Genomic DNA, 111843 nt, shown 5'->3' with positions numbered 1-111843 from the left:
AAGTCTTCTGACTGTCATTTAATTCGCCCTCATCTCCCCTTACAATGTTGTTAAACAGCGTTGGTGACTCCCAATGCCAACCATCCATCCCTGTCCTTAAGCCACCATGCTGCCTCTGGTTCCCACACCGGCTACCTGGCCAAGTTGCCATGTTACCTGGCCATGCTTTACTATCGGAGATGCTGGTGACCAGCCGAACCATTCACTTTCACTTGGGTTTTTTTTTGGATGTGTAATGACCTACTTTTCACTCTCACAGATGATAACACCGTTTCTGAATTAGCCGTGGAACTTCGGCATGTTTATTTCGCTCCATACATAACGTGCACATAATCCGACTGATTCTCGTCTACCTTCCCGCTCCCGTGGCTGCTCTGTTTACTATCCCATAACTCCCTGTGTCCTTAAAGGTGTATTCCCCTAATACTGAACATCACAGGATTTAAGGGGAAACTGTTTTTCTTTCTGTCTTTCTTTTTTGGATTCCCCCCCCCTTTTTCTCCTAATTATACTTGGCCAATTACCCCACTCTTTTGAGCTGTCCCGGTCTCTGCTTCACCCCCTCTGCAGACTACCACATGCCTCCTCCGATACACGTGGAGTCGCCAGCCGCTTCTTTTCACCTGACAGTGAGGAGTTTCACCAGGGGGAACGTAGCGCGTGGAAGGATCACGCTATTCCCCCCCAGTTCCTCCTCTCCTCCGAACAGGCGCCCTGGCCGACCAGAGGAGGTGCTAGTGCAGCGACCACGACACATACCCACATCCGGCTTCCCACCCGCAGACACGGCCAATCGGCTCTGTGCGTAACTTTATTCCACTGACTTCCGGTTTCTACTGCAGCGGTCATACCAGTTTCCTATTTGTTGGCGTGTGCTATTGACAATGGCATATTTTTCGCGATAAATGCCAACGACATGCCCAGAATTGTAAACTAGTAAAAAGACTCACTGACCGATCAGCCAGGGGGTCGGCCCCCGGCCCCGTTTAGTCGGGCGGTTAACGACGTCATCTCGCGGTGCAGTACAACCCTGGATCGAATCCCGCAGCGGGCGGAAATATGCTTGGTTACAGAGTTGTCAACAAACTTTCGCCTGCACCTACCAGCAAATGGGTGAAAAGTATGAAGTTATATATATCAAGTTACGTACACAATTATGAGGTTGAGTGGACGGACGGAATTGTGGACATAACTTGACATGTGCAACTTCAAACTTTTCACCTGTGTGCTGGTAGGTGCAGGTGAAAGTTTGTCAACAATTATGTGCATGTCGTTGACATTTATCCATGCTTAATCTCAAACAGGAAACTGGTATGACCGCTGCAGTAGAAACCGGAAGTCAGTGGACTACAGTTATGCACAGAGTCGATTGTCTGTAGGGACACCCGAGATTCCTGTTTTTGTAGGCAACGGAATAGACTGCCACGCCCCCCCCCGGACGCCCATAAGGTTTTTTTTTTAATCTTTTGTTTATCAACTGTGTTGATAAGCAGACTGTGCAGACTATCTACCATATGTTGGTGACACATAAACACTCATTACAGAGGTCACTGGTAGGGGATTAAGCAGCTGTCCTTTCCTTTGGCCTCTTCTGTAAGTCTGCTTCACGTTCAGGACAGAAGCATGCACAAAATGGGAAAAAAACCACCTTAAAGTCCTCCCAATAAATTGACAAATGGCGGGCCTGGCCCACCTGATCTTGTCGGGAAATTACCCGAAGACCAGACAGTGTACAAATGATAACGGTCACTGGTCAAAGTGAATCTGGATCCCTGGATGTGTATACAAAGTTATTGTCCTTGAATTTATGACTGTTAAATACACCATGTTTACTATTTGTATATGGCTTCACCTTGGTTGTGGCCTTTTCGCCGATGACCTACGAAATCAAAATCACAACTGCTGCAAATACAGATGCATTTATCACGGTGAAACTGACGTAGAAGCGTAACAACAACTAACATGTATGACACATGGACAGTATGACATCGTATTCAATGAAAGACGACAATGTAAGACATCTCATATGGTCTCGACATTACCTGCTCTGCACAGAAACAAGTCATAACTTTAAACTTTTTTTTTGCAATGTCCTGATTACCCTGAACATTTATTCAATCTACCTTTTGTCTACTTGCATACAAAGACTTCCGAAAACATTCATCATTGTTTTTGGGGTCAGCTGTGGTAGTAGGCCTATTGAGTGTTACATGCCACAGAATTCACAATAACACATGCAGATCTGATACCACCTGGTGGAAAATAGAGTTAACTGCACCCGTGCTGCCCCCCCCCCCCAAAAAAAACCCCAACATGTATAGTCTGCTAACCATTACATTTCTTTGAGGGCCCTTATTCTCTGTATCTGAAGTCCTGCAGTGCTCACATTATTTATGTCGGTATGAACGGTGTGACTAAATCGTAAATATGCCTCTTTGCCAAAACAGATCTAGCCAGTTAGCGAGGCTATGCATTGGATTTGTCAGATAAACTAAAATGAAGTGCAAGGCTTGGGATGACAACACTGGACCAAACAAAGTTAAGGCCTTGTCTCTACAGCTGTAGGGAGATTAGCATCATCATCAAGCTTTAGCAGAAGACAAGAAAGAGGTAGGGCAGCCCATCATGCAACTGCTGAGGAGTCCAGTGTGGTTTGAAGGGTTAAACCACATCTTCTTCTTTTATCAAACTGTTATCCTCTGTTAGCCATATCCTCCTTAACCGTTTCAGGGCTATTGTCTAGTAGCCCAGATGACAACCAGTAATGCAGACACAACTACTATGCCAATGTATATCATAAGAAGTTGCACAGCAATGACAATAATTCCTATTAACTGCACAGCAAAATACACTAAGCCGGTAACGAAACGTGCCAGAAGTCGTTGGGAGTGGCGATATCACCTGAGAAAATAAGTGTTGAGAAAAGGGGATCTCATTATGGACTCCAACTACTGACTGAAGTGTTTTTCATATACTTCTGCCAGAATAAAAGCTCATCCCATAGATGCAATGGAATTATTTCATTATCCAATGACAGTCAAAAGAAAAATGTGTTGCATGTTTAATACAGCTGCCCATTGCAGAAGCGGACCCTCAATACCATCTGCATTTGTACTCTCTTGAAATGCATTTGCAAACAGCACTCGACAGTTTTTATCTGGATACCGAAAACCATTGGTGTGAGCTGCTGCCTTGCTAAATGTTGTTTCCACAAGGGCACAGTTGCTCGTATAACATTTCAGGCATTTATGTGTTCAGCGTTTGTCAAAGATTTGTAACTAAATCTGCAGAGTTGCAATAAAAGAACGCATCAAACCAGCTTAATATCGTTTTCTAAGTCTTTATTGAAGATTGAATTGACATTGACATTTTTAGTTACTGATAACAAAAAATATTGCACAATTTTAAATAAAGTCAAAGAAAAGAAGAAAATGCAAACACACTGAGCACTGTTTAGAATAACGACTGACATCATCAGTTTTAAGATGAGATGTACTTTATTAATCCCCGAGGGGAAATTCATTTAACCCAGCCCAACACACACTGCAGCTAGGAGCAGTGGGCAGCTGCAGCGCCCGGGGACCAACTCCAGCTCTTCTTTCCATTGCCTTGCTCAGGGGCACAGGCAGTAGTATTAACCGTAGCATGCATGTCTTTTTGATGGTGGGAGGAAACCGGAGTGCCCAGAGGAAACCCACGCAGACATGGGGAGAACATGCAAACTCCACACAGAAAGGACCTGGGACAGCCTGAGGTTCAAATCCAGGACCTTCTTGCTGTGACGCAACCTTACTAACCACTGGGCCACCGTGCTGCCTACAATGACAGAAATATCCTCAAATATACTTCAGCCAGATCTACTGTAGAAGAGAACACAAAGAGCCTTTCATTGTCAACGTATAACTTATTTACACACATAGGTAAAAAAAAATAGATTGAGAAGAGGCAATAACATGAATATCAAGGCCTCGTGATGATGTTAGTCCAGAAACCCATTTTAAATGTTAAGGTCTACCCTGTTCACTTGCTCTCTGATTTCATCCATCACAGTGCTGTTGACAGCAGTCCCCTTTTCTCCGTCTTCTTTAGCTGCTGCCAGTGCTGACTCTGCCCAGCCTAACATCATAGGTGATCATGTGGAAATTGTCCCAGGCGTGCAGTTTCCTCTGGGCGGGGTTGTAATCCACCATGCTGTTGTAGCGGTACTTGTTCTTGAATGGGATGGCGATGGCCCGACTCGTGCCGGTGGCCGTATCGAAGACGTAGTTGATGGTGGTGTTGGGAGCCGTGTAGCTGGAGACCGTGTACAGATGGCCGCACACCATGAACGCATTCGCCACCGTGTTCTTGCGCATGTTAGTCTCCCAGGTCTTCATCACCCTCAGATTCTCCGGATCCAGCTTGGAGATCACGATGGCTCCTTTGGCCTTGCCTGTGCTGTAGATAGCCCACAGGCCCTGTTCGTCCCCCGCCAGGTCGATGTCAGTGTAGCCTCCCCAGGAGTAAGGGTGCTGGCCATGGAAACTGGCATGGGGCAGTTCCAGGCGGGCCACGGAACTCTCAGAGGCCAGGTCGTAACGGATCAGGGTGCGGCTGCGCTGGCGCTGGTAGTAGAGGGAGCCGCGGTATACTGTGGCCCCTGTGCTCTCCACTGGCTCGGGCAGGACCAGCACCTTCATCGGAAAGCCCCGTGAGAACTGCTCCATATCCTCGTAGGCAAAGAGCTGACGGACATCTTTTCCCACTGTGTCGATGCGCCACACCGTCTTTTTGGTGTACGGGGCAGCCTGAGGCTCCGGGTCCTGCATCCACACGCCATACTTCCCTGTGATACTGTCCGCCCTCCTGTGAAGGACTGGCTCGCCTACTGACACGACCTCTCCACAGCCTGGAAGCAGAGAGAGAGAGAGAGAGAGAGAGAGAGAGAGAGTGAGCAACATGGAGGGATGATGGCAAAAAAACAAAACAAACAAAGTACAGGGGTTTTATTGATATTATATTGTCAGTGATTCATTTAATATATTGTCGAACACGGGGAATAACTTTTACCAGTGAAATATCAAGAGGTTATTTCTGTTGAGGATACTTCCAGTTTGAAGTAGCTTTTTTTTCCCTCCCCAATTGTATCCGGTCAATTACCTCACTCTTCCAAGCTGTCCCGGTCGCTGCTCCATCCCCTCTGCCGATCTGGGGAGGGCTGCAGACTACCACATGCCTCCTCCGATACACGTGGAGTCGCCAGCCGCTTCTTTTCACCTGACAGTGAGGAGTTTCGCCAGGAGGATGTAGCATGTGGGAGGATCACGCTATTCCCCTCAGTTCCCCCTCCCCCCTGAACAGGCGTCCCGACTGGCCAGAGGAGGCGCTAGTGGAGCGACCAGGACACATACCCACATCTGGCTTCCCACCCGCAGACAGAGACAATTGTGTCTGTAGGGACGCCCAACCAAGGCGGAGGTAACACAGAGATTTGAACCGGCGATCCCCGTGTTGGTAGGCAACAGAATAGACCACCACGCCACCCGGACGCCCGTTTGAAGTAACTTCTAAACAGCAGTATTGGACACCGATAGAAGTCATAGTGTACCTGTGAAGTTTCGACCTCCTTCAGGAATGAGATAGGATGCTGGTACCTCTGTCACCTCAGCCTTCATCTCCTGATAGGAAGTGTTGCCAAGCTCATAGGCAGGGTCTAGACGAGAGGAAGAGAGGCAGATGTTTAAAAAGGGAGTAATTCCCTCCAAAGCATTAGACATTAGAACAACATCCAAAACATTAGATATTAGAAAAAACAGAACTCACTTGTGACACTATCTGAGATATGGAGGGAATTTTGCAAGCACAGGTAATACACACAAGAGGTCATGGGGAACACTGATGAATGGTACTTGTTAGTTGACAAGCTGCTTTACAAATACAGTCTTGGGCAGTGGTCATTTTAGAGGTCACTTGCACAGCCGGCAAACAGATAAACAGCTCAAATATCACCCGAGTCAGCAACAACATGCTGATGACCACACCGGGTTCGGGGTGCCTCGTTCAGGTTCCTCTATGGCCAAGTTATTGCCCTCCCCAAAATAATCGTACATGTTTAAGTGGCGCAAGCACAGGAAAAAAAAAGCTGTAAAAATGGAGAATCTGTGTTGTAAATTCCAAACCTGTTACTCAACCTGGGACAGCTAACTGTAAGCTGACCCGCTGTCTTTGGGGACTTAACATGGCAATACTATCGCTACCTAGTCCACCAACTCCCCTCGTATGATATAACCTCTGGTTAAGACGTAGACGAAGGCTGAAATGTCAGCAAGTATCTATGTAAACTAGACTATTACTGCAGTTAAGATATGTTTAATGCTCTTCCAATCAATTCCTCCAAGAAGCACAGGACATTTGCCGAATACCAAAAACCAAGATAAATGCATATTTTGCTTCGGACCTGTCTTCCGATGGAAGGGGTCGTTTTGTGTTTTGCTTTCCCTGTAAGTCATTGATGTATACATACCACTGGCAGGTCTCTGGCTGTTTTCATGCAGGGCCCCTGCAGAGGTATGGGTCTTGTAGCAGGGCGTCTGCCTGAGGGTCTCGGCTTCAAGGCTCAGCTTGTCCACCCTCCTCTGCAGCTCGCGGACCTGTTTGTTCAGACGCTCCTTGTCTTGTTGGAGTTGGTTTCTCTCCCTCATAACCCGGGAGTACGCCCCCTGGAGACCCTCTCCTCCTTTGGCCTCAGGCCCGGCAGCAGTGGCTCCCTCCTCTCCTCCTACCAGCCGGCTGACCAGAGCCTCCAGCAGGGTGAGACGGGACAGCACACCTTTCACCTCCAGTTCCCCGCTCCTGTCCTGGCAGCCGGATGCGTCTGGACTGGCCACGGTGAAGGTGTACTGGCAGCGTCCGTCGCGGTCTTTGGTGTGATGCAGGAGGGCTCGGTCCTGATCCTGACTCTCTCCGGTCAGCACCAGACAGGACAGACAAAGCATTGACACCCGGAGCCACATGATGGTGGTTTAAACGGTGCAAATAATCTTCTTCACCAAGGACTTTTGAGAGTGATGGAGCTCTTCCTCTTCCTCGTGCTCTTCCTCTGTCTGTTTAGAAAAAAGGTTTTCCTTTTTGTCCCTCTAGAGTTTTGAGAACGGTCAGGACAGTTTCAAAAACCATCCTTGGGGGGACTCTTCAGCCAGTCTCCACTCTTCTGAGTACCTTTGGTCAGTCAAGGCCAGTGTCTGAGTTACAGCACCACTAAGAGGGATATTTATACTGTTTGCTGCTGGGGTGGGAGGGGGTGAGGAGTGGGCAGCCTGTACTTGAGAAGGGGATCGCTGAGGGTGTGGAGTGTTTGTGAAATTCCACGTTTCTGTGAGTGCATGTGTGCATGCATGCATGCGTGTGTGTGTGTGTGTGTGTGTGTGTGTGCTATGAGACAGTATCAGTGGAAAAGTACTTAATGTTTGTTGTTTCCTGTATAGTATTTTTTAATGTGTCTCAGCAGTTCGCATGTCTGCAAGTTGTTTTGACTGTGCAGCAGCTCTTTATGTGTCTGCAGCCCATCGGTTGTTTACAAAGATTAGTCCCACTGTTCACTTTCAGAAGTAGTCCAATAATAGTTGGAATTAATGGCCTGGCTGAATTTGCAGGGTTTGGACCGTGATGAGAAGATCTGTTGATGTTTTTTTGTCTCGAGTCCCAGCAGGTTCAGCAACCACTAGCGGACCTTGCTGCCTTGCCCAACAGCAAGGCAACCTGTCTGATCATCGTGCTCTGCCCTCCCGCCAGGCCAGCTGGGCAGGATGTCTGGCGAGGAGGACAGGCTGGCTGGGAATGGGGATGTGGTGTTTTCTATCTTCCTTTCCCCACCAATCAAGCTCATACTTTCCATGATCCCCGCGTAAGCTGTGGACACGCTCCGGGCCAATAAATCAATAAATGGCCATTTTTATTGAGCTTAATTGGGAAACTAAGAGCTACAGTGTGATTAACAAGGGAAAGGTGGGTCTCATAAGGTATTACATAGCTTGTTTTAGCTTAGCGTTTAGATGTCACGTGTATTTCTCTCACTCTCTACATCTTTCTGCTCGTGTCTTGGGACTGTGGAAAGTAAAGTGTGTGTGTGTGTGTGGGGGGGGGGACTGTTAGAGGGGCTAAATAGGAGGAAAGAGAGGGACTTGCAAATATTCATCCCCAAAGTCAGATGCAGCAGTGCAGGTATATGTGGAAACCATTACTTTGGTTCCCAAGAGAGGAGCAGACGTTAGCATCTGCTATGAGCTGGCTACACATCTCTCCTGGTCACCTGCGGTCACCCCCGGTATCCCACTGCCTTTTTATTTAGCCTTTCCTTTAAGTCATACTTAGTTAACGATGCTCTCTACAAACGATGGGCTGTTTTAGCTCCCTGGGCAACTTGCTCGTGTTTGTGTTTGTGTCTGCATTTACATTTTCATTGCATTGGATTTGACCAGATCAAGTCACTGCCTCACTGGCACGTCCATCTCATATGTTATGGAGGGCCAAACCGTACCCCCGGTGCTCTCTCCTCCGATGTGGATTATTCTTCAAGCCAGTATGACTCTAGCATCCTGTTTTGCTTCACCCCAACTCCTCCTGCGGTGGCTCGTAACTCTGCAGGAGCACAGAGCACATCCATCAGTCAACTCTGAAGGAGGCACTGGGTGGAGGTTGGGGGTAGGGGGGGTGGGGGGTTAGGGGCCAGTGCTTGTCCACTGGGGCCAGAGAAATGCACTCTCAGCTAAGAATGGAATGCACTTCCTAATGATGATGCCTCTTCCAGTTTTTTTTGTTTCAATTTCTTTCTTCTTGTTCTCTTTCAGTCCGTCTCTATATACTTTGTGCCAACGGTCTTCCAAAATACAAGCCGTTACATAATGAAATGTTTCTCTGCGTGCATTCGTTAAACTTGGATTCATTTTCTTTCTTTTTTTTGGATCATGCTCGGCGCTTCACTTTATAGCAGTTTTGATGAGGGGTATCTTGGACGCATTCTTCATCTTATTGTTATTATTGCGACTCGCTACCAAAATAGCCCAAAACCATACTTCATTAAGCTACTAAATGTCTGAACTCTGATCTATTTCTGTTAAGCCACTACATGTTTCTGACTCACATAACAATGCACTGAGAACGAGACCTGTGACTGAACGTGAACCGACCATCTATTTTCAAATGTGTGACGTGTGTTATACGTGAAATGAAAGCCACTTTATTTTGTCATTGTACAGGTCACACTGACTTTATCTTCTGCATTTAACCCATCCTATTGTATAGCAGAAGTGGGCAGCTGCAGCGCCCGGGACCATCTCCAGTTCTTCTTCTTGCCTTGCTCAGGGGCACAGGCAGAAGTATTAACCCTAACATGCATGTCTTTTTGATGGTGAGAGGAAACTCACACAGACATGGGGAGAACATGCAGACTCCACACAGAAAGGGCCTGGGATGGCCTGGGGTTCGAACCCAGGACCTTCTTGCTGTGAGGCAACAGTGCTAACCACTGGGCCACTGTGCTGCTTTTTTTGTTTTTTGGTAACTTTCTGTATCAATATATTTGTTTATCAACCAATCAATGTCAAATTCCCTGTACACGTCCACAGGCCTACACATACTTGGCCAAATAAAATGGATTCTGATCCTAATTCTGATGATTTATCACTCGTTTGTTTGATTTCCATGTTGTTGTTGGGTTTTTCTCTTAAGTCAAAGTCAAGTCAAGTCAATTTTATTTGTATAACCCAATATCACAAATTACAAATTTGCCTCAAGGGGCTTTATAGCAACACAACATTTAACCCATCCTATTGTATAGGAGCCGTGGGCAGCTGCAGCACCCGGGGACCAACTCCAGTTCCTCTTTCCATTGCCTTGCTCAGGGGCACAGACAGGAGTATTAGCCCTAACATGCATGTGTTTTTGATGGTGGGAGGAAACCAGAGCACCCGGAGAAAACCCACTGCAGACACAGGGGAGAACATGCACACTCCACACAGAAAGGACCTGAGATGACCCCCAAGGTTGGACAACCCCGGGGTTCGAACCCAGGACCTTGTTGCTGCGAGGTGACAGTGACATGCATTTTGTATGCATGCAGAATTCAGCAACTGCTGCCATGGCGTGGTAACATTCGATAAACCTAAAGCCAAACCTTATTGCTAAAGGTCGTCACAGGGTCACCAGACATGGACCGCACACGGACCAGATTCCTCCACGGCATGTAACAGCGTGAGGCATATCCTCTGCAGTTGGCAAAACACACTGTACTTTGGACTGTGAACAGATTCATGGTGAACTTCGAGACACAGCGAGTAAATAATGTCGCATCCCCAACTGGATCAGGACCAGGAAAATAGCAAGTTGATGAATTGTCTTGGTAACTTTTAAAAGAACCATTGAAAGTGCAATCCCAGAATTCCTGGCAATGTGGGATTTCCACTGTTAAACTCTGAAGGGACATTTTACTGCCACATTCGGTTGAATACAAACTTCATAACATTATGCAACGGAGGTAAAAAGAGGCGGGACTGTGTTAGACTTTGGCATCACGGGAGAAAAACGAGCTGATGAGAGAAACAGCCTAACTACTGAATCAGAACAAAGAAAAATATGGAAAATTCCAGAAATGGCTGCAAACCTTCCACCACATTTGAGCCTCATCAATTTCCGTGGATAATCGAAAATAAGTTTGTAGTTAAAATAAAATAAACTTGGCAAACTAGAATAAATGACTGATCTCTGTAACTTAGTCGTGGCATTAGCTATCGAGATAATGCTGACGTCATCTATTTGTAGCACAACACATTCACACTGCACATTTTATTTTATCCCCCCCCCCCTTTTCTCCCCACTTGTACTTGGCCAATTGCCCCACTCTTCTGAGCCATCCCGGTCACTGCTCCACCCCCTCTGCAGACCCGGGGGGGCTGCACACTACCATATGCCTCCTTCGATACATGTGGAGTCGCCAGCCGCTTCTTTTCACCTGACAGTGAGGAGTTTCACCAGGGGGACGTAGCATGTGGGAGGATCACACTACTCCCCCCGAGCAGAGGAGGCGCTAGTGCAGTGACCAGGACACATACCCACATCCGGCTTCCCACCCGCAGACACGGCCAGTTGTGTCTGTAGGGACGCCCGACCAAACCGGAGGTAACACAGGGATTCAAAACAGCGATCCCCGTGTTGGTAGGCAACGGAATAGACCGCTACGCTAGCCGGACACCCCCAGCATAACACATTTATACTGAACATTGAGTAACACATTGGCAGGCATGCAACTGGGGGTGTGAAATGCTGCACAATGGCCAATTATATGTGAACCAATGACTTAACAGCCAGCACAACGTTTTACACATTTGGACACGTCCACTACCTGCTCACTCAAGGCATGCTCATACACCAGCATACGCCGGGGCCAGTACCCTTGGTGTAAATCTTGTGTCTGGACTTGTGTATATTTTGGCTGGGTGAGAGAGAACCAGAGAGGCCATGCACATTGCACGTGTTGAACATTAACTGAGTCGTTACTTTTGATTCACACTGCCCGGAATGGGTGTGAACAAGGGACCGAGAAAAGGGATAATGAGCTTTTAGCCCCGGTACGAGAGAGGGACTGGGTGCCGTTTGGCGCGCTTGCTAACTGGGCCCACGACAGGCGCCGACACGGGATGTTTTCTCTGAGAACATTAAAAGAAAGACCAGAAAAGACCTGCCGTCTGCTGGGCCTGCGAGGCTGTAATCACAGCAGATGACAGGCTCCACAAAACCCCTGCCCCGCAGCACAGCCGGCGCTGCCCGGGTCTATGAAAACCCACTGCAGGTGTTCAAACAAACACTCTTATTAGACATCCAGACGGGCTGGCATGGCAGCAGACTGCCCTCAGTTCACACACACACACACACACACACACACACACACACACACACACACACACACACACACACACACACACACACACACACACACACACACACTTTTATATACTATACTGGCTGCAAACTAATTACCCTGTAAGGGGCAATAAAGATGCGTTGACTTTGGCACATTCAACACTGCTCCGCTGGATTAATTCTCGTCGTCTCTTTCCGTTGTTTTGTCCCCTCATTGGAAGGTGCTGTGTGTAACGTGCCAGCTTTCTGGAAGCAGAATATGACTGAAAGATATCAGTTTGGGTTGCTGCATGGTACGGATCGAAATAAAGTAAATGACCTGCCCCCCCCCCCCCCACACACACACACTCCCAAGAACACTGCCTTCAAAATTACAGGAGCTGGGCAAGTTCCAGAATAAAAAAGATGCTGAAAATATAATTAGGTTCATGCCTTTCTGCACACATGCTCATAATTTCTTCCCCCTAAATTGTCTCGCGCCCTGTCCTTCACACGGTGTTTGTGTTTTACTGGCATTACATAATGTAAATACAGAGCGTAAGGATAATGGATTTCTTGCTCTTTGTAATTTTCGGCAATATCGCCTCACAAAGCACCACCCTTCAGGCATCGTCTTTCATAAGTACAGGTTGATGGAATTCCAGTGCATTTCACAGTTTCAATAAATTCCTCTTCTCCTGCTACTGTTTCTACTGCACACTTGCACGTCATTCCAGCAGCCCGTCAGCGAGTGTGTGTGTGTGTGTGTGTGTGTGTGTGTGTGTGTGTGTGTGTGTGTGTGTGTGTGTGTGTGTGTGTGTGTGTGTGTGAGAGAGAGAGAGAGAGAGAGGGGGGGGGAGCGAGAGAGAGAATCAGTCTGTGTTTACTGTCTTACAACATGTGTAGAAAATGTGCGCTACCTGAGCGGGCAGTCCTGAGGTGTGTGTTATGCAATGAGATAACTGTTTTTCCCATAGAAGACAGTTTAACAACAGGACACCCAGTCTCTTGTAAAGACCAGGCTAAGTACTGAGGACTTCGCCATCAAACTAGCAGAGAAAATGGAGAAAGACGTTTGACTTGAGGCCTTGAGGTTTGCCACAACAGGAAGCATTAGATTTAAAGATTGCAGTCCTTGACAGCATGAATATCTGTCACGGCAACAGGTGAAACAAAGGGTTTAATGGTAGGAGACGTGAGGGTATCAGGATTACACAAGGACACATGACGCCATGCTAAAGAGCTGATACGGAATACACAGCTGAGACACAGAAACGCAGTTTTACCTTGAGACGACAGGACTTCCTGTGTGTCTTCTCTTGCACACTTCAAATCTCATGAACGAGAAAAGAGGGGCAGGGGCAAGTGATTTCTCAATGTCAGTGGAATCAGGTTTAAATGTATGGCTAACGGGCGTCCGGGTGGCATAGCAGTCTATTCCATTGCCTACCAACACAGGGATCGCTGGTTCGAATCCCCATGTTACCTATGGCTTAGTCGGGCGTCCCCACAGACACAATTGGCCGTGTTTGCGGGTGGGGAGCCAGATGTGAGTATGTGTCCTGGTCGCTGCACTAGCGCCTCCTCTGGTCGGTCGGGGCGCCTGGTCGGGGGGGGAGAGGGAACTGTGGGGAATAGCGTGATCCTCCCACACGCTACGTCCCCCTGGAGAAACTCCTCACTGTCAGGTGAAAAGAAGCGGCTGGTGACTCCACGTGTATCAGAGGAGGCATGTGGTAGTCTGCAGCCCTCCCCGGATCGGCAGAGGGGGTAGAGCAGCAACCAGGATGGCTCAGAAGAGTGGGGTAATTGGCCGGATACAATTGGGAGAAAAAAGGGAAAAAATGTATGGCTAACATCTGCATTTACAGCAATGTCTGACTTTCGGGGCTTTGTAGAATCTGTAGAAAACAGTTGTTTTAGCAACAACGAGGGCTTTGGTCGTGATTTATTTTTAAAAAAATGCAGTAAAATCCTTTGTGGGGTCTGATGAGTTCAGCAGACATCCCTGTTCTCTGTTTGAACACAGCTTTGTAATGGAGCATGACTTAACCGATGATGTGGGGTGAGTACAGATTGGAGCATGGGGATGAATATGTTGCATACCATCCCTTCCCAGCATCCTTCAGGCCTGTAGTCCCCTGATATACAGCTCAACGAGTCATCTATCTTCCATCTGACATGCACAAACCTATACGCAGATGCACAAGTACACACACACACACACACACACACACACACACACACACACACACACACACACACACACACACACACACACACACACACACACACACACACACACACACACACACACACACACACACACACACACACACACATCGTTACATATTTCATTTGACCCAAAGGAACTATGGGTATCAGTGATTCTTTACCAAGAAGAGGGAGGAACACAGGGTGACATACAAGAGTGGAGGAAAGTGTACACAGGTGGACTATATCTTATGTAGAAGGTGCGATCTGAAAAGGAATGGAGACTGCAAGGTGGTGACAAGGAAGAATGTAGCTAGGCAGCATCGGCTGGTGGTCTGTAGGATGACTTTGGAGACCAAGAAGGGGAAGCGAGTGAAGGCAGAGCCAAGGAACAAAGGGTGGAAGTTGAAGAAGGAAGACTGTTGTGTGGAGTTCAGGGAGGAGTTAAGACAGGCACTGGGTGGTAGTGAAGAGTTACCAGATGGCTGGGCAACCACTGCAGAAATAGTGAGGGAGACAGCAAGGAAGGTACTTGGTGTGTCATCAGGACAGAGGAAGGAAGACAAGGAGACTTGGTGGTGGAATGAAGAAGTACAGCAAAGTATACAGAGGAAGAGGTTGGCAAAGAAGAAGTGGGATAGTCAGAGAGATGAAGAAAGTAGACAGGAGTACAAGGAGATGCAGCGTAAAGCGAAGAGAAAGGTGGCAAAGGCAAAGGAAAAGGTGTATGGTGAGTTGTGTGAGAGGTTAGACACTAAGGAAGGAGAAAAGGACTTGTACCGATTGGCTAAACAGAGGGACAGAGCTGGGAAGGATGTGCAGCAAGTTAAGGCGATCAAGGATAGAGATGGAAATGTGCTGACAAGCGAGGAGAGTGTGCTGAGAAGGTGGAAGGAATACTTTGAGGGGCTCATGAATGAAGAAAATGAGGGAGAGAGAAGGTTGGATGATGTAGGGATAGTGAATCAGGTAGTGCGGTGGATTAGCAAGCAGGACATGAGGGCAGCTATGAAGAGGATGAAGAGTGGAAAGGCAGTTGGTCCAGATGACATACCTGTGGAGGCATGGAGATGTTTAGGGGAGATGGCAATGGAGTTTTTAAACTAGATTGTTTAACACAATCCTGGAAAGTGAGAGGATGTTTGAGGAGTGGAGAAGAAGCATACTGGTGCAAATTTTCAAGAACAAGGGCGATGTGCAGAACTGTAGCAACTACAGAGGGACAAAGTTGATCAGCCACAGCATGAAGATATGGGAAAGAGTAGTAGAAGCTAGGTTAAGAGGAGAGGTGACGATTAGGGAGCAGCAGTACGGTTTCATGCCATGAAAGAGCACCACAGATGCGATGTTTGCTTTGAGAATGTTGATGGAGAAGTATAGAGAAGGTCAGAAGGAGTTACATTGTGTCTTTGTAGATTTAGAGAAAGCATACAATAGGGTGTCGAGAGAGGAGGTGTGGTATTGTATGAGGAAGTCGGGAGTTGCAGAGAAGTATGTAGGAGTGGTGCAGGATACGTATGAGGTCAGTGTGACAGTGGTGAGGTGTGCAGTTAGAATGACAGGATGGGTTGAAGGTGGAGGTGGGATTACATCAAGGATAGGCTCTGAGCCCTTTCTTGTTTGCAATGGTGGGTAGGTTGATGGACGAGATCAGGCAGGAGTCTCTGTGGACGATGATGTTTGTGGATGACATTGTGATCAGTAGCGAGAGTAGGGGCCAGGTGGAGGAGAGCCTGGAGAGGTGGAGGTATGCACTGGAGAGAAGAGGAATGAAAGTCAGTAGGAGCAAGACAGAATACCTATGCATGAACGAGAGGGAGGACAGTGGAATGGTCAGGATGCAAGGGGTAGAGGTGACGAAGGCGTATTAGTTTTAATACTTGGGGTCAACTGTCCAAAGTAACGGGGCGTGCAGGAGAGAGGTGAAGAAGAGAGTGCAGGCAGGGTGGAGTGGGTGGAGAAGACAGTCAGGAGTGATTTTTGACAGAAGGGTACCAGCAAGAGTTAAAGAGGTTTACAAGATGGTTGTGAGACCAGCTATGTTATATGGTTTGGAGACAGTGGCACTGATGAAAAGACAGGAGGGGGAGCTGGAGGGGGCAGAGTTGAAGATGCTAAGATTTTCAATGGGAGTGACGAAGAAGGACAGGATTAGGAACGATTATATTAGAGGGACTGCTCAAGTTGGACGTTTGGAGACAAAGGAAAACAGGCAAGATTGAGATGGTTTGAACATGAGTGGAGGAGAGATGCTGGGTATATTGGGGGGAGGATGCTGAATGTGGAGTTGCCAGGGAAAAGGAAAAGAGGAGGTTTATGGATGTGGTGAGAGAGGACATGCAGGTGGCTGGTGTGACAGAGGGAGATGCAGAGGACAGGAAGAGATGGAAACGGATGATCCGCTGTGGCGACCCGTAACAGAAGCAGCCGAAAGTAGTAGTAGTAGTAGTAGTAGTAGTGATTCTTTACTGACCCCTTAACAACAATATAAAAGTTCACCTCAGTGCTGATTCTGAAAGATACATTTCAACAAGTTCGCCCTTGCATACTGAATCAAAAATTAGCTAACTCCAAGGGACTCAATTTGCAAATGCAATATTGATGGTTGTCATTTTAAAGGATAGGTGGCTGATGGCAAGTGACTGCATCATTTGAGAAGGTCGTATGTTCAGTGAACTGAAATCTTTGCAGGAATTCGCTCAGTTCAGGTTCAGTGTAATCAGTTCACAGAGGTTTTATTAAAATATCTACTACTACTACTACTTTCGGCTGTCCCCGTTAGGGTTCACCACAGCGGATCATCTGTTTCCCACTTCCTATCCTCTGCATCTTCCTCTGTCGCACCAGCGACATGCATGTCCTCCCTCACCACATCCATAAACCTCCTCGTTGACCTTCCTCTTTTCCTCTTCCCTGGCAGCTCCATATTCAGCATCCTTCTCCCAATATACCCAGCATTTCTCCTCCGCACATGTTCAAACCATCTCAATCAAACGATAAAAAGTGAAAATGTTCTGCCATAAAGAGTAAAATCCAATGGACTGAATCAATCCCAACCCTGCCAGACGAGCTAAATCATTTCTATTTCCGCTTCGACAAGGACAGTACTGACCCATTCACAAAAATCCCCAGCCACCCAGAAAACCAGGTTCTCACTCCATCGATCGCAAAGGTTAGAGAATCACTGTGCAGAGTGAACACACGGAAGTCCGCCGGACTGGACGGCATACCGGGTCAGGTCCTCCGGGAATGTGCCGACCATCTGGCTGAGGTCATCACAACTATATTTAACCTCTCACTGTCCCAATCCATAGTCCTGGCATGCTTTAAGACCACCTCTATCATTTCTGTCCCCAAGATATCAACATCCACATGTCTGAATGACTACTGACCCATAGCACTCACCCCCATTGCTGTGAAGTGCTTTGAGAGACTGGTTCTGGCTCACATCAAAAACATTATCCCCCCCAGATTTGAACCACAGTAGTTCGCCTACCATCCCAAAAGGTCTACTGAGGATGCCATTGCTATTGCCCTGCAATTTGCTCTGACCCACCTTGAACTTAACAACACATACATCCGGATGCTGTTTATAGATTATAGCTCTGCCTTCAACACTATCATCCCTGCCAAACTAACCACAAAACTCCTCTCCCTTGGCCTCAACCCCTCCCCTCTGTAACTGGACCCTGGACTTCCTGACGAACAGACCTCAGTCTGTTAGGTTAGGTGACCACACCTCCTCCACCCTGACCCTCAGCACAGGTGCCCCTCAAGGCTGTGTTCTGAGCCCCTTCCTTTTCTCCCTCTTTACTCACAACTGCCTGCCAACTCACCCTTCAAATGTTATAGTTAAGTTTGCGGATGACACCACAGTTATTGGCTGTATCACCAATAATAATGAGACGGCCTACAAGGATGAGATTCAGCACTTCACATCATGGTACACTACCAACAATCTTGTTCTCAGTGTGCAGACGATGAAGGAGCTGATCGGGGACTTCAGGAGGTCTAGAAGCTGCAGCCACTCCCCCATACACATCAATGGGGTGGAAGTGGAGCGTGTGGAAGTGGAGCGTGTGGAAGTGGAGCGTGTTTCCAGCTTTAAATTCCTTGGAGTCCACATCAGCGAGGAACTTTCCTGGACATCAAACACACAGGCCCTTGTGAAAAAGGCCCAACAACCTGCATTTCCTGAGGAGGAGTGCCCGTCTATCCCCCAAAATTCTTAAAAACTTCTACCACTGCACCATAGAGAGCATCCTGATCAGCTGCATCTCGGTGTGGTACGGCAACTGCACCTCAGTAGACCAGAAAGCTCTGCAGTGGGTCGTCAAGGCGGTCCAACATATCACCGGTACTCAGCTTCCAGCCATAAAAGACATTTATCACAAATGCTGCCTTCGAAGGGGTCTCAGCATCAGCAGAGATCCCACCCACCCCAACCATGGACTGTTCTCCCCCCTGCACTCTGGGAGGCGCTACAGGAGCCTCAGAGCCCACACCACCAGGCTCAAAAACCGCTTCTTTCCACAAGCTGTTACCCACCTGAAGCTGGCCACCCACTGAATGTCTGTGGATATTTTTAAATATTTTGTACTCATGCTCTTTTTCAACTTATTTTTAGCTTTTGGTCTTCATCTGTGTATATCTTATACTGTGTTTGCTGTGTTTGTCTATGCCTGTCTTGCTCTGTTTGGCAAAGCCGCAGCCTTTATTTTATTTTTAACATGTGCCTGCACATTGTTTTCAATGACAATAAATTGAATTGAATTGAATTGAAGAGGCTGTACATCTCATTTCACCTATTTAGAACTGCAGTTGTAGATACATCTTCTGTGTCTCCATTTAGAGCACATGATGTTATAACATATATTTGACAGTATTGCTAAAAAAAACTAAAAAAACCGACACTACAATTTCCCGTTGGTTGTAATTTTAATTTATGCATGGATGTGTTTATGGTAGTCTATTTTTTATCAAGTACTGTATTTTTATTCCAAAAAGAAGTAAGGTTGGGTGAGATCAAAACAGAGAAAATGTGTACTAGAAGTTTCTGGCAGGATATGAACTAGACCACTGAGGGCACATGAGAATTCAGGAGGCTCTTTGCCCTGTCACCATCTCTAGGCACCAGGAAGTTTCAAGTGAAGTTGAAAGTTTCAAACAAAGGCCATTTGTGTTACCATTGTAGGGGGTGAGTATTGAGGTTGAGCGGCATTTTAGGTTGAAAGGCTGAGGTGGTAGCAGTCACATACCCCCGCACTCCTGCACAGTCAACACACAAAGACACACACGCATGCATGCTCACATGCAGGGCATGGCCTTGTGCATAAATGCTCCTTATATCAGGAATCAGGAACAATTTATTGTCCTTTCTTTCTTATACTTGCGTATACAAAAGAAATGAAACTCTGTCTCCCCCAGCCCACAGCAGTGCGACACAAAAACGACACCACCAAAAACATACAAAAACAAAGCAAACACACCCACCCACACACACACACACAAACAGTTAACAACACAGTCCACTCAGTTCAACACAGTCCAAAAATTTCCACTGTCCAGACTCCAGAGAGCGAACGCCAGCCAGGATGACTGTTGGAACTGCAGGTCTGCATGGGCTAGCTGTTAGCTTAGCCTGCCCCGCCTGCGCGTCCTGTCAGACCGCCTCGGTGTTTCCTCCTCGGGCACAGGAAACCCATATGGGTTTCCACTGACCGTGTTCGTTCCTGGCATCAGTGCAAAGAGGTGACAGAGTGTGGTTTTAATATTCTAATATTGTCTTACTTTACTAAGTCCACTGAATACTACAATTTACAGAACAACTTATAGAGTACTACATTGATCATACATAATACTATATACTAAAAGACATGCTAATTACTCACAAACCAGCAAGAACTCTCAGGTCCAATGGCAGTGGTCTTTTAACCAGCCCTCGTGCTAGGTTTAGAGCAGGGGAATCTGCTTTTTGTATTTACGCCCAAGAAGACGGAATGCCCTGCCTGAGGACCTGAGAGAGGCTCCCACTCTGGACACATTTAAAAGCAGTTTAAAAACCGTACTTTTCAAAACAGCCTACGGCTAAGTTCTTGGTGTGTGTGTGTGTGTGTGTGTGTGTGTGTGTGTGTGTGTGTGTGTGTGTGTGTGTGTGTGTGTGTGTGTGTTTTGTTTATTTTGCTATTTTTATATATTCTGCAAAAAGTTGTTACTATTCATTAATCCGTTTTTATGGCACTCAATTTATTTTACTAACTCAGTTTTAAATTTGTCTGTACTTTTATAAAATTTTCTTCACTTTTATTTATCTTATTTTATGCTTTTATTTTGCCTGTAAAGCACTTTGAATGACCTCAACGATGATGGGCTGCTATACAAATAAACTTGCCTTGTCTATACTATACAACACTATACTATACTATACTATACTATACTATACTGTACTGTACTGTACTGTACTATGCTATGCTATGCTATACTATACTATACTGTACTGTACCATACTGTACTGTACTGTGCTATACTGTACTGTACTGTACTATACTATACTATACTATACTGTGCCTGTACTGTACTGTACTATACTATACTATACCATCCATACCTTACACAAATTCTGTCACTGGTCCAGATATAGTACCTCAGGGAATATGATCTTTGGAGTAAGATGCAGGCTCAGAGAGAGAGAGAGATAGATAGAGATGATTGATTGATTGATTGATTGATTGATTGATTGATTGATGATTGATGATTGAGAGTATCGGGAATGCTGAAATTGCGCCGGTCTTCTTTTGTGGACATCGCATTAGTAGTTATCCGTAAGTCGAACACGCTGCTTTAAGAGGGTTTGAATGGATCATTTGGAGAGCTACTATCATCTAGTGGTGCGTTTATGTACTACTACAGCCTAGATTGACGGTAAAAACCCACATCATCTTCGTTGGCCTCGGCATTTTGGGAAAGGTAGTCACAGAATAACCAAACAAACATGGTGTGAAGGACAAACCATCGTCTGGAGCGGCGACAGCGCACATGTGTCTGCTGTGATGGTATTCTACAAGCAGCTAAGCTGTCAAGTCAATCTGTGACCGCTGCCTTCTGTAAAGCACATTGGACCTCACACTCTTGAAGATAACATGTAGAACTGATGAGATCATTGTTCTCAACCAGCAGAGGAGACATAATGGTCTTTATCAGACACGCGTTGGGAAGGCTGAATTTAACACAGAATGGCATGACTATTTCCCCCCCATATCATTTTCCAGCAGGCTTGGCCTCTACTAAACATCACACCTCCGATCTAAGTGAAGCAAGGCTGATCCGTATCGCCGAAGCAACGAGGGATGACTGTGTATCTCAATTTGGTGTCGTTTTAATGTGTCGGATGCAGGGGAGACGGGCGACTGCCCCTGCACAATCTTTTATAGCCTACATGGCCGGTAATGTCGGAAATTTACGACGGCCGGTTTCCGGTCTTACTGCAGGGATTCCGCCAGGGCACATCCACCGTTAGTGTTGCAGCGATGCGCAGCCGTGTCGCATGACTCACGGTGGCACAAATGGCAACGGATGTAAACAGGGGGCGGGCTTTGTCACGCCTAACCTGTGCACCATCTGGCCAATGTGCCACCGCGTTTGTGTGCCTCGACAACAAGTCCTCGGCTCTCATTGGTCGACCGACGTGCCAATTGGACGCAGAGACTCGGCTCGGCTTCGCAATAACCGCGGAAAAGAAAAAAAACGCGATTAATCTGTCAAAGGCGAATTTGTGTTGGAGATGAGTGTTCTCTGACGTCTGTCCGACCGGATCGGCGCTAAGGCCGGCACAGTTAACCCACGGGGGACGTTCAATTCAAGCCGATGCTCGGTTATACGTGCAGGTGGTGTTTGGATAATCGCACAGGCTCTCGTCGCTTGTCTTTGCTGCCTGATCCGTGCGTCGATTCAGCACTGGACAGCGACCGGGACGACTGGACACTGAAAAGACCGGAGGGATCTTGAGGGCGAGGTAGCGTGTAAATGACATCGTATCGTCATATTGACTCTTTTATATGCTTATTATGTATGCATGCATACATATTTTATTTTTTTTAACAAGAGTACTAACGTTCTCGGGTTGCAAGGACATTCACGTTCGCTCGTAAATGTGATTATGGAGCCTATGGAGCTGCACCACTCTCCAAATGCCCTTGAAACTCGTGTGTGTGTGTGTGTGTGTGTGTGTGTGTGTGTGTGTGTGTGTGTGTGTGTGTGTGTGTGTGTGTGTGTGTGGTGGTAAGCAACTGCGCAATTGTCTGCCCCTGTCTCCTCATCTCTCTCTCTCTCTCTCTCTCTCTCTCTCTCTCTCTCTCTCTCTCTCTCTCTCTCTCTCTCTCTCTCTCTCTCTCTCTCTCTCTCTCTCCCTCTCTCCTCAGTCAGTTCGACCCTTGCTTGGCTCGGGGCAATGTGCGGCTAGATGACTTCACCACATCAACAAGCACCGCGGTACCCTGGACTAATAAACTAATATAGCACTGCCACATCCCCCCTTTCTGTCCACTCTCTGATCTAAAGTCCCCGGTCCATATAGTCATCATGGGGAACCGAGGTATGGAGGATCTGATCCCGTTGGTCAACAAGCTGCAGGATGCCTTCAGCTCCATTGGCCAGGCCTGCAATCTGGACCTGCCGCAGATCGCAGTGGTCGGCGGACAGAGTGCTGGCAAGAGCTCCGTGTTGGAGAACTTTGTTGGCAGGTAGGAAAGCAAGCATGTAAAATTGACCACCAGAAATAGGATAATCCCTTCTCTCGTTAACCTTGAGAATGACATAACAGGCCTATGGGGCCAATCTCTCAGTAGTGTTCAGACCATTCTTCTCGGCCATATAAGTCACTGCTGCTTCCCAGCACCTTCTGCTGTTGGCGTTCCTATTATTTTCTGTACGCATGCTCAGAGTCCCGGTTGTCATCAGTTTATTTTTAACACTCACAATCCTATCTCATGGTAGAGGAAGAAAACAGTATTTGGGTTATAGCAACTCCTTTGAGATTTCAGTCCAATCTGCTCAACTGCACACATGACCTCTCGCAGTCCGAGATGTATCAATTCGCTCTGAGCAACCAGACATCCTCTCAGATGACATTGATATGTGACATTGCCACTGAATGAGATGGTGTTATGTGCGCTGTGGTGCATATTGCTCAAAATCACATTGCTGCATGTAACTTTAAGCATTCATTGTGCAGTGCTGACTACCACAGCCAAAAAAACGGAAAGAAGATGAATATTCATTATTGTGCCCAGGCTTTTGGTCAATTTAATGGACAGTTGCAATATAAACTGAGCGTCAAGATCAGAGCTATGTCAAAACCATTGCAAATAATGGATTTCATACAGATAGTAGGATTTGTAGCAGACTTGGGTCCCACAACCGACACTGTCACTGCTGCACAACCCCCCCCCCCAAAAAAACAAAAAACAAAATAACAAAAAAAAAAATCTCAGAGCAAACACTACGTGCAGGAACAACCAGAGACATATTAATGCATATATTTATTGGTAAATCTGTTACTAGATTGTCTTACTCTGCCCATTTCACACCTACTGCATGTCTATCCTTTCCAAAGGTGGAATCCCTCCCCTGGTGCTCTTTCTAAGTTTCTCCCTTTTTTCTTTTTTCTTTGGCACCGAAAAGTTTATTTTTCCTCATCCAAATCAATAAGGGTCTAAAGACAGGGTGCACCGTAAATTGCTTATTATTGCATAGACTTACTTTTTTCTTTTGCTGCTGAGTGTGTACCCCTGTTTGTTTTTGACGAATAAAGCACACTCTGATTGTATTTAATGTGAGTGGCCAGCCCATAGGTGGATTTGACATCCATCTATAGCTCCAGATGGATGCACAGATTCTGTCCGATACCGGCCACCCTTGAGAGTTGTATACTGCTGAATAATGGCCCATCCGTCTATAGCTAGTGCCCACGGTGCAGAATGGACAAGATGTTGACACACCCTTATCTGTCTAATTGTCCATTTACTTATTCATCTATTTATCTGTGTGCTTATTTCGTCACCAATGTATTTATTCTTTGCAACTAAACCCACATTATACATTGACTGATGCATATTAATAGGGTTCCTTGCAACACGTTCTTAAGAGCTGGAGTTGATTGCTATGGCCGGCATAGCTCTGGCCTGGCCTCTGTGGTTGCTTGGTTTCCACATGTACATACACACACACACACACACACACACACACACACACACTTCAGTGAAGTCATGGTTTTTAAACGAGAGAAGCTCTTCTACCTGCACAGCATGCATGTTGACTCTGAACGATTATTTCACCAGGTCAGACTGTGGTGCTAATTTTGTAGCACCAGCTTAAAACCAAAGGGGTTGTTCTGTAGTTTGACTATTCTGTAGTTTGAAGCTGAAATGCATGATTTTGTTGCCTGATTGTTGCAGTGAGGACTACCGACAAGGTGTCGCAGCCATAGCCGCTTGCGTGCCACCAGCTCAGCAGTAGATAGTTCCCTATCTTGCACAAATGGCATCTTCAAAACAAAACTAACACAGGCAATCGGATACAGTTTCCGGTGTGGGAAGATGGCGGCGCAAATTCACGCCTGCGGCAGCCTCACCCAATGCCGTCCATGCAGTGTCTTTGTCCACGTCTGCGTCTAAGTTTGTCTTCGTTTGATGGCAGGGAGAGCTTGGTCTGCTACGTCCTGTGGGCCCAGGGACCACGGCCCTGTCTGGAGCTGTTGCCCGAAGAGGTAACACCGAGGGCGGTCTGACAGGACGCGGAAGCAGGGCAGGCTAAGCTAACTGCTAGCCCATGCAGACCGGTAGTTCCGGTAGCACCGAGGGCGGTCTGGCGGCAGCCTCGCCTATCCTTAGCTGTATTTTTAGTGTCGTCATGTGGAGTGCAGGGAGGTGCGTCGAAGGTGTCTGGCTGGGAGAGCTAGTGTTGGATCGGCTGAGGGAGCATGGTCTGCTACATCCTGTGGGCCCAAGGACCACGGCCCTGACCGGCGCTGTGCCCGAAGAGGTAACACCGAGGGCGGTCTGACAGGACGCGAAAGCAAGGCAGGCTAAGCTAACTGCTAGCCAATGCAGATTGGCAGTTCCGACAGTCATCCTGGCTGGCGTTCATTTTCCTGGACAGTGATTTTTAATTTTTTTTTTTAATTTAGTGTAGATATATGTGTTAGTTTGGATATATGTGTTCTTGTAGTTTTTGGATATGTGTTTTTTTCTTTGTGTTGCACTGTTGTGGGCTGGGGGGAAACGATGTTTGTTTCATTTCATGTGTGCAAGTGCATGAAATGAAATGACCAAGTGTTTCTGATTTGTGATTACAAACTACAAACAGACTATACGGGAGTGCTGTTATATTGCAATATTGATTGGAGATTGGTGGATTACCTGTCCAACAGTAGTATCCTTCAGCATCATGTTTCAACCCCTTTTTTCTGCTTGCGTAGTGACATGTTTGCCGCTGCACCAGTGTTCGTCCTACCCAGTAACACATTTCAACAGCAGTATATGGAGAGTGTCTCCACCTATGGTTAAGATGTCACTTAGTGTTACGTAACCTGTTTTCATGATCCAGACGAATAAATTAGCTATAAACTAATGAGGAAAAATCCAACGTGGAGTTCAGCTTTAGCTGATCTTGAACAAGACATTAAATTCTACTATAGATTATATCTTAGACTGGATCTGTAAGCTCTTACAACCACTGACATTGTGTGGCCTTCAATATGAAGTACATAAAGTGCACTTGTCAGAATATGTACTGTGATTAGTAGCTGCAAATGGCTTCTCTTAACAGGGTTAAGAAAAAAAAAATTTCTGAAAAATGTCATCCCAGTGACAACAACCCCCCCGTTTCATAAGTCTTTAGATTTCTACTGACATTTCTTTTCTTTGGGTTTTGATCGGCTTGTCTTCTCTCAGGGACTTCCTGCCCCGCGGATCTGGTATCGTCACCCGCAGGCCCCTGGTTCTGCAGCTTATCAGTGCCAATGCAGGTGGGCTCACACTCCGAGACACACACACACACACACACACACACACACACACACACACACACACACACACACACACACACACACACACACACACACACACACACACACGCTGAGCTTCCCACGCTCTGCTTTTCAGATGACAGTTTTCTCACCGCCTTTGTTTTCCTTTCTCACAAATCTTCCTCATACAGACACACACAGCCCCCACACCCTGTCTCCGGTACACCAGTAATCATACTTACATATATTCTTATTGTGCTTCCTCTCAGAATGGGCTGAGTTTCTACACTGCAAAGGGAAGAAGTTCACAGAGTTTGACGAGGTCCGCCAGGAGATCGAGGCGGAGACCGACCGCATCACAGGGGCCAACAAAGGCATATCCCCCATCCCCATCAACCTGCGCGTCTACTCCCCTCACGGTACGAAGCTCTCGCTCAACTTCTTTCCTTTGGCTCTCAAGTATACATGCTAAAAATGCACTTGACTCAAAGTAGGCCATGGCAACCTGTGAATCATTGTACTCTCTAAATGAATGGAGTGTACATTTAGAGAACTGGGTCATTATTAGAAAAAAAAGAAAAGAATATGTTCTTGGAATGAATTTGCAGACAAAATAATGATAGATGGAGACATCATGGCCCTGTCTAAGAATGAAGAGGACTGAATAGATGTACGTAAAGGTTAATACAGAATATGACCAAGTTTTTGCATTCAGATACACTTTTTCCTTTTGGCTTTGGTGAGTTCACCGTCTGTCATAACCAGACACTTGAAATGAAAACATTTGCTGTCATCTGTTCCATGTTGGGGACAACTCCATTGATAATGAGAAAGAAGCAAGAGGGCTAAATGCTACCACACGCATTTTGCAATCACATAAGCAGTTTCTAATTCTAGATTTTTGAGAACATAAACTCCAATGGTAATACTATTGGTAATTTAATATAGAAAGTAAGTGGTTGGGCATAGGTTCGAATCCCCCATGATACCTCCTGCTTGGTTGGGCATCCCTACAGACACAATTGGCTGTGTCTGTGGGTGGGAAGTCAGATGTGAGTTTGTGTCCTGGTCGCTGCACTAGCGCCTCCTCTGGTTGGTCGGGGCACCTCTTTGGGGGAGGAGGGGGAACTGGGGGGAATAGCGTGATCCTCCCGCGTGCTATGTCCCCTTGGTGAAACTCCTCACTGTCAGGTGAAAAGAAGCGGCTGGTGACTCCACATTTATCGGAGCAGGCATGTGGTAGTCTGCAGCCCTCCCCGGATCAGCAGAGGGGGTGGAGCAGCGACCGGGACGACTCAGGGAGTGGGATGATTGGCCAAGTATTGGCGAGAAAAAAAAAGGGGGGGGTTAAAAAAAAAGTGAAAGTGAGTGGTAGTGTGTTTCCTGTCAAATATTTCTCAAGATGGGGTCCGGTGTAATTTGGGCTAAACTGCGGCCATGAGCAGTACTTATTTAGATATTGGGCACAATAATATACTAACTAACACACATGTTGTAATTGACATTTTAACCTTAGTTTCATTTTGGGTTTGATATAAGGGCAAAAAGGCCAGAATGTTTTACGTCACTTACATCTTTCCACCTGTGCGGGTCTATTTTCTGTCTATGGGGAGAGCAGATAAATGTGTGCAAAAGAAGCTTTAGGTTTTTCCTGTTCACTGACTATAGGTTACAGAAATGACATACAGGTACATGGGAACTCTTGGGTTGATTTGCTTTCCTCTCCCTGCAGTGTTGAACCTGACACTTATCGATCTGCCGGGGATCACCAAGGTGCCGGTTGGGGACCAGCCTGTGGACATCGAGCAGCAAATCAGGGACATGATTATGCAGTTCATCACCAGAGAGAGCTGCCTGATTTTGGCTGTCACACCAGCCAACACTGATCTGGCCAACTCCGATGCCCTTAAATTAGCGAAGGACGTCGACCCCCAGGGTAAGGCAGAGGAAGGAGGCCGGGGACAGGGTTTGTGCTGGGTAGAAGGGAAGAGGAAAGAGGAAAAGATGGTAAGGAAGCAAGGAGAAGTGGAAAGCACTGGTGTAGCCAGGAATGCATTTGGGGGTGGGGGTTGAAAACTATATTCAGCATGCAAGAGATTATAGCCCTTGTAAGCTACAGTGATGTAAGTGTGTTTGGGTTATGTGAATGAGCTGCAGTCAGACTAAATGTGACACGCGGCAGCAGAGATAGAGCTAGTAATGTGGTTGGTCAGACAGCCAAAAACTCTTTGACAGCTCCTTTGAAAGTGACTAACATGTTTGCACGGTGGTGGATGGCTCAGAGCTTTAGCACTGCTATCATGTGCTGGCTCACCTTGATGTCCATGTGCTCCCAGAGCAAGACACGTGCTGTGCCTGCCCGTTAGATCAAGTATCAAATATCAAAAAGACATATATGTTAGGATTAATACTCCTGTCTTTGCCCTTGACCAAGGCATGGCCCGGGTGCTGCATGGCGGCTGCCCACTGCTCCTAGCTACACAGCTAGGATAGGTTAAATGTAGAGCGTAATTTCCCCACGGGGATCAATAAATTATCTCAAAATCAAAAATAAATAAATAAATAAATAAATAAATCTCTTCCAAGTCAAACATGTAGTCAGTGTTAATTCCTCAGTCATTCTTTTATGGATTCCTAATTGTGTATGTTACCTTTATAGCACCCCAAAACACTCAAACATTGAACATTTAATCGACCGTTTAAATGACTGTGTATTTGGCAGTTTTTTACCATAGTTGATGTGACGCTGCCTGTACATGCTATTTTTTCCCAGTAGTTATTACACTTGGCGTGTTCAGGGTCCTCGCTCTGCTGCACACTTCTGAACACACACACACACACACACACACACACACACACACACACACACACACACACACACACACACACACACACACACACACACACACACACACACACACACACACACACACACACACACACACACACTTGCCTATGTGGCGTCACCTGTTGGTCACTTGCACATCGAAGATAAGAGCGAAGGAAGAATACAAATCAATAGTAAATTATTTGTGTAGTATCTGTTCTTTAAATCTGGGAAAACAATAAGGGGAATCGTTAAGGCAAGTGTTTAACATTTTGAGTTGGGGGGGGCAGAGTCATCATTGGCAGACAATTTTGACAACATATACATAGTGAATACTTTTTATAGGTACTGTGTAAAGTATTCACACCCTTGCAAGTTTTTGTTTTAATAGTGTACAACATGGAATCACAGTGGATTTAATTTGGCTTTTTTTTTGTGACACTGATCAACAGAAAAATACTCTTTCATGTCAAAGTGAAAACAGATATCTACAAACTAGTCTACATTTATTACAATTATTAAACACAAAATAATTGATTTGCATAACTATTCACCCCTTTTAAGTCAATATTTAGTTTGATGCAATTTGGCAGCAATGGCTGCCTTGAGCCTGTGTGGATAGGTTTCCATCAGCTTTGCACATCTGGACAAGTGCCCACGCTCTGTCAGGTCGCATGGTGGTTTTGAGTGAACAGTCTTTTTTTTCCCCCCCGAGTTCAGCCACAAATTCTCAACTGGATTGAGGTCTGGATCCACTTCAGCACATTAACATTGTTGTTTTTAAACCATTCATATGCAGCTTTGGTTGTGTGCTTGGGGGTCATTGTCTTGCTGGAAAAGAAATCTCTTAAGTTGCAGTTCTCTTGCAGACTGCATCAGGTTTTCCTTCAGGATTTTGTTGTATTTTGCTGCATTCATTTTACCCTCTACCTTCACAAGCCTTCCCGGGTCTGCTGCAGATAAGCATCCCCACAGCATGATGCTTCCACCACCATGCTTCATGATGGGGATGCTGTGTTTGTGATGATGTGTGGTGTTGGATTTATGTCAAACATAGCACCTAATCTGGTGGCCAAAAAGCTAAATTTTGGTCTCATCAGACCATTGCAACATCTTCCAGCTGACACCAGACTCTCCCACATGCCTTCGGGCAAACTGTAGCTGAGATTTCATGTGTTTTTTTTGTTTTGTCCCCCCCCCCCCCCAACAGTCACTTTCTCTTTGCCACTCTCCCATAAAGCTGCAACTCATGACGATCCCAGGCAACAGTTGTTGTATGCACAGTCTCTCCCATCAGAGGAGTTGTAGGTCTGCTGGCCTCCCTTGTTAGTCCCCTTCCTGCACGGTCACTCTGGTTTTGAGGACATCCTGCTCTAGACAGATTTTTGGCAGCACGGTGCTCCAGGGGTTAGCGCTGTCGCCTCGCAGCAAGAAGGTCCTGGGTTTGAACCTTGGGGTTGTCCAAGCTTGGGGGTCATCCCAGGTCGTCCTCTGTGTGGAGTTTGCATGTTCTCCCCGTGTGTGCGTTGGGTTTTCTCTGGGTGCTTCAATTTCCCCCACCATCAAAAAGACATGCATGTTAAGGTTAATAATCCTGTCTGTGCCCCTGACCGAGGCAATGGAAGGAAGAACTGGAGTTGGTCCCCGGGTGCTGCATGGCAGCTGCCCACTGCTCCTAGCTACACAGCTAGGATGGGTTAACTAGAGACAGGAATTTCCCCACAGGGATTCATATCCATCCATCCATCCATTATCCAAACTGCTTATTCTGCTCTCAGGGTCACGGGGATGCTGGAGCCTATCCCAGCAGTCATTGGGCGGCAGGCGGGGAGACACCCTGGACAGGCCGCCAGGCCATCATGGGGCAGGGATTAATATAGTATAGTATATCAAAATAAAATTTAAAAAAAACTGCGCCATGTTCTTTGCATTTCTTAATAACTGGGATACTCAGTAACTTAGACATTTTCTTGTACCCATCCCCTGACTTATGCTTTCCAACAACACTTTCACAGATTTGCTTGGTGTGTTTGTTGGTCTTCATGGTGTAGATACTGACGCACCAGTAACTGGGCCTTCCAGAAAGACCACCGGAACACTTCCGGATACCTTGAAAACAGGACGCCAGGAGAGAGGGATAGAAAACCCTAGCTGCCAAGCCGCACTGTATTAGATACGCAGCCTAGCCGTAGCTACGATGCCCAAAAGTTGCTGTGTGGTGGACTATACTGTTAACAAGGAAAACAACCCAAATATTCGTTTTTTGTATTGCCTAAAAGGCAGAAGGAGGGAGTAAAACGATTGAAATGGCTCCAGGCGATCAGAAGGAAAGACAACTTTGGGATCCTGACAGCAAACATGTTTACGTCTGCGGTCTGCACTTCATCACTGGTAATGTTAGCTAGTTTAACTAGCTAATAATGGGTTACGTCTATTCTACATTTTGAGCCGGTGGCTATATGGAATTCCACAGTTAGCTAAACCTGTCTGAATGGGATCACATTCTTCAAACCCATATGTATTTTTATCTTTTAAAAATCATAAAATGGTCCCTCCCCCCTGAATATTTGGTCACATGCTCAATTTTGTTTATCTTTCCTAGAAACAAGGGGTAACTACCCCGGTCTCCCTTACCCAGCTAAAATGCAAACATTGTTATCACATTATTATTGTCATCCTTATTGAGTAGTATATCATGCATCATTGTATGCAGTCATGTGTAATCCAGTAAAAAGTAATAATTGAATAAAATGCAAACATTTGTTGAAAATGTAGCCTAGTTCCTATGTCTTTTCCCCATGGCTGCTCTAGGTCATGATGTGTGATTTAATTTTTGCCTTTTATCATTTCAGGGTGTAATGCAAAGGACCCCATGCACCCGGACTACTGTCCCTTGAAAGGACACTGGCCACCGATACTGCGAATTTTTCGCAAATATCGGTTCTTGTCCGCAGCAGCCAACGTAGCGACATAGTTAGCCATTTAAACCGTGTTCAAATTTGCCGGCTTCTATCCCCCTCTAGCTCCCCCCGCTCTAACGTTCGAACGCGGAAGTGCAGTGGTCTATAAAGGTGTATTTATATTACAATCACCTGAAACACCTCGAGTGCACAGGTGATCTCCATTAACTAACTTTGTGGCACCAGTCATGATTTAGATGAGTCCCATTAAAGGGGGGGGGATACTTATGCAGTCAATTATTTTGTTTTTTATATTTGTAATTAATTGAGATCATTTTATAGTGATCTGTTTTCACTTTGACATGAAAGAGTCTTTTTCTGTTGCTGTGTCAAAAAAAAAAGCCAAATTACATCCACTGTGATGCAATGTTGTAAAACAATAAAACAAAAACTTCCAAGGGCTATAGGAATTTTTTTTCTAAGTGAAAGGTGATGTAGACATTTAAAATGCAATCCTTTATCTTAATATGTAATGACTGCAACCTGCTGACCTTTGAGTACCAACTCATGCCCTCTGGCAGGTGCTATAGGCTACACAAATGCAGACTGAATAGGTTCAGAGAGTAATTTGTCCTCCTGTCAATCAAGCAGATTAATGAGTAATAGTTCCCATGGTGACGTGGAGTGCCCCCCATGAGACTGTGAAACCTTGTCATGGAGGGACTGACGGGAGTTAAATTTTAGTATACAGTCTTTTTTGCTCATTTTTAACAATACTAACTTGTGTTTTTTTGCAGCATTTTTTTCTCCTCTTTTTGTTTGTTTGTCTATATCTTAAATGTTAAATGTTGGATAAGCAGCAAGTGATGTCCCAGACAATTTCCGCTTTGGGGACAATCAGGTCGATCTTATCTTGTTTTTGAACCTCTGCCAGGTCTGAGAACTATTGGGGTCATCACCAAGCTGGATTTGATGGACGAGGGCACAGATGCCCGAGATGTCCTGGAGAACAAGTTGCTACCACTGCGAAGAGGTATGTGTGTGAGTGTGTGTGTCAGAGAGAGAGAGTTAGAGCGAGAGAGAGAGAGAGAGAGAGAGAGAGAGAGAGAGAGAGAGAGAGAGAGAGAGAGAGAGAGAGAGAGAGAGAGAGAGAGAGAGAGAGAGAGAGAGAGAGAGAGATGTACCTGAATCAGCCAGATTCACTATTTCTATAGTCCTTCCTCATTCTCAATCTCTGGCCTGCTCTCTCTGTCTATCTAGATTGCAGTATTCAACAGACAACAGACTCAGACCCTCTCTGATTCCTTTTTCACATGTCCTCATCACACCCATGCTACCCCTGCTGTTAAATTTTTGGTATCCTTTAACCGTAGTGCATATGATTTCTTTCAATTTGCATGCGTGTTCACTTATCCTCAGGTTATATCGGGGTGGTGAACCGCAGTCAAAAGGACATTGATGGGAAGAAGGACATCAGGGCAGCTCTGGATGCAGAGAGGAAGTTTTTCTTGTCTCATCCCTCCTACAGACATATGGCTGAAAAAATGGGCACCCCACGGCTACAGAAAATCCTCAATGAGGTGATTATAGACAGATTCTCACAGCTTCTCCCAAGTGCTCTTTCCATGCTTAAAAATGGTGGCCCATTTGCCTACCAACACAGGGCTCTGCGGTTTGAATCCCCGTGTTACCTCCGGCTTGGTCGGGCGCCCCTACAGACACAAATGGTCGTGTCTGCTGATGGGAAGCCGGATGTGGGTATATGTCCTGGTCGCCGCACTAGCGCCTCCTCTGGTCAGTTGGGGTGCCTGCTCGGGGGGGGATGGGGAACTGGGGGGAATAGCGTGATCCTCCCACGCGCTACGTCCCCCTGGCGAAACTCCTCACTGTCAGGTAAAAAGAAGCAGCTGGTGACTCTACATGTATCGGAGGAGGCATGTGATAGTCTGCAGCCCTCCCCGGATCAGCAGAGGGGGTGGAGCAGAGATCGGGATGGCTCAGAAGAGTGGGGTAATTGGCAAAGTACGATTGGGGAGAAAAAAAGGGGGGGAGCATTGCAGGACAATGCAATTCAAGGCGTGGATTGATCTTAAAAGTTTTCAGTCTGGTCCGCACTATGAACTGATAACAGCTTCATGTTAATTAAAATGAAATAGCATGACATGTTGTTTTGTTTAGATATGATTTGATTCTGGCCTTACTGAAGTTGGCTGCCTCATGTGTGAAACAATGATATCTTAATATTGTTTAACCGAAACGTTGGGACGTCAACACCCCCCCCCCTAATATTATTACTGGAGGGGTGTATCTGGCACTTTGCCCCCCCCCCCAACCCAGCGCTAGTGCATGCAAGATGAAGAACTCACCTTCTCTTCTCAGTTCAGCTCCTAACAATGCTTCGTGTCACTCAGTCATTTCCGGTTATTTATTGCATCAGTTCCCCCCCCCCTCGCTGACAGCTGATGTATGCGCTGTGCATTTCAGCCTCTCTATGCAACCAAACTCCCCATGACGTATTTGCCCCCAGAGGCATGAACACATGATCATAATTGATTTGGTTTCACACGCTGGCGTTGTGTTTCCATAGCAACTGACCAACCACATCCGGGACACGCTGCCGGCATTCCGCAGTAAGCTGCAGTCCCAGCTGTTGGCACTGGACAAGGAGGCAGAGGAATACCGGGGATACCGACCCGATGACCCGTCCCGGAAGACCAAACAGCTGCTGCAGTCAGTACAACTTTCTATTTGTCTTTTTTCCCCATACATGTTTATTAATTAAAAAGCCTAGTTAACTACAGGACTGGTGTGATGCTGACATATTGTAAAGCCAAAATAAAGGCTCTTTCCAAACACCCCTTTATTTGTCACGCATTATGACTGTCAAGTCTAAGCTGTTTTTTTTTTCCTTTATATTTTTGTATTCATGATTTTTTTTTCAGGATGGTGCAGCAGTTTTCCGTGGACTTCGAAAAGCGAATCGAGGGTTCGGGAGACCAGGTGGACACGGTAGAGCTGTCAGGTGGAGCTAAAATCAACCGCATCTTCCACGAGCGGTTCCCCTTTGAGCTGGTCAAGGTGATGTCCCTCAGAAAGGCAGACAGTGAGACTGCTCTCACTCCTTCATCTGGCTCTGTCTCCTTCCATGCTCCTCATCCTCTCTCTCACCTTCATCCTATTTTCACCTTTGTATGCTTGTGTTTTTTGCACTGATGGCTTATCCCTCTCCTGGCCGTGTCTCCTGGCCGTGTCCATTTTATCTCTAAAACCAAACTCTTTAAGTGGTTATCCATAGTTTTCTTCAGTTTTGGTGGATTTGGCAAAATCTCGTGGTCACAAGAGTATTGTGGTGAGCCAGTGTAGAAGAATGAGTCGAGAGGCAGAGATCTCTTTTTAATGGTACCTCCCATGTCCCATACACCGCACAACCCCGGGAGTGCTCTTTTATTTACACACCAAAACTAACATTACAACAATCTCCCCCAGAGATCACCACTGGAGTCGTCAGTCCAAGTCACGGTCCTGCAGTCAGTCAGTCAGCAAATGGTCGTCTAACCAGTCCGAGTCAAACCCCCAAACAATCAACACACCCCAACATGAAAAGAACATTTGAACATGTAAAAATACAACATAAATTGTAACAGTTTCACTCAACATTAACAGTCCCATGAGCCCTTGCGCTTTCCCAGCACAGAGCCGCCACAGTCAGAGCAACTGCTTCCTCCGGTCACTACATAACCCCCACTTGAGGGTCAGTCATCCTTGAATACCCCATCACCCAATACATAGTACCTCAAATGTCCAGGGTGTCATCGCTGGCGAACAGGCTGCCTGGGGCTCACAGTTAGCATAACTGGGGGAGAGGCACACTGATCGGCACATGGGGTGCTACTGTCACCCCCGGCCCCAACAACAGGCGGAGCAAGGGGGTGATATGGGGAGAGTCGGTCCTGGTGCAGCACCATCGTGTGCTCCTGGCCAGGCATGCGTACCCAGTACACCACCTCAGACAGCCAGCCCACAACCTCGCCAGGCCCCTGCCAGTGGCTGCACATCTTCGGGGAAATCCCCTTCTTGCAAACAGGACAATACACCCATACCTTGTCCCCTGGCAAGAAGGCCTCCCCAAGACACTGTGTCATAGGCCCTCTTCTGCCACACACTGGAGCCGGCCCGGGCCTGGCAGTTGCAGGAGTTGCAGCAGTGTGCGTGTAGCTCCACGTCTCGTCGACAGCTAGGCCAGTAGAACTGCCCCCTGAGGCAGTGGAGGGTCTTGGTGTTCCCATAGTGCCCTGCCCCCACTGAGCCATGGACCATCTGGAAAACCTGAGGACAGAGCACACGGTGCACAAATAGCTGCAGGAGGTTATTCCCTCATCTGGGAGCTTGCCTCTGGTACGTCAACCTGTTGTGGAGCTCAAAGTTGCCCTATTGAGAGTGGTAGGCCTTTACCTCGGGCCCCAGCGCAGATACCTGTGTCCACTCAGGCCGTCACCCTGTCTCCAGCCAGCCCCTCACCAGTGCCAGGGTCCCTTCTGCCTCCTACTGCTGCCTCAGTTGCTGTGTGGTCAATGGGAACCACCTCTCCTCATTGCTGGTGGTCTGGGCAGCCGCCACCATTGGGTGTCATCTGGCCCCATTTCTCTTGCCGCTGGCAGCAGTGACACTCCAGTGCCGCACCAGGGCTCTGTGCCTGCTGAGCAGAAGCTGCTCTGTGACTGGCTTGCTGGTCCCTGGCCCACTCAACTCCTGGCCAGTCCAAAGCACCATGGTCTTCGTGCCGAGGGTGATGGTTTTCTTCGACACGTTAACATAGGCTCCCCAGTGGGTCAGAAGGTCCAGGTCGATGATGCACAGGTCTTGGGGTGAGCCAGAACTCGTGTGCCAGCTCCTAGTCTACAGCCTGGACTCACAGTGACTTCTTCCCTCTCATGCCAGCTTTTTCTCTTGTCACTGTCATCAGCTGGGTGTTGGTTGGTGATCATGCCACCAAGAGTGGGCTGGTGGTACCCGGGAGGATGCCAGGTCACACCAAAGAAATGGTAGACCCCGTGCCTACCAGGGCCTGGCAGGATTGACCGTTGAGTTGTCAATTCAGATACAGTCCTTTGGCGTGACCTAGGCAGCCAACCAGCATGCATCGGCCTTGAGGGGGGCTGGAGACTGGAGTGGCAGTCTCCTCACTAGGCCACTCCATTGTCGTTTCCCTGCCAGCCGAGTGAGTCTGGCTTTCGGTGCTGGGCAGTTGCTGGCTGTGTGACCAGGCTCGTCACACTGGTAACAGCAGTCAGTTGGCCGGGGTGGAAGCCGCCTGGAGGTTGGAGGCCATTGCCAAGACTGCTGTGGCAGAAGCCAAACTTGGTAGTCCTCTTCTACCTCTTCCTCTTCATCGTCGTCGGCATACCAGACTTGCAGTTGGAGAGCGGGGGCCTTCTGCTGGGTAAGCCACGTGGAGAGTACCACCTCGGCCTGTTCAGCTTCACAGAGAGCCTCGCTGAGGGATTTGGGCATGGCGAGGCAGACATGCTGGCGCAACTGCTCTGGCATGAGCCCTTGCAGGAAAGTGTAGAGGGCCAGCTCATCTTGGGTGACTGCACTGAACTGCAGGTAACCATATCGGGCACATTTGCTGCAAAGGTGCCCAGGCTCTCTCCCTCTTGTCAGCAGTAGCTGGCTAGCTGCTCCCTGTTCTGGTCAGTGAAGGGTTGCTGCCCAAATTGCCTCTCCAGCACCATGGTCAGGGCCTGGAGGTCCCGCTGCGGCTAGGTCGAAGGGCACCTGCAATGCCTTTCCCTCCAATGCCAGAGCCAGGCAGCTTCTTCATTGCGTCATCCGTTGTGCCATGCCACTAGTTGGACTTGCGAGAGGTACATCGCTAGCTGTGTTATCCCGGTGTACTTGGGCAGCTTGGCTGGAGTTCTATGTGCAGCATCCCTCCCGGTCACTAGGGGATGGTCGGTGGCGGCATGCAGCAGGTGTTCCTCGGTATTGGCCCTCCTGACCTCTAGGGGGTGGTGGGGCCGCGGTGCACTGCAGCCATCAGGATTGGCTGGAAAACTTCCATCTCTGGCGGGTTCTGTCTTTTGTCTTTTCCAACCGCCAGCGGGTCTGCTCACTGTTCCGCTCCAGTCTCTGGATCTCCTTCTCCATTCTTCAGCGAAATCCAACTTCTGACACCAGTGTGGCGAGCCAGCGTGGAAGAATGAGTCGGCAGACATCATATTTTAATGGCACCGCCCATGTCTCATATACCGCATGACCCCAGGAGTTCTCTTTTATTTACACACCGAGCAGAACTAACATTACAATGACACCCCCCCCCTGGCAAACGGTCGTCTACCCAGTCTGAGTCGAACCCCCAAACAATCAACACGCCCCATCATGAAAAGAACATCTGAGGACATAAAAAATACAACATAAATCGTAACAAATTAACTCAACATCAACAGTCCCATGAGCCCTTGCGCTCCCCCTGTGCAGAACCGCCGACAGTCAGAACGACCACTTCATCCGGTCGCTATGTTTTCATACAGCAAATCAATTTCCGTTTGGAACCAACGTTTACTCCGGAACTGCTGTCTACCATAGTAGTAGGAGTGCACTGAGAAGATAATCCAGCGATAGCATGCATATTTTAGTGAAAGAAAACTGAATAACAATGTCACCCGACATAGTAATATTGAGCAACACATCAAGGCATGTCAAACATTTCATTAAACTGAGTTAATGAAGTTTTGGATATCGTTTAGCTTTGCATTTTAGCGCCCATCTCTTGCTCTTCAGCATTCAACATTGAAAATTCGTCTTCTTTTGTAGGACGCTCGCTGCATTTCAGGTACGCGCACCATTACATTTGAATACATGGCGGGAACGGCAACCCCGCTGGCAACAATGGCAAATAGCATGTAGAGGAGCAGTTGCAGAATGCTAATACACTGAATGGAAGTTAACAAATACGGCATTTTTAATACTGTAGCGAATTCGGGGGGTAGCCCGGGAACTGCCGCAAGCCAGGACGCGTACCTGGATCTCCCGCACCACAGGCGACAACGTTAACCAGTCGACTAAAGGATCCGACCCGTTAGCCAAGGGCTAGCGAGTGTATTTATCCGTGCACGGTACAATACCAAAAAAAAAAAAAGAAAAAAAAGACTGACTACATTAGTTCTAGTCCATTGTCCACACTACTTGTGTGTTATTTTCAGCTGTCTGCCATTTCTTTGGCTCTTGCTCGCTTTTTCCCCAGTCCTTTAATCTTGTTGTGATCGCGCTTCTTTTCCTCTATACCACCTCTAATTTTTTTCTTCCTCCTCCCTTTCCACACCTTCCTTTCTCAACCTTCTTCCAACTCCCCCTTCTATCTCTCCACATTCAGATGGAGTGTGATGACAAGGAGATGCGGCGAGAGATCAGCTATGCCATTAAAAACATCCATGGCATCAGGTGTGTTTGTTTACTTAGCTGTGTTTTAGCACTTACTTATCTTTAGTTTTCTGCACCCACACACGTACCCCTTCAGCCGTGTTAAAGTCACTCTCTACCATCTGTTTTGCTGCCATTTTATTTTTCTCACCAGCATTTCCCTTCAGAGACACATGCGCTATCCGTTGGCTCGAGGCACGCAGCCAACTCGCCAGTAATGCTATTCACTAGCCACTGAGCTCTAGAACTGGTGGCTACGCCTTAGCTCTCATTTAACTCAGACTATATCCGGCAAACTGTAGCCCCCTTTTACACCAAACTGTTTAATTAATCACTGCAGAATCACGCTGAAACGAATTAAGCTGTTCAAGCCTAGAGGGCACAACTAAGCTGAATTTTTTAGTCTAGATGACATATCTAGTCTAAAACTGGGCTAAATTTGGTCGAAAAAATCTAGTAGACATCTAAATCGCAGCCTAAATAGCCACTACTTAAACAAAAGCAATTAGATGTATTCTTGCACACCTAGTATATGGACTTGTGCTGTATCGTTTAAACAGTCATGTTTTGGTGACGTGGGCGTGGCGGTCTATTCCGCTGCCTACTGACATGGGGATCGCCGGTTCAAATCCCGCGTTACCTCCGGCTTGGTTGGGTGTCCCTACAGACACAATTGGCCGTGTCTGCAGGTGGGAAGCCGGTTGTGGGTATCAGAATCAGGATACTTTATTCATCCCTGAGGGGAAATTGAGAAATTTTGTGTCCTGGTTGCTGCACTAGTGCGTCCTCTGGTCGGTCGGGGTGCCTGTTCGGGGAGGGGGGGGGGACTGGGGGGAATAGTGTGATCCTCCCACGCGCTACATCCCCCTGGCGAAACTCCTTGCTGTCAGGTGAAAAGAAGCAGCTGGCAACTCCACGTGTATCAAAGGAGGCATGTGGTAGTCTGCAGCCCTCCTTGGATCGGCAGAGGGGGTGGAGCAGCGACCAGGACGGCTCACAAGAATGAGGTAATTGGCCAAGTACAATTGGGGAGGAAAAGGGGGGGGGGCAAAAAAAGCCTAAATAAATAACAGTCACAGTTGTTTAGGCGATACCTGTGATAATTAATGATAACCGTTTAGTCTAAAAGATAGCTTCATTTAACCATATCTACTTTGGGCTAGATGAGAGCTAATGTATAGCCACTACGATGAAATTGGGTCTTAGTGGGTGTTTACACCTCTGAGCATCATTGAGTCATTCAATATACTGGGTTGTAACTGTGTTTGTGCCTTGGGAATTCACAGCGCATGTCACTTCTGAGTGTACTAATACAGATGTGCATAGCTACCTCACTGGAAAGAATGCATTTCTGGGGGTGTTTTTTGTTTGTTCAAACTTTTATGTGCTATATGTGTTTTATATGTGTTCATTCAACAACAATGGGCCACCACACCAGGCAAAGTATTGTCCCTGCCAGAGAGAAAATGAGGCGTTAAAAAAAAAAAATCCAGCCCAGACCTGATTTCTAATAAAAACATTAAAAGTTGAAGGATTGTTATTTGAAGTTACGGCAGTGTTTTTTTTTTTACAGTAGATTATACACAACACAGTCAGGTACAACTTTGGTGTTGCATCTCACAATAGGGATCTAAACTAAGATATAAAGAATTAAAAGCAAAATTACCACCAGAACACTGCTGCTACAAGAAATTACATTGTATACCGACCGGCCAAAACATTAAAAACACATACCCAATATTGTGTAGGTCCCTCTCATCACACCAGAACAGCTCTGACCCATTGAGGCATGGACTCCACAAGACCTCTGAAGATGTCCTCTGCTATTTGGCACCAAGGCCTTAGCAGCAGATCCTCTAAGTCCTGTAAGTTGCGAGGTGGGGCCTCCATGGATCAGGCTCATTCTTCCAGCACATCCCACAGATTCTCGATCGGATTGAGATCTGGGGAATTTGGAGGTCCAGGCAATACCTTGAACTCTTTGTCATGTTCCTCAAACCACTCCTGAACAATCTGCAGTGAGGCAGGGTGCATTATCCTGCTGAAAGAGACCACTGCCATCAGGGAATACTGTTGCCATGAAGGGGTGTACTTGGTCTGCAGCAATGTTTAGGTAGGTGGTACATGTCAAATAGCATCCACATGAATGCCAGGACCTGAAGTTCCCCAGCAGAACATTGTCCAGAGCAGCACACTACCTCCACCAGCTTGCCTTCTTCCCGTAGTACATCCTGGTGCCATCTCTTCCCCAGGAAAATTATGCACACGCATCCAGCTGTCCACATGATGTAAAAGAAAACATGATTCATCAGACCAGGCCACCTTCTTCCATTGCTCCGTGGTCCAGTTCTGACTCTCATGTGATCATCGTAGGGGCTTTCGGTGGTGGACAGGGGTCATCGTAGGCACTCCGACTGGTCTGTGGCTACACAGCCCCATGTGCAGCAAGCTGCGATGCACTATATTCTGACACCTGTCTATCATAGCCAGCATTCACTTTTTCGGCAATTTAAGCTACAGTAACTCTTCTGTGGGATCGGACCAGATGGGCTAGCCTTCGCTCCCCATGCACATCAATGAGCCTTGGGTGCCCATGACCTTTTTGCTGGTTCACAGGTTGTCCTTCCTTGTACCACTTTTGGTAGGTACTGACCACTGCATAAGCGGGAACACCCCATAAGACCTGCTGTTTTGGAGATGCTTTGACCTAGTCGTCTAGCCATCACAATTTGGCCCTTGTCAAAGTTGCTCAGATCCTTATGCTTGCCCATTTTTCCTGGGTCCAACACATCAACTTAAAGAACTGACTGTTCACTTTCTGCCTAATATATATACCACCCCTTGACAGGTGCCATTATAATGGGATAACCAGTGTTATTCACTTACCTTGTCAGTGATTTTAATGTTTTGACTGATTGGTGTATATGTTATATAGGAAACATTTTATTCATCTCCACTGTGTCAGTCCTCATCTCTCTTTGTGGGCTACAGGACTGGACTTTTCACCCCAGACATGGCATTTGAGGCCATTGTAAAGAAACAGATTGTAAAGCTAAAGGAACCGTGTGTCAAGTGTGTGGACATGGTCATTCAGGAACTGATTAACACCGTGCGCCAGTGCTCCAACAAGGTAGGTAAACCTCCTAGTTTCTAATGATGTCAATTATGATGATGTGAGACGAATAAATGGATTGAGGGGAGGATGGAAAGTAGGACAAAAATGATACAGAAGGTTGGAAAGAAGGAAAAAGGGAAATAAGTGGCAGCCCTTGACAAAGTCCATGTTGCTGCCTTTAGTGTGGAGTGATAAATGCTGATAGGGTGTGTGATGTACTTTCAGCTGGATTGCTTTCCCAGGCTGCGCGAAGAGACAGAGAGAATTGTGACCTCTCACATCCGAGACAGGGAGAGTCGGGCCAAGGACCAGGTAACGCTTTGTCTCCTCTCTCATATGAAGCATCCATCTCATTCTAACTCAAACCTGTTGTTGACAAGCTGCAAAGTGACATAAACGTTATGAACTCTCTAGCTTATAAATTAGGCAGAGTAAGATTTTTGTATATAAAAAAGAGTGACTATATGTGCTTCATCACCGTGCTGTTACAGGTCCTGCTGCTGATTGATGTCCAGCTCTCTTACATCAACACTAACCACGAGGACTTCATCGGCTTTGCTAAGTAAATGTCTCCAGAGGCCATCCATTAGTCTTACTACATCGCCATGTTGTGTTTACAGTGGAGCAGTAGGTCGGGGTAGTGTAAAAGTGATTATAAATCACGTACCCATACAGACCAGTGACCCAAGTGCAAATTCCAACACTTTCTCCTTTTGTTCTACTATCCTTTTTTTCTCTCCTCCTTATGTCTTCTTTTATCAGCATCTTAATCTCTTTCTCCTTGCCATCTTTTTTATTCCTGCCACCTCTCCTTTGTTCCTCCGCCACAGTGCACAGCAGAGGAGCAGCCAGACTAACAAGAGCCAGAGTTCGGCAGGAAATCAGGTGACCATTTGTTATGTCTTGTGTGTCACAAGGAGTGCAAGGTCAGGGTCGCGTGCTGTTCAACCACATAGTGGGCTGATGCATATTGCAGAGAAAGAGAGAGAAAGCGAGAGAGATACGACGGTGAAGAGTTTGTGATTCAAGGGGTTGTTTGTGTGCTTTCACTCTAGTGAATGTGACATACTGCACAAACTGTCCTGTCTACCTTTTAGCCTGTTTGCTCTCTTTCCTTTATAGTCATCTTGCGATGCATGCTCTGTTGTATTATGTTAGATATGTGGCACCGTTTTTGGTCAGTTGTGGTGGTATGATTTGGTTCTTTAAAAAAAAAACACAAAACGAATCTGACGCTGTTAGTTTATATCGCCATCATCACTGGTGTTGTTGTTGAGATGTCTTCCTTTGTTTAATTCCCCCCCCTCCCCCCCATGTCATCAAGGTGCCACTTTCCATTTCATCCTCACCCCTTAGTGAGAATCTCAGCTGCCCTGTTATGGGCGTCTGCTGGTGAGTATCACAGACTGTGGGTCACGTTTTTCCAATGCATAAAATTCTGCCTGCAGTAACACTTGCGCCCGTTGTGTGGTGCTCTCCAGCATTGCTTTCTGATGACTGTCTTTTTTTCCATCACATCTCATACACTGGAGCAAGTACCCCCCCCCCCCACCAAGCTGCCAAGGAATGGCATTTAGGTGTATAGGCAGAGGAAACTCAGAGCCAGACGATGTCATATCAACGGAGCTACGTTGCGTTATCTAGTGCCACTAGATGACTTAATCTCCCACATTCCTTCCTGTTTCAGGCCTCCTCTCCTCCTGCCTCTGGCCTGATTGTAAGAGTTTGCCGTTTAATGTCTAACACCCACTGAAAGCCCACAGACTATAAGGGGTTGCCTCCTAGATTTTGAAATAAATTTATTTTGGAGAAAAAGAAAACGTGTTTTAACCCTATATGACCCAGATCTGATCTATTCGTAGGACATCCAGGTGGTATGGCGGTCTATTCCATTGCCTACCAGCATGGGGATTGCCGGTTTGAATCTCTGGCTTAGTCGGGCATCCCTACAGACACAATTGGCTGTGTCTACAGGTGGGAAGCCGAATGTGGGTATATGCCCTGGTCACTGCACTAGCACCTCCTCTGGTCAGTTGGAGTGCCTGTTCAGGGAGGGGGGGGGGGACTGGGGGGAATAGTGTGATCCTCCCACACACTACGTCCCTCTGGCAAAACTCCTCACTGTCAGGTGAAAAGAAGCGGCTGGTGACTCCACATGTATCGGAGGAGGCATGTGGTAGTCTGCAGCCCTCCCCGGATTGGCAGAGGGGTTGGAGCAGCGACCGGGACAGCTCGGAAGAGTGGGGTAATTGGCCGGGCACAACTGGGGAGAAAAAAGGTTGGGGGGAACCCCCCCCCCAAAAAAAATCTGATCTATTCATCTGTGTTGTTAGGCAGCAATGACATGATCACATGTCGGTCACATAGGGTTATAAATGTGATTTCTTTAAGTGTGCTGTCACAGATCAAGCCACGAAACAACTCTCTGATTTGTGCCGAGGGCTTTATAATCATTCTGTCTGGGTAACCTCCTTAGTGAGTCTTAGGCTGTCCAAGACTGACACCAAGCTAACTTTATAATCACTCAGCGCTATGCCCACTGGCTTGTTTATGTGGGCCTAACACAGTGGCTAATTAGTACACGTATGCTTATATTGTCTACCTAAAGCACGTAACACGATGTTCACTTAACAGGCTAACACGGGCCTTTGTTTGTGGCTTTGTGAACACAGTGCCTTGAAGGAGAATGCACTGAAACACAGTCACAAGTCAGGGACTGAACGACTCACATACGTAGACACACATGCATTTACACACCTAACCCAGCATCACACATCTCACACGTGCACACATTTCATTGCATTTTTATGCATCGATGTTTAGCATAGATTGGTTTCGGGGAAGATTTGCCTGGGTCTCGCTGTAAAGTCGTGTGAGAAATGGCAAGAAATGCAGAAATGGAAGTGGTTGAACGGTTGCTATAGGGTACTTTAATGGAATGGCATTTCTGTTTTTTACGCTCTTCCTCCCCCCCCCCCTCATTTGTTTTGACACTGCAACCATATGTGACCTCTGACCTTGCAGGTCATTCGCAAAGGCTGGCTGACCATTAACAACATCAGTATCATCAAAGGTGGGGCCAAGGAGTACTGGTTTGTGCTGACCGCCGAGAGCCTTTCTTGGTTCAAGGATGATGAGGTGAGTTTAGCCCCCTGCTACTGTAAGATTTGGCTTTACCCCAGATTACAACTAAGATTAGAGGTAGATTTTGATGTGTTAGATGTTTTTGATCTTTTGGCTGATGGAGTCTTTAAAAAAAAAGTGCATTTACTATGTCACTCTGGTCATTGAAAGCCTTATCCTGATCAGTCAGTGAGCAGTGATGCGCCTCACTCTTCCAAACCTGTGATCCTTATAAAGCGTTTGAGAAAACTCTCACTGTCAAATATTTTCTCCATTTTCCTAGCTATTATCGAAAAATAAACAAAAGCTGCATTCTCGTTTTAAATGTAACTTGACACAACTCCCGCAGTCATAGTCAGAAAATGCTATGCCAACATCGCCAGTTGAGGTGGCTGTTGGATCGTGCAGAGGCTCTCTGCAGGACTTGGTTTAAAGAGGAGAGAAAGCCAGTCAACCCTATACCACAATTTTATTTTCACCATTATTTCCATTCTTGATACCAATACAGTGAAAAACAGATTAGCAACAGAGAGTAATGTGTTTCAGCTGTGTCTTCAACAAGTGGTCCAATCCCCTCGCCCTCCTCTCAAGTATGGGTAGGATGATCCCATACTGGTGGGATGTAGTGTCTGGTCCATCCTGATGGTTCGGCAGGCTGATGTCTGTCTGCCTGTCTGTGCCTGCTGTACAGGTCTGGGGAAGTTCTGCACAGCAAGTGTAGACAGGCAGACAAACTGCAACTCCGTCAGCCAGTTCCTTCCATTTTGTTGCTCATCAGGCATTATTTACTCTCATTTAGGTACTGTTCCAAGATCCTGTAATAAATACAGTATATACAGTAGAGTAGAATATTCTAAAAAAGTTTAAAAAAAATACAGATGGATATAGACAATAGTGCACTAAAACTTATTTCAACATGTGGTAGTTGTAATAGACGAGTTCAAACTGACACGTTTGGCAGGTAGTCGCTCCTTAACATTACTCGGGCACATGTGACCAGAAAATTTAAAGTTTATATATATATTCTTTGTGTGAGTACAGATGAAGCAGTTCACCGGAGAGAACCTGGGTATTGTCCTGTTTTGTCTCATAGTTTCTCCTTTCTTCTGTCTTCTTTCTCCACCTCTTGGAGTTAAGGCGTTTGCTTCCTTCCTGCAAGTTCGGAACGAAACCATATCCAACCAAATGTTCACTCACAGACACAAAAATAAATGAAAGCATACTGGGCTCAGACAGCACAGAGACTGTAATGCACTGGGTTTAGAGATTGTCATTTGATACGTTAGTGCAGTGATGCTGGAAATTATAGAGTCTGTTGCCATTGCCTTGTATATTTCTGTTTTACACTCGTTGACTCAGTTGAACTTTCTATAATCACACACACACACACACACACACACACACACACACACACACACACACACACACACACACACACACACACACACACATATGCACAACCACACTCACCCACACATTTTCAAACACACATACATGTGCATGTATACACACACACACACACACGCACACGCACACACACACACACACACACACACACACACACACACACACACACACACACACACACACACACACACACACACATACACACAGAGAAAAAAAACCTCTCCCTCTCTCTTGGTGTGGTTGGCAGTTACTTTGGAACTGCACACATTCTTGGCAGGAAAATCCCAAGTTTTTAATCCAAACATGAGCCTCCAATGTTTTACTGGGGAGAAACCCCTCTATTAGATTGTCAGTTCCCCTTTTTCTGTTTCTGAACCCAGCACTGATATATATATATGTCTGGCTGATCATCACCAGCCCTATTCTCTCCGTTTAACTTGCCAAACCCCTGTAGTCTTTACTAATAATGAACGTCTAACAGCCAAAAGCCATTACTAAGTTTAAAAGACCAAGGGATCACGTCGTCTCTTTTTCATATTTTTATACTTTTGCTGAAGCCACAAACAACCATATATTCTTAACTTATTGCGTTTTTAACTTGGCTAACAAATTGACCTTGCAGACCAAACAAATCCAGCCTAAACCTCATTGTCCACTTGGTTCATTTTGCTTGCTTCTTGAATTATTTCTGTATCTTGAGTGTTTGCAAGCCTTTTTGCCGACATTTGACACTACAGCCAATGAGCATACGTCAGTCTCCTTTGTATTATATCTCCCAGGTCCACTTGGCCACCCAGCTAAATAACTTCTTGGGAGGTGTCTGACTGTATTTTCAAACTGCCCCTGATTGATTGGCTCTGGTTCCTTTGGCCTGTGTCTGATTCTTTGCAGCCACAGTGGCACCTCCCACTCTGATGGACCACATCTTCATTAGAGCATTAGGCCAGAACATTTACTCACTCAGCTCTTATACAATAAATTACATGAGCTTACTATTATGCGAGGCCGTTACATCGTTTTGGCTTTAGATTTAGAGCTGCTTCGCATTTGGGCTCAAGATCTTTACACGGCTTGCATTTTATCACAACGATTTGTCAAAATCTCCATTTAGTGTAGGAAAATCTGTGAGAAATGTTTATTCCACAAAAAGGTGAAGAGGATATGAGACGTCTTGAAATGCATTTAGTAGGACAACATACAAAGGAAGAGCATGGAGAGCTAACAGTACAACCAGAATTAGACAAAATTAGGTGACAAATTAAAAATGCAGAGGGTGAAGAGCGAGGGGCAGATAAAAACCACCTTTGAACCCTGGAATGCCCATATAGCTGGCCCCATGGCGAGAGAGAAAGAGACAGAGAGGAAGACAGATTGACAGAAGAAGATCCGGGCCCAGTCTAACCAATGTGCAGACTACTGTACACCAGTATGACAATGAACAGGTAGTCTGAACACTGGGTGGACGAAGCCGGAGTCAGAACCAGGCCTTGTGGTGTCTCTGCCATTCCAGATGCTGGCTCGCACCGCCGCTGTCTGCGCCCTCCCTTCGCCCCGCTCCATTTTGGCACCATGGACTTGGGATCCCATCTATTTAGGCCCCCCGAAGTTGCGACTTTGCCCCATCCGCGTCGTTGCTTTTCCACCCTCTTTGGTCGATGTTTGCCGGTCTGTTTATTTGCTTTGGTTGGTCTTTCGGGTCTCTGTCCCCTTGCGGTCCATTTTGGTTACGCCGGCCATGTAGAGTATCCAGCCTTGACGTGGCACATTCGCTCAGACGACCGAGACAGACTGACTGCACGTTCAGGGAGGGGATATTACAAAAAAGAGGGAAAGAGAGAGAGAGAGAGAGAGAGAGAGAGAGAGAGAGAGAGAGAGAGAGAGAGAGAGAGAGAGAGAGAGAGAGAGACGGAGGTGGGGGGGTTGAAGAGTGAGTGAGAGAGGGAAAGAAAGAGAGAGGAAGAGGGAGGGGCCCTTGTGACCATATATGGGCAGTAGTGACCCCTTGGGGAATACACCACAGAAAGGTCTCCGGCGTTATTCTTGCAACTTTCCTCATTTCTCCTCAACCCTTTACTCTTCATTTTGCCTCGCCACTGTCCACCATTACTCTCCAGGATGGCGGACAGACTAGATGTGGGCTTTCTTTTAGCGAAACTTCTTGAAAATTCACCTTTTCTTCCCCCTCTTCTTCTTCTCAGTCCTCTCCCTTTCTTCACCACCCATCTCAGCTGGCTTCTCCTCTCTCCCTCCTTCTCTGGTTTTCTGTGTGCTGCTAAGCACTACCAGATGTTGTGTCTTAACGCCAGGCTGTCATTTAATCTCTCTCTCTCTCTTTCTCTCTCTCCCTCTCTCTCTCTCTCTCCCTCTCCCCCCCCCCCCTCTCTCTCTCTCTCTCTCTCTCTCTCTCTCTCTCCCCCCCAAAAAACTAGGCAGGAAGTGGGCCCCTCTGGAATGGAAAGAAAAAATATTGGAGAAATAAAGAGGGGGAGGGATAAATGAAAGCGAGAGAGAGAGAGTGAGTGAAGAGGGATGGAAGTTAGGATGGAGTGTAAAACGAATCCTAGATTTTTCCTTTCTTCTCCTCAACTCCCTGAACTCCCTCACCCCTCAGTATGTGTCACGGACCCACTCCAGTCAGAGGATGATTGTTGTGTCTGAGTCCCGACGCTTTCTCTGCATCTCTGTTTACGCCTCTCTCTTTCACTGTGGCCAGAGCGATTCGCGAGCCCTCAGCTCCTATCGCGCCACTGCACCACCGTTGAACAACGACTGCGTCTTGACCCCCACTATAATGGCTTCCACATGTGGTCTCTCTCCCTTTTCCCTCTCTCTATTTCTTTCTTTCCTCTCCGCTTCCCCCCTACTCCACCCACTCCCCCCTCTACCTCCCACTCTCATTCCTCCCCGATTCCTCCTCCCTCTCCCCTGCCAGCGCCAACCTCCCTCCCCCCCTCGCTGTTCCCTCTTTCTCTCTCTCTTTCTTTCCCCTTTTGATCACTCTCTTATCTCTCCTTTTCTTAACACCCTCGACAACCAACGTCACATCCTCGATCCTTGTCAACACTGGTATCTCTGTAAAAAAAAACAACAACAACTGGGTAACACAGAAACCACATTACCTGTATAAGAGTAAGCAAAACGGCCATTGTCCATTCTCTCTCTCTCTCTCTCTCTCTCTCTCTCTCTCTCTCTCTCTCTCTCTCTCTCTCTCTCTCTCTCTCTCTCTCTCTCTCTCTCTCTGTCTCTCTCTCTCTCCTCTCTCTCTGTCTGTCTGTCTCGCTCATTCACAGGAGAAAGAGAAGAAATACATGCTCCCGCTGGACAACCTGAAAGTCCGCGATGTTGAGAAGAGTTTCATGTCCAGCAAGCACATATTCTCTATTTTCAACACTGAGTCGAGGTCAGTCAAGTGACTTAATTGGCACTATGGTAATTGTTTTAATTAACCTCCACACCAAAGGCCACTAAATGGATTTGCAACTCATGTGGCGGCAGAGCACAAGTCTCGATGACAGTCCTATACGGCAGAGGGCGTTAGAGTCGTGGGCATGCAGGCCCGTGTTGACGGGATGGTGGAAATGTGTTTTGGGTTATGTGTTGTGGATATATGTGCGCATTTGAACACAGGTTTTAATGCATGTCATCTTGCATATGTTGCGTCGGCTTTGGTGAATTTTTAAAGTCTTTTTGAAATTTTTATAAGAATCATGGTGTAATTTGCAGCAAGACATCTCTGAGGTAATGCCGTCGTACTTAGTACAGCATGTCTTTATGTATGCTCAATAATCCAGGTAAGAAAATCTGATTCACCTTTCTGTGATTAGTACAGCATGTATTAAATATATCACCTACTCTGCTCTACATCCAGTTCCTGAACCGACCATCATTTATGTCCCAGCAAAAAGGCCTGAAAAGAAAATCTAAAGAAAGAATTAAGGTTAACTCTCAGTGTGTTCCATATAAGAGGCGTATAACATAACTACACTTTGAATAAAATGCTTGTCAGTTTACATTACTACTACTACTTTTGGCTGCTCCCGTTAGGGGTCGCCACAGCGGATCGTCCGTTTCCATCTCTTGTCCTCTGCATCTTCCTCTGTTACACCAGACACCTGCATGTCCTCCCTCACCACATCCAGAAACCTCCTCTTTGGCCTTCCTTTTTTCCTCTTCCCTGGCATCTCCATCTTCACCATCCTTCTCTCAATATACCCAGCATCTCTCCTCTGCACATGTCCAAACTATCTCAATCTTGCCTCTCTTGCTTTGTCTCCAAACCATCCAACCTGAGCTGTCCCTCTAATATACTCATTCCTAATTCTGTCCTTCGCCACTCCCAATGAAAATCTTAGCATCATTAGCATTAGCTTAACAAGCAAGCATTAGCTTGACAATTTACACGTAAAAATCAAATCAGTGCTATCAACCATCCAGCCATCCATCCATCCATTATCTGAACCGCTTATTCTGCAGTCAGGGTCGTGGAGATGCTGGAGCCTATTCCAGCAGTCATTGGGCGGCAGGCAGGGAAACACCCTGGACAGGCCGCCAGGCCATCACAGGACTCGCTCGCACACACACACACACACACACACACACACACACACACACACACACACGGACAATTTTAATACGGCCAATTCACCTGGCCTACATACATGTCTTTGGATGGTGGGAGGAAACCAGAGCCCCCCGGAGGAAATCCACGCAGACACAGGGAGAACATGCAAACTCCACACAGAGGACAACCCGGGATGACCCACCAAGGTTGGACTACCCCGGGGCTCGAACCCAGGACCTTCTTGCTGTGAGGCGACCGCGCTAACCACTGCACCACCGTACCGCCTCTGCTATCAACCAGAGATCTTGAACACTAATCCATAGACACATTTTTTCATGCCTCGACTACTGCAATGCTCCTTTCTCCTATCTCAGCTAAGTAGCCCTGTCCCTCCTGCAACTCCTGCAAAACGCTGCAGCCAGGATGCTAACCAATACCAACTTAGATCCGACATCACACCAATCCTCACATCCCTTCATTGGCTCCCCGTAAAGTATAGAATAGACTTCAAGATACTGCTTATCACATATAAGGCCCTACGTGGTCTTGCCCCTTTATAGTACATTTCCAAACGTTTGCATCCTTACTCCACCTCTAGGCCACTCAGATCTTCCGACCAGGATCTCTTATCTATACCCCGCTCCCTCCTCAAATCAAGGGTGACTGTATTTTTGTCATAAGGGCTCCATCCCTTTGGAACAGCCCCCCCCCCCCCATTAGATCAGCTGAGTCTGTGAACAGCTTTAAAAGACTTTTCAAAATCCATCTCAACCAACTTGCCTTCCCTGTAATGGGGCTGTAATTTATATTGTTCTCTACATAACTGTATGTGTGTGTTATTTATTCTGTATCTGTATGTTGTTTGGCACGTTGTGACTTTTGTTTTAAAAAGATGCTATATCAGTAAACTCTTGCTTACATAGTTCTCAGGCCTGAGACATTTCTTATTTTATCAAACTCTTTTTAAGTTATAAATATAAATTGGATTTTGTTTATTCAAATTGCTGAGACATCCCTGTTTCATATATGTATATTTTTTATACTTGTTTAATTAAACACAGACTTTCATGCGGATATTTTGTGGATTTTCTTTTTTACCTGATGTATTTGTTTTCTTTTCAATTTGAAACTCCTTGGTAGGCTATATCCATCCTTTTCTTTAATGTCACCTGAAAGAAGTGTAATATTATCTCTCCTCCTATTGCGGTGGTCAGGAATGTGTACAAGGACAATCGCACCTTGGAGTTGGCCTGCGACTCTCAGGATGATGTGGACAGCTGGAAGTCCTCCCTCCTACGTGCCGGTGTCTACCCTGAGAAGACCATTACAGTAAGCACATTACTTCATTCAGAGCAAAGGTCCCTAGTTTCCTGGCCAGCTTGTAAAGCTACGTTTTATATTTTCTCATTTAGCAGGCACTTTTGTCCCAAGCAACGTGCAAATAAAGTCATGCTTTACCCTTTTCGGCTGCCCAAAATCCCTTGCAGAGCTGGAGGCAATGCCCGGGTTTGAACTGTGAACCTCAGTGCAAGGATGTAAACATATTAGTCTGCTGCACCACTTCTTCTTCAGACATGCTATCATAGGGCATCCAGGTAGTGTAGTGGTCTATTCCATTGCTTACCAACATGGGGATCGCCGGTTCGAATCCCCATGTAACCTCTGGCTTGGTCAGGCATCCCTACAGACAAAATTGGCCATGTTTGCGGGTGGGAAGCCGGATGTGGGTATGTGTCCTGGTCGCTGCACTAGCGCCTCCTCTGGTTGGTCAGGGTGCCTGTTTGGGGGGGGAGGTGGAACTGGGGGGGATAGCGTGATCCTCCCTCATGCTATGTCCCCCTGGTGAAACTCATCACTGTCAGGTGAAAAGAAGTGGTGGGTAACTCCATATGTATCGGAGGAGACATGTGGTAGTCTGCAGCCCTCCCCGGATTGGCAGAGCGGGTGGAGCAGCAACTGGGACAGTTTGGAAAATGGGGTAACTGGCCAAGTACAGCTGGGAAGAAAAAGGGGGAAAATGCTATCATATAACTATTATTCTTGTTTTTCACCTGCCTTACATAACATTTTATTTATAATCTCTTATAATAGTGTTTATGTCCCTTATAATCGAAGATCTTATTTTTCAGTGCATAACTCAGTTCAAACACCTTTGCATCTGTGGTAATGTGGTGATATTTTCCTGGGGAATGGTGGGAATATAGCACGGCTAGCCTAAATTTCCTCTAACAAAAATATAGCTTTGAAAGGGGATACAGTTCCATTCTGTCTCAGATTATGCCCCAGCCTTTAATAACATAATTCACCAACTCACATATTCCCACTGGCCACTGCAAATCCAGCTTTTATTTTTCATGTTTTTTTTTTTAAATATTTTTTTCCATCCTCCCTTCACAGTTTGAAAGTGAGAGCTCCACCACCTCAGAGAACTTCTCTATGGACCCACAATTGGAGCGGAAAGTGGAGACCATCCGTAACCTGGTGGATTCCTACATGGCCATTGTCAACAAGTGCATCCGAGACCTCATGCCCAAGACCATCATGCACCTTATGATCAACAATGTAAGCTTGGACTCCTCTTAGTGCGTTGAGATGGTTTTTCCAGTTAAGGCCCCCAGAAACTGTTGTATTGTGGCTATCTTGAATGTTAATTGTATGTCAAATTCTACAATGGGAAAAAGTTAAAACTTTGATACATTCCTATTGTCCAACTGTATGAGCTGAAGTGAGACAACTGCAACATTGTCCATTTAGTTGAACAATGAGGCTACCATTTACATCGGTCGATGGGAAGCTGACTGTGTCCTGTGATGTCGAAAAAAGACATTCAGAATGGTCTAATGGTAAAAACATACAGTGCCATGACGGTAAGTTTTTGCCCCAAGAAACCTAAAAAAAGAAGAAAAGGAGGAGGATTTGAACCTGTTTGAGATGTTTGTTATGTCCACAGCTGGCATGCTAAGGATGTCATAATTTTCTACCTTGTTCCTATTGGTCACTCATCAGGATGGTGTTGTAGCCATAGTTTTTATTGTATCTCCTGCCACACTGCATAATCATATCAGTGGTCTTAAACCCTGTCCCACTGAGCGACCCAAGATAGCTGACCATCGTTTTAAGATGGACGATTTTGTGATGACTTGAAAAAGTTTGTCAGGGATGGCCTTAAGAGGCCCTAAACCACACAGTATGTGAGGGCTCTTTAGTGACTGTAATAATGCTAAGTACACTTTCAAAAAAGACGTTTGTCGCCGAGATATGTTCTAATTAAAGTGTTTCTTGTATGAATTTTAAGCCAGGTGGCCATTGCCTTTTTGGCTCATTGCTTTGAATACAACCTCCAAATTTCTATTACGATGCTTTATTCCCTGCATTACTATTCCATACCACTAGGTGAAGGACTTTATCAATGCAGAACTGCTGGCCCAGCTGTACTCTGCGGGTGACCAAAGTGCTCTGATGGATGAGTCCCAGGAACAGGCCCAGAGGAGGGACGAGGTGCTGAGGACTCACCATGCCCTGAAGGAGGCCCTAGCCATCATAGGAGATATCTCTACCTCCACCATCTCTACCCCCTTGCCTCCGCCTGTTGACAACTCCTGGGTGGGCGGTTCAAGTGGTGGCCGCAGGTAACGTAGACGTTAAAACTATCACACACATTAACTTTCCCTTGTCTGAATGATGAAATGAGACCAGTTTTTGTGAGATTGGTCCATGTTAGTGCAGGAGGGAACATGAGTAGGCTTTTGGGAAAATATTTCGCTCTGTTCCAAACCAGGAGACTGCATTAGGCCGTAATTATTGGCATCAATAGAACAAAAATAATTACATCTTTAAGAGACTGTTTATCAATTTTGGCTGTTTTTTGCCTTGGGCCTGACTGCCAAATAGTAGAAGATAGAAGAAGGAGCATACTTATTAGCATACATTAGAGCAGAACATTTATCTCATTAGGTTATATATACACACGCTATTTCATCAAATTCAAAATGGGAGGAAATTATTATTAGTTATTTTCACTGGTGCTTTTTCAGGTCTCCCCCACCCAGTCCCACTGCTCCCAGGAGGATGTCTTCAGGTCAGCGCCCAGCTGCCCGAGGGGCCCCTCCACCCCCTAACCGTCCAGGACCCCTGGGGCCCTTCAATAATAGTGCTGACAGCCCCCAGGCTCCTAGCCGCCCCAACAGGGCTCCTCCTAGCATCCCAAGGTGAGCACATCCACCCCGCACTGAGCACTTCTGTTGAGAAGACATGTAACACGCTCTTCCTATCTGTGGTAACGGTAATGGGAATAGTTTTTTGGGTTTTTATGCATACTGTGACCAAAACAGGTCATCATCAGGGGAGTGATGGATATTGCCTGTGGCACATGTGGGCACGTAAGGGCACATTTATTGCTGATATTTTATATTTCTTGTCTCTTTTATGTATGCACCATTTTGATGTTTGACACAACTGCAATTTCATTGTGCTTGGCACAATGACAGTGAAGTTCTTGAATCTTGAATAAACAGAGCACTTGAACTAAAGGTTGTTGTCTATGAGGCAGGGCTTTGCTCAAATGGATAAGAAAGTCATCTTCTTTGTAACCATCTGCTACATGTAACAACTTTTGCTGTATGCTGTTGCTAATTTCCACTTAACCTGAGGACTAATTTGCTCTCTTCTCTCTGCTTCTCTTCTCTCCTTCTCACCTCCCTTCTCCATCTTCTTATCCACTATTCTCTCTTCCTTTACTTTTCACATGTCTTTTCCTCTCATCTCTTATCTCTTGTGCTGTCTGACCCCTCCCTTTATATTCACACAATACTCCCACAATGCTCCCCGCCAGTCGGCGGCCCCCGCCCTCCCCAACAAGACAAGCCCCGCCGTAATCATCTCAAGGGGCAATTCAGTTCTGGTTTACATAGGCCTCCATTATCCACTCTACATCCAGTCTATCCCTTCTTGTTTAGCCATGGCTCTGCTATCCTAGCTTCTCCCTAGTGCAGAGTGCAGACAATGAAGTCTTTGACCCATGACCCATGACTCTGCCAGGTGACGATGTCCATATATCTATGTACAGTATGGTACTTGTCTTGTGGTGTACGTGTTTGTGCGCTTGTCGCCTGCATGTGAACCAGGTTTGCTTAGCAGATCCGCTCTGCCCACTTCCAGTCCAAGAACCTTCTTTCCTACCCTCTGCCGTGTCAACCACCACTTACACTTGCTGCTTATACATTAAAAAAAAAAAAAAAAAAAAACAGCTCAGCAATGGCACAACCCTACTAATTCCAAATTGCAGCATGGTATCATAAGCTGCTTATATTGCATGTGAGTGGGTGTATGTAGTGTGTGGGTGTGTGCTTTTTTTTGGTGCGTGTGTGTGTGTGTGTGTGTGTGTTTTGTGTGGGTGTGTCTCTGTATGTGTGTGTGTGTGTGTTGGTATTTGTGATTGTGTGTATGGATGTGGGGGAAGGGAATTATTTGCCTATATGTAGGCTAAGTTTGTTTTAGTATTGTTATATTTATTGTACAATGCCCCCTAAATGTTAATTACTGGCTTGATGTTCTCTTAGGAACAGAAGTTATATCATAGTATGTGTGTGTTTGTGTGTGAGCGTGAAAGGACATGTGTGCATGTAGGTACTGTGTCTGCATGTTGGGTGGCGTTTCGGTTGTTTTCGTTTTCATGGTCAAAGCTGTTAATGAATCACAAACCCTCTGGGCAATTTAATGTTGGACTTCTGTGAGTTGTTCCTGTGTTGTAGTAGCAGCAGCCATGCACACATAGCAAGGCAAGGGAGCACCGTCAGTATTCTCTATGTTGAAACAGCCTCAATAATACGTTTAACCTTGTCATAGGTGTCCACTTGCGCTGTATCAATGGTCAAGATGCGACGCTTACAGCCTTAAGCTCTAATTCAGATGATGAATGGTAAAATATATAGGACTCTGCATTGCCACTCAAGAAAATATGTTGATTAATGCTAAATGATGTGGTAAAATGCGGGTCCCAGTGTGAATGAAAATGACTACTGCATGTGACATTTCCATTTAGCCTTTTCCTCAGGTTTGAATCATGAAATTTCATTCACATCACAAAACCAGCACCCTGTCCCAGCTCTTATTATGTTTTCTGTTCCCTGATCTCCTCTCACAGCCAATCAGTCACATCTGTTTCAAAGCTTAAGGTGGTATTGTCAATATTCAAGTGCTCTCTGTCAGTTTGTTATGGTGTATGTGGGCCTGTCTTCTATTGAAACTGTGTTCTGATGTATATAGCTAACGATAAGGAGGTACTGTACCTGTTGACTATAATGACCTCATTAAGGATCCTAGCGCTTTAATTGTTCTCTGTCTCTATTCACTAAATGCTCTCCTTTCTAATTTAGACTGCCTTACTGGCACAAATTACAAATCTGTATTGCCAAAGTTAATTATAGAAAGAGAATAATACAATTAAAAAATATCTAGCTGAACAACAAAGGGGGTTCCTGTAGTATTGAGATGGCATTGTCTAGCAGAGGGCATAATGTTTGTAACTGGGAAATTGCATCGGCTGTTGTTTTCCGTGTCTCTGTATCTCTCCTCAATAAACTTCTTCCTCATAACGTCTTTCTTTGTAACTGGTGTCTTTAATGTCTGGATTACATTATTTTTTTCTTCCGGTCCTGTAATTATAACTTGTATAACGACCACTTTTTGATATGCAGTAGCGTACGCGGTTTATGTGGACCATCAGATTGTGCAATACAGCGTTTCGGTCAGACGATGGCGCTAATCACAACTTTTCTGAACGTAGCTTGACTCCTGTAATAGCCTTAATGGTAATTGGCGGGGGGAAGAAAGGTAATGTTTGCTTTGTGGGAGGTCAAATTGTCGTTATTTGATATTGGAGTCTTCATTAGATAAACATCGCGTTTATGACGACACAGTTAAACAATTAGCAACGTGTTTGACACAAACCAACAGGACACTGCTGTTACAGCAAGTGAAGTTTCACTTTGAATGGAGTCACGAGATATAGTTTGGAAAATGTCTTTTTGGTTTATTATAAACTGGTTCCGTTCTGCTCATGTTTGTGACTACACTGGTTCCAAATGAGACGCACATTCAAAAGTTTAAAAAAATAATGACCAACTTTGCCTATCACGCACATTTTCTTACAAAATATTAATCTATGGCACCAACAATGTTGGATTTAGTCTGGAACCAGAGGGCGAGATAACCGCTCATCTAGACTGTGTTACCTGTTCCCCCCTCTTGATACCGTTACTTCCGTTAGGCTCATTCTAAAATTAATGTATTATACTGGGAATCCTACTTAACAGAATTTTTGCAAATTAGTGACAGGCACATAAAAATGGATGGTAACTTAAAAAAAATATATATATATATCAGCGGTAAAAAGGGCTACCTTGAGAGGACCAGCGATGCGTGTGCATACGTCTTTATGCACAACATGATTTGAACCGTTAAAAGACAGTCCAAGTGTATGCTTATGGGCTTGTCTACACAGGCCCGGCGTGGACGGGAGCGTTGATGAAGAAGACGATAACGTGAAGAGAGACCATAATCTCGCCTGCGGCCCAGACCAGGAACAACGAGACTCACTTGGATATGGGAAAACTCACAGAGCTCCACCCGCCCGCGCAAACAAAAGCAACGAAGCGCGCCCGTTTCCTTACCGCTCAGTTTTGAGCTGCGCAGTAACTCGCTGCCTTGTCATGGGGGGGGGCATGCGATGACGGTCGGTGTCAAGTTCTCCACCTGCCAGACAGGCGATCGGCAGCAGGCTGCTCGGGACACGGCGGGGCAGGTGAAAGTTGAGCAAAGCGACTCAGCGTTAAGTAGGTTAAGCTTGGACAGAGATCGCCAGAGAGGAGCAGCTAATATCTCACAGCAAAAATAACATTTTCTCCTACACACGACGGCGATGATGTCGGTTAGAACAGGAGGTGGATGATGATGACGACGCTGTCGTGGCGAGTTGTGTCAGTGTGGCTAATCGTGGCTTTAGCCTCTCGGTAAGTAAATAAACAACGTTTAACACGCTGAGTTTACCAGCGTCTTTAGTGGCCAGCTGACATCAAACCTTTCTCTGGCCTCAGCAAGCCGCCGAACACTCAAGCTAGTTAGCTAACGTTAACATGTTGTGATGTGGCACCTGGTTGACTTCTGCTCTTGTGTTGCTAACGTTGCAGAATTGTCAGCTGCTCTAGTTGTTGGCTGACCAACACAGCCGCCAAATTGCTGCCCAGCCACGAATCATTTAATAACCTCACGAAAAACGGACTTATTTACAATCGGTTCACTCAGCTGTCATAAGTTTGACTCTTTTGTATCTGAGGTGATATCTTTGTTACACAATAAATGGATGTCAACCAAGAAGTGTAACTGTGGTCAAGAACGCAAACACAGCATAACGGTAAAAGAATGGTTTACAGAACATGGACTGAGTCAGGCTTTCTGATTAAATTGAATTTAGATAGTAAACATAGTCACCCCCCCCCCCCCACACACACACACTCTGTTATACTGTCGTAGACCTGACGTGAGCTGACTTTAGACGGATTTGCTCAACTGCTCTTGGCAGGATTATAGATCTATCACGCCAGTCAGTTTGAAAGCTGCTGGTTGTAACGTCTCAGTAAATCTGATAATTCCACAGTAAAAGTCCAGTTAGAGAGCGGGATTATGAAGGATCATGATCTTCAGTTGTGATACTGAATTCTGACGAAATATAACTTGTACTCATGGAGATAAGAGAAAGAGGAGAAGACGTATTTTGATATTTCAAGTTCCTGCATTTGGCTTAGCCTAAATTCAGTATAACTGCTGTTGTTCTGAGAGCCGTGTTGAAATTATAGTAGGACTACACTCCCAGCTGAGCGCCAGTATGTCCCCCAAGCACCAGGAAAGCTTTAACCAAGATCGGCTCTAGCTTTAGCAAACCCACTTTCCAAGTTCTAAGAAAGCTCTGCTGTGGTCGACAGTAGCTCGGCCGGGGTGATGAAAGCTCATCCCACCTATGCCTATACCTCCTGTGCTTGCTCCTTGCAGCCACTGTTAGCTGGTCGTTTCACCATGTGTCTGACATGGTAGGGTGGGACACAATTGATTACTGCAGGAAGTTGTCAAAGCAAAATGACCACAAAGGCATGCAAAGCAGCACTCAGATTTGTACTAATTATGTTATCACCCCTCTGGCTTTCTTCCCCTCTTTCTATCCCGTCCATTACTTCTCTTTAAATGTCTCTCTTACACGCACACACATAGATAAAAGAACGATGCGTTCCGATAGATTTACAAATATGAATAGAACTACTCATTGTAATCCTTAAATGCACAGAAACATACTCTAATAAAGTTTAAGGGAGGAAACATGGATATCAACTATTGTCATCTTCTCTGCAAGAAATATATAAATGCCAAAAGTGATAATTTTCTTGACAGCTTTCCTCTTCTCTTTCTCACGCACACTCAAAATCCCTGCAGTTGGTTCAGAGAAACATATAAGTTGTAATGGTACCAGCTTTTTATTATGATTGTTTGTAAATATTCAGAAAAAAAGTCTGTAAAATGTGGCAAGTAAATAGAATTAATCCCAAGTGTGGAAGCGAATGGATAGCTGATACTGGCTGACCTGGTGGAGCCAGTGCTATGCTGGGCAAAGCTGTCTCGGAGCTCTGACAGCAAGTTTGGTCAAGTTAGAGCTGATATGGGTGGTGGTACCTCTGCAACCAGAAATGAACTCGTTCTCAGAAAATGTGACAATGGATTAGTTAATGACCTGTAAATATCTAAATGAAGAGCACATGTAAAAAAAGCCCCATTAAAATACAAATGATATGCATAACTTCAAACTATTGGCTTGGGGATATGTTATGTCATCTGACTTTCAAAATAATTGCACAAGTTCATTGAAATGCCCCGCCTGAATACAGACTGTGTGAGACATAACCCTCTTCCTATCACTCAGAAATCTGTTAGCCACTGCCATATCCCTCAAGGTGTATGGTACACTTGATCTCTGCATCGCTAGGTGTGATCCATGTTATCTCTTTTGTCTGAGTTTGCGGTTGGCAGTTTACTTATTTTTATCCAATTTGCTCAAGAAGAGGATCATTGGCATTAATGGCAACCCTCCCTCTCCTATGTTCCAGTGTGACTTCATTTGTTATGATGAAGGGAATTGTGTGTGGAATTGTTCATGGCAACGTCAAAGCTCTCTTGTTTCAGTTAATCCCATTATATCCATATTTCAAGGCCACATTTTTTTTCAGCCGGGACATTGGTCAGCCAAATCTTATCCTGAGCTTTGGACTGCTCCTGCCATCTCATACATGACGCTTTCTCATTCATGCTGTTCTTTGCCTTGGAACAACTTGTAATACCCAACAAGCCCATCTGGATGGATGGCTCCTAACCTGACGCCCAGGCCTTCCTCAGGGAGGGTCAGAGGTCACGGGGGGGACCTTGTCTGGTTTGAGGTTGACAAAAATAGATTGATAGTATAAACATGTTGCACAAACTCATAATAACTCACCACACCATTTAAAAACTATTTATTTAAATCTCTTTGTAAAAAGATGCCTTTATTGCTTTTTCCTCAACATTCTAGCTTCAGAGCTTGTCCTCACTCAAAAGTAGTACACCCTTTGACCTGCATTTTCAATGTGGTGGACAAGCCTGTCCCACACATCAGGAATGCATTTAATGATCATGTCACAACAGCTAACACCCTTCATACTTGTCTTTCACAGCGTCACAAATTTTATGAGGGAAATATGAAAGTCACCATGTCTGAGAAATGAAAAAGGGGTGATGTTTCATGACTGTTGGAATGTATCTGAAGAGCTTCTTTAACTTTTGATTTTATGGAAGGACAGGGCAGATCTCAACCAAACCATATCATGTGTGGTGAGAAACTAGCCAATGATAGTTTGATGCCAAGCAAAATAAAGATACAGCAGGAAACAAAGCATCCAGAGACGCTGAGATCATTGATAAAGACTGCTGGTTTGTGGGGGTGTAGCTTTTTTCAAATGTTTTAAGAAGGGGGCACCAAAGGAAAAAAGTTGGGAACTCCTGATCTAAATGTCCCATATCTGTATAAGAATCTCCTTATTTCTCACCAAATTTTATCAATCTCGTACCACTTGAACCCTTTGTTGATATCCATTTATTCAATTATTCTTGTAAGCCATGTCTTAGAAGCATTGTAGCTCCTTTGGGAGTTACATTAATGGCTGCTGGTTTTTAATTAGAAAACAAACTTCATGTTTTTTGTTGCAGTGTTTGAGTTGTCCAGCTTTGTGAGAAAAATCAACAAAGGAGTTGTGCCAGCAAGCTACCTAATCTGAAATCCTAAACAAAGTCTAGATAATGGCCTGGGTTGTTGACAAGATTCAGTTAGAGTTAGGCTGTGGCCTTGGAAACAGCAGCAGAAGGACTTTTTTTTCCCTGCTGGAACTTAGCATCATTGGGAATCATAGTAACTATTTAAAGACATGTCACTGATGAACATCGTGGCTATTCTCCCAGGTGTTAACACGGTCGCTGTACACCTGCCATTTTTCTTACATCCTCTCTCTAGATAACAGTTTTTTATTCATGATGTAGATTGGATAGAGAGGTTATGCACACTTTCATCGTAAATCATTTCTCAGAACCTAGACCAAAGGAAGAAAAGAAGTTCACACTATCCATCCCTAGTTGTTATTTACATCATATATTCTTTAAAGTGGCGACATTTATATTTCAGGCTTTACAAGAAAAGTTTGTTTGCTGAAGTAGTGCTTCAGATACCTATGAACATATATGAAATAAAACCTATATCTATATTATATAAAATAAAACTTCTCTATATTATATAAAATAAAACTATCTTTGTAAGGTAGGGCAACATTTAGGGTGTGTCTTTTGACTTTGGGTCCATTACCTGGCTGAACACAGATAAGATTAACATTCTATATCACTGTCCAGGCCAGCTGCTCTTTCTCATCACACTGTGACATTGCAAAGTAGGTTTCTCCATCTGACTTGCTACAGCCTACCTAGATGCTTAGCTTGCTTGTTTAAGATCATGTGAATGTCCTCATTCTTTAAATCTAAGCCTTAAATCCCAGCTCAAATGACTTATATCCAGAGAAATGGATCTGTTTGTAACTCCGATTGTGCTTCTCATCATCTCATAGTTATCATGTTAGATGCACAGAGCAACACCAAGAGACCCAGAGTTCCATGCCCAAAGAGGACATCAGTTTGGAAGAAGAGCCAGGGGAAACGACTTACCATCACAAGGTGACGCTAGGTGCACAGGCACACAGCCTAAGAATAGATCCAAGTTTCATAATTTAAAATTTAGGCATTTAGCCAGTGCTTTGGTTCAGGGCAACTGACCTGGGAGTGGCTGAGTGTCTTGCGTTGACAGGACACCTAAATTTATGGACACACACATTGGTTGTTTTTGCACGTCTGTCTCAGGCCTCTGTGTGTGCCCAGTCCTTTCATGTCATCATACATGTCATTAGTGTTTTATTTAACTCCAGATGAGCCTCTGTTGTTCTAAATGCACATAAGAAATCAACAGTAATCAAATTACAGCAATAATCCTAGAAGTAGAAACTCTTTAGTTTATATATCTGCTGGGATCAGCGTGTATGGAACGGCAGACATACTGTCATCTAAATTTGTGAGATGTTGCAAAGCCTACAATTAATCTGTCCTTTTTATTTTGCTGGTGATGTCTTTTCTAGATTGAGGAGAACAGGATGTCCCATATCCAGTCACTGTCTGAGGATGATCTGCTGACACTGGGAGTTGGGGAGGATCAGGCAGAGGAGGAGCCAGTGACACAAGAACTAGACAGAAAGGAAGAAGATGCAGAGGTATGGTGGTGGTTTATTTGCTACACATCATATATGTATTTGAGCTGGAAGAATATTGGAATTACACAATTAGATTTTTTTTCTTTAACGTCGCATTTGTAGTAGACATACTTTTCTGGGTTCAGCGGAAACACTTGTGAATGCACTTTCACCAAGATTATCACCAAAGATGAACAACATGCCACACAGGGAAACTGTTGTGACACAGTGTTATTTTTTGTAGAAGAACGTGGTTTATGATGTTACTCCATATATGACAAAGCCTTGCTTGGGAATTTCTAAAAGGTTTATGCTGTTGTACACCTCTCGAGTAATAAATGGATTCCAAGCCTTGCAACCCAAAAGTTGGTTCACTCCATTGATTGTTTATTAAACATGGCAAGCATTAATTAGGATTTATTTGGTCGCTATTGTTCTGGCTTTTGGGTCAATTATTTTAAGTAACAAATTCCAGTGATGGTAATACATTTCCCTGATCGTCCATCAGGTCTTTGAGGTGGAGGAGCCTGCTTCAGAAGTTGAGCTAGAGCCAGAGAAGGGTTTGGCAGAGCCAAAGGCAGAAGCTGTACAAGACCCAGAAAAGCAACATTTAGAAGCTTCCGTTATTCAAGACAAGGAGTCAGACTCCTCTGAGCTCTTGCCTCCATCCTCTGATCCCACTCATGCCCCTGCTGCTGAGCCTGAGGATCCACCCAGCATTCCTACCTCCCAGGACCTTACCCCGAATCAGTAAGCCATTCACAAAGCAACTTTTTTTTTTCCTCTGTTGGTGCTCAGGTGGCTCAAATTTCTTAAATTCATCTCAGCTTTTAAAATGACAACAAAAGAAATGTATTGTCAACTATCTCTCTTTGAGAATGAATGGGACCTTTTATAAACTTAAGAAATAAAACAATGATTTTTGTCTTTCACCAGTATGTCGGATGCCGTCGTACTTGATGTTGATGCACTTGAACTCAGTGACGATGACCCAGCCCCAGCTGATTGTGAGGCAGGGGAGGCAAACCCATATGACAAAGAAAGGTGGGTGCTGTTGAACCTCTACTCTGTAAAACTAGCTGAAGAGGACCTTACAGAACAAAGGTCTCTCTTACTTTGCTGTCAAGTTGACACACACATTGGCTGAAGTAGGTGATTAAGGGGTTTAAGAATAAAATGAAGTTACTGCGATCAAGTCCTTTTTCACTGTAGGCAGGGAGAAAGCAGTAATCACCTTTATGTGCTGATTTAAAAAACCTTTTTTTTTAATACTTCGATCCTACTATACCAACCGTATTTGGAATTATATAACCTAGCAATGATTCTCTTTTGTTTGCTTAGCAGTCCTCCAGTGGTCTTGGAGAACACTTCAAATGCTCACACAGCAGGAACCAAAACCCAACTTGACCCATCCCTGAGTCCTCAGACTGGTCACAGCACCCAGCCTCTGGGATCCAACACATCACACATGCTAATGGAACAGGTGTGGCTAGATGACTATCAACCTAATCAGCATATAAAACAATTATCTTTACTCTTTTCTCTCATTTCTGTGGAGGGGCTCTAACTCCTATTGTTTTTCGACAGGGGTTGAGCTCTCCCATCATCACAGACACAGATTCTAGCGTGGGCAACAAAGACCCAGAGGACATCCCCACCTTTGACGAGTGGAAGAGGAAGATGATGGAGGTGGAGAAAGAGAAGAGTAAGACTTGTAATTTATGAAGTTATGCAAACCACCACTGGTGCAAAAAGGATGTTATATGCACTTTTTATGTACTTATCTGATTGTTCTATAGGCTTAGGTAAAATCAGAATAGTTAAATTTGCAGAGTTCTCTGTTCTTAAAGCTGACCTCATAATTTTTCATGTCCTGTTTTTTTTTCTCCTTTTTTTTCTGTAGCTCAGGCTACTCATACCTCTACCAATGGAGGCACTGCTCCTGCTAAGAAGGTGCAGAAGAATTTTAATAACTATGCCTCAGTGGAGTGCGGAGCCAAGATTCTTGGTGCTAACCCAGAGGCCAAGGTATAAATAAATGGTGGTGCAATTTAGACAGGGCTGTCAGCAGTGGATCCTGTCTGATTTATTTTTGAAGTTGTGAGCATTTTCTGATTTGTTGATTTATTCCACACAGAGCACTGCAGCCATATTGAAGGAAAATGTGGACTTGTACATGCTTAACCCTTGCAGCAATAAGATCTGGTATGTGTGACGTGTTTATATCTGCAATGAAACACCAATATGTCCTGTTTGCTTTCAACAAATTCAGCAAGACCAAGTTATATCTCATTTCATTCCTTATCTCAGGTTCATCATTGAGCTCTGTGAGCCCATTCAGTTGAAGCAGTTGGACATTGCCAACTTTGAGCTCTTCTCCTCCACTCCCAAAGACTTTCTGGTCTCCATTAGTGATAGGTATGTACAGGAGTAGCTATATTTCATACTACTGAAAAAACAAACATAACAATACTTGAGTTGGGTTAAAAAAACAAAAAAAACCCCAATAACCATCGCTGCTGTAACATTTGGTACAGATTAGAGTCTGACTGATGCAGGATTTTTAAGACCGATTGCGATATTTGAGGATTTGAAAATATGATAATCATATGCTGGCTGATATTCTTTTTTTAATTTCAGAGACACATGACATTAAGATTTTCCTTAACATTTGTTATGTGTCGTTATTTAAGAGTCCTCACCAAGCTAATATGACATAATGCAGTTTAAAAATAAACTTGTTTTATTGTCATAAATAGTACTTTGAACAAAAGTACAGCAAAATATATTAAATTTTGATAAATAAGAGTCAAATGTATAAAAATAAGAAAGTAAAAAAAAATCAAATCCATTATAAATGATAGAGTACTAGTACTAATTAACATAAAAGGAAATGGTGTTTGTGTGTGTTGTGTGGGCCTGCCATATGAACATCAAAGAGAAACTATAAATAAAAAAACAAAGCGCAAATATTAAGAAAAATATGGGTGAAATGAATATAATATGCCGTCTATAAAATGTTTAACAAATAGTTGGCAAATAAACTACACCGATGAGCCTATTAAAACCGCTGACAGGTAAGTGAATAACATTGATTAGCTCAGTACAATGGCACCTGTCAAGGGGTGGGATATATTAGGCAGCAAGTGAACAGTCAGTTCTTGAAGTTGATGTGTCAAAAGTAGGAAAAATGGGCAAGCATAAGAATCTGAGCAACTTTGACAACGGCCAAATTGTGATGGCTAGACGACTAGGTCAGAGCATCTCCAAAACAGCAGGTCTTGTTGGGTGTTCCCGCTTATGCAGTGGTCAGTACCTATCAAAAGTGGTACAAGGAAGGACAACCAGTGAACCGACGAAAGGGTCATAGACCGCCCAAGGCTCAGTGATGCACATGGGGAGTGAATTCTAGCCTGTCTGGTCTGACCCTACAGAAGAGCTGCTGTAGCTCAAATTGCTGAAAAAGTTAATGCTGGATATGATAGACAGGTGTCAGAATACCCAGTGCATCATAGCTTGCTGCATATGGGGCTACATAGCCGCAGACCAGGCAGAGTGCCCATGATGACCTCTGTCTACTGCCGAAGGTGCCTACAATGGGCACATGAGCATCGGAACTGGACCATGGAGCAGTGGAAGAATGTGGCCTGGTCTGATGAATTGTGTTTTCTTTTACATCGTGTGGATGGCCGGGTGCGTGTGCGTCTTTACCTGGGGAAGAGATGGCACCAGAATGCACTATGGGAAGAAGGCAAGCCAGCGGAGGCAATGTTCTGTTGTAAAATCTTGGGTCCTGGCATTCATGTGGATATTACTTTGACACATACTACCTACCTAAACATTGTTGCAGTGTACACCCGTTCATGGCAACAGTATTCCCTGATGGCAGTGGCCTCTTTCAGCAGGATAATACACCCTGCCACACTGCAAAAGTTGTTCAGGAATGGTTTAGGAACACGAAAAAAGACTTCAAGGTGTTTCCTTGGCCTCCAAATTCCCCAGATCTCAATCCGATCCAGCATATGTGGGATGTGCTGGAAACAATCCAATCCATTGAAGGCCCCACCTCACAACCTATTGGACTTAAGGATCTGCTGCCAATGTTTTGGTGCCAGATACCAGAGGACACCTTCAGAGCTCTTGTGGAGTCCATAGTCCACAGTCCAAGCTGTTTTGGTGGCACGAAGGGGATCTACACAAAATTAGGCAGGCTGTTTTAATGTTTTGGCTGATTGTTGTATACAGTAAATCAGGTAGTGTGTTGTATGGCTCAGCAGGTAGTACAGAACATTAATTCCTCAGTCCTCGATACTTCCAATCCAACAGGGTCAGGTTGTAATAGATGAAGCGAAGCTTCTCTGCATCTCTCCTTTCAGAGCACTCCGCTTCTCGTCATAAATATTGCATATGGTGCTGGACATCCTATCACTCACCACAGGAGAGGTAAAGTTTGTTTGGGTAACAAGCCATGTTAGGCACATGTTCAGCTCACATTTATTTACGTGTCTCCTCTGGTTTAATAATGTCCAGTGCACTGACTGTAACTACAGACATGTGAGTTGCAGATATATTTACCATTGCTTCATTTTGGCAGAACAAGTTAAATGCTATAGTATAACCGCTCATTAATGTTAGCGGTCTTGCACTGATGAACATGGCATTAGCTAGCTTTGTGGGTAACCTAATTTAGCAATGGACAGCATTATAAGCTGCTGTAAGTGATGTTGCCAGTGAATTTTTAGAAGTGATGAGGGAGAAATGATAGCAACATTGTTTGTTTACTTGCTAAAACTGCCATACTGTTTCATATACAAACCTACAATCAAGTTTGTCACCAGCTTAGTGTACACCACTCAACTACAGTAACATAAACATAATTTTGATGTTTGACCGGGTACTGGCTTTCACATTACTGCAGTAAAACGAGGCATGGCTGACATGAATATTGTTAGGCTTATTTAGGCTAAGAGGAGAAGTGATAGGGGATATTTATTATTATTTAAGTAATATATTTCATGTGACAATCAGTTTACCATGAACACAAATAATCTCCGTTGTGGGCTACTCTATTCGGCTTTGCTTGGGTCAAATGATTTTTGTTATTTGGCATTCCAAACACATGTGTTGCCAACAGTGGAGTTGCAAAGGTTGGTGCTACATTGGATCAGCGGGTGGGACGCACTGCTCCAACCAAAAACCAACTTTAGAGCCAACTTCCGTGTGACAAAAGCATTTGCATGCCTGATTAGCTAACCGTAACCCTACCCTAACATTAACCAATCACAGGCAGAGTTCACAGCCGAGCATCCCTTCCATGGATCCAGTCTAGCACCAGTCAGTTGCAATCTACACAACAACAACCCTCATAACATGGTTGAAGGATCCATCTTCTGTCTCTCCATTTCTTTTCTAATTGCCATTTATTGGCCATTATAAATGCCTATACCAATTTATCTGCAATTAGCTTATATCACTGGCACAGTGGTTAGAGCAGTCGCCTCACAGTAAGAAGGTCTTGGGATTGAGCCCCGGGGTAGTCCAACCTTGGGGGTCGTCCTCTGTGTGGAGTTTGCGTGTTCTCCCCGTGTCTGCGTGGGGTTGTTCCGGTTTCCTCCCACAGTCCAAAGATATGCATGTCAGTTAATCGGCCATACTAAATTGCCCCTAGGTACGAGTGTTTGTGTGTGTGTGTGTGTGTGTGTGTGTGTCGGCCCTTTGTGATGGCCTGGTGGCCTGTCCAGGGTGTCTTGCCGCCTGCCACCCAATGACTGTTGGGATAGGCTCCGTCATCCCCACGACCCTGAGAGCAGGATAAGCGGTTCGGATAATGGATGGATGGATGGATAGCTCATATCAGCCAAAAATATCAGCACACCAATTTATTGGTCGGGCTCTAGTATAGATCAACAGAGGAATTGAAAGTTAGAGAGGTTTCATAATGATGGATGTTCAGGTTTTCTGCCAGTTTAAGAACATGTATCACAATGCTTTACAGCACTAGGAAAAATAATGTCTGTAACCAAAGCTATGGCCAAATTTGTTTGCATAACACCTGTGGTTATTTTCTCATCATCAGATGAGCTGTGTCGGGAACACATTAGTACTGAAAGTTTTTGCTTGGTATTGAGATGGTCTGAGCCTATTTTTTTTATATGTTTTTTTTTAAAAAAATATATAAATTTATTTCTGATTTTCCCTTTTTCTCCCAATTTAGTGGCCAATCGCTCCCTATTCCAGTTCAAACACCCACCCTCGTACTGTATGCGTTAGCCAACTGCATCTCTCCGGCCGGCAGTCTCAAAGGAGACGCCTCGCCATTTTCGTGACAAGGCGAATCCAGGCCGAACCACTGCTTTTTCTAACGCACACAGAGACGCATTCATGTGACGAACATAAGCTGACTTCGCCCCCCTCGTGAAGACAGCGTTGTCAATTATTGCTGCTTCATCGAATCTGGCCATAGTCAGATCTGACGAGACTGAGGCGCGAACCCCGGTCCCCAGTGGGCAACTGCATCGACACAAAGCCGATGCTTAGACCGCTACACCACCGCGGACGCTGGTCTGAGCCTATTTAACATAAAGTCACAAAACATGTCAAATAGGAAATAATTTGTTCCAGTTATAGAACACTTAGAATAATAAAAATGTAAAGTGCTTTCAACATATAAAGGTTTTAAAAAAATGAAAAAAAAAATCTTTATACAATTTGTATGAGTATGAAGATCTCCAGAGATATCAGGCCCTGATATTTTTGATTTATATTCTTATTTGATTGATTAGATAACTTAAGGTCCTGTGCTGAATAAATCTGCTTCCTCAGATACCCAACCAATAAGTGGCTTAAGCTGGGAACCTTTCATGCCAGAGATGAGCGCACAGTCCAGAGCTTCCCACTGGATGAGCACTTGTATGCTAAATATGTCAAGGTAAGCACAACCTCTTTTCTGGTCGCTCCATTGCTGCTACTGTCCCTTTATTCTATGCTCTTGTTGTGCAGACCATCCACTATGATGTGTTGGAGAAGATTTAGATTTAGCAAATAGAGTTGAGTTGGTTTCCAGTTTTGCCCATCCGGTGTATGAGCTTAAACTGGTTTGATTTTATGCAAAACGACTGAACTGGCATTTGTCATTATGAGATGTTCTGGCAAATTAAAAAGTAGCCTACATCGTCAGCTTTGACGCTAAATCCAACTGTATTTTATTAGTAATAAGTAATATGACAATGTGATTCGTCTGTTATTGTGGCGAGCTGACATGAAAAAGGAGGCAAGAGGCAAAGATCTTGTTTTAATGGCAGTGCCCGTGTCCCATACGCCGTATGACCCTGGGAGTGCTCTTTTATTTGCCCCCAAAATGGTTGCCGAACAATGGCTTGCCCCCCGAAGTCACTATTAAAAGGCGTTCCCCTGTACTGATCCTCCTGGCCTCTAGCGCGAGGTCGGTGGCGGCGGGCAGCAGGCGTTCATCTGTATTGTCCCTCCTGGTTTCTAGGGGGCGGTGGAGTTGCAGTGCACTGGAGCCATCAGGGTGGGCTGGAAAACTTGCATCTCTGGTGGGCTCCATCTTTTGCCACGCCAGGTTTTCCAAGCCCCAATGGGTCTGCTCGATGTCCTGCTCCAGTCTTTGGATCTACCTCCATTCTTCAGCGAGATCCCACTTTTGACACCAATATGGTGAGCTGGTGTGAAAAAAGGAGGCAAGAGGCAGAGATTTCATTTTAATGGCAGCTCCCGTGTCCCATACACCGCACGACCCCCGGAGTGCTCTTTTATTTGCCCCCAAATGGTTGCCGAACAATGGCTTCCCCCCTGAGGTCACTATTCAAAAAATCAGTCGCAGTCCTACAGTCAGTCAGTCAGTAAAATGGTCATCTAGGGGTCAGTCATCCTTGACAACCCCATCACCCAATACATAGTCCCTCAAATGTCCAGGGTGCCATCGCTGGCGAACAGGCCACTTGGGGCTCACAGGAAGTGCAATTGGGGGAGAGGCACACTGATCAGCACATGGGGTGCTACTGTTGCCTCCGGCCCCAACAACAGGCAGCGCAAGGGGGCAGTATGGGGAGAGTCTGTCCTGGTGTAATACCACCATGCGCCCCTGGCCGGGCAAGTGCGCCTGGTACACCACCTTAGACAGCCAGCTCACGACCTCACTGAGCCCCTTCCAGTGGCTGTGACGCTTGGGTGAAATCCCCAACTAGCAAATGGGACAATACACCTGTAACACAATACACAATACCTTGTCCCCTTGCATGAAGGCTGCCCAAGGCACCGTGTGTCATAGGCCCTCTTCTGCCACACTCCGGAGCCAGCCAAGGTCCAGTGGGTGCAGGAGTTGTATGAGTGCGCATGCAGCTCCAAGTCTCGTCAACAGCCTGGCCAATAGATCCACCCCCTGAGGCGGTGAAGGGTCTTGGCATTCCTGTAGTGCCCCACCCCCACCAAGCCATGGACCATCTGGAGAATCTCAGGGCAGAGCACACGGGGCACCAATAGTGGCAGGATGTCGTTTCCTTGTCCGGGAGCTTGCCACCTCTGGTACACCAACCCGTCTTGGAGCTCAAAGTTGCCCCATTGAGAGTGGTAGGCCTTTATCTCAGACCCCAGCGCTGACACCTCTGTCCACTTGGTGCGCCGGCCTGTCTCAGCCCCTCGCCAGCATCTGCCTCCTACTACTTCCTCAGTTGCTGCGTGGTCAACGGGAACTACCTCTCCTCGTTGCTGGTGGTCTGGACAGCTGCCACTGTCGGCGTCATCTGGCCCTGTTCCTCTTGCCGCTGGCAGTAGTGGCATTCCAATGCTTCATCAGGGCTCCGTACCTGCTGAGTGGCAGCTGCTTGGCGACTGGCTCACCGGTCCCTGAGCCCGCTCATCCCCTGACCGGAGCACCACGATCTTTATACCGAGGGTGATGGTTTCCTCCGACACGTTAACACGGGCTCCCCAGTGGGCCAGCAGGTCCAGGCCGATGATGCACGCATCTTGAATGTTGGTGAGCCAGAACTTGTGTGCCAGCTCCTGGTCTCCAGCCTGGACTTGCAGTGACTTCTTCCCTCTCATGCCAGCCTTCTCTCCCGTCACCATCACCAGCCGGGTGTTGGTTGTTGACCATGCCACCGAGATTGGGCTGGTGGTGCCTGGGAGGACGCCAGGTCGCACCAGGGAACTGGTCAACCCCGTGTCTACCAGGGCCTGGTAGGATCGACCATCAATTTGGCAGTCCAGATACAGTCTTTTGGTGTGACTTAGGTAGCCAACCAGCGTGCATCAGCCTTGAAGGGGGGCTGGAGACTAGAGTGGCGGTCCCCTCGCTAGGCCATTCCACCATCGTTTCCCTGCTGGCCGGGTGACTCTGGCTTTCATGCTGGGCAGTCGCAGGCTATGTGACCAGGCTCATCACACCGGTAACAGCGGTCAGTCAGCTGGGGTGGACATCGCCTGGATGTTGGAGGCCAACGCCAAGACTGCTGTGGTGGAAGCCAATCTTGGTAGACCTCTTCTACATGTTCCTCTTCATCGTCGGTGACATAGCTGATGTGCAGTTGGAGAGTGGTGGCCTTCTGCTGGGTGAACCACATGTAGAGTACCACCTTGGCCCATTCAGCTTCGCAGAGAGCCTCGCTGAGTGATAGGGGCATGGCAAGGTGGACATGCTGGCGCTACCACACCAGCATGAGCCCCTGCAGGAAAGCGTAGAGGGCCAGCTCCTCTTGGGTGCTGCATTGGACTGCAGGTAACCATATCTTGGCGGCGGTGGCTGGCTAGCTGCTCTCTGTTCTGGTCAGTGAAGGGTTGCTGTCCGAATCACCTCTCAAGTGCCATGGCCCACTGCTGTGCTGGAGCTAGGATGAGGAGAACCTGCAGAGCCTTTCCCTCCAGTGCCAGAGCCAGGTTTTCCAAGCACCAACGGGTCTGCTCGATGTCCCGCTCAAGTCTCTGGATCTCCCTCTCCATTCTTCAGCAAGATCCCACTTTTGACACCAATGTGGTGAGCTGGTGTGAAAGAAAGAGGCAAGAGGCAGAGGTCTCATTTTAATGGCAGTTCCCGTGTCCCATGCACTGCGCAACCCCGGGAGTGCTCTTTTATTTGCACCAAAAATGGTTGCCGAACAATGGCTTCCCCCCCCGAGGTCACTATTCAAACCATCAGTCTTAGTCACGGTCCTATAGTCAGTCAGTCAGTCAATAAAGTGGTCGTCTACCCAGTCTGAATCAAACCCCCAAACAACACACCCCAACATAATCCATACACCCGAACATATAAATTACAACAATTTCAACCTGAACATTAACAGTCCCATGGACCCCTGCGCTCCTCCAGCACAGAGCCGCCAACAGTCAGAGCGACCGCCTCCTCCAGTCGCTACATTATGTTTGCTTATAAACGGAATAACGGAGTCACTGGTGTCTGACAGGCTGTGCGCAAGGCCAGCAACAAGGGAGATCAAATTTCAGTTTTCTCAAGTTGCACTAGGCCTAAGTCTATTTATGCTGTTGTATGTTGTTATTTACTGAGACCTAATTGTTTATGGATAACATGTTGATATTTTCTCAAGTTGCAGAAGGCCGAAATCTTATTTTATTTATTATGTTGATGTTTAATAGAAGAAAAGTCAAGTTGAGTGGTTGTTGTGAGCAATAAAAACACGATGTGACACTCAGTTGTCCTCCGGTAGTGCTGCTGCTACACGCTCTTCTTCCTCTTATTTAGTGTTTATTGGCGGTTGGCAAACCAGTTTAGAGGTGTATTATCGCCACCAACTGGACTGGAGTCCCTACACTCATTCAGTCTCATTCGTAATTTAATTCGTGGCTATTAGAGTATTAGTTCTCCAGGTGTACTGTAATAAGCAAATGATACAACAGGATTTTGGCATTACCGATCATGGTGCAGAAGAACATGTGCTGCTGACATTTCACATCTGTCACCGGCAGCACATTAATACGTTTTAGGTTTAAATTGAAACCCATTTATAAGATAAGCCAGTTAAGCATAGAGTGTACCTAACTTTCTAGCATTAATATAACAGCTAAGACTGACAGATGATGGCAGTATTGCTGCTCTGTTGGTATCGTGTATTAAATCAAAACCAACATACACTTCTTGGTCCTGTTTGAATGCATGTTTACATCTTTTTAATGTTTCTCTCTTCTTTGTTTCTCCTGCTTCAGATGTTCACCAAGTACATAAAGGTTAGCCCACCTTTCTCGTAGAACGATGAATGAATTGAGGAAAGAGGGTGGAGGGGGATATGGGTTTGTTTGTTTGTTGTTTTTTTTTCTAAAAAGAATCAGGCAAAGCTGAAATTTGTGCTATAATATTCCTTCAAGACTCACTGAAAATAACCAAGACTATATAACTTAACTTTTTGACTAATCAGCTAGCTATATTACTGGGTGTCAGATTATTTAACATATATTGTGGCGTTCCATTTGCAGCTTCAAATTGCGCTCATTTATTTGGTCTTGTCACCACCAATCCTTCCTGTCACAGCTCACCACTAACTTTTTGAATTGAATTCATTGTGTTGATTTTACGCTCAAAACTAATCATACCTGTACCTTTTGCATTTTGCAACCTGATTTCTGCTGAGCACATGAATGGCCTGGAGCAGATGTCTTCTGTGCAAGTTCATAATTCATATTGACGCTTTTCAGGTGGAGCTGGTCTCTCACTTCGGCTCAGAACATTTCTGTCCCCTCAGTCTCATAAGGTGAGCCTAAATCAAATTCCTGAAGTAATAGCAATGCTAAGCTTATTTGATTTAACTCATTGCTAAGGTGACATAACATCTGACACATTTCCTTGTGGAATTTTCTACCATATTACATCTCTGTACTCAGTTTGTTTCCCCAAATGATAGCATGTTACATCCTGCATAAAATCAACTTGTGGAAGGCAAGGGTTCAAATGAGATTATGTACTGGGGGCGAAGCGCAAATGATGGCTAAATTCACCCATGTCTGTAACTGCTATACCACATTTGGTGAAATAAAGAGGACTAATGCACCTTGAGCAAGCTGTATTGTGAAAATTGGCAGCCATTTTTTTTTAAAACCTAAAAGTAAGACTGTTGTATGTAGTGAGTAGACGGGATCATAGTTTATTAAAAGCTGTCACACAATCTAATCTTACTCTCACACATTGCAATATTGTTAATCCCAAGGCTGATCGATGCCCACAGTGTAGTTATTCTTGTTGATAATAAAATCTACTATATACCTGATTTTTGTGTAATTTCATATGGTTTAGTAACTATGTAAAATGGTACCATAGACTAATCATAAATTGGCACAATTAAGTATGTGTTAAAATAATACTTGTTTGAGGAAGGGAGACTAGGCATTGGCTGCCCATTTTATACCGACTGTATTAAAGGACATCTATTTTAGCTCGGCATGACTCCTAGTGGCTATTAGTGTTCACTTAAATGTGAAACCTTTTTAGTTATAACTTGTAGTTTTAAGAGTATAGCATTCATTTTGAAAAGACATTCACTTCTTTCCACGGGATGTAGTTGATTTTCCCTGCTACCTTAGTTTGCTTAGACATGGATCTCCATGTGCTTTGTACTGCAGGGTGTTTGGGACCAGCATGGTGGAAGAATATGAGGAGATAGCGTACCCCCCCGAGAGACCAGATGATCCGGATGAGGACTTCGGTGAGTGTGTTATGTAATGGAAATGCCATGTTTAATGAGAAATTTCACCCTTCACACACAGGGTCAGACACAAAATGGTGCCCTTGGGGCTGTTAGGTGGTGGTTGCAGTTCCTCTGGGGGATTGCAAGATGATTTCAAGGATGTGAAAAACAATATTTCTAATATAGAAACATGGGGTATGTCTCTTTACTTTGTGTAATAAATACTTTTCTCTCCTGATATATTTTCATTCTCAAAGCTCTCAAATGGAGTGAAAATGGGAAATGATTATTATTTGGCGTCATAGTTCACAATTCTATGTTTGCATGCCTGTGTCAGTGGTCCCTAGTAGGAACCACTGTGTTTAAAGTAGCTGTCACTCCAAAGGTTGAGAAACACTGCTTTAACACTAGAACGACCGGGAATTTCACTCCTACCTAAAACGACCCTGGGCAGTGAAAATCATGGTCGGTTTTTAAACTTTATATTCTGTCAGGATAAATACCCAGTTGAGATATTAATGCATTACATATGTTAGTATGTCTGTTAGGAAACGACTGACACCAAAATTAAAATTTTAACAACTATAATACTATTTTTAAACAATTTAAACTTTAGAGAGACATGGTTGAAATTGAATAGCAAAATTGAAAAAGTGAAAATATTACCTGAAAAACAAAACAGAAAACACATATTGCTAATTTAACAAACGTAACAAGGCCTAATAAACTTGAAATGTAAATAACTGAAAATAACTATTGAAACAGTCCCAAGCAACGACCGGAACTTAAAAACTACTAGAACGACTGCCCACGGTTTTTAAACTTTATATTCTGCCAAGATAAATACCCAATTGAGATATTAATGCATTACATGTGTTAGTACGTCTGTTAAGAAACGACTGAAACTAAAATTAACATTTTAATAACGTTAATACTGTTTTTCAAACAATTTAAAATTGCAGCTATCCATCACCTGTAAATACTGCAACGCCTCGGTGGTAGTCATGGTGCGTCTGAAACAGCGTCTGTAACCAGACATGTTGGCAATAATCAGAAATCAAGTTTACAGTATTAGTCTGCACTGGAGAACGCTAGTGCCTTTCTAGGACAGAGCGATGAACTTCACGAAGGAAATGATGCGACCAACACACGTCATAAATAGTGACATGACGGCACGATCACACGCAAATTACAAGTGGACATTTTGACCGCTCGTGGTTGTTTTAGGTAGATCTTATAACTTTTTTGTGCAATTGATCTAAAACTAGTTTTAATGCAAATATATGCAATTTTAGGAACATTTAGAAAGCGGCAGGTCTGTATCTTTTTTTTCCCACAAAGTTATTAAACTTTGAAAATCCAAAACGGTCATTATGACTGGCTTGGTCATTCTGGTGTTAAGGGTTAAACTGCTTAAGGATCTTCCTGTTGAAAGACAAGTTCTCCGTCTGCTCTTGGCCACTCTGCTGGCCAGCTTGCACTCAGTGCATTATATAGTACAATGTCTGTGCTGTACCTCTGCATCAGTGAATGCATTCTTCCAGTGTAGAAAAAATATTTGTTACCATTTGTCTGGACTATTTATGCAGACAGAGTGCCATGCTACCTTTTTACTTTAAGGCCAAAAAAGGTGCTTTTACATTTAGATTTAGTAAAATTACTTCTAGATTGTATTGTTTGTGTAACAAATGTAAATGAATCAGATTTCAATTGGGCTAATGTGGAATACATTCAACAGATTCTCCCTCTGGATATGTGCCGGGTGAAGTAAAGTCTTCCAAAAATCTGATTGGATCAGCCAAGGGTAAGTCTAGAGAAACAGGGATACTCTGTTAATCTAAATCCCTACTAAATCCCTTTTTATCCCAAATATTTATTTCTGCTTGTGAAATCACACCCGTGTTCATGTTTTTCCCTCAGATGTCATTTTGAACATGGTAAATAACATTGCTGTCAATGTTCTTGGTGGGGGCTCAGAGACGCAAGGTAAGGCCAACAGATTACATTTGAGCCTCTTGTCCACACACTATAAAAATCAATCTGATTTCACGTCTCCTCTGTATTTGATGGTTATTTTTCCTGTCCCCCCCCCCCCCCATCAAATAAACAGTATGAAGTCTTCGTCTTCTGCTTAGGAGGCTAATACATTACTTTGACTTGGTGATGTTCGCTTCTGTAGTTTTCTTATGTCCATCACAGCAGACATCATGGTTACTGTTGTTTTCTACTCCTGTGTTTCCTGTTTAAACTTTAAAGGCAACTTTTCAACCTTGGAAACGAACTTGACAGAGCCATCGTCTCTTGTCGACACCACTACTCAGACTACTGCTACGAACCTTCACCCTCTGTTGTGAGTATCTGCCTCAAGAAGTCAACCAACTGCATAAAAAAAAAAATTTCCCCCTTGATCGTGGAGGGACAATGGAGTGGTCTCTCTGTCCGTTGGGTCGTTTTCTTGCCTGTTCATCAAACACAATTTCTTAGGCTGACTCGATTTGGACAAAATATGGGGAAATTGTGTATCTTCACACTGAAAGCTGGCATTTACAAAACCAAGCTGATTTGGAAATTACTATTTTTTTATAGAGTTGTTTGTATGAAAAAGTCCCATATGGCCTCATATATCCTGCAGGTGGCAGATCACAGTACTAAACGATCTTTGGTCACAGCTGACGATGAAACATTCAGTTGGGCATGCAGGAAAGCGATCGAGTTGGTGATATATTCATATATATCTATAACCTATTTCTACTATGATTTCAGAATTGTAAGACAAGATTCAGTAGGCTACACTAAAGCTGGTATTGAATCAGTTTGCTGTGATGTCACATCAAATGAATTCATGGTTGCTAAATCGCTTCTTTTCACAAACTGCGACATATTTCTCTTGCTAATGGGCAATTTTCTCATGTAAAGCCAACAGTCAGTAGTGGATATATATAAGCTGACAAATCATAATTTTTCACTAAATTAACACATAATAAAGCCTGAAGTATAACCACAGTAAGAAGATTTGTAAGAATACCACTGTCCTTTATCTTTAATTATTATTGAATAGCCCATACTGGACATAGAAATAAATACAACACTGGGGAATTGTACGTTTGCGTCGAAATTTGGGGGACTATATACAAAGTGTAATAAATATTAAACAGAAAATTTGATTTGGATAAAAGTGCCTTCAAATGAAAGCTGACAGTGTGTACTTATACCCCACATTGATAATTCCATTCCGAAGTAAAATGTTTAAAGTAAGGGCAGAGCTAAATTTGCCAATTTGTGATGTAAATTGCCAAGTGTTGTTTCTTTTTTTGTTCACTATAGTTGAGTGATGTATATGACTTACCACCATTACACTGCATTACATTATTATTACACGGAAGGACTCATGATTGTCGGCTTCACATAAAAGAAATGCCCGGTAGTGACAGAAATATGCTGTTGTTTGTGAGTGAAGCGATTTATAAAACATGAATCCATTTTGCATTTTGAAAGTAGTAGTCAAAATGGCAGATGGCTTATGATTGGTGCGTCTACATAACTGTAACTGATTACACAGAGCAGGACCTGTATCCATCGTAGCAGACAGCATGGTTACTGTTGTTTTTATGACGTAGCACAATCATAAAAACTGCAATCAACTGCAATCCACATACTAGGATCAGTAAGTGATTCATCACCCATGAGATACATGTAACATCTAATGAGAAATCAAGAGAATGTGGACATATTTGCTGCTGCAATATCAACAAACTTTCACCAAGTCAAATGCATTAACAAAGCTCAGGGAAAAATTAACTTTGTTCACTACTTTTGTGTTTTAAAACCATCATTGATCCCATTGAACATGGCAAGACACCATCATCTTCCCAATTGGGAATCATTCGAACAGAAAATAAGTAAAGCTTAACTAAGCTCAGTGAAAGAAGTGTATTTTTTACTTTATACCAAAGGTTTTAACTGTAACATGAACTTGAACAGATTACCACAAATGAAAACTGATAGATGACATATAGGACACAGAGTGAAAAAACAGAGGGAACTATGCTGATATGCTGTAATTTTTCTTTTTTACTTGACTAAATACAGTACAGTACCCTTAGTTTGTGCACCAAGGCAAAAAAAAAAAAAAGAAAAGAAAGAAGTAAAACTGAAAGTGACCTGAGAGACAATGACCTCAAAGTTCCATGTAATGATAAATATTTGGTCAGAGCAATAATCTTAATATTCATATTGTTTCTTTGTCATTTTAAGTTTGATTCATTTAATTTTTTTTTTTTTATTCCCCCAGAGCTACTGTTGGTTGCACATTAATTGCCATCCAATTAACTATTTTGCTGGGGGATTTTTTATATTTGTTTTTATTGTTTTTTTTTCTTTTTTTTTTCTGTATGACTTCTTAAATTCAGGGTCCTTCTGTCTCTTTAGGCCTGACATTGACAAGGTGGAGGCCTCCCTGCAGTCTCTTTACCCCACAGAAGACACGCCTTCATCAGAGCCCCCTGTTCCAGAGAAACCTACCCAGCCAGAGCTCCCCATATCTGAGGAAAGGATGGTCACTCCTCTCCAGGAAAAGGAGGAGGAACCAACAAATCCCACAGTCATCCTTCTGGAAATGGAAAAGGACTTAGAGGAAGTGAAGGATGAGCCGCTTTGGCGACAGCAAGAGAGCTTGGACTACTGTGCACCACTCCTTTTATTTTCATCTTCCTCATTTGTTCCATCCTGCTCCTGCTCAGCTTCCCTCCAGGAGTATCTCCACCAACAGTGTGATGCCCTGTTATTTAAACTGAGGATATGCCAAACTCTGAAGAGAGAGCCAACGATTCCTCCCCACATACAAACACCATCCTCGCAGCAGCTTCCCCTCTCCTCCTCTGCTTGCCCTGAACCCCAGGTGCCCCACACTGAAATGCTTCAGCTTCAGGAAAAAGAAACTGCCTATGGGCAGGGTGAGAGAGAGGCCAGCCACGTAGAGGCATCAGATTCTCTTGGGGACCTCATTGTGACTCAAAAAGATTTCAGGCCTGAGCCTCCACTGTTGGAGCCCAGTCAGACAACAAACCTCCCCAAACCCAGTAGCACCGAGTCTCCCACTGCCACACCCACCCTTTCCCTGCAACTTTCTAGTAAAGACCAGCTCATTGAGCTGACACCAGGGGGGAGCAAGGATGTGCAGATGGAGGAGAAGCATAAGGAGCCTCCACTAAATATTGCCACCTCCACCCCTGTCTCAGTAAAACCCACCAGTAGTGTTGTAGTGGATCAGATTGTACTGCCCCTAAAAGATGAGAAACCCACCACCGATTTTTACCCAGAAGGGTTAGATGCCCCAACCCAGATACCAGATATAGAAGATCAGCCCCAATTCCCCTACCCTACAATCCCTACCCCCTCAGAACAACAGCCTGCTCCTCCATCTATACCAGACAATGGCAGCAGCACCCCTGAGTCATCTCACCTTGCTCCAAACACCGTCACAGAACCTTTGTCTTCTAATGGCCTGTCCTCTAGCACTGACACCAAAGTGGAGGACCTTGTGGAGGATATAATCTTCACATCATCCAACGGCAATGGTCAAGTGCCCCGCCCCTCCTCTCCTGCCTCTACCCCTTCCTCCTCCTCCTCCTCCTCAGAGTTCTATGCAGAGCTGTCAAACGGCATGGAGCAGGGCAATGGGAACCAGGTTCATGGCTCTAGTCAGAAAGAATCTGTGTTCATGAGACTCAACAATCGAATCAAGGCCCTGGAGATGAACATGTCGCTCAGTGGGCGCTACCTGGAACAGCTTAGCCAGAGGTAAGAAACAGAGTCAGGCAGGAGATGCAGGCCAGCACATTAGAACAACAGGCAAATTGTAACCAGGCTGTGGTTGAATACAAGTCGTCTGATTCTAAAGGGAAAATTCACCTTATCACCTTATTTTAAACCTTGTCTCTGTGTAGTATTTGCGACAAGGCTGGTGGATAAAAAACACCTGCAGATGCTCTCAATCATTTCTGCATCTCTGGTGTCGCAGTGAAATAGTTTTTTTCCGGCCGCCAAGTGACATATCGCAACATCAGTTGGCGGCCCAAAAAACTACAGCCTAGCAGGGTTTCTAATACTCTAATCTGCTCTAAACACGCTGTTCAAAAACCACATCCTCATTCTCTCGGCTAAGCTATGTTTCTGACAGCAGAAATGACGTCCCACAACACTAGCGCAGAGGGTTTTATGGATGACGATATAGAGGCTTGCGCACAATGCATTCTAGTACAGTAGGCGCTGTGGCAAAGACTGAGCAGGACAACACTAATTTCGCCGTCAGTATATTACACAGTGAGGACCTTAATGATTCAACTGACCATATTGCTCATCAGTACTGATTGTTCATACAAAAAAAATGGGTGAAATTTCCCTTTAACTGAGCTCAGATCTTAATTATAGTCACACCCTGCTGATGTTTTGCCCTTTATTCTGTTTCCGTTTAAGGTATCGAAAACAAATGGAAGAGATGCAGCGTGCTTTCAACAAAACCATCATTAAACTCCAAAACACCTCCAGGATAGCTGAGGAGCAAGTGAGTGATGGGGGGGAAGCAAATGTGGGTCCACAGGAGTTTTTTCACACAGACTCCATGTTTTGTGTATGATATGCTCATCAAAATATTCTATTTCCATTTTGTGATCAATCAGGATACCTATAAGGATAGATCCAAAATGGCCACACAACTGAGTAATTGCTTCCTTTTCAAATCAAAAGACTCTTTCTTCAGACTTTTTGTTTCTTACACACTTTCTAAATGCCTGCCAGTTTATTTGTTGATAATATCTAACATTCCGGACTACTGCAGATGTAGTCAAGTCTTATGTTTTGTTTTTGTTTTGTCTTTGTTTTTTGTTTTTTTGGGGTTTTTTTTGTTTTTTTGCATGTGATTGTCTGCCTGATTTATTATCCTGTCTCCCTGCAGGACCAGCGGCAGACAGAATCCATTCAGTCCCTGCAGGGTCAGCTGGAGAATGTGACTCAGCTTGTTCTCAACCTGTCGATCAGGGTCAGCCAGCTGCAGAGTGAGGTACATGCAAATCTCCAGGCAGAAAATGTTTTTCTCAAAGGTGCTTGTCTCTAAATAGTAACCAAGGTATATTAAGACACCGACGCCATTACAAGATAATTACAGCAAACAGAACTACAGCCTGTTTTGAGTCCTGTCTCATGGTTTAAGAAATTATCTTACATTTACAGATTCTCATTTAGCAGATGCTTTTTTTCAAAGCAACCAACAAAGAGCATCAGCAATTGGAAGATCTAGTTATGTGTCACCTACAGACATTTTAGAGAAGTGAATGACAATATCATAGCCAAGAGTATATATCTGGTGCAATTGGTGTGCAAGGGAATATTGCCAATAGTGACACATGCAATTGGGGATTCAAAAGTAGCTGAACAGTGCCACAAATCTATATCGCAGTCATCACTTAAAAGCCATCAATGGGTTAAGATAGGACTGGGACGCTTTAGGCCTTTCTTGAATGAACTATGCAAGTCTGCCGCCCAGATTGAGGATTGGAATTCACTCTATTTTGGGGCCTGGTAAGAGAAAAGTCTTGATGATGAGCTTGACTCTTAAGATGTGGGCATATACAGTAGTCTTCCAGAGGTGGAAGAGGGTGAGCAAGAGAGTATAGAGTTATAATGCTATTAAATGCTTTTTAAATTTACTGATTAAGCTTCTGAAAGTTTTCAGATGCTCTTTTAATGTCTTCAGCAATAACTGGTGCATAGGGTAGGAGACCAAATCTCCTAATGAGAATTACCTCTCCCTGTTGTTTTACACTCACTCCTTTAGTAAGTTTTCATCTGTACAAATTGATATCATGCACTGCAGTGTCTTTGCCAACGATCCGTTGATAATTGATGGTGCTTCTCTTAGGTGTCAGACAGGCAGAGTTACCTACTGCTGTCTCTGGTGCTGTGTCTGTTGCTGGGCTTGCTGCTGTGTGCCAACCATTGCCGCATGTCCACTATGTCACCAGCTGGAGAACCAGAGCCGCCAACATCCAAGAGTTACAGCTACTGCTGTCCTGAAAGGTAGCCAGTCAACTGTATGCAGTTTGCTGTTTACACTTTGCTGTGAAAACAAATGAGGCTGTGTAAAGCATCTCTTTTACGATATAAAGTACAGCAAAACAAAACAATCTAGAAGATATTTCCTTTGCAAAAATAACTATGATAGAAAATGTGAGGCTCTAGAAAAGAGGTTACATTTCAAATAGCAATGGATAACTTTGTATCAACGCTAGCCCCTGACGTTACCACTAATGGCTTCTACTCATTAAGTCTGTTAATTGATTTGACTATTTATTGAAAACATCGAAGCTGGAATCTTAAGTGATCAAAGAAGTTTAGATCATATCTTGACAAATGTATTACATCCTGTGCTTTTGTCTCCCTTATAATTACTATTTTCTGAGCAGGCAGTTCTCTTCCTGTGATGATTTGGGCTTGAAGAGGAGAGCGTCATATCCACTGTTACACTCTGAGTCCCTCCAGTTGCCCACCACTGAAGGCAAGTAACGTTGTAATTGTTGTTGTTCTTTATAAGTGCATAATGGGAAATTAACCTGAAGCTTCCCTTTATATTTGTTCTGGTGCATTCCTCCCTGGTATATTATCTGACACCTAAGCCTATTTTTGTGTTGTGTTTATTTTGAGTTCTGTGATGCACTGAGCTAGCTCTCAAATGAGGTGTTATGTGGTTTTCAAACAACAAAGTTTTGATGCGGTTGAGCGTCAATCATTCTTTAATTAGAATGTCCACAAGTCAAGCTGGAGGCAGAGCTGACTGAATGGGGAGGTACTTTTCCTTAGCCTACATGCTTTGATAAGAAGTTGATCTATTAATATTAAGCTGTATATCTTAGTATGAAGCTGTTACTAAAAAAACTTCAGTCTTAGTTGAGGGTAGTGCCTTAGCAAAGATGAAATTAGATTTTTAGCTCATAAAAAAACAAAAAAAACCATCAAAAATGCAGCCGAAATTAGGTTTACTTGGTGTTAAGCAAGTAGCAGTTGCAAGTAACTGGAATTTGGGCCTCACGCCCATCGAAGGAAACTTTAAACCTAATAAAAAGTGTCTTAATCATTTTACTCACAGGTCCTGGAGCCTTGTATACAGAGGCGACACATTCTCCAGATAACAGAACGGTGCGTATGGTGTGACAAAATGTTACACTGGTTATTGTTGAATAGTGGCATTGTCAGATTATGTCAGATGCCTGAGGAGTGAAGAAGAAGTATACTGGTACCGATTTTCAAGAATAAGGGTGATGTGCAGAGCTGTAGTAACTACAGAGGTGTAAAGTTGATCAGCCACAGCATGAAGATATGGGAAAGAGTAGTGGAAGCTAGGTTAAGAGGAGAGGTGATGATTAGCGAGCAGCAGTATGGTTTCATGCCACGAAAGAGAACTACAGATGTGGCTTGCTCTTAGAGTGTTTGTGGAGAAGTATAGAGAAGGTCAGAAGGAGTTACATTGTGTCTTTGTGTATTTAGAGAAAGCATATGACAGGGTGCCGAGAGAGGAGGTGTGGTATTGTAGAAAGTTGGGAGTGGCAGAGAAGTATGTAGGGGTGGTTATGAATATATATGAGGGCAGCGTGACAGTGGTGAGATATGCAGTAGTAGTGACGGATGGGTTCAAGGTGGAGGTGGGATTACATCAAGGATCGTTTCTGAGCCCTTTCTTGTTTGCAATGGTGATGGACAGGTTGACAGACAAGATTGGGCAGGAGTCTCCGCGGACTGATGTTCACGGATGACATTGTGAGAGTAGGGAGCAGGTTGAGGAGAGCCTGGAGAAGTGGAGGTATGCACTGGAGAGAAGAGGAATGAAAGTCAGTAGGAGCAAGACGGAATACATATGTGTGAACAAGAGGGAGGACAGCTGAATGGTGAGGAAAGGAGTAGAGGTGACGAAGATGGTTAAGTTTAAATACTTGAAGTCAGCTGTTCAAAGTAACGGGGAGTGCAGAAGAGAGGTGAAGAAGAGAGTTCTGGCAGGGTGGATTCAGTGGAGACGAGTGCCAGGAGTGATTTGTGTCATAAGAGTAGCAGCGAGAGTTAAAGGGAAGGTTTACAAGATGGTAGTGAGACCAACTACTATGTTGTATGGTTTGGAGATGGTGGAACTGGTGAAAAGACAGAAAGCAGAGCTGGAGGTGGAAGAGTTGAAGATTTTTTTTTTGGGGTGTGATGAAGAAGGGGGTGGCACGGTGGTTCAGTGGTTAGTGTGGCCGCCTCACAGCAAGAAGGTCCTGGGTTCGACCTCCAGGGTGGTCCAACCTCGGGGGTCAGTCCAGGTCATCCTCTGTGTAGAGTTTGCATGTGTCTGTTTGGGTTTCCTCTGGGTGCTCCGGTTTCCTCCCACAGTCCAAAGACATAGTATAGGTCAGGTGAATCAGCCATACGAAATTGTCCCTAGGTGTGAATGTGTCGGCCCTGTGATGGACTGGCGGCCTGTCCAGGGTGTCTCTTTGCCTGCTGCCCAATGACTGCTGGGATAGGCTCCAGCATCCCGCTACCCTGATTAGGATAAGTGGCTTGGATAATGGATGGGTGGATGGATGAAGAAGGACAGGAATAGGAATGAGTATATTAGAGGGACAGCTCAGGTTGGACAGTTTGGAGACAAAGCAAGAGAGGCAAGATTGAGATGTTCAAAGGAGTTGAATCAAGTGCAACTGGACGTGGTATATATCCGTGGTATATATATATTTGGATAACCATGACCTGGATGAATGAGAACATTTACAGACAAGATTGAGATGGTTTGGACATGTGCGGAGGAGAGATACTGGGTATATTGGGAGAAGGATGCTGAAGATGGAGCTGCCAGGCAAGAGGAAAAGAGGAAGGCCAAAGAGGAGGTTTATGGATGTAGTGAGGGAGGACATGCAGGTGGTTGGTGTGACACAGAAAGATGCAGAGAACAGGGAGAGATGGAAATGGATGATCTGCTGTGGCGATCCCTAATGGGAGCAGCCAAAAGTAGTAGTAGTAGTAGTAGTAGTAGTAGCATTGTCAGATTAAACAAGTCTTCTGCTTTTTTCTTTTTCTCTCCTACCCATTCCTAATGCAGAAGGCATGCACTAATCCCAGAGTGGAGACTCTGAAACCCTCCTCCCACAGTGTTCCAGAGCTCGCTAATGGGGCCATTGAATGTAACGGCGTGCCTATCCCCACAAACTCTGCATCCCCTGTGAAAGGGTTAATTCACCCTTCCTTTAGAGACTCGCCCACAGAGGGCAGCTCCGAGGGCTCCTCTCAGTCGGATGACCCCTCCTTCTGTGGCATCACCAAAGCCTGCACTCGAATCTGCGAGGGCCTTCCCGCACCCAAGACCAGGGCCGAGAAACGGGCGTTAAGACGCAGGCGTCCTAAGTCCAGTTGCACGGTGGTGGACTTGGTTCAAGCCCCCCGGAGGGACAAGAGTGCATCTTTGCCCATCTCTACCTTTCAGGACCTTGTGAGTAGGAAAAAGGAGCAGAGCTCTGGGACATTTAGGGTAAATGCCGCTCTCTCAGGTTCTGTTTAGCATGGGAACAGACTTTGAAAACCTGTGCTCTTGTTCTCTGACTCAATCTCTCCTAAAAGGAGGGTGAAGGTGTTTTTCTGTAGCCGTAGGCAGCTTAAAGCTTTGACAAAAGACAATCCCTTTGCTGTTAGCTTTATGTCGTTTTTGATTCATGGTTTTAGTTAAATCCTTGTCAGACTTTTATATTTGTTATGCCCCCTTACCGATGAAAGGTTTTTCCCATCTGACCATTAAAAACTTCCGTTGAGTACATTCTGACTCCTATCATCAATTTTCTTCAAGGGAATTCGATACAATTAGTACTAGATAGGGTGTAGAGCAGCCGCTTTCCCTATGCCTGATATACATTTCAACATAAATGTAACATTTATTTTTAACTGTAGTAATTATTTCTCTTGAAAAGTGAAACGCTTAATGTGCTATTAAGGCTCATATTAAAAAAAAAGAGAGACATCTTACTGGACCTCCCATTGAAGCAGGCAGAGGAGGGTTAGAATAAGCTGTTTAACGCTAATAGAAATTAGTATAAATAAGATGTCCTATTTAATTATAAGTGCCTATAGAATAAAAGCATAGAGATTTATGTCTTGATGCATGCTCAATAATCCAGGTAAGAAACTCAAAGAAGGTTGAATCAGTTCATCTGGATACAGCATTTATTGACCAATATGTTTCATCACTCAATGAAGTGACATCTTCAGTCTAAACTGACTGCAGGTATCCCCACCCCTTATAAACAATACAGTACAATACAGTTGCCTAACGACCGAAACCATGGACCAGTTTCATATGCAAATATGGATGTGACCACTAATTAGAGTTTCCAAGGCCATGTGTAATATTCACAGAGGATTAGGGAATGTTGCAATCATAGCATTGTAAAATGGCGGCAGATGTATAACGAATGAAACCAATGAGCAGTTTCATGTGAAAATATGGGTGTGACCATTAATGATGGCCATTAATGATGGCCATTGCACATGGTCTTTGAAACGCTAGTTAGTGGTCACATCCATATTTGGATATGAAACTGGCCGATGGTTTCGGTCATTAGGCATCTGTATTGTACTATGTTGTATATAAGGGTGGGGATACCTGCAGTCAGTTTAGACGGAAGCTGTCACTTAATTGAGTGATGAAACACATCTGTCTATAAACCCTGTATCCAGATCAACTGATTCAACCTTCTTTGACATAGAGATTTATGCCTCTATTCTGCATTGACTGCAGTGTGTGGTAGGATAGAAGCTAGAAAGGTGGTCTGTCCTTAAAAGCTGAGTAAGATTTATGGATAGATGTCTTAATGCACGCTCAATAATCCAGGTAAGGAAATTACAGAAAGTTGAATCAGTCCATCTAGACATGTTTACTGAGAGAAATGTTTCATCGCTCATCAAGAAGTCACACTTAGATGAGTGATGAAATGTTTCTCTCAATAAATGTTGTGTCCAGATGAACTGATGCAGCTTGATGTGATTTATGGATAGAACTACAAAAATCCAGAGGGAAAAAAATAAAAATAAAAACAGAAGCACAAAAGCCCTCTTAGACAACTTGTCATCAGAAAGAGTTGAATTTATACGACAACGTTGCAACTATTTCTTATTAGCACAAGGCAAGCAGATATAAGACAGAAATGTGATTTGTGTGTGAGATGTGGCACTGCCAGTCATCTGCAATCCCACATGCAGCTCTAAACCGAGACCGGGCCCAGTCAGCGGTATCAGTAGTGTGATGGGAGTTGTAATCAAAATATCAGCATGGAGAACCATAACTAGCCTTATCACACTTAGTTGCTGTGAAATTGTAAGACAGATGGACGACCACTGGGAGACCTAGAAGACAAAAAAAAAAGTACTTAATGAGACTGAAGAGCAGCTGCTTTTGACGATGTCCTTCATCGATGCCAGCCATCTGGAATTACATGTGTGCTTCCTCAAAGAGCAGAAGGCACGGAAGTCTCAGCAGTGACTTAGAACTAAATTAAAAATCAAGAAGTCTCTTCACCCTAAAAGGGATTCACAAGACTTAATTACTTTTCACATGGATAGGTATTTTCTTCTGTGACATAGGCTGTCAACAGTAAAACAATGAGCCAACAGACATAGGGGCAGGCAAGAAACAGCAGGCCTCCTGTCATACCAGGAAAACTACACCATGAGGTGACCCCCCCCCCAACCCGCTCAAAAAAAAAAGAAAGCAACGGAGAGCTGGCCATGGTGCTGAACAGGTGAGCAGCTCCGTCCTTGGTTCCGAGCACCAACAACCTTCCTACTAATCGAGAGTTATTTCCCATTATGTCCGGTATCTCCTGGCACCGCAGGGGAACTTTCAACTGAATGAAACTGAATACTCGATTCGATAAAATGCTGCAAGCGGTCCCTTGTCAAAAAGTGGAAGCAACGTATTGATTAATTCATCGATTATGATGGCTATTTTGCACTGGTGTGTTGCAATAAAGCATAGTGGTTTCTTTGACTATATGTAATATTACATAAACATGGGTCAATTAATATTTACAAATAATGCCATGTGATTCTTAAGCCTTCTTGGGGAACAAGATGGATGAGGCTTACAGCATCAGGATCATGTCCAATAGATTTCTAGTCACAGCCAAGTATACTAATCTATTAGCTCAGTCGGCACTGATTGTTTTCCAGCTGCAAATCCCATTGTGTTTCTGTACTTCGCCCACCAGAGGGCACTGTAAAGCTTTGGTTAGATCGTATAGTTCACAGGCTACACTGGTGTTTGATCTTCATTTTGACCAACATCTCTATTTCCATCTGATGAGTCAAGGATGAGAAACACGATGGTTGACCAAACCGCAGTATTGTCTCAAGGCAAGCACCACATCCTTACCTGAAATCATTTGCAAGCACTAAATTTGCCAAAGCTGAAATGGCTTAAGCTATCCTATGCAGACCTATTTTAATGTCTGTCAGTTTAATATATATATATTTTTTTAATTTCCTGACACAAAATGCTCCCGAGATAGGAGTGAATAAGTGTTTGATGGAAACCAGCCTATTCGCTGAAAGCTTGAGGGTCGACTGTATTGAAGTGCAGCCTCAAGCTATAAAGCATCTAATACAATATATTCCTGTTGTATTCCTTTTGCGTAAATGGTTCCATTCAGATGCTTTAATGGTTTTATTCAGATGCTTTAACATATTCTTTCTGTTTAAATCTATTCCTGTCTTTCTCTCTGGTCGGTGAGGGTGAGAGTGGTGTTGGATATGAGAAATTAGGTTAAAACCTCTTTATTCATCTGAGCGGGTTGGGTAGCAGGAGCCTTTCAGAGATAAGCGAGCCCGATGCTCTCTTTTTCCTTCATTTTGTTAACAGTATTGCTAGGTTTCTCTCGCCCTCCCTCGTCCCAAAGATTATCTGTAAATGCTGGGCCGCAATCCTCTTTCCCTGGGACTTTGCTTTTATCCCAGGTCTAGGACTAGCTACTCAGTATTGTGGTACATTTTTTTTAATCATTTCTGTCGCCCTATCGCCTGCCTATAAAGTAAATGGTGTCTGACTGATTCTGGTCAGTATTTTTTGGGGAATAGAGGCAATGTTTTCCCAAACCACCACACCTCAATCTACTTATAACCTTTTTTTTTTAAGATTTTGTGTGTGTGTTTTGCCCGATAAGGTAGAGGAGCCACATTGTCACTTTGTAGTATGAAATTAGCCCCAAGATGGTGCATGGCTCACAGCCCAAAACCCCCTTTATATTTTCTTATTTGCCCCCCCCCCCACACACACACCCAAAATCTCTCCCAAACAAGGTCTTTGTCAAATGCTTATAGTTGTAGCCCTCATGACATTGGAAGCAGTAATGAGGGCAATGTTGCTAATTACATTGCTGGCTAGCTTGGCCACCGCATTGGCAAGTTAGGGCCATAGTAGCCCAGTGTGACTTCATTTTGTAGTAGTGGCGCCTTCAAAGGGGGTCTTATTTACTGTGTGCACGAGAAAAGCCCATTTGAACAACCCCTTTTTTGGTATTTACAACTTGAGAAAAGGAAATTGTCTTTCGGCCCCGAGTTCACGAGATGTGGCTGTGACATGATTACGTCATTTTTAAAAATGGCAAAACCCATGGACCTCGGTTTTGTGGTGGATTGTTAGCATTATTATACGGTAGTCTGACATTCCAAATGATGTTGTCTTTTCCTATCTTTAGCTAGCCTATACCCTAGCTCCATTTGTAACCCCATCGCCTCCTAACCGGTCACTGATGTAACCGAGCATATTGCCGCCCGCTGCGGGATTCGATCCGGCGTTGTACTGCATTGCGAGGTGACATCGCCAACCGCTCGACTAAAGGGGTCTTTTTGTAGGTTACAGTAGTCACCCTCTCCCGGAAGCGCACCCTCGCGCTTTGTTATTCCCGCGCTCCAGAGAGACTTATGAGGATCTGTGCACTTCCGGATCCCACCCCTGCCACCAACGTAACAGAGACAAATGTAGACGTTGCTAACCGCTCGATTGAAGGGGGCCGACCCCGTGGCGATTGGGCAGTGAGTCTTACTGTAGGTTCCACTGAGATGGGAAACCATTTCAGAATAGCAGACCGTTACAAAAGAGATGGGGTCCCATTTGGGGCTAGCTATACCTTTGCATTACTTGCTTGAAAGTATGAGATGGACCCGCTAACAGCTAAGTTGTTAGCCTCCGCCCAATGGTGTTGTCACAACTTCACACATAATGTGTGCTCGACTTCCCTGTCGAAACCACCAACTCCTTTGAAGACAACATAACAAACTCGTAGAGCAAATTTAGTTGGCTATTTAACCTTGTGTGAAACTCAGATCTTGGGGATTTTTTTTTAAGACAAAAATACAATGGAAATTTCGGTCTGTGAACCATCCCAAAAGCACAAATTTCCCTTCGCTCATTGTAACAAACTGAGTAGAGGCTTCTAGAGGCCGCTTGGGCCACCATCAATTGTCTTTTGGCTAATTTTGTCTTACAGAGTGACGACATGGCTGGACCACTCTAGGCTATGTTAAAAACTGTTAAGTGTTGCCTCCCCCCCCCCCCCCCAGTATTGTTTTGGCTGCTTTTGCCAGTGTTTTTCCAGCACCCCTCTCATTGGCTGAAAACATATGTCAAGTCAATTTTATTTGTATAGCCCAATATCACAAATCACAAATCTGCCTCAAGGGGGTTTACAGCAACACAGCATCCAACAACACAACTTAGAGGTTAAACGCTTCTCGAATGGAGAAGTTTTAACCCTCGCTCTGGTACATGTCTGTCTTGCTTCCCAGTTCACCTTCTCTCCGTCTTTTCTGGATCCCTTTCCTGGTTGATTGACATCTTTATTTTGGTTCCACCCAACACTCTTAGCCTTCCTCCTACGCAGATCTCCATATCCCCCCACCCCCGCCTCTCTTTCACACGTCCCCCCCCCCCTCCTTCTCCCAGGGAGTAAGAGAGTATCTGTTAAAGGGAAGGGAGAACCCCACCAGTGTGCATATATGTGATTGGAGAAGAATAATCCTATGAGTGATGGGCTTTTTTAGATTTGTTGGTCTGAAATTCTTTGATGTGCGTGTACCACTTGAGACCACCGCATAAAATGAGGATTTACCATTTTGTCATAGATCCCCCCCCCCCAGCCATCATTGTGAGTGCCAGTGTTCGTTTCCTTTTTTTCTTCATAGTAGTCATTGTATTTCTAAAGCTCTATTTTCAAGCTTCCAGTGTTGGACATTACAATAAACACAATTGTTGTGTGATTTAGGGCAGCTAAACCTTCATGGCTGGGCTACAATGGTGTTCTTAGGGGGGCGTTTAGCAGGGTGCCTAACAAGAGGCCGATAAGACGTCGGCAGCCGCTTGAAATCAATTTGTCCATGCCTTACCACTCCATAAACCATCGTGGGCCCATTTCCTCACACGTGTGCATGAGCCCATAGCATAGGGCTGTAATAGCCATTTAAATAGGTGCAACACAAGCGCCACGTTTGGTGTGCCTTAAGCTGGAGATGTGTGTGTGTGTGTGTGTGTGTGTCTAGCAGCCTTCTCCGGGGAAGCTTGTACTTAATGTTTCATATGATTATTTCCTCTGCACCGCTCTTGTCTCCTGACATGTCGCTCTATCCAGAGCGAGCACAGGCTTTGTGATTACGGTCTTACTCCGAAGCCATCATGCACTCGGGCCTGTGGCGTGTGCGAGAAGTGATAATGAAAATAATATTACACACACACACTCGTACATCCAAAGAGCACAGATGGACATGCAATATTTAGTCTGCACACACAAGGTCATAATGGGCTCTCATGCAAAGCACACATGGACACACATCCAAATGAGATGTGAGGTGTTGACTAATCGTGGGTTACACACCCCATCCAGTGAAATAACCTGCACAGAAGCATGTGGCCTACCTAGCCTTTGCCTTGCCGGAGAGTCCCGAACCCGTCTGCTAAAGACGACCCTCGGTGGTTTAACTTCAACTGCGACTAGCTGGCGAGACAGGTCTGTGTATCAGATCTCAAGAGTTCAAAACAAACGCGTGACAGTTTTAACGTAATACCTTTCCGCAAAAAGCACCGTTTCTCCAACATTTATATGTGTGTTTTGGCAGAGAGTGGGCAGTCTAGCCCCCTGTAGAATAATGCTGTAATGAAATGCCATGCGCACAGTTGTGAAGGGACAGACAAGGCAGCTTCAAATACATTTTTTATGTAGGCATACATATTGACAATATCATAGTCGATAATCTTTAGCTTTTTTTTTTAATCGTTTTTCGGATCTAAAAAACTGGTTGATTTTTTTCCTTTTGGACACGTTTTGTGTTGCTATGGTTATTTTGTTGTTGTCTACCCGCAGCATGACAGACATCCAGCAAAAGGTTGATAGCATTACCGCAGTCACCTTGGGCCTTATCACGGGTGGATGGTATGACATAGCTGGAAAACAGAACAGAACAGATAAAGGCCACTGCACTGAACACGACCTTGTGCATGTCACAGGTGATGTGCCTCCTCCCCTCTTGTCCTTTTTATTAGCCATATTTGCACACTGGTTACACTCTAGGGTTGCACTCTGTGGCTACACGCTACAGGAGGTCCTGCAGACAGAGATGTGGTGAGGAGGATGGTGGTGCTGGGTGTAATGGTTTACCCCCTGGAGCCTTTGCTCTCCCATCAGTCCCAGCATCCTCCACTCATGCGTTCCCCTGACCTGTGTCACCTTCCCTGCGGAGATGAAAGGCCAGGTGAGAACAGCATGCAACGGGGATGAGGAGGGCCGTGATGACTCTATGTGGTCCCCCGAGCAAGGTTGCATTCCCCGGATATTTTTTCTCCTTTCAGTTCATGCTATGAATACACAGCAGATCGTTTGTTGTTGTTGTTTTCTTTTTCCCAGCAAAGACACGGGAAAACAAAAACTCTTAAAGGGACACAGATAACGGACCTATAGATGAGAATTAAGTTATTCCTGATGGGAGTTCTCCCTCTGCTCATATCAAGTTGATTGGTGTTGCTGTTGTTACTGTTCATTTTGCCTGAAGCTTTGGTTTCTCTGCAAGGCGTCTTGACTGTAACGAGCCTCTCATTATTTTCAGTCCCTTCTACCGAAATACTATATACAGTTACACTTTTGCCCTCTTCAGATGTTATACCGAGACTTTGTTTGCTAGATTTTATAAATGTTTTTACTATAATCTTAGATTAATATTAGTTTCAATAATTAATTCATGATAGTGAACAACTTGCAAAAGGCCAAAAGGAAATGTAAAACTCATGCTTTGCCCTTAACAGAAAAGGATGCTTTATGGATACAGAACCCTCCTTTTTTTTCTTTCTTTTTTTTTTTTTGGATTTTTCCCATTTTCCCTCCCCAATTGTGTCCGGCCAATCAGCCCACTCTTCCGAGCCATCCCGGTCGCTGCTCCACCCCCTCTGCTGATCCGGGGAGGGCTGCAGACTACCATACGCCTCCTCCAATACATGTGGAGTTGCCAGCCATTTCTTTTCACCTGACAGTGAGGAGTTCCACCAGGGGGCTGTAGTGTGTGGGAGGATCACGCCACCCCCCCCCCCGAATAGGTGCTTCGACTGACCAGAGGAGGCGCCTTTGCAGCAACCAGGACACATACCCACATCCGGCTTCCCAGCTGCAAACACAGCCAATCGTGTCTGTAGGGATGCTCGACCAAGGCGGAGGTAACAATGGGGATTTGAACTAGTGATCCCCATGTTGGTAGGCAATGAAATAGACCACTATGCTACCCAGATGCCCCTGGATACAGATCCTTGTGTTGGGGCCTTTGAGAAGGGTATATTGATTGAAGTGTAGTGTAGTGTGATGTCAATGGTTAAAAAGCGGAGACGAGCATGTGTTTATTGAATGACAACTCGCTCTGTTGCCTTGTCTTGAAAAATCAGTATCCTGTTTGCCGTCAATGTTGACATCACCTTTACAGCCTCTGATCCCTTGTGTCTACATTCAGGTGAAACACTCGATGTTCACAGCCGTAAACATGTCACCTCCCATCCTTGACAAAGCAAAAAGGAACGACAGGGCGGCCTCGTTGTTGAAATAATGACAGTGAGATGTGCAAAAAACATATCCGCTGAAGCTGGTGGAGCTTAATACCCAAAGGGGAAAAAAGGAAAAAAAATATTCCGATGGGGAAAATACTACAATGGTGAGAAAGTTGTTCTTTAAAAGTTTTGGGATCTTTTTGGACCGCGTTGAGCGCAGTGTTGGCCCGGTCATTGTTTCAGGGATGATGGAGATCGATCCATAATACAGTCATACAGCAGTCTCTATGAACTTGATTTCTCTACAGTCCCACGGAGAGACAATCTTGTTCACCGGCGTGAAGCTTGTAGACTAAAAATACCTTAATTGATATGTATCTAGAGTAAAGCAAAGAGCATCCAAGCCCCAGTGAGCCTCTCCTAATTTGATCTGTCTCTCTTGCTCCTTGTTTTTTGTTTTGAGGGTATTGAGAGAGATGTTTATTTGTTAGTGAGTCTCATATCCACAAAATGTGCGCTGGAATGTGTTGATTGCCTGTTTGGTTTGAGGGTACAGCAAAGAGGTGGTTGAGAAGAATATCCCCCTGTAGGACTTCTCATGGACAAACTGTTGTCTACATAACATCTGGGATATTCACTGTGTAGCAAAAGATGGCGTACAAAAACTACCAGTTCCTTCCGTCCCTTCTTCTCCCTTCACATTGCCTTCTTTGGTGGATATTGTGAAATAAGAAGTTATGATTCATAAAGGGATTGAGATTTTGGTTTTGATTTATTTCCATAAACGATGACCGGGTCCCCTGCAAACTTCTCAGTCCCCTGCGTCGTGGTGCAAAGCAACACGGTTTTACTGAGACCTATAAAGATATCAGGTGTGCAGAATTTTTTAAGCTAAATTCACAGACTATGTGCAAAGACTTACAACGAGTTATATTCAGTATTATCAGTTTGCGTTATCAAATATTGAACATTTTTGTGCAGCACCTCGTGCACATCCAGTAGAATCCACTCCCATTTACTCAGCGAGTGGGGAGCGAGCTACCGCACTCGAACGAACAGCATCATTAATTGAATAGAACAAAGTCATAACTTCACCGGGAGTGGAATCAATCAAAGTCATTCGCAAAAGGCTTTCCAATCCAAATTTAATGATACAACACACAAGTCAACATCAACATACCATGAACAAAAGCTGGCGTGCTCCCTCCAGTGCTGCAGGCCAGAGGGTGTATCTTGTCTCACGTCAGTCAACCTCTGCCTCAGAGATCTGTTTTCCACTTCCATTTTATTTATTTATTTATTTTGTATTCTGAACTGGTGAGTACCCACAATAAGGTCTTTATCTTCCTCATAGCAACAAGGCAAGGTACTTGTTTGTCGGCACTAAGGGGGCTCTGTTATGGTAGATTTGTGGTTTCTTTTGTGTTTTCCGTGACCCATTTTTGGATAATGACGTGAGTGCTATGACGAATCTTCGCTCATTACACCTAAACGATCACGGGCATGCTCGGTGCACTTGCATGGCGCTGCTCCTCTGTTTGGGGCTTTTATCGAAGAGTAAAGCCACATCTCACATCGAGAAGAGCTGATTACACTGAGTCACCAGTCCACTCACAGATCTCGCATGGAAGGAGAGGCCAGCCGAGTGAGACACAACCATTGCTACAGTAGTTGTGCATCTAGCTGGGTGATTCACTATGTATAGTTGCGAGTGTAGGCTCAGACAGAATACTCTGGAGCCAATGGCGAAACTGGGCTAGACAACTACGGGGGGAATCTTTCGGCTTTCTTTACAACAGGCCCCATATGCAATTTAATTCCTATTGCAGTCCTATCCACTTGAGAGCCTTGACATCATTAATCCATTAAACTTTAAATTCCAGTGGATTTTCTAGCACTCCTGCTACCAGATTAGCAGTTCAGTGCATTTCTGTGTCAGTTCACTGGGTTGAAATTAATTTCTCGACTAATTTAGTAATTGCATGTGAAAGCTTTTTATCTGATTGGTGGATCAGCTACAATACACAGGCACTACAGTTAGGTTGGATTTTTCAGGAAGTTCAACTATTTTCACCATGTAGTACAGTCATACACCCCTTTCACACTGGCCAAAAATCCCGCTGATGTCCGCCTTTGGTCAGTGTAAAAAGGGGGATGTTAGTGGGTTTTTTGGCCGGTGTGAAAGGGGGTAATAGAACACTTTTCACATCAGCACTGGCTGATCATGACAATCCACACATGGGCAAATGAATAAATGACATGTCTGTATCTGATATCTGAGTTTCATCACCAGCCAGTCAGACTAGCTTGGTCTAGTCAGAAAGGCACGAACTGATGAAGCCTCTTGGATGAGAGGCGAAACGTCTTCACTGATATATACCAAGTCCAGTTGCACTCGATTCAGTTCCTTTGGATAAATAAATGACTAAGTCTGTCAAATGAAAATAAGACCGTGCATGTTCAGTGGATGAATCACTGAGCATGCACCGTTCCCTCGCAGTGAAAGAATCTGAGACAGTCTCATACCGCAGGTTTCACCACGCATTATAAACTACAGAAGATGGTGATTTTCAAAAAACATTCAGGGGGTGTCAAACGCAACTTAGCTGATTTTAAATTTATTCAAAATCTAATCAGTATAGATGCAGCAATTTTGTCAATGCACTCTGTGATACTATCCCATCTCTCATATTGTGTCACAACTTGGTCTCAGGCAAACAACACAACAATGCAATCACTCCATAAACTCTATAAACTAACACTGAAGGTACTGGGTAAAAAAAATCCAATTCCTACCACCACTGCAGTGTTGTTAATAAGGATAGTTTCTTGACTTTTAAAAAAAATAATAATCTTTTTTCCCTTTTTTTATGTTCTCCCCTTTTTCGCCCCAATTATACCTGTTCAATTACCCCACTCTTCTGAGCTGTCCCAGTATCTGCCCCCCCCCCTGCCGAGGAGTAATAGTAGGAGTAGTAGTGGGAGTTGAGGAGAGGTAGGGGAGTATTAGGAGTGTTAAAAGGAGTAAGAGTAGTTTGAGGAGGAGTTGGAGGAGTATAAGTAGGAGCAATAGTAGGAGTTGGAGGAGTAGAAGGAGTATGAGTCGTGGGAGGAGTAGCAGGAGAAGTATGAGTTGTGGGAGGAGTAGCAGGAGAAGTATGAGTCTTAGGAGGAGTAGCAGGAGAAGTATGAGTGGTAGGAGGAGTAGCAGGAGAAGTATGAGTGGTAGGAGTAGCAGGATGAGTATGAGTGGTAGGAGTTGTAGTAGAAGTAGTTTAAAGGATAGAAGGAGGAGTAATAGTATGAGGAGTTAAAGGAGTAGGAGGATAAAGGTATTAAAGATTTCTTAAATATTTTCATACATCTAATAAATGTTGAGAAATTGTTCCAACATTTAGTAAATATTAGATTTTGCCCCAACATATTTGATATTTAAGTGTCAGTTTTGAGTAAATTCGTAAAAAATAATAAATCTGAGAACTTTAATGAGTTTTGGCTTAAATTTGAGACAACTTCAGATGTTTAGCTTGGAAGTTTGCACCTGAAAATGTGGGTATTTTTTCATTGTCACGTTTGGCACCCCATAAATTGGTGTACGCTTTTCGGCTCAGGTTCTGAATGCCTGGTCTAAGTGGGACTACTGCATTATACAGGATCGCTGCTCTGGATAAGTGCTCGATTCAAAGCTGCTGCCTGCTACACCCATTATAGCTAAGCTTCTCCCACACCCTCCAAGAGGCTACTTCTTCCATCCCCTGCCATAGCTCTGTGTGTGTGTGTGTGTGTGTATGTGTGTGGTTGCACATGTTTTCAGTACTGTGTGTGAGTGTGTGGCAGTTATCACAGAGAGTGGTGTTGGCCGTAACGGGGAAAGGGGGATGGTGTAAAGACAAGTGTGACGATGTGTAACTTCCATAATCCTTTTCTCTCTCTCGGTTTTCTCTCTCCTCTCTCTCTGTCTTGCTCTCTCTCCCGCTCTCTCTCTCTGTTTTCTCTCCTCTCTCTCTCTGTCTTGCTCTCTCTGTCTCTGTCTTGCTCTCTCTCCCGCTCTCTCTCTCTGTCTTGCTCTCTCTCACTGTTTTCTCTCCTCTCTCTCTCTGTCTTGCTCTCTCTGTCTCTGTCTTGCTCTCTCTCCCACTCTCTCTCTCTGTTTTCTCTCCTCTCTCTCCCGCTCTCTTTCTCTTTGTTTTCTCTCCTCTCTCGCTCTCTCTCTGTTTTCTCTCCTCTCTCTCATTTTTTTTTCAATTTAAAGAGCTTTATTAGCATGACAAGACGTTGCTTATATTGCCAAAGCAAATTCAAGGATTCAAGGAGCTTTATTTGTCACATGCATAGAGATACAAAGTAAACATGCAGTGAAATGAAATGAAAGGGATGCTCAATTACTGTGCAAGAATGTGAAACCAGTTAATAAATAAATAGTAAAACAAAACAAAAATCAAGTACAAAATGAAACTATATATATAACTTCTTTAAAAGAAACACTCAACAGTAGGAAAAGTGCTCGACAAATAAGGAGCAAAATTATGATTTTGATTCAGCTGATGATTGCTTATGGCATGAAACGGCCTTGTACTGTCTCATAAAGAATTTACTTGAATCACTGAATTTATATATATACACTAATCTTGAAGTTAGATAAAAACTATATACGAATTTTCCCAGTTTCCAGAATCCACTAGCATTTTAGTTAAAGTGACCTTGTGTGCAAGTGAAAGTGTCGGTGACAGAAACAACAGTGTATACAGCATTGCAGGAGTGTCCATGTGTGTGGACATTTTTTGTTAAAGTGAAGTGTGTAATGTGTTGAGAATCCGGGTGGCCTGAGGATGGAAACACCTCTTCAGTCTTTTGGTGTTGGCCATGTGACTGCAAAGGCGTCTGCCTGACCTCAGCAGTCTAAACAGTCCATCGCTGGGGTGTGAAGCCTCTCGGGTGATGTTCTGGGCTCTCAGCCTCACCCTCCCGGTGTGGGTGTCCTGCAGGGTGGGAAGGGCTGTTCTGGTGGTGCGTTCAGCTGAAGGTACCCCTCTCTGCAGTGCACTCTTCGGGCAGAGCAGTTCCCATACCAGGCGGCGACGCTGGCAGGACTCTCTCCACAGCCGAGGAGGGGGAGGTCTTCAAGATGGAAGACGAGACCTTTAACTAACACAGCTGTTGCAGGGAGTAGAGTCTCTGTCTGGATTTTCTGAGTGTGTGTTGGGTGCGAAGAGACGAGGTGAGGTCCTTTGCCATGTGTACACCAAGGTATCTGAAGCTGTATCTGAAATAACAGATAAAGAAAAGAAATGACAGTTACTGGCATAATATAAACAACAACTTCAACATTTTCCATCACAAAGCCACAAGGAACACAGTCTCTCTCTCTCTCTCTCTCTCTCTCTCTCTCTCTCTCTCTCTCTCTCTCTCTCTCTCTCTCTCTCTCTCTCTCTCTCTCTCTCTCTCTCTCTCTCTCTCTCTCTCCCTCGCTCTCTCAAAATCCCGGCACTAGCTGCAAGGCCAGTGTGGCTCATTGTGTCTCCCTTGGCAACCCCCACCCCCAGATTTAACAGACACAGACATACAAACCAATGACAGCAGCTCGTGCTGGCACGGGACAGCTGGACACTGTCCCCACTGGAATATGGCTGACATCGCTGCTTCTTAGAGTGACTTCGAAGTCGCCGGGCATGGTATTTGGCACGCCACCACAAACCCGGGTGGTGTTTCAAAAGCTGTGAACTAAGTGGCTCGCCGGCTCCGGCAGCCTTTAAATCCACGTCGGTGCTGTTGTGACACAGACAAGCGTTGCGCTGATCTGCCAGTGTTGCGGTAGAGGTGTAATGGCGGCATTGCCGCCCATAATTTCCCATGGTGCTCCCTGCACTGCTCTCTCCCACCCCCCCTTTTTTGTCTTCAGCCTGTCTGCCAGCAGAAGTGTGTAGCTGTTTTACACAGCACACATACACAAATATTAGGGGTACCCTATCATCATGGCTCGTTTACACATTTGGATACACACACACACACACATTAGCACACTCACAAGCCTGAGGTGTGAGAGGAGTGATAATGGTATGATGTCATGCACACCCAGTTGTCACACAACACTCGTGACAGTCCGGGCTGTCCCCTTCGAAGACACGTCCATGCACAGAAGCATGCACACACACACACACACACACACACACACACACACACACACACACACACACACACACACACACACACACACAGGTACACACAAACAAATGTACCCATTATACTTAAAGCCTTTTTGTTAAGCTATGTTGAGTAGTTGTTGTATTCATCATCAAAATTCTCATTTAAACTCAGAAGCACGTGGGCGCAGTATTATTCTGATAGCCCAGTGTGTCATGGTGCCGCCAGTGTGAAAATGAGCTTTTTGTTTATTGACCATTGCTTGTTCCTGTTTGTTTGTTGATTTCTGGTGTCTTTATAGCAGTGTTTCTCAGCTGGTGGGGCAGGACCCAAAGGTGTGTTGTGAGTTTTTAGGCAGTGTTGCTGTGGCGGTGGGGTAGCTGGTGAAGTGAGAGACCCTGGGAGAATGCTTAGACCCCGTGTGAGTGAACTGGTGTCTCCAAAGTATTGAAAAGGGTTGTGCAGAGCATCCGGGTAGCGGTAGCGGTCTATTCCGTTGCCTACCAACACGGGGATCGCCGGTTCGAATCCCTGTGTTATCTCCGGCTTGGTGGGGTGTCCCTACAGACACAATTGGCCGTGTCTGCGGGTGGGAAGCCAGATGTGGGTGTGTCTCCTGGTCGCTTGCACTAGCACCTCCTCTTGCCGGTTGGGGCACATGTTCAGGTGGGAGGGGGAACTGGGGGGAATAGTGTGATCCTCCCGTGTGCTACGTCCCCCTGGTGAAACTCTTCACTGTCAGGTGAAAAGAAGTGGCTGGCGACTCCACATGTATCGGAGGAGGCATGTGGTAGTCTGCAGCCCTCCCCGGATCTGCAGAGGGGGTGGAGCAGCGACTGAGACGGCTCGGAAGAGTGGGGTAATTGGTCAAGTACAATTGGGAGAAAAATGGGGGGGGGATCCCAAAATAAATAAATAGATAAAATTGATATGCCGTTGGTATGGACTTGCCTTTCCTTACGACTTAATAGATGTTTGCCGGACCTCTCGGAGGGCTGTGTTGTGTAGTAAATGCATGCGGATGTACATGTTTTCAGCGTGTTCTCAACTTTGTCACAATGATAGATGAAGAACTGCTCGGAGAGGGACTCCCCTCTCGTTCGCTGATAATCCTCACAGTCTGATGTCAAGTCTTGTGGTGCCTTGTCGAGGTGGCATTAGTGCAGTCAGTGGCAGACATTGTGTTGTTCTGTGGAACAGCCAATGTTTCCTCTCCCATTATCCCCTGTCATGCCTAATCCTGCGACTGCAGCGATACACAATGGGTAATCCCATCCTGACTCAGTTGTGCATGGAAATAAAGTGCACCGGGTGTGCAGGAGTTAGTCCAAAATGCTCAAAGGGGCAGGATCTTTTGTGCTTTTTGCTGGAGAGGGATAAATGGCATTAATTGCTCCCCTGCTAATAATGAGGTCAGAGTCCCAGATCGCTTCTAACACTTGTCCTGCTGTTTTCTCCTCTGTTGATGGAAAAAAGTCACTTTCCTCAAGGAGGAAATGTATATAAGAGATATTGTTGGTTTGTGCATAGCATGATGTTAACATATGCACCACACAGACGAAGAAGCACAGACTAATCCTGCTCACGGTAGATAAGTTTTTCCAGCCTGCAATTTCTTTTTGTTTCTTCTATTTAATAATTTATTGATCGAAGATTACAAGATAGTCCTCCCGCAGTCCAAACACATGTAGGTCAGGTGAATCGGCCGTATTAAATTGTCTCCAGGGGTGTGTGTGTGTGTGTGTGTGTGTGTGTGTGTGTGTGTGTGTGTGTGTGTGTGTGTGTGTGTGTGTGTGTGTGTGTGTGTGTGTGTTGCCCGTATGATGGACTGGCGGCCTGTCCAGGGTGTCTCCCCGCCTGCCGCCCAGTGACTGCTGGGATAGGCTCCAGCATCCCCGCGACCCTGAGTAAGGATAAGTGGTTTGGATAATGGATGGATGGATGGATGGATGGATGGATAGAGCATTTTCTCTATTACGAGTGCACCTCTGAGTTGTATTTCAAGGGTCCCATGTCTTTTGGCAAGCAAAGTTCATTTTAATATGCTGTGTTATATTCCTGAATAAAAAGGAGCTGATTTTTCCCCCCTGTTGCCCTCACTACGGAGCACTTAGCTAGTTTGTCTCTTTCTATGAAGGCAAGTGATGAACTTACTGAACCGCGTACCGCGTGTCTGTGAACTGCTTCTGTGAAAGTGAATGTGCTGCGGCTGGAAACTCAATGCAGGCAATGTCAGGGTCAAAGGGCAATTGTAATTGTTGACCCCTTTTGTTTTTATTTGTGTGGCTGTGTATAAATTTGCTTGCTTGGTGTTGCATTGAGATTTGTATGGGACAGGATGCCCAATCATCTGGGCATTGGTATTGCACGGCTGTAATGAGCTGACGGTGTTCGGAGGCTACAGTGTGGGTTTGCAGTTGAAGTTGTATAATTTCATGTGGCCCTCGGTATACCATAGTCATTCAATAGCATTAAAGATATGCCTATATCGTCCGGGTAGCGTAGCAGTCTATTCCATTGCCTACCAACACAGGGATCGCCAGATTGAATCCCCGTGTTACCTCCGGCTTGGTCCGGCGTCCCTACATAAGTATTTGCTGTGTCTGCAGGTGGGAAGTCAGATGTGGGTATGTGTCCTGGTCGCTGCACTAGCGCCTCCTCTGGTCAGTCGGAGCATCTGTTTGGGGGGGGAATAGCGTGATCCTTCCATGCGCTACATCCCCCTGGCGAAACTCCTCACTGTCAGGTGAAAAGAAGTGGCTGGCGACTCCACATATATCGGGGGAGGCAGTCCACAGCCCTCCCCGCACTGGCAGAGGGGGTGGAGCAGCGACCGGGACGGCTCGGAAGAGAGGGATAATTGGCCGGATACAACTGGGGGGGAGGAAAAAAAAAGATATGCCTATATCAAGACAATTTATCACCATTGTGGTGTCTAATATGTTTGCCACGCTGGTACAGTGTGGGACCTTTTACAGTCAACCCATCGGATCACCTCCCCCTTCAAATTCAGCACAATGGTTGCATGAGCAAGCTGCGCTCAGGGAGCCAGCAGTATTGTACGAGAGGAATTTATTGTCAAATGCGTGTTCTTTAATGCATGAAGACTAAGACTTCAAACCGGTTCCAGGCTTTCTTCTGGTGAACTCCCGGATGACGAAAGTAGCACTGCATTTCCATGAGTGTGGGTCATCATGTGACAAGACCGACATTTATGTCAAAGAAAGTGGGGCTTGTTGAATTTTGCTCATCCACTCCATCCCAGCAAAAAAAAAAAAAAAAAGAAGAAGAAGAAGCCGTAATAAGTGCCCAATCTCCTCATGAGACCAATGCAATCAGTCAGGGGGCCACCACACATGCCTCGATAGGGAAAACCGCGTCTGTAAAAATCTTGTTAGTGGTTTACGGGGCCTGTGACCATGCTTGTATGCGTGTGCCTGCCATGGCCTCTTCTTCTACTCCTGCCTGATGGGATGGCGCGCTGGCTCAGATAATGAATAGTCCTCCCCAAAGGGAGCAATTAGCTCCTTAATGTGTCTGATCTGATATGGATATTTTTGCTCTGGTGAATGGCAATACTGTGGAGAGGTTCGCTCCTGCTATGTTGAGGACATGAAGCCCGCAAGGCTGGTGCTCGGAGACAGAGAGGATCAAACTTCAAACACGAGTCTTCTGTCTGACTCTGTGCTGTGTCTATAAAGCTTACAAGGAACATGAACCCACTGAGCATTTGGGAACCGTTGTCTGAAAAAATTTCACAGCGTGCGCACCCCCACAGATTTCCATTACTCTTCGCACTAAAGCAGACGTTTCCCTCAAGGGGTCAGAGCCAGTACCTTGAGCCATCTTTGTCTTGAAATCCCTAGACACTCCAGTCAAGTCAGGCTGGGTAAACCCTCCGTTTTAATTAGACAGAGAGAAAAAAAACAGATTTGAAAAATGTGCCTCTTGAACAAAATACTCCCAAATGTCATAGATGGAAAAACCAAATGCTCTACTCTCACTGCCTCATGAATTAAATTATTTTCCCTGTCTGTACAGTTGAGTAGCCCAGGGCTCTCTAACCCCAATTACATGAGCTGTACATAAAAGGTTAGCTTGAAGCTACACTGTTGTCTCATTGACCGTACAATATACCCCTTTTTTTTAAAATATATTTACGTATATTTACACATCGACTCCTGTGGTAACGTGTGAGAGGATGGTTAGTTTAGTCCTGACAGTGTCTTGAGTAGGTTGTTGATAGCTGTGTAAATTTTATATGATGTGATTAACCATTCATCATAATTAGCTACTGGATGAGGGAATATTCCCTGCTGTGAACAGCCACTTACATTGTGAATAATATCCTGTTGCTATGAATAGAGCTAGCTATACTGAATGATCAGCTGACACAAGCGTCTGTGGTGTACAGCATTCTGCTCTGGTGGCAACCACAGCGCAGCGGTTAAGGTCAAACATGCATTGGGTGTATTAGCCATTCTAAGGTACCGTGCCGGGTTTTGGGATTTGTTTGTGATAAGCAGAAGGTTTGTAATGTATTTTAGTGATGCTCTAACAGCTTCGTCTGACGCTCCAGGCTGAGACACTCTGGAGGTTCTGCTGGTTAGAGCATATGGCTGGCTCTTGCCCGGTTTGCGGACTCTCTAATTAGCCAAGCAGTCCAAATGAGGTTACCACGGTGAGAAAAAGAGATGAAGTGAGTATAAAGGAGCAATAGGTGCATGAACATGGGGCGGAGCAGCAGGGCGGAGTGGTGGGGCACTGAATGGTAGGTAAGGGGGGGTGTACTGTGAGCACAGGAACAAAACACCCATGCAATGCGCTACCCTTCTTTATTACATAAGGAATCAAGACAACAGCTGTAAGAGCACGCCAGTCCACTCATGCCATGCATAGATGCTCCACATTGTTCTCCTATTAAGTTGGCCACTAATTGTTTCTCTTTTTGGGGGGGGGGTTGTTTTCCCCCTCTTTCTCCCCAATTGTATCCGGCCAATTATCCCACTCTTTGGAGCCGTCCCAGTCGCTGCTCCACCCCCTCTGCCGAAACGGGGAGGGCTGCAGACTACCACATGCCTCCTCCGATACATGTGGAGCCAGCCACTTCTTTTCACCTGACAGTGAGGAGTTTCGCCAGTGTGTGGGAGGATCACGCTATTCCCCCCAGTTCCCCCTCCCCCCCTGAACAGGTGCCCTGACCGAACAGAGGAGGCGCTAGTAAAGCGACTAGGACACACACCCACATCTGGCTTCCCACCCGCAGACACGGCCAATTGTGTCTGTGAAGACACCCGACCAAACTGGAGGTAACAAAGGGATTCGATCCGGTGATCCCCGTGTTAGTAGGCAACAGAAACTAATGGTTTCTCAGGAGGTGTCACCAGCATCATCTGGCTTTCTGTCTGCTGTGGAGACTCCCGTGGTATTATTGCATGCGATGTTGTCAGGAAGGGAAATGCAGCTATACGTGTCTGACTTTGCCAAAAGCTTTTTACTATTAAAGAGATGATCTTTTCAGTCCATAGTCTGAGTCTGTCAGGATCTACCTTAGAGGGATGCACCATGTACAACCCATAATCCCTCTCTTAAAAACCTCCGTACCAAAGATATGCATCAGAATAAATGTGCTATCAAGACTTTGGGTTTCTCTTTGGGGGCCGCCCTGTACGGTGATGTGACAAATCAGAGAGCTGACATCGTGTGCTGGGAAACTCTACATGACACCTGTCATGACCAGGAAATGGTTGTTCTCTGTCTTTCCATTCCCTCTGCTCCATCAGAATGGCCTTGTTTCACACTCGCTGTTGAGAGGCAGAAGATCACAGGCTCCCCTTCCTCTTACATCTCCCAACCCCCCTTGTTCTCATTCCCTCACCTTCTCTCTCTTTCTCTGTGTGTGTGTCTCTCTCTCCCTCTTGTCTTCTGTGTTGCTTCGTTTCCTGATTTCTGTTTTTCTGTCTCTCCATTTCTCTTCCATCTCTCCCTCGTTCTATGCCGCTTCCTCTCCCTGGCCCAATCTGCTTCACCTCCTAGCTCAGCTGCTCTGGGACTGTCCTTGATCAGCCTAGATCAAAATATCTCCTCCTCACCACTGCCCTGTGTTCCTCTCATCTCAACCATGTAATATTTAAGTCAGAGGGGAGAGCCCTGCTGTTCTCAATGAACGCTAACTCGGAGCAGAGGAAAGAGAGTGAGAGTGCAAGAGGAGAAAGCGATGTCACACACAGCCAAGTCAGTGAGATGAATACACTCTGACTAAATCTTCCCTTTAGCCACTTATTAATATTCGGATAGTCCCAGCCCTACTCTACCACAGCTCCAAAACCCAGTATAAAGTATGCTATGGAGTCATTGAAGGTCAACAAACAAAGCTTGTTTTGCAGGCTGAGGTGTGACTGAGACGGAGGATATTCACCGTGTCTGCTTTAGGTTCAACAGAGCAAAGAGAAATAGAATAGTTGTCGTTTTTTTTTTCTCGCCCTGTGAGGTTTGTAGTTTGGATTGATTGTGAATTGTGTTTTTTTATCTTTGCCATTCAACCGGGTGTCTGGACCGAAACATACCTCTTAAATCTACCTTTAGAGAGAAGACAGTATAAGCTTTCCCATCGGGGGAGGAAACACAGTCCTTTACCGTGAGTTCCTCTTTGCTGCAGCCCACCCAATGGGGTTACATAGCAGCACATGTGCAATTAACAGGGGACAGATGGTCCATGTTCAATTCAAATCAATGACTGGGATGAAGTGATGGGAAGGGCAGCTCAGAAGACCCCCCCATGGGGGTGCCAAGACTTCATGGTCATTGATGCATAGTACAGTTAGACATGTTTGATCAGGTGACTACTCCACGTGAGGGTACTATTCTCTTTGAAATTGAAATGAATGCCGGAGAGCAATTGCAGTACCCTATAGGTGTTGTGTAACACAAGGTGGATCCGCATCAGAGGACTTATAATTCTATAATTCTCATACATTATTTATAACAACACGCCATTAGTGGAGGTAGGTAAGTGTTGCGCAGGGCGGTTTTAATTAATTTTTGAGATTATGATGATGATGATGATGATGATAGGAGGATTTGCATTTGTGTGGGGTCACATTGTGTATTCTCTTGAAAACTGGTTGAGATTAATGTCTGTGGTCATGACAAAGATCTCCCAAACACCACTATTGTACTCTCGGTAAAGTGCAGAAAGTTGAACCAGTTCATCTGGACACAGCATTTATGGAGAGAAACGTTTCATTACTCATCCTAGTAACTTCTTCAGTCTCGACTGACTGCAGGTATCCCCACCCTTAAAAACAGCACAGTTGCACAGTTTATAAGGTTGAGTTAAGCTTTGTTTGGTGTGTGTGCCCATCACTTCAAAAACATAAAAATTATAGATTTACTACTACTACTGCTACTACTACTACTACCACTGCTACTACCACTGCTACTACTACTACTACTACTGCTACTACTACTGCTACTACTACTACCACTTTTGGCTGCCCCCATTAGGGGTCGACACAGCGGATCATCGTTTTCCATCCCTTCCTGTCCTCTGCATCTTCCTCTGTCACACCAACCACCTGCATGTCCTCCCTCACCACATCCACAAACCTCCTCTTTGGCCTTCCTCTTTTCCTCTTCCCTGGCAGCTCCATCTTCAGCATCCTTCTCCCAGTATACCCAACATCTCTCCTCCACACATGTCCAAGCCATCTCAATCTTGCCTCTCTTGCTGAGGTTAAAAATGATTGGGCTACTTTTTTTTTTTTAGTTCATCTGTCCTTGCGGAGTAGATTTGTCTGTGGGATCGTTTTTTTTTGTACATGTCAACACGTCATAATATATGATAGATAGATAAATATTAGTCTTTTCGGAAATTCATGGTGTGCCATGAAGCAATCATCAGACAAACAGACAACTACAACACCAACAACAAACAACAACAGAACACCTCAACATTATCATATACCTATCTATACACAACATATCACCAAAGTGCTCTACATATTATAAGGTGCAACGTCCTCACACACAGAGGTTCGGTTTGTTTCACAGTTTGTTCAGCAATGCAATACTGGTTGGCACGAATGATCTGCGAGCCTGGCGGGTTCAGAGGGACGGCGTCCTATACCATCTGCCTGATGGTAACAGCTCGTATACACTAAATAGGGGATGGGATACAGCTCCAATAATCGCCTGCCCTTTCCTCACCACTCGGGACTCACAGGTTATTGTCATGCAAATTTGCTGCTGTCCAGCAATCTTACTGGACATATTGACTATCCACCAACCAATAAACTGATCTACCCGCACACTGCAGCAGGTTTCATCATCATCTTGAACCAAGCCCACAATTGCCATGTCATCAGCAAATTTAATAGTAACACTGGGGAAATAGTACTCCCTTGTGGAGCCCCAGGACTGGCAGTAATAGGAGAAGACACCGCCCCATTTACTCTGACAAACTGTAATCGGCCAGTCAGAAAAGGCTCTACCCATCTGATGATGTCACTATTTATTCCTAGCTGCAGTAATCTCTCCATCATAATATGGGGTCTGAAACAAAAAGAACACAAGCATATCGCTTGGGCTGATCAAGATGACCAAAAAAATATTATACAGCATATACAAAAGTGCATCCTCCATACTCCTCCCATTC

General features: G+C 45.0%; 3 protein-coding genes across 5 annotated transcripts; 2 read left to right on the top strand and 1 right to left on the bottom strand.

Annotated features, from left to right (window-relative positions):
• Positions 1 to 3478: 3478 nt before the first annotated feature.
• Positions 3479 to 7203, bottom strand: LOC130123833 (myocilin-like). The gene is made up of 3 exons (XM_056293140.1): positions 6503 to 7203; positions 5588 to 5692; positions 3479 to 4888 (listed from the first exon to the last, which is right to left on the bottom strand). Exons 1-3 carry the CDS (start codon positions 6990 to 6992, stop codon positions 4086 to 4088), a joined length of 1398 nt encoding a protein of 465 aa, XP_056149115.1. The 5' UTR covers positions 6993 to 7203; the 3' UTR covers positions 3479 to 4085.
• A 15459-nt stretch (positions 7204 to 22662) lies between these two features.
• On the top strand, positions 22663 to 56336 carry dnm3b (dynamin 3b). The gene is made up of 20 exons (XM_056293585.1): positions 22663 to 22823; positions 26034 to 26107; positions 26377 to 26526; positions 27840 to 28043; positions 32769 to 32867; positions 33254 to 33414; positions 34422 to 34564; positions 34777 to 34912; positions 39210 to 39277; positions 42248 to 42386; positions 42597 to 42683; positions 42863 to 42933; positions 43202 to 43256; positions 45396 to 45509; positions 50192 to 50301; positions 52677 to 52791; positions 53860 to 54024; positions 54856 to 55091; positions 55497 to 55670; positions 56294 to 56336. Exons 1-20 carry the CDS (start codon positions 22663 to 22665, stop codon positions 56334 to 56336), a joined length of 2505 nt encoding a protein of 834 aa, XP_056149560.1.
• A 2920-nt stretch (positions 56337 to 59256) lies between these two features.
• Positions 59257 to 88790, top strand: LOC130123769 (SUN domain-containing ossification factor-like). Of its 3 annotated transcripts, none has more exons than XM_056293062.1 (24): positions 59257 to 59471; positions 63645 to 63750; positions 64206 to 64337; positions 64825 to 65066; positions 65253 to 65360; positions 65661 to 65799; positions 65904 to 66021; positions 66220 to 66344; positions 66454 to 66521; positions 66627 to 66734; positions 71139 to 71244; positions 75495 to 75515; positions 75981 to 76036; positions 76902 to 76984; positions 78705 to 78770; positions 78887 to 78952; positions 79223 to 79316; positions 81395 to 82765; positions 83441 to 83528; positions 83919 to 84023; positions 84882 to 85039; positions 85426 to 85517; positions 86106 to 86155; positions 88089 to 88790. In XM_056293062.1, the coding sequence occupies exons 1-24, from the start codon at positions 59407 to 59409 to the stop codon at positions 88542 to 88544; spliced, it is 4023 nt and encodes a 1340-aa protein (XP_056149037.1). In that variant the 5' UTR covers positions 59257 to 59406; the 3' UTR covers positions 88545 to 88790. The 3 variants fall into 3 exon arrangements, with proteins under 3 accessions (XP_056149037.1, XP_056149036.1, XP_056149038.1); XM_056293061.1 differs by having other exon boundaries at positions 65658 to 65799; XM_056293063.1 differs by lacking the exon at positions 75495 to 75515 and having other exon boundaries at positions 65658 to 65799.
• The last annotated feature ends 23053 nt before the right edge of the window (positions 88791 to 111843 follow it).

The sequence above is a fragment of the Lampris incognitus genome, chromosome 14, assembly GCF_029633865.1.
Source record: "Lampris incognitus isolate fLamInc1 chromosome 14, fLamInc1.hap2, whole genome shotgun sequence".
NCBI lineage: Eukaryota > Metazoa > Chordata > Actinopteri > Lampriformes > Lampridae > Lampris > Lampris incognitus.
The sequence above is the reverse complement of the archived record's forward strand: the minus strand, read 5'-3'. Positions and strand labels throughout refer to the sequence as shown.

Coding starts and splice junctions, on each gene's coding strand:
- LOC130123833 (XM_056293140.1), bottom strand. CDS start 6,992: ATGTGGCTCCGGGTGTCAATGCTTTGTCTGTCCTGTCTGGTGCTGACC. Junction 5,693..6,502: donor CAGCCAGAGACCTGCCAGTG/GTATGTATACAT, acceptor CCTCTCGTCTAG/ACCCTGCCTATGAGCTTGGC. Junction 4,889..5,587: donor AGGAGGTCGAAACTTCACAG/GTACACTATGAC, acceptor CTCTGCTTCCAG/GCTGTGGAGAGGTCGTGTCA.
- dnm3b (XM_056293585.1), top strand. CDS start 22,663: ATGGGGAACCGAGGTATGGAGGATCTGATCCCGTTGGTCAACAAGCTG. Junction 22,824..26,033: donor TTGGAGAACTTTGTTGGCAG/GTAGGAAAGCAA, acceptor GTCTTCTCTCAG/GGACTTCCTGCCCCGCGGAT. Junction 33,415..34,421: donor TACAGAAAATCCTCAATGAG/GTGATTATAGAC, acceptor GTGTTTCCATAG/CAACTGACCAACCACATCCG.
- LOC130123769 (XM_056293061.1), top strand. CDS start 59,407: ATGATGATGACGACGCTGTCGTGGCGAGTTGTGTCAGTGTGGCTAATC. Junction 65,067..65,252: donor CAGGACCTTACCCCGAATCA/GTAAGCCATTCA, acceptor GTCTTTCACCAG/TATGTCGGATGCCGTCGTAC. Junction 82,766..83,440: donor CTGGAACAGCTTAGCCAGAG/GTAAGAAACAGA, acceptor TTTCCGTTTAAG/GTATCGAAAACAAATGGAAG.